We start from the raw sequence: 144179 nt of genomic DNA, 5'->3' as shown, positions 1-144179 counted from the left end.
CAGGCGGATGTTGAGAATGGTGGCTAGGCCAAGGTTGGATGCATGGAGATGCCAGAATGCAGTTTAGGATCACTGTGCCACATGGTTGTGTTGGGGTTGTGGGCTGCATCATGAGTGTGGGCGTGGATCTAGAAGGTCATCCTGCAGCTGGCTGTGAAACATTCCCCCCATCCCGTTAGGACGTTGATGTGGCCTGGTTGCCCGACGCAGTAGCAGAGCTGTGCAGATGCACTCCGGATATGGACAAGTACCATGGGAGTCGTGAGGCACATGTCCGTAGACTGCAGGGTAGGATTCGACACGGATGTTGTAGTTGCCCTGGGGGATGGTCTCTCTTGCCTTGAGGTGGATGGAACTGTGCATCTTGTGCATAATACAGTTCCCACTCCCTGACAAACCCCTAGCATCTTGTCACTCTACACATAGACACATATGCACCACCTATGAAAACTATGCCAGACCTGCGGCACGCACAGTGGCAACAGGGCACCATTGACAGGGAAGAGGCACCTTGGAGCCAGAGGGACAAATTTATTAGTCATGTGTGTTGGAATGACAATGATACTCTGTCAAAACATACACAGGTCATGTGGATGTACATGTGGGAGCAACACTGGCACCCCCCATTGCAACACAGATGCTGGCATCCCATTGACCTGGCACACAAGTGACGGATAACAGCTAAACACCCCCTGCTGCCACGGAGAGGCCGCTATACACCATTGAGGCCCTGATGGGGCAATCACACACCATGTCAACCCGGTGCAACCTGTATGTTTCCGAGGCCAGTGTTACACACAATGATGGTCTCATCACAATCCCCAATCCCCTGCCACATGACAGTCACCAAGTCTGAGCATGGCTCCAGGTGAAGCCTGCCCCATGTCATGTTCCCCATGTAGGATCACCATGTATGCAAATGGAACACACATGAACCGGAGAAGTGCACACAGACTACAAACAATTCACACACCCAAAACGACGTGAGGCATCCCTTACCCTGAGGAGATTTCAACACTTGCCCGTGCATGTGACGCTGAATCAGCACATGTCGCTGTGTTCATGAGGAGTAGCAGGAGCACAACAATGCCACCAGCAGACAGCATGCACATGGACCTGTGGAAGAGAGACACACAAGGATTCAGCACAAAGGAGCACACCCGCAAGCATGTACTTAACACGTATCATGTTGTTAACATGACAGGTGACAATGATGACCCTCAGACAACATCCTTCCATTGCGCCATCACTTGAGTGACACTTCAATACACACCACTGACTCACTTGGCAGACATGCAGATGGACACACACATTGCAACACATGCCACACACGGCCCAATGCGTGCACACTCAGACACTGGAACTCACCACTAAGCAAAGAAGTTGCGTATGAGCCGACTCCGCATGTCCTCCACAGCCTCCTCCTCCTCCACATCACTTGCCCCGTCACCAAGCCCTTCATCCTCCACGGGTGGATGGTCCTGGTCATCTTGATCCAGTATGAGTGGAACAGCTTCCTCCAATGCCATGTTGTGCAGCATGCAGCAGACGATGATGATCTTGCACACCTTCACCGGGGCATATGGGAGTGCTCCGCCGGTCTTGTGGAGGCACCGGAATCGGCTCTTCAGAAGTCCAAACGTCCTCTCAATGACTCTCCTGGTCCGCCCATGTGCGTTGTTGTAGCGGTGCTCGGCAGCCGTGCTGGGGTTGCGGACAGGCGTCATCAGCCATGGCATGTTGGGATAGCCAGCGTCCCCTACAAGGAAACATCATGGACAGAAGTGTGTCAGCACAGGCAGTGAGATTGGAAGATGACGCCAAACACTGAACTGCCAGAGTCTACCCACCAACAATACATGCTCGCTCGTTCCGCAGCTGCAGCATCATTTCTGGCACCCTGCTACGCCTCATGATGAAGGCATCGTGTGCTGATCCTGGAAAGCGAACACAGACATGTGAAATCACCATGTTGGACAGACACACCACAAGGGCATTAATGGAGTGATAATGTTTGCGATTCCTATACACCACCTCCTGTGCCTGTGGTGGTACCAACGCAACATGTGTCCCATCTATGGACCCAATGACATGGGGCATCCCTCCCAGGGCATAGAACTCACGCTTGACATCTGTCAACTGCTCACGATTTGGGAATTTAATGTACTCATCCAGGTGAACCAACATGGCCTCTAAGAAATCATGCAGAACACGGCTGAACATCGTCTGGGACATGCCCCCGACATCAGCAATGGTATGTTGGAACGTACCCGTGGCAAGGAAATGTAGGGCTGCCATCACCTTCAACTTGGGTGTCAGTGCACTTGGATACCTGTGGCGCGGGAGGAGTTGTGCTTCCAGCCGGCCAGTCAACTCATCAATCAACCGTTGGCTGAATCTGTAGCGGCGTATACAGTCCCGTTCATGCAGGGCAGCAATGTCTGGCATACGTCGAGGGAGAGGCGGAGCCCTGCAGTGAAATGGAAGGAACACCTAAGAGTGAGCACTGTACAACAACATCGTCAATGCACTGAGCACATGTTACACAGCCAATACACATATGCCACGTTGTGAGTCAGGTCTGTGCCACAGTTCCTGGACACGTACGCCAGTCAGGTTACACTCCTACCAAGGGACAGCCACTAACGGAGGGGGGCAAGATCACGATGACATGGCATGAGACTAGCTGTGGGCCAGTGTAAGTGAACATGCACACGCATCACAGGATTCACAGACATCCACACATGTGCAGAAGTAGTATGCGTATGGTACAGACAGGTAGTTGGATGCGATATGCACTGGTCACATGTCATAGGAATAGGACAGGCCACACACATTGCCTTTGAGGAGTACATGTCGAGACAGAACATACATAGGGAGCATGTGGATATGTACTTGTGTTGATACTCCGTGTAGTTGGATACATACACACCTCATGGCAAATCACATATGTGGGCTGGTGTGCGGAACAGTGTGCCATGCCCATCGACACACAGACACATGTTGGCAGCAGCAACTGCTGACGCATTGAACCACACACCTACAGCAAAATCATGGAAAGACATGCCACACACATGACATGGTTGCAGCATGCAACGCAGCCATACACGTGTCATATGTAATATTCCGTGTACCTGGCATCAGGGGACAGGTGCGGGTGTCCGTGACTGGGACATGCAAGTGACTCATGGCTCCACTAGTGTGTACGACATGCACACATGTCAAAGGAGTGCAGGGGATGTGTGGTACAATGCGCACCATCACACACGACATGTGTACACAGCTCATCGTACATGTGCTTTGCCCACACCTCAGGGGTAAAGTGCCACATCACATCCTGACACACCTGTGTCACACACAGGTGGTATTGCACAGACAATGCATTTGTGTCCACCCTTGGCAATACCTGTCCGCTCCATTCCTGTCTGTGTGCCGCCTGTCACCACTGACAGTTGTTATACGCACCGTACATACGCTCGGAGCGCGTGTATAGGGTCCCTGGGCCAATATTGCCGCTGGCGTATGCGTACGCCACAGTAGTACGGACTGTACACGCGCTTGTGCGGTCCGCATCACAATATGGGCGCTGGCGTATGCGTACGCCACAGTAGTACGGACTGTACAAGCGCTTGTACGGTCCGGATCACAATATGGGCGCTGGCGTATGCGTACGCCACAGTAGTACGGACTGTACAAGCGCTTGTACGGTCCGGATCACAATATGGGCGCTGGCGTATGCGTACGCCACAGTAGTACGGACCGTACAAGCGCGTGTACAGTCCGTACTACTGTGGCGTACGCATACGCCAGCGCCCTTATTGTGATCCGGACCGCACAAGCGCGTGTACAGTCCGTACTACTGTGGCGTACGCATACGCCAGCGCCCATATTGTGATCCGGACCGCACAAGCGCGTGTACAGTCCGTACTACTGTGGCGTACGCATACGCCAGCGCCCATATTGTGATCCGGACCGTACAAGCGCTTGTACAGTCCGTACTACTGTGGCGTACGCATACGCCAGCGCCCATATTGTGATCCGGACCGTACAAGCGCTTGTACAGTCCGTACTACTGTGGCGTACGCATACGCCAGCGCCCATATTGTGATCCGGACCGTACAAGCGCTTGTACAGTCCGTACTACTGTGGCGTACGCATACGCCAGCGCCCATATTGTGATCCGGACCGTACAAGCGCTTGTACGGTCGGTATCACTGCTTGTGGGGTGCCCTAGGGCGTGGAACGCACCGTACCTGTGTGTAAATGTATGAAAACACATAGGGGACACATGAGGGACAAGTATAAGGGCCTAAATGCATGATGGTTGCCATGGAGTTAAATTTTTGAATTTGAGCACCAGGTGCACAGCAGAAGTCAGTTTGAAAGAATCTACATTGTTGCAATGTGGATGTTGACTTGACATCATTATCAAAACTGAAACCATGCAAAGCCACACACTGGGGTAGGTTTGAAGGGATTGGATGAAACGTAGGATGCTAATGTGACTGACCAATCAATCTGTACTCCTATACATGAACAGGCCAGCCAGGCATATATAAGGCAGCCAGGTCCCATGAGAGAGCACTTGCCTGCACATCCATTCATCCATGACCACTGCTGCTGATTGTGATTCCTCTGGCACCATGTCCAGGACTGTGGAGAGGTCACAGCCATTCACCCAGGAGGAGAACCTTGCCCTGATAGATGTGATCCTCCCACAGTTCCAGAGCCTGTATGGTCGACCAGGGGTTCAGGTGAGTGCAGACTCCACTAGCTTAGACTGTGCCCCTTTTGTGTGACAGTGACTTCTGGCATTGTGTCCATGTGTGACAGACATGCACTGTTGTTTGGAGTGGGTCCCAGGGTGTGGAAGGCCTCATGTCACCCATGCAGAGCATGCTGTGTTTCCTGTGTGCACTCCTCACTTGCATAGTGCCTACTGTGACAATGAATGCAAGGTGCATGCCACATTCTGCCTGCATACTCCTCCTGGGGATGTTGTTTCCACAGTCCTGATGTGATCCTGTGTTCCCCCCAGTGTGACAGGTGTCAGTACCCATGGATGTGTGTTTGTTCAGTGTACCTGTGCTGTGAGTGTCCAAAGGCCGTGTTCGTCCCCTGCACATTGGTGTGTGTTAGTCCCCTGTCATGTGGGTGAGTGCATATGGGGAGTGTTGCACACAAGCAGCATGAGGGATGGATATGGCCTGGCCATCCGATGTGAGCAGGGAGCAGTGCTGTGTGCATGCCGTGCTGAGCCAGCCCCACACCTGTGACACCCCCGTCTACTGGCACATGGGCAGAGTGAGGTGTGTACCCGCAGTTGGCAATGCCATGTGATTGTCCTGTACCTGTGTGTGTCTGTGTACTCTGCTGAGGTAGCATCAGTGTGCTGGGGCAGGTGACTGCTGTGAGGTGCTGTACATAATCCTGGTGTAGCCTGTGAGGCACAGTGTGATCCCTGGTCATTGAGTGTGTGGTACCCCTCATGCCACCCGTGTGCTTTCACTGGCACGTAGTGCATTTGGCCTTCCACAGTGGATAATGTCCCTATGACAAAGGTGCAATTAGTTGCATGCATACCATGGCCTGTTCATAATGAGGATTGTTCTATATGTGTGTCTCTGTGTCTTTGCTCATGTGGATTAATGTATTCTCTCTTTTGCATCCTCACAGGTAGGCGCCATTGCCAAGGGGGAGATCTGGAGGGAAGCCGTCAGTGCCGTGAGGGGTACAGAGGGTCGGAGGCGGAGCCTGTCTCAGGTGAGGAAACGCTGGCAGGACATCCGGTGCTGGACGAGGAGGATTGCACGGCTCCTGCTGGGGGACTCACCTGAGAGCCGTAAGAACCGTGGGCGCCGTCGTCTGACCCACATCCAGAAGCGTGTGCTGGCGGTGGTCTTCCCCGATATGGACAGGCGCCTACAGGAGAGGCAGCAGCAGGAAGGGGGTAGGTACATGTGTGTCAGTTGTGTGTCCCCAGCCAATGTAAGTGTGCAGTTGCATGGATACACTGCCAGGGTTTGATTGTGCAGTGCGTCAACTTCTCCACAAAGTAGCACAGTGCTGTTCTCACTCCCTCCCTTCCCCTCCTTGCAATGTGTTCCCTGGTCTGTCTGTAGCCACTCTTGCACAAGGTTATTTAGGCAGGCAGTTCATGCAGGTGCCCTATGCTATCAGCATCATATGTGGGGGTGATGTGCCACAGGTATGGGGACCTTGCGTGTGCCATGGCCAATTTCAGTCATTGTGGTGTCCATGTCACTTGGCACTGATTGTGAATCACGACATAGGGGTGTGTCTCCAAAATGTACAGCCTTCCAGCATGCATGTCCAATTGTGTGCCCTCTGACATGATGTGCCTGAGTGGGAGGCCTGCTAAGTGCAGGGACGGTTGCTTAATTTGCAGTCATGTCCATCCTGGACCATGGAGGAGTGTGGGCACTACTGTGCCCTGGGGCACCTCTTCCTAGGTATCATGTGCGTCATCCAACAATATGGCCATTCACTGTGTCTTCACCATGGGTTGGGTAGGGTGGCATTGTACCCTGGGCTCAACTGTTAGGACCTACAGGTTGCTACATGTGTCCACTGTACAGGGGGACCCATTTTGCTTGTGCATACTCACAGTGGGCATTACCTGTGTGTGTTGTTGAGACAATCTGATGATGTTTGCCTGTCAATGATGTGTGGACATGGCCACCAGGGGCTGTGTGTGTACAGTCATGAATTAGTGGAGGCCATGTGTTTCCATCCCAGAGTAAGAGGTGTACATACTTTCTCCGTCTCAATGAGATTGTCTCAGGTGTGGGTGGTTTGTGCGTACAAGGCCTACATGTCAGAAGCTTCATCCTCCTTGCTGGGTTTAGCCTGTGTGTGATGTTTGACTGGACATACGCTCAAGGTGCAGTGACCCTGTCATGTGTGGCCTGGTTTCATGTATTGCCTTTGCAGCATGCGGCAAGAGTAAATGGATATGATTCATGCTCATCCCTTTTTGACGACGCAGTGTGGTGCAGGTGCTGTGCACATTTGTCCCCAGAGGCTGACTCCTCTCTAAAATTTCAGGTGCAGTGATTTGCTGTTGTGTCATGATCTCCATTGTGTCTCAGTGGCATGGTGGGTAGAAAAACTGTGTGTTCCATGGCCTACATGTGTACATTGTTTTGTAGGTGTTACTCCTGTTGCTTTTCAGGCTATGCAATGTGACCTATGTATATTTGACTCATGTGACATAAGTGTACAGGTGTCTGATTTTCTCCTGTCTCTTCACCTTGCCCACAGCATCGCCGGGGGACACGGAAGGAGACACTAGCACGGACCGGGAGGAGAGATTGAGCACCAGTACCAGCAGTGCTGTCCTGTCTGGCACATGGAGTGGCACGGAGGCCGAAGGGAGTGAGGCGGAGGACCTGTTGACTGCCAACACAGACTATGACGCAGACGGGTCCGAGGCTGAGCTCCCAGAGGTGGCGGAGTCTGCCCCCCCAGCTGATGGCAGCCCTCCACATCCCCCCGCCACCTCAGGTTCCATCACCGGCCTCCCACATGCTCGTGGCCCTTCCCTCCGTGCTCGGTCCCCACATGTCTCCTTCCTGCCAGGCACCGCACCCCCTGCCCCTGTCACCACTGCTGCGGTGAGTGCGGAGTCTGTGGACATCCTGAGGCAGTTGCAGGTTGGTCAGACTGCGATGCTAAATGTCCTCCATGCCCACACCCAGGTGCTGACCCAGATGGAGGCATACATGGAGGGCATGTCGGCTGCGCAGTCTGACCAACGGCAGTTGCTGAGGTCCATAGACTCCACACTGACTGCAGCACTGGATCTCCTGCAGCGCTGCGTAACACCCCCTACCCCTGCCCCATCCACAATTCCCACTCCCGTGCCTGTCCCACGCACATCCAGACGTCAGCGTGCACGCACCCCAACAGACACAGGCACCACACCACCAGGGAAGGCGAAGCGCACACCTCCTGTCACGCACACACAGGGTGAGGAAGGCACACCCACTGGGTCGGGGGAGAAACGTAGAACACGCAGCCACAGTGGGAGTCCGCATTCCACACAACCCACTCCCTCCAAATCCACTCCCCTTAGCTCTCCTGGCCAACAGTCAGTGACAGCATCATCCACTGCGAGTGTGCCCCCCAGCCCCAGGATGACACCACCCCGCAAGCGGTGGAGGCGGGACCCGGCCAGGGGAGTTGAGTCCCCCACCCTGTCCACACCCTCCCCCAGTGGCGCTGCGACCCATCCCTTTGCCCCCCCCCCCTCCTTGGGGCCTGTGGTTGGTTTGGGTACGGGGGAGTCGCTGGGGGAACTTGCCGACGTGTGCAGCGCCATTCTGTCCTCCACCTTTGGCGCTGGCACCCCCCCTGTGGCAGATTCATCCCTCCCTGCACCCACAACACCTACCCTTTCCCCTCCTGTCCCTGCGGTGCCTGTTTCCACCCTCCCCCCTGATGCCCCCTCTTCTGTGGATGAAATGGACTTGTGAACTGTGCAGGCAAGCTAGGGGACACACGTCCCGATGTGTACCCCCCCCCCCCCCGGACATTGCTGCTGGGCTGGCCCATGGCCCTTGTACATAGTGGACATTTTCTCTGATATATTTTCCTGCTGAATAAAGCCTTTTCTTTTTGTTTTGCACACTGATGCTTTCCTGGACTTGCTGTTGGTGCTGGTGCTCCCTGCGTTGGGGTGGTGATAATGTGTTAGGGGTCTGTGAAATGTTGGAGTGTGCTGCTCATGGGGTGTACCCTGCCATCTGCGTGCCATCACAAAGGTCTCTGCAAATGGTATTTGGTCATGTTTGCTCTCACTGTATGGTGACATTGTCCCAAGGTGTGTTCCATCCTCTGTGGCCCAGGCCATTTTTCCTGCAGGGTGTCTCCCAAATGCTGTGCTGTGCTGTGTCTACATTTCCTGGATGTGTGAGGGTTGCCTTTCAATATAGCCATGCTGGCTCAGCGATGGCTCCGCCTGCATCTGGGGTATCACCCTTGTAGGTCACTGAACTTGTTGATGGGGTATATTGTCCGATGTCTGGGCACTGCTGGGAGTGATAGGTACACACCCCTCCTGTGTCTGGGCACTGCTGGGAGTGATAGGCACACACCCCTCCTGTGTCTGGGCACTGCTGGGAGGACCCTGCACCCACCCCTCCTGTGTCTGGGCACTGCTGGGGGTGTTTTGCACACCCCATTCTTATAGCAGGTTCGGTGCGTACATGCACGGGTGGGGGTTGGGTGCGTACATACACGGCTGGGGGGGGTTCGGGGGCGTACATACACGGGTGGGGGGGGTTCGGGGGCGTACATACACGGGTGGTGGTTTGGTGCGTACATACACGGCTGGGGTGGGGGTTCGGTCCGTACATACACGGGTGGGGGTTCGGGGCGTACATACTCTGCTGTGATGGGGGTTCGGTCCGTACATACACGGGTGGTGGTTCGGTGCGTACATACACGGCTGGGGTGGGTGTTAGGTGCGTACATACACGGGTGGGAGTTCGGTCCGTACATACACGGGTGGTGGTTCGGTGCGTACATACACGGCTGGGGTGGGTGTTAGGTGCGTACATACACGGGTGGGAGTTAGGTGCGTACATACACGGCTGGTGGTTCGGTGCGTACATACTCTGCTGGGGTGGGTGTTAGGTGCGTACATACACGGGTGGGGGTTTGGTGCGTACATACACGGCTGGTGGTTCGGTGCGTACATACACGGCTGGGGGGGGTTCGGGGGCGTACATACACGGGTGGTGGTTTGGTGCGTACATACACGGCTGGGGTGGGGGTTCGGTCCGTACATACACGGGTGGGGGTTCGGGGCGTACATACTCTGCTGGGGTGGGGGTTCGGTCCGTACATACACGGGTGGTGGTTCGGTGCGTACATACACGGCTGGGGTGGGGGTTCGGTGCGTACATACACGGCTGGGGGTTCGGGGCGTACATACCAGGGTGGGGTGGGGGTTCGGGGCGTACATACAAGGGTGGCGCTTGGGTGCGTACATACACGGGTGGCGGTTCGGGGCGTACATACACGGGTGGGGGTTCGGGGCGTACATACACGAGTGGGGGTTCGGGGCGTACATGCACGGGTGGGGGTACGGGCCGTACTTCCACGGGTGGGGGTACGGTCCGTACATACCCCTGCCCACGCTCTGCGTGCCTGGGTACGGGCCGTACCCATGCCTTTGGTGGGTGGGTACGGTGCGTCCCACCATTGTTGCGGGCCGTGGGGTCCGCACCGTACACAGGCCTTGGGGGCGTGGCTACGGGTCGTACCACGCGTACCCCTACATGACCCCAGCAATGCTGGTACGAGCTGTACCAAGGCCTTTCTGACGTGGGTACGGGCCGTACCGCTATTGTTGGAGTGACGTAGGGGGACGCGTGGTACGTTCCGTACCCACGCTCTTGCGGCCTGGGTAGGGTACGTACCGGTTCGCGTGACCATCCACTTCCGTTGTGGCGGACGCTTGCGTTGCTGGCCTCGCCCCCACCCCCTGGAAGTGACCAGGCCCTGATGGTCAGGTATGTCCAGGCCATGTGTGATTTGGTACCATGTGTTGGTGTTGTGTGTCCTGCCCCTGCCCCCCCCTTTGCCCCTGGTTGTTGTGCTGACCTTCTGCGGCGTCTGCGTCGGTTCCTGTACGCCAGGTGGACTGCTAGGAGGGCAGGGATGGCACGTAGGTTCGGGTCCATGTCTGTTCGTCGCGTCCAGCTGCTCCTTGCGTGTGTCGTCCTGATTTCCCGGCAGTTTTTGGCAGCCGGTAAATATTTTCCGTGCGGGATGACGTCGGTTCGAATCGTACTTCCTGGTTCGTGAAACGTAGGCTGGATGCGTACCGACGTCACGTCGGCTCCTTTCAGGATCGGAATTGTGTTTAGTTTCTGTTCGGTCGGTGTTTTGTTCGAATCGTACGGAAATGGTGTTTCCGTATGAATCGTACTTGCATTTTCGGATGGATTTCGCACCGGGTACGAGTCGGACGGAGAAAAGGCTCCGTCCGACGGTTCGTACCCGGTTTTTACCGGATCGGAATTGGCACCAAAGTGTGTGGGATCCGAAGGATAGGAGACCTATATGAGGATGGGTCCTTTATGTCCTTTAAGACATTCTGTTCAGACTTGGTGCTTCAACATTTGCAACACTGGCAATATGGTCAACTACAACACTGTCTGTAAAGCAAGCTCGGACATGACCCCACTCTGTTACCTGAATTGCGGATCAGAAATACCTGACTACATGGGGAAAATCCGAATATATGTTGTTATCACGCATGCGATACTGCACATGCCATTACAACGAATGTTACATCGCATACGATTACATCGCAAGCCGTTACCACGACTTGCTGTAGGGGGCGCGCTGGACTTAGGAATAGTATAATTAACTATTCCTACGCCAGTTTGTGCAACAGCTGGGAAGGTGTTGGATTGTAAATCCAACACCTTCTTCCCCCTAGAGCAAGTCATTGTAACGACTTGTGATGTAGTTGTATGTGATGTAATAACACGGTCCTTGTAATGACCGCGTTGTTATGGCTTGCGATGTATCGCATGCGAGCTAAAGGATGTCTCCCGGAAAATCCAAGGGCACAGTTTCTAACCTTTCCGAGATCTTAATTTACACATTCTACTTATCAAATACAGGACTATAAATCAAGGTATATTGGCACACAAGACTAGCCGTACAATATATGGATGAGGACTGGTCGGCTCCCATGCAATAGCATAACCGCGCTTTAAGAGAAGCTAGACTGTAGTACTCCTACTTCAAGGTGCTTCACAATTGGTACTGGCACCCGTAAAACTGAAAAGAGCATGACTCACACCAGACTATAACTGCTCTCCAGCAGGAGATATAAGAGTATGGAATGTGAACTACTACACATATTGTGGTCCTGCACAAGACTGCACTATGTAGCATCAGCATCTGTCACGTTGTAGAGTCTGGCAAACTGGCTGTCCAGCAAGATAAGTCGCACACGGAAGACACCCCCTCCCCTTGGAGGAGATGGATGTCGACAGTACTCATGTTGGCAAAAATATGCATCCTCAGACATTGGTGCACACAGAGTACGCCCTCACGCCTAGAATGGAAAACCTAACTTTTCAGATTAGCCACATATGAGCGGGGCATCTACAAACTATTAGACCGGCTCCCCATGTTCAAAGGTGTCTAGGGCCTATCTTATCAAACAACAGTGCATAGACTCTCTGTTACCCCTCATCACTACCCTTGTCCCTTATCCACTGCCAAGGACAGCATCAACCAAAGGTAAACCCAGTAGGGTGAAGGGCAGTAGTTACGCATCCTAAAAGAAACCACAAATGTGCCTGCTGAAGTATAGATCTTGTAGGTGGGAAGATGGTGGGGAAAAGTAGCGCCCCTGTTACAATAGTCCATAGTAAGATGTTGGTTACCGATCAAAGATTTAACTGAAAAGCCTAGGAATTGTGAAATGTAATGCTTTAGTTCCGAAACGCTCACTCGTACTGTTTGGGAAGATGGTAGTCTGCTCTGAGTTCTTTGTTGTTGATTAAGATAAAAGTGAGCCAGAAGGACTACAAGGGAAGAAAGGTGTTGTGCAGTTCTGATACAATACTATTTGGTGTGACGGAGTTGGCCTTATGTATTCCAGGGCATGGTCCAATGTGTTAAACATGTAGAAAACCAGTAATGAAATGAATAAAAAAAGAAAATGCATTGTAATTTGTGATGTCTACAAAATCCTCCATCTCTGAGACAGTATGCCAGACTATTGAGACCATTACTGGCACTTTGCCGATTAAAATGATATTTGTCAGACAGCTTCAAATGAAAATATTTCACCTCGGGGACGACAACTCCTACATATCTCATGTGCAGCTACAAGACTCTTTTTGAAAAGGAAAACATAAAAGCTTACGCGGACCGGCGGAGAGGTGAAATTCGCAGCAAACCTGTAAAGGAAATCAATGCATATTATATTGTCCTTTGCTAAAATTTCATATAACCCTCATATGATACTATGTTTTTATTGCAAATTACCATAAAACAATAGAGAAAAGCAAATAAACCCATATATTTTCCTCAGGAAATTGCTGGCTTGAAAAATGCATCCGAATGCTGTCCTTCCGAGCCAGAGAGGTGTAATTGGCCACTTATAATTTGATCCACTGATAAGGTTTCAAATGACAAAGTCCTAATCTAAGGGCAAAAACTGTGCTCCACAGCATTACTCCACAGCATTACTCTCCATCATGTCTCACCAATACCTGCTCAGGACCATAAACTTTAATAAAAATATCTCAGAATGGATATCTCAGCGCAGTTACCAGCTAAAAGTACTATGTTCATATGAAATACCATAAAGAAACCTGCAGAACTGTTCACAACTGCTAGCTTAATGAAAACCTTAATCAGTGCAGCTTACTCTCACACTTCTTCGTTCGTCACAATGCTCGCAATGCTTCCCGTAAGACGATAACTACAGATTGGTGGTCATCACACACGACATAGAGACATTTCTCCACATAGGATCAAAACAAAGCCAACATACTCCTAACCCCACACCCTAAATGATGTAACATCCTACCCATTTTGGCAAGTGCTTAAGGGTCCCCCATAGGGGCAGAAAGCGCAATATAAATGTAGCAATACAGTACTCATTAAGATCCCCAAGAAAGGACACCTGAGTAACTGTGCAACATACTGAGGGATAACTTTTCAATCCATGTAATTTTAGGCCTATTTTTTTGCTACCAGCTCCGGCGGAAAAATTCTAGAGAAAGTGGTCCAGAAGCAATTAGCTGAATTCCTAGAAATTAACGGTCTCTTACATGACTCACAATTGGGTTTTAGAGCAGGGTACAGCACAGAGATCGCGCTTCTTGAAGTTGCCAAATCTGTGCAAGATTCTGTGGATCAGGGCGCTTCAGGTATGTTGGTGTTGCTTGACATGTCATGTCAGCAGCATTCGACATGGTCGCACACCTGATTCTGATCAGAAGACTGACTCAAGCAGAAGTGCGGGGAAAAGCTTTATCCTGGCTGGAGTCGTTCCTGGAGAATCGCTTGCAGCAGGTGTCCTTGAATGCATTTCTCTCCTCTCAGAAACCTCTAGTATGCCAAGTGCTGTAGGGCTCTGCGCTGAGCCCATTGCTATTCAACATCTACCTTGCACCACTTGCTACTCTTGTTGAGACTTCGGGTGTGAAGGTGGTTTCCTATGCTGATGACACGTAGCTGATGTTCCCTTTTAAAGAACAATCAGAGGCGGCTTTTCATAGCTTCAAGGAGTGCCTAAAAAACATCTCTGTATTGATGTATGAGATTAACCTTAAACTTAACGCAAAGAAGACAGATGTTTTGTTCTTGAGTCAGGCATCACCTCCACCGTCAATCCTCTGGTGGCCCACAGAGCTGAATCCACCACCAACTCCGGTGAATTCAACTAGAAACCTGGATTCAGATTTGAAAAAGACCTTTCGTTTAAGACACAGGTGCATCACATTTTGGATATGTGCTTTTGCAAATTAAGAGCCATTAGAAAATTCATACGCTTTCTGCAAGAGGAATACCGAAAGATTACAGTCCACGCGCTGGTGACCTCACAGCTGGGCAACGCTAATAGCTTGATCCTGTGGTTGACTGCTTACCTTGTCCGCAGGCTTCAGATAATTCAGAATGATGCAGCTAGACTGATTCGGCAGGTACCCCTTCCACATCATATCTCTCCCTGCACCCCACCTGAGCCAGCTCCACTGGCTTCTGGTTTCCAGAAGGATTGAGTTCAAGTCACTGTTCTTGGCCTTTAGAGCGACCAGAGACTTGGGCCCTGGCTATCTCAGACAAAGGTTGCAGATATATCATCAGGAACGGGCCTTGAGATCTAACCGCCGCAGATTTTTGCGGGTCCCACACTTTTCAAACGCCCGGCTAGATAGCAGATCTTTTGCAGTGAAAACAGCGAAATTGTGGAACGCTCTGCCGGCCCATATCCGCCTGATTGAATCTGAACCTGATTTTAGATAAGCGTTAAAAACCTGGCAATTCACCCAGTCATAAGGGTCGACTTAAACCCCTCGCTAGCCAGTTACTAGTGCCGGGACACCTCTTCTGAGGTAGTGGTGCACTCTAGAAATGTCAATATCATAATCAATCAACCCCAGGCAAAATTTTCAGCAGAGTCATCCTGACAGAATGAAGGACCAAGTCAACGTTCAGCTGCAAGATCAGCAAACTGGATTCCACAAAGATTGATCCTACACAGACCATATTGCAACACTGCGCATCATCATTGAGTAGTCGATGGAATGAAACTACCCCCTCTATATCAACTTCATCGACGATGAGAAGGCATAGGACAGTGTGGACAGTGAGACAAGATAAACTTATAAGAATAATCAGGAACTCTTACGAGGGAATGACCTGCAAGATAGTCCATGGAGGACAACTCAAGGAAGCCTTCCAAGTTAGGACCAGAATACGCCAGGGTTGTGTGCTCTTGCTTTTTCTCTTCCTGCTGGCCATAAACTGGATCATGAAGACACCCACAGCAGAGAAGAAATGGGATCCAGTGAACACCTTGGATGCAGCTCAGCGACCTGGACATTGCAGATGACCTGGTCCTACTCTCCTATACCGATCTGATGATGCAAGAAAAGACCAACAATGTGGCAGCCAGGTCAGCACAAGTTGGCCTCAATATCCACAGATGGAAAAAACAAGATCCTGAAGGCTAACACGGGCAACAAAGTTGCAATCATTCTTGCAGGTGAAGCATTGTAAGAGGTTGAGGCCTTCACTTACCTGGGCAGTGTCATAGACAAGCAGGGTGGAACAGACGCTAATGTCAAGGCAAGAATCGTCAAAGCAAGGGCTGGCATTATTGAACTAAAGAAGAGCTGGAGCTCCATGGACCTAACGCTACACACCAAGATCAAGCTAAGCTTTTTGACACCAACGTAAAATCAGTCCTTCTGTATGGAGAAGAAACATAGAGGACAACAGTAACCATCACCAACAAAGTCCAGGCCTTCATCTACACCTGCCTGAGAAAAATCCTCCAAATCCGCTGGCCAAAAACCATTAGTAAAACGACCTATGGTAGCAGACTTTCCAACTCCCTGCTCATGAAGAAATCATAAAAATGTGCTGATGCTTGATAGGACACACCCTCTGCAAGCTCACATCAAACACCACCAACCGAGCCCTGACCTGCCACCCTCAAAGGAAAATAAAATGAGGAAGAACTGGTGCCTTAGTCTTGAAGTTGACTGTCAGGAGATGGGTCACACCTGGAGTCAGAATGAAAGAAAAGCCCCGGACAGAGAAGACTGGTGAGTCGTGGTTGATGGCCAACACCTCAGAAGGGGTAGTAGGCATAAATAAGTAGGTAACACAGTACACATAATTCTTCATACTTCTGCATGCTGAATAGAGAACTCTGTAAATTGTCATTGACAAATGAACTCTCAAACACGGATTCTGAGCTGCTGATCATTGCAAGTTACCATAATTTGTTCAAGAAAGTTCTTTTTCTCCCAGTTCAAACCTGGAAATATGCTTTATCACTGACTCCAAATAAACTCATTATGTAAACAGACCAAGTGAAAGTTATATTTTAAGCCAGAACACTGAAAATAAATGTGGCCCAATAACATGTTAACACAACTGTACGAATAAACACACATTTATAACTACAGTGCAAAGATCACACTTGAGGTTATTACCATAGTACAACAAACTTGATATGAGAAAAACGTGTTTTAATCTCTCACAGACTACACGTAAGAATTATTTTACAGAGTGAAACAACTCTCCTAATAGTCTTGAAATCTCTTCAAAGGGATTTACATTGCTGCTAATCATTTTAAACCTGGTTTGTTTAAATACCTTTTGTCATAATATGAAAATATACCACGGCTTAAAACCTATATGCAGATGCACAAAGTATAATATGCAGTTTATTGCCATGGGAAAGAATGGGACATCAAGTCACTGGAGACTTCACCTCTCCTGAGTCATACCCATACATACCACCAGTTTAGAAGAGGAAAGTGAGATATTTAACAAAAATAATCTAGAGAATATATTTCCTCCATTTCCCTCTATTAGAGTAGAGGCAACTTCAGGCGGGAGACAGTTGCAATAAAGCTATATTTGGCTTCAAAAACTGTGGGTCTCCTGACTGCCCCCTCCACTCAACCATGGTAATAACCAGGGTCTCTGGAGTTATGCGATACTGCGACTGTGGCTTTTTTCCCATAATTATGAATCTGTTGCATAATCCCTCACCTGCTGCATTGTCTGCATATTTTAACACAATGTTATTTCTAGCTCAAACGTATCAAAAGTTACTAAAAATATTGCAACATTTGTTTGCAAGCAGTGCAAGGACCTTAGCAAAATAGCAAAAGTGAAGGACTTATCTTTCAGTTGCTTATTTCTGGATTTGGCTATTATATGGTACTAATGAGGTGACATATTTGCCCAGACAGTATATCCATGTGTAAAAATCACAAAATAATGAAGTAATACTATCAAAAATGTGCTGCATTATGTTGCATAATTTGCCTTTTCTTGCTGCAAATTTTAGTCAACCCTGCTGCATAGTTTGGTGTTCTCCTGCCGCTGTCTCTTTACATCAAAGGATGTGGATCAAGGCGTCCCTTAAGACTCGATCCTCATGCCCACCCCTTTCAATCTTTACATGGAACCGCTGGGAAACTTTCTAATAAAGTCTGGGATCCATTATCACCTCTATGCTGATGACACCCAACTCTACCTAAAGGTGTCCTCTGCAATCGACATTTCAGTCCTTGACACCACCCTCAACTCCATCCAAGATTGGATGACATCTCATCATCTAATTCTGAATCCCTCTAAAACTTAATTCCTTCTTCTCTAAACCTCAAACTCTCCACCTCCTGTTCAATCATGGATGGATAATTTGAACATTCTTAACAAACAAACCTACCATCATTGAAAGGGTAAAATCACTAGGTGTCATCCTGGACAAAAGGCTCAATGTACATTCTCAAATCACCACCATGGCCAAGAACGCACGGTACCAACTGCGCCTTTTCTGGGGGATTCGGCATTTCTTTCCTAAGCAAGACCTGAAAACTCTGGACCACTCTTTGGTAATCTTCAAACTGGACTACTGTAATGCTCTCCTTGCTGGCCTCCTCAAAATCCATCTATCCCCTCTAAAATCCATCCTCCATTCTGCTGCACATTTAGTCTGTAGGGCCAAAAGAGATTACCAAATTACACCCATACTTATTTCTCTTTGCTAGCTTCCCATTGAAGCTAGGTCAATTTACAAGACTGCCTGCATCACCCATAAAGCCAAACTCACATTTACACCCCATCCCTACCTGGTTAACAATCTCAAAATATCAGGCAGCTTCACACAATGCTGAAAATGTACTACTTGAACCTCCAACTTTCAAAAGGGAAAGACATATGGCGCAATCATTTACAAGTAATTCCAGTCTGTAGAATTTGGAACTCGCTATCTCCAAACCTGCAGACCACTGCCTCTTTCCGGAATTTCAAAAAAGATCTTAAAACTCTTCTCTTTTATATACACTTCTATGAATAATTCGCCTCATCATAGGTTTTGACCTTGATTGCCAGGACACTCAGGAGAGCTCAATTTTGTAAATATAAATTCTGCACTTGTATAACCCTAAATCGCTCCACCTTTTCGTATTGTCTAATATACATAGTATATGTAATTTGCTAATCTGTAAATCTCACCACAGGTACCTCTGTAAGTAGTGTTACCTGTTTCCATGCTACTCGTATTACTTATAGTGTGATCAAGCAAGGCTTGGGTCCGTAACTCCCCAGACTGGACCACCTCAATATTGAAATAAGCAAACAGGATGTCTGGGGGGGGGGTATTTTGATTAGATTTGTGATAAACCTTAGATCATTAATTCCAAAGTTTTCAAGCTTTATTTTGCTTATTTTTGATATTTCAACAAAGACATTCATAAATCAATAGAGCATGTCTTTTCCAAGAAACACCACATTAGTAAATCGCACAATTCAAAAACGTTTTAAATAAAACTATATACATTTACATAGTGCAAAAAAAATGTTTCTGAGAAAAAATATTAATATATGGAACGTTTTTGCAACCTAGATGAGAGGCAGCTATACGGTCAAATGGGCAATGGCAGACTCGGGACATAGCCTAGGTGTTGTATCTACATTTCTTGCTGCTTAGCCAGTATGCATGGGTATGTGAATGGAATGATGGAATGCATGATGATTGTATGGAATGTTGGTGTGTCTGGCTGACTGGGAGGTATGACAGTTGGAGAGAGTGGGCTGAGCAGCAGAGATGCAGTTCCTGGTGGGACCATATATCTACCTGATCTAACTCATCTACTATGTAACTATCATCCTGAAATCAACTAATAAACATCAACTTGGATCTACCACTTCGATAACATCATTTACATTGCAACATTGGCGACGATCTGGATAAAAAAAAACCTGCGTGTACTGTTTCCTGCATACCTGAAGTGAAGATTTTGAATTTACAAGCAAAAGACTAATTGTAAAGAAATTTGAAGGAAATTACACTTGAAAAAGAGGAGAAGAACACCCAATTTTGTCCCACCAGTGTCCTCCATCAACCAGACAGCCTATTTTGGGTGCTTCACACTCCTTAAGGAAAATCATCTCAACATTTGAAATAATTATTTGACATATGCTGGAAAGACACAGCATTAACAACAGTAAGCTACGAGCAACATACAAGAAAGACAGCCTACATAAGTAAGTTATATTTTGGGCATTAGATGTTATGTGACTTGATTAATTTGAACCTTCAAAAGTATGTCGAAGTCTGAAATCTGCGTAGCCTACTCGAAGAAATTAATTTGCCTGGTGCCAACCTTTTTGTGACTGATATTGAGATCACTTGTTTTGTTTGGAAAGCGCTGCCTGCTGTGAACTTTTTAGGATTCTACTGTTTGCAACCCACTTGAGAGGAACCGGGACCCTTGAACTTTGCCAAACTAAATGAATACTATCTGGATACTTTGGCAGTCATTGACAGTCATAAATCTAGCAGTTAAGTGCACTGCTACGATCGTCAGCACAGATCGTTGAGTGTACATTAATTTCATTCATGCCACGGGAATCGCTGAGTGCTTATTTCCCTTGTTAGGCATTTTGACAGCTCACACCTTTGATAGGGTGCCTGTGAGTGTTGGTGAATATGAAACTTACTAATTACCGTTCCTAAGAGTTTAAAAGGAAGTAAGAACAAACTGTCACTCACCAACATATTCTGCTCGTGCCTTCGATCTTTCTGCCAGCGCGAGTCCTCTCATCAACTCGTGAGTCCTCTCATCAACTCGCGCAGCCTCCTGTTTGCTTTGTGGAGAGCTGCTGAAGTGTGCCGTGAGCCACCCGTCTAGACGTCACGTACGTGCTGCCATTTTGGGGCATCTGGTCATTTACTGTCACTGCACCGACGTTGCCAAGCAAAATGTGCTCCCGTCATTGTCTCTTCATTGCACCGCAGCAAATTATGCAGGTGAGAGAAGTACTTCAACTTGCACGTGACTTGTCTCAACAAAGGCATGGAAGTACAAGACGGATGTTTCTGAGGATATCGTCTGGGACCTACAGTCATTCGATTTCATTGGTGAGAGGGGACAACATGACTCACCTGTACTTGCTAATCTATGATGACTGTGACTGTGGCATTTCAACGTTCGGACTACGGTGACTACTTTTGTTGTTTTAATTTCTTATTTTGAAAACGTTGTAATCTGCTTTGCTATTTGTATCGACTAATTTGCTTATTGCATTGTTGATGACATCATTTACATTTATGCTACCTTTACGTCTTTTCACATGTAACAGATTTATGGTATTGTCATTCATTGGCGGTTATTGCATCTTAGTCAGTTTTTGGAGTTCAGTGATGTGCTGGGTTAACTTACTTTTATTGGATTGAGCCACTTATGTGCTCAACTTATGTTGGGGTGCTCAATTTTATTTATTTATAGAGATTATTTGATGCGCAATGGGCAGTGTTCCCTATATTTGAAATTTTGATGCGCAATGGGCAGTGTTCCCTATATTTGAAGTTTGATGTGCAATGGGCAGTGTTCCCTATATTTGAAGGTTTGATGCGCAATGGGCAGTGTTCCCTATATTTGAAGGTTTGATGCGCAATGGGCAGTGTTCCCTATATTTGAAGGTTTGATCCGCAATGGGCAGTGTTCCCTATATTTGAAAGTTTTGATGCGCAATGGGCAGTGTTCCCTATATTTGAAGGTTTGATGCGCAATGGGCAGTGTTCCCGATACTTAAATTATAATTGAAATTGTTGAAATATTGAAGTGTTGAATGCATAATGGCAATTTATTATTGAATGGTCGAATTGTCAAAATTTTGAGTGCTTAATGGACATGTATTATTTTATTTAATTTAATATGGTGGTTTTGTCATATTCTCATTTTCAGGGTGAAATTTTTCTTTCCATGTGAATTTCTTTCTTTTCCTCAATTCTTCGTGTCATATTTTTCCATTCTTACCTTTTCTAATTTTCTGTATTCTTCTTGAGGTTATTTTTTCCAAGGAAAGGGGATGGGTGCTGTGTAAAATTGTTATATTCTCTTTTGCACTCAATTCTTTTCTATATATATCTTCACTCACTTCGCATTCTCACTATCTTTAATTCTTTTCTATATATATCTTCACTCACTTCGCATTCTCACTATCTTTTGTCATTATACATCATTTCTTCAATTATGATGTATATTTTGAATGTAATGTTTTAACGAGCTTTCTGCATATTGAGGCTACTCTCATTTAGGCTTGTTTATATTAGTTTTGTTTTTGATTTCGTAAAGGAAGAGGATGTGTTGTATCTACATTTCTTGCTGCTTAGCCAGTATGCATGGGTATGTGAATGGAATGATGGAATGCATGATGATTGTATGGAATGTTGGTGTGTCTGGCTGACTGGGAGGTATGACAGTTGGAGAGAGTGGGCTGAGCAGCAGAGATGCAGTTCCTGGTGGGACCATATATCTACCTGATCTAACTCATCTACTATGTAACTATCATCCTGAAATCAACTAATAAACATCAACTTGGATCTACCACTTCGATAACATCATTTACATTGCAACACTAGGCCTCGTCATTCAGAACTTCATGGCACTTCCCAGTTCGGTTCTCCTCCCCAGTTTTCTATACGGGCAATGATCTGCTACAGTACAGACCACTTCTACACGGAACACGACACATACGTACTTTATATATTGATGCTGGTCTATTTTGCTACTCATGCAACATACTCATTTCCACGGAACGTGATGTATGTATGCTTATATTCTTAAATGCCAATGAAAAGAATTTTCAAAGAAAAAAAAATATGGAACGTTTTTGCAAACAAATAATAACAAATCAATAATCACAAGAAAAACATCAATATCTCATGTGTGCCAGCCTGAAATTATTTGTTTGATTTATGAATGTCTTTGTTGAAATATCAAAAATAAGCGAAATAAAGCTTGAAAACTTTGGAATTAAGGGTCTAAGGTTTATCACAACTCTAAATCAAAATAACCCCGAGACATCCTGTATGCTTATTTCAACACTCGTATTACTTATGTCATTTACTTCACTTCATTGTAAAGCGCTCTGACACCTCTGGGTAAAGTACGCGCTATTTAAAAATTTCATAAATAATTAAATTAATAAAAAACCTAAAGAAATAATAATGAATTAACATATTCACCATTGTACTCTGCACACCCCCTGCCTTCATAAAAGCGAGTTTACTTCATCAATCACTATAATAAAACAATCCTAAAATATTTTTGGGGGCAAGTGCTAGCCTAGCTGAAAGCATTAAAACTGCACGATTTTAGCTTCCTGAGCCAACAATACAGTAGCTATGACCTCACTGTTCCATGGCCCATTTCTATGCTGCGCACCACAATCTTTCCTCTTCCAGAAAAAATGTATTTCTTTTATGTCCATGATCAGCTTCCTCTTGTTCTACCCATGGGAGTTTCCCTTTATCCTCTTACAATTTTGGCTGTCGTCCGTCTTTTGTGTCGGCAGCCCGCCCCGCAGTCCGCGCGAGAACCACCGCCAGGGAGCGCAGGTGCGCGCGCACAGAGCCCCTCCCGCACCCTCCCCGGCCTTGGAATGTAAACAAGCGCCTGCGAGTAACGGTTAGCGATGGTTTGCGGCTGCTGACGGCCCCTCACCCCCGCCCAACCATGGACTTCCAGCAGCTGGCCGACGCGGCGGACGCCTGGTGCTCCGACACCCCTTTCCAGCTTATCGCCGCCGAAGAGACGGAGCGGCGCATGGACTTCTACGCCGACCCAGGGGTCTCCTTCTACGTGCTGTGTCCGGACACCGGCGGCGGGGAGACCTTCGTAAGTGGCTGCATCGGTGACACGGGGAAGGGGGGGGCGGGGGGCAGGGTCACAAATGTTCAGCGAACGACACTGCTTTGCGATGAAAGGTAGTTTTGCCACATACTGTGGCCTAATACTCCGTCATCGCAGGGTGCATTTTATTATAGTTGGTCTTATGCATTCTTGGATCGCTCCATAAGTGCTCATTTATGGACTTGTGACATCAGGATGGGTGTCATAATCCATGGTGGGTTTTCGGACACCCTCACGGGTAGTAAGAGATGGTGTCATGGCTCCTTTGTTCATGAAGTGTTGTTCCTTGTTGTCAGGGAAGTCCCATTAGCTCTACTGCCCTAAGCGAGAAACTAGTGTATTTTCTGCTACCTGCGAGGAAAATTACTTTTTTTGCAAGCTAGTGCTGCCACTTAGGATGGTCGGGTATGCCATTTTTGCTAACCAGGCTACCCTAACATCCTATACCACACCAACGACGATTTTACATAATACCATTAAAATTAAGGAGGCCCTTGTACCAGTAATGCCATCACGAGAATTGTCTGGTCTTTCACTGCTAGCTGGTAGTATCTCGTATTCTATCATTGGAGAGCCTTGTGTCATCACTGTCATTTCTGGGGTTTACTGTTTAACACTATTATTTGGGGCGCCTGTTGTGATAAAATTGCCACCAGGACAGTTTTGCATGCCACTTGTAAAGGTCCTGAGTGTTATGCCAAGAGCGAAGTTTAAGTTGCACCATGTGATGCTTTAGAGCACCACTGGACTTGCAGGTACTAGTATGGTGAAAAAATCGGGGAAGCAGGTCAGGTACTTTGATGGGGAGCGTTACTTTGAATTAATTTTGAACCTGAGGTGGCTGTCCTGAAGCCAACCATGATTTCCCATTGCTTGACTTCTGAACTGAGCCTCCACATAGATTGTTCTTGCCTTAACCCTCAATAATTCAACATAAAGACTGTAGGGTCTGGTTAATGATTGCAAAAACAACAGTTGATGGACAGAATGCAGAACAATGTTATACATTCACCCCAGTACACAAATCTGGGCCTAAATCCATCGTTTTTTTGCTCACCATGCCATTCCAGCTTGGACCCAGCCATATGCAAATCAGTCTTGACCCTGTGCCTCATGGGAACAGTCCAGCCCGAACTGCTGGTTAATGGGCTTCATTTGGTGCTAGAGTACTTTATCCGTTTACCTTTGTGCAGTGGAAACAATTATCTCTCACATATGTGAGATCTTTCAGAGCTATTTTAAAGCCATCCCATTGCTGCAACCCATTATACTATTTGATTATGAACTTGCTGTTGTGTGTACTGTATTTTTGTGTGATATGCTAATTACCAGTAGTCCTTTAATCAAGCCTCAATAAGACTTGATCATGGAAAAAACTAAATGTTCTATAATTTCTAACTTGCTGTTTGGGTAATGTTCATCGAAGTTGGCCTCGTGAATGGGACTGAGTATTCTACAACTGAGGGTATTAGAAGATGTCTACTCTTGCGCCATTGAGGCAGCACTAGTTAGATCATACCCAATTTAAATTTATCAGAAGTATAGGCGTTAGCACAAAACCTTAGAGGTGAATACTTAAGGAGCCTTGGGATGTTTTTAAAGCTGTTTGAGTTTATTGTAGACTTTAAATCTTTATTCATTTGAGGGTGAAGGACCGATATTAGTTGAAGTTAATCCATACAAAAATCAATAGGGGGAATGGATCCATTCCCCCTCTTGATTTTTGTATCATAATTGTAAGCTGAATGGATCATCGCTTCTCTTCTCTCCCTCCCCCTCATATGATTCAAACGAAGTTAATCCATTGTCATAAACTTGTAAGGATGCAAATGGGCCCGTAGCATGAAACAGAATAGGGAATGGCTGTGGCAAGCGAGTGCCAGTTCATTAAAAGTCTGACTCTTGGAGGAAAGTATCCATCATCATCATCTACGTGGAACTAGTTGTCATGGGTCCTTCTGCGTTTCATTGATCTTGTGTGCATTGAAATCCATCTGTAATTGTAAATTCTCATTGAATGAGATTAGTTTGATGGGAGAGTGTTATGATAGTTTATAAAAATAACACGTTCTTTCAGGTCCATTTAAAGATAGTTTGCTCCAGGGTTTTGGTTTTAATGGAATAGATGTGCTTGCCATGCAACTGCTAGTGACTTACGTGAAATAATCGTGCTCACATTTGGTATTCCCTGTCCTATTTGAGAATTTTGCAGGATTACTTAGCAGCAAGTCTTCTAGATTAGTCAGGATGTTAGTAAACCAAGTTTCAGTGATGCATGTGAATGTTGAGTGTTAATTCTGGATGAGAGTGCCTATTTAACCCTATCATTGCACTGTGTGTGTGCTTTGCTGAGAACACTTCCTAGTAAGAAAAAATCATAAACTGGAGTGCACTTTGCCTCTATACTCCATATATGAATTTGTGTATGGTTGAAACTTGGAAAATGTTAATCAAAATATATTAAACTGAAGTGGACTTTATGCACAGTGCCTGACCAATTTGTTCCTCATAACCCAGCCATTCTTGACACTCAGCCTCATCTCTTGCCCTACCACATTGACCATCTCTGCCTTTTTGTTCACAAAACACACAGTCACTTTTCAAGACAAAAGCTGCAGTCCTTTATTATATAAAACATATTCCATGATTCTTCCACCCGTAGGCAATCAATCACAGCTTTGCATATTATTTGACTGAACAAATCATGTATTTGGAGTCTAGCACTTGTCTGGGGGAGACCCGAAGCAGGTTCGAGACTTAATCCTGCCACAATTGTACGTTCCTCGTCAGGATGTCCCGGCTGGACAGCAGGTGCTTCATCCGCCTTGTCATTCTTTGTTTTCTCCCAATGGACCATGCCGTTTGGCATTCCAAGGCCAGCAGGCAACCCTTGTACCCTTCTCTGGGTGCGTTGCTCCTGCTGCTCAGTGTACTCCAACTCCACAAGGCGAGTGAGACTGCACCCTGTATTCACGTCCCCTTGTACCTGAATTTGGTGCGGGTGGGTTGGCCTGTGCGTTCGTTGGTGCCGAATGTGCAGTTGTGGGCTAGGCCTGATTCATTTGTTCGTACAAATGACGCTCAGTTGTTCTTTGCCATAGCTCAAATAGCGCTACCTGGATTTTGCACCCATTTCCTGCCTGCCGGCCCCCCTGTCTGGATTCTGGTGCTGTTAGACCTATTCATGTCTCTCGGGGTGTCAGGTGGGGTTATGGTTCCGGGCTTCTTCAGTTGGCAGGGGCCCAAAGCACCTTCTTTTTTAAATGTACTCCCAGCTGTCCTTTATCACTAACCAACATTAAAATAACCTCTACACCCACCCAGTCCCCGGCCTTTACTAAGCCACTTGACTGTGTCTCTTACTTCATTGGTGCAGTTCTAGAAAGGTTCTATAGGCACAGGAGTATTCTTTGTCACCCCTGTAGTCGTGGAGTGTCATGCATTTCCACTGATCTATTGGGGGTGACTTCATACTATTGCTGGCCTTGAGAGGGAGTTTGATACATCTATGCAGTACTTGAGCTAGAGCTTCACACATCTTTATGCCATCAGATAACGAGTTTTTATGTCTTTACGGACCTCCCGAGAGGGTGTTTTAGCACCTGCCGTTTTTATGGTTTTTATTAGGTCGAGTCTGGGCAGCACATGGGCTGCTGTGCAAGGCATGCTGTATTTGAGTGTGGACTTGAAGCTCCGCCCATATTTTTAATTGGCTTGTCTCATTGTCCTTTGTAAATGCTGGCTTCTGATTCGTTAATTGGCTGATTAGTCTCTCCTTAGACTGCCTGTCTTCTTTTGTATATTACCAACCACAGGGGCGGCCCAAAAGCTCCTGAACCAGGGGCAATCACTATTTAATCCAAACAATAGTTCAAGAACCCATACAACAAATTACACTTAATAAACAAATAACATATTAATAATCATCACAAAGATTAGAGTAGGAAAAAGGAAACAGAAGGCAAATGTGACTCGTGTATGTATAATTATCAAAAATCCAAATTTATTACAATAAATACATATTTTTTTTTTAAAGGAGGGACAGTGGAGCTCTATATAGTGCGTTGGTAGAATTAATGAATGTTTACAGACCTAAAGCAGTGGCAGACAAAAATACGTCACAGCAACAAGGAACAACATAAAAACAAATAATGTATCCTCAATTAATTCACAGGCCACAAATACGTTGACGGCGTTTCAACCGCTTTGTCAGCTACAGTGCATGTGCGCGCGCGCCGCGCTTTACCGCGATTACTTTCTCTTTCACGGCCGCTTTGATGTGTGATCACGATAGCGATCACTTTCACTTTCGCGGCCGCTTTGCATAGCCAATAGGTCTCGCTTTTGGGACCTTGTAAGTATTTAGTTATGCAACTGTTGCATGGCTAAACACTTATAAGGTCCCAAAAGCGAGACCTATTGGCTATGCCAATGCTTGTTCTTCTGTTGTTATACAGTATGTCGTCTTTAGTCTATAAGCAGTATTTTCTTTAATGAGTTTCTCCTACTGCGGGCACAACATGCTTTCCTGCAATACGGATTGATTCACCCCCCTTCTTTGAAAATATTTGTCTCTACCATGACCAATCGGCCTTGTATGAACCATTGTTTTTGTAAAAAACAAATCTGAAACCCCAGGTTCAATGACAGGGTCCCCTTGTTATGTAATACATTTCCTGCAACTTTCAGCACGCCATGCACGATTTTACTTTCCAAGCATCCCGGGACAATGGCGGCCGCTTCTTTGAAATGAAATGGGTCTTGCGTGTACAAGAGTTTGAGCTATTGGCATTGTAAATGACAATGCCTTTTATTTATGTCTTAATTATCAAAACGGATACATAGAAGGCATTTTCGTTTACAATGCCAATAGCTTAAACTCAAATTCGAGACCTATTGCATTGCAAATGCTTGTGTTGTCTCTGTGTTCGGAAGGTATTGTTGTTTTGGACATTGCAGTTATGAGAGGACTCCGACCGTTGTCATTGATGTGACGAATGCTTCTGCCTTTAGTCTGAGGGTGCATTGAATGAAGGCCAGGGATCGTGTCACCAGGGAGAATACATCACATTTATCCACTCACAAAAGCATTACTCGCTCTGCCTAGCCGGTAATGAGACCCATTTGCGTAGTCCTCCTCCACGAAGTGCTTTCCAGGACCTTGAATTATTTATTGACTAGCTGTAGCCTGTTGTTCCTATGAAAGATCTAAACGCCAAGAAGCGTATGTATAGCTGCATTGATTTGCTTTCTTTTAACTACATTGCCGTTTAAACTGTATAAGTAGTGCAGTTTCAGGGAGGACGGGTGGAGAACGAGATAATGACGGGAGGAGGCATGAGAGTGAAGGGATAGTTTATAGAATAAGCAACGCTGCGAAGAAAGACGACAGTGACTATATCAATCATTCCATGCCTTAATGCCGCACAAGAAAATGCACCGTGATATACTTACTGACTGCGCACCAGCCTTACCTGCCTTTCAGGGTCACATGCCTGACAGCTTCCCCAGGTGCGTTTTCAAGCAATCTTCTCTCCCTCTACTTTTTTCAGAGGGTATCATTATGTGACTGACTGTACCTAGGGGCGTAACACAGGCCCCTGCGCTCCAGGCCCACCCTCAGCACAGCACTCTGGCCAGAGGGCTCCTGATTGAGCCCGGAGGGGGCCCCTCCACGTACCTTGCAGGGAGGCCCCCTCAAGTTTCGTTACGCCAGTGACTATTCCCCATATCCTCAGGTCTTTCAGAGTCGCGGTCCTTGCATGTGGTCTTTCCACTACACTTCTTCTCAGCCTTATATTGTCGAATCTGAAATGTGGCTGCCTCAGCCCAAGGGTCTATTGCGTTTCAGGGTAACTGCCTGGGTGTGGTCTGACCCTGCCCTCCGCCTTGAAGTGCAGCTTTTTGTACCTCTTCCAATTTCAAGTCCAGTAAACAGTATAAGACTAAGTACGCTTTTTGTTTTGGCAGGTATTTGCAAAGGAAACACATGGAACAGTGAACCACATTAACAACTTTGTGCTTGGTATTTCCTGGCTGCTTCCCTTAAGAATCATCATTTTAGGTGCGGACATTTGGTGCTTTATGTGTGGGAGTCCAAGATGAATGGCATTATATCAAGTCATCTGAAAGGTCTAATGGTACCTCAACACTTAAAAATCATCGCTTCTCAGTTCAAATCTCTGCTTCTGTTACTGTAAAAATATATATATATAACATATTGAAAAAATGGAGAGGGGACCTAAACAAACAAACAAGCATTGGCATAGCCAATAGGTCTCGCCTTTGGGACCTTATAAGTGTTTAGCCGGAGCTATTGGCTTTGCTAATGTGTTTAAGCTGTGAGATTTCTAATGGGAGTGGGGGGTCTTTATAAGAACGCATCGCTGGGGTCTGCAGGTGCCAGTTTTGCACTAGGGATGTAACCACTGACCGCACAAAGACAAGCACACGAATGTCAACATCTACAAAGTAGGTTAAAGGAGGGCAGGACATATGTTGGGGACATTCAAAGTCCTATTTAGCGTTTCAGTGATAGTGTGAGAAACTGGCTTCGCAGCGCTGTTAGAAGCCGGGAGCCTGAGGGGTAACATAATAATAGATGTTTATTGTTACCTAACTCAATGGTATTCATTGTATCTACCTCAGAAGGATGTAAGGCTGAGTGGACCCACCGGGATTTGAACCTGTGACCATGATGTCCCCTACAGTGTATTGGCCCACAAAGCCACCAGACCTCTTCCTGAAAGGACTAAAGACAAACTTTGGGGGGACTAGCACCACACCTCTGCAGAAGCCCACCTTACCTAACAACATTAACAAGGAGTGTGGGTCTTCCGAAAAATGCCATAGATCGTGCAAAAAGAAAACAAAAACAGGCTGTTTTGCTCTCATTTTTCACAGCTCAGAAACGCGCTAATTTTTCTTGAATTTGTTGCAGAAATAGTTGTAAACTGAACTTGCATCATGGTTACTTAATACCAAGTTGTGTAAATGTCGCTGTAGAAGAAAATATAGACAAAACATGCTGCAGGACCGACAAATATGGCCGTCACAGCCTCCTGTGTCTGAGACTCCCTGATAAATCCTGCTTGGACTTTCCATTCTGGTTTCTATAGTTAAGAAGTTCCGTCATCAATATAAGAAAGTCCGTGGGAGGCAATAAATCGATAACCTAATTAGTGTTGCAAAATAATTTCATTGCAAGCTTCCCAAATAAATCACTGTGTCATGCCGGGATCTAGGCTGTGGAAAAATAAAGATGGCTTTCTGTTGTGAAATGGCTTACCTAGGACGCTTTGTTCCATCTGTGATTCATGCAGCTACGTAAGTGTTATTTATATTAGGTTACCCACAATTCACGTGTACATACTTGACTTCAAGTACCACAATGGAATGTGGTCGGATAGGTCCCTCGCGCCTGCCATGGGTCAGTTTCCGCTGGACTGCAGCCAGCATAATGGAGCAGATTTCTGGCTGAGCGCTCTTCCCAGAAGCCCTTGCAGTTTTGTAGACTTGCATCAGTGTCCCGTGAGTTTGGGATCTTTAGAGTGCCAGTGTCCGGGCAGTAATTTGTGTTTATTTATTTATTTTGCTCCGGTCACCCTAAAATGAGTCTGCGCAGAGCCCTCGCCCTGCCCTGTGCAGATGGAGCACATGCATGCATAGATGAATTAATAGATTTATTTTTACGGGTTTAGCTCTGCGAAATGAATCGGGACACAATACAGCCGGATTCCCCCCCAAAATGTAAGAAAATTGTCCTCCAGTGTATATGCGGCAATAAACTGCCTGCAGCTTGTAGACAGAAACGTGCATGCTCTTGTTTTTCCCATCTGTGAATTGACAGCCAGCACATGTGATCTTGAGCAGGTCACATATTTCATAACCGTGCCTTTGCCTTATGTGAGCGTATTGTTCTACGGTGCCCGAAATAAACCGATTCAACCAGTCTTCAACCTCACAGGTCTCGTGAGTCCACCCTCATTTCTAAACTATCCTGAACCCGAGCGCTGGAATGGTGCTAAGTACTGCTGTGTGTTATTTTATGATCTTTCTAAAGCTGTAGGTGTGAGTCCGAGCTGTTGTGTTTTTGTGTCTCGTGCTACCAGTGCTCGCCACTAGGGTCAATACTATTCTATTACTATTCTATTCTATTCCTGCTAGCCTCAAACGTACACCGGAAGTTTGAGTAAAAGCCAAGCTTTGTTAGGTCTATGCTCCAATGGCCCTCAAAATGAGCAGGATTTGAATTTTGAGATCACCTTTTAAAAGTTTCCCCCCCAACATACAAGAATACATGACAGGTAGACTTGTACAATCAACAAGAGGACAGCAAGGTGGCTGCAGAAGCCCAGCTTTTCCCTCTAGTTCAAACATACCCTTCCTGAAATATTAGACTACAAATCGTTTTTTTATTGCCTTTGACTTCCACAAGCCTAGACTCATGGTTATTGACAATCTGAACTTCGTCACCTTTCATGACGTCATGTTCTAAGCCCACTCTTCCAACTCCAGAAGTGGAACAAATGAGTATCGTTTAAACTAAGTCTTTCGCTGAGGTATGAACAAATACTGACTAAAAGTACTTCAGCCCACATGCCCAACTCTTTTTTGTATCCATGATGCAACTAGCATTGCTTTAATCATTCCCATTATAGGGGGGATTATATCAACTGGTCAAGTGTTCAAAGAATCAAATGTAATATTCCATTGGGAGAAACACAAAAAGTTTCAGGCTCTTGGTAATATAACAACAAAACAAGCATTAAAAATGCAATAGGGGGGGCGTGGCTAGCGACCGGCAAGGATGGCCGCAGCTTAAGAGAGCTCCGGTGCTCGTCCGACATTCCTCACAAATCCTGACACTAATCCGATACCTACACCGTAATTAAACAGAGGGGGTGGCACCGCAACGACCCGCGCAGCTGCTGCAATTTCAGCGAGAAAAACACGACCGGGGCCGCTGGACACACAGGGGTGGAGTCACGGCCTGGGTCCAGAAGTCAAGCCGGGACCTAGCATGCCTTTAGAAGCCGCCTGCGACGGAGACGAGACCGGCCAGATGTACGGAGGGCCTGATAGAACATCGGGACGGGCGGTGAGTGAAGCGGCGTGATAACACCTGATAGATAGCCGCCACTGATGCGCTATTGCCCTGAACCCCGTTTAGCAGCACCATTAATGAGGTAACCGGAGGGCGGGAGAAGAGCATAGCGAGCGCCCCGACGGAGCCAGCTTAAGCCTGCACAGAGCAGCTGGCGCCACTGAGAAGGCACGGGTGCTCGCATACTGAGCCCCGTGCTGGAGTGCACTGACACTACGGCCATCTGCACACAGAGGGATAGATGATGATCCGCTGACGAGAGAATCGGCTGAAGGGACACCGGAGCAGCCCTCAGAAACCACGCGATAAGACCTGATAGGCTCTATACTCACTGAACACTCCAGAATACTACGCTGTGCCGCAGCCACAGTGCCAGCGGTAAGGGAATCGACCGCGCTTGGCGCAGCACGTGCACATAAAGGCACAACGCTCCACCTGAACGGATCTGGTGCAAATATAGGACATCCACCCCCACGAGAAGCGGCACTCAAACTACAAACGGCGTGAAGTAAAAACGCAGTCCCCTAGAAGAACCACGGGGGCAAACGCAGGCTCTACTGACACAGGTTGCCCTAGATAGCGGTGGAACAGGACAGGAAAACCGATAGGCCGCACAAGGGAGTCACTCGACGCTGGCAGGCAGTGGCAAATACTGTCTCCCCCACGCCAATTGGGAGGTCATACCCCCCAGAGTTCGAGGGGCCATGGGAGGCAGAGGACAGCGATCGGTGCAAAATAACCGACTAGATAAGTACGTCTTTAATAAAGAACAACCAGACACGCCGGTTCTGGCCCCAGGCACTGACAGTGGCCAACAGGCAGCGAAAACCAAAGAGGTCACGTTGCAAGATGTGATGACAACCCTACAGCAAATGCAAACCTCCATTGGCACAATATCTTGCGACATAGCGCTGCTGCAAGCAGATATCTCCAAAATGAACACGAGAATGTCGGAGGTAGAAACCACCACTGCAGCTTTCTCGACAGAAACTGCGACGCTGCAACGACAAGTACGTCACCTGGAGCTAGCTACCAAGCAGATGGCTGAAAAGCTGGATGATCAAGAAGGGCACTCACGACGCAACAACATTCGCCTGGTGGGAGTACCGGAAAGCATCAAAGGGCCAGCATTGGATCTCTTTGTGGAAGAACTGCAGCTCCGTTGACTCTCTAAATTCTTCTTGGTGGAAAGAGCCCACCGAGTACCGGGAGGGAAACCTAGACCGGGGGCCCCCCCACTACCTATTCTGGCATGAATATTCAACTTCAGAGACCGAGATGCAATTCTGCAGGCGGCCTGAATTGGGCCCCCCGTTGCGGGTGGACAACAGTAACGTGACATACCCTGACTACACAGCGGCCGTAACAAAGCAACAACAAACTTTTTTAGACATCAAGAGAGAGCTGCGCAAACAAGAACTCAAATACGCAATGCTCTTCCCAGCAAAACTGAGTCGAAGAAGAAGGGAAGAGCTGGTTCTTCACGACACCGGAGGAAGGCCAAGAATGGTTGAAAGGATGGCTCCCAGCCAAAGGGTATAACAGGCAAGGGACAAAACAAAGGCACCAACTCACTAAATTAGCCCTACCAACAGAGACGGAGACCAAAACGGGGGCGGGCACCGGCACGAGGACAAAAAGCGACTCAGAATGATACCTCATATAGTACACTCAGAACCATGGGATCACCCCAAGGCGGTGTTGCCGCACCTCGGACAGAACTCCACGTCACAACACGATTGTGACGACCTACAGACAAGTATTCAGGTTGATGGGGGGACTTTGGACCCCGCAGACTAAGGGATATACACCACAGATAATGCGTAAAGGCCTGTTTGGAAATTGGAACTTGGGTCCGATTGCTGGAAGGTGCAGAATGTTCGCAACAGACTGTGAAGACACAAAGGGAATGAATGGGGGTGCGGAGTGACTCTTCCCCCTCTTACACAAGTACAAAGTTATGGGACTAAAGCACTCTGCTGAGTTGGGGTGGCGGGTAGTTTTAAATCCGCTATGCAGGGAGGAGGGATGGGTACCGTTCATTGGTTTATTTTCAGTTTTAGTTATATTTTTGATGACGGGTGCTACAACAAGGTTCAGACCAGAAGACGCTACGGGGACTATCATACAAAGGGTCCAAGGGTGGCTAAACATTAATAACGATCATGCCAAACACAGACCACCCGACCGTCCGGTCATCCATTGAGGGTGATATCATGGAATGTAAATGGTCTGGGGGATAAAATTAAACGGGCCTAGTCTTGCAATACCTCGGGCGTAAAAATCCAGCGGTTGCACTCCTCCAGGAATCTCATCTGCAGGGGATGACCTGTAAAGCCCTAGACAGATGGGGCTTCAAAATGATGGTGCACTCTGATTTTACCTCTGGTTCCAGGGGGGTGGGGATCCTAGTAAATAGCTGTTTCCCATTGATTGTAACCGGGGCAAACAAGGATGACCAAGGGCGCTTTGCAGCAATCGCATGTCAATGAGATGGTAGAATATATAACATAGTGTCAGTTTACATCCCACCGACGTTACATCAGACTGCCTTCTCGGACCTGGGAAAATTCCTGCTAACACTCCCGCGTGGAGAACTAATTATGAGGGGTGACTTTAATGTCACCATGAATGCATCCATAGATCGACAGCCCCCTAGAGACCCCAGTGGTGCCAACCTCAAGTTAGTAGAATTCGTAGAAGCTCTCGGCTTGTTAGATGTCTGGAGGACCAGATACCCGACTGAACGGCAATATACATTCCACTTTATAGTACATAATAGCCTCTCCAGGCTAGACTAGATTTTTACATTAGCCACAGGGATGCTAGGAATGATGGAGATTACACACTTATCCAGGGGTATATCGGACCACTCACCAATACTCATTGCGTACACAACCTTTGCTCCACAACGGCAAAGATTGTTCCCTATACGCCCCGGTTATCTTAAAAATCATAACATCAGTAGGGACCACATTATGGCGACAAAAAGCTATTTTGAAGAAAACCAATACTCGGTCCCCTCTCCAACGATTCTATGGGAGGCGTACAAGACAGTGCTCCGCGGGCACGCAATCTCCCTAGGGATCAACAAAGCCACATTGATAATTTAGAACTGGAAGTATCCTTGGCAGAGGCAGCACATATGGCAGACACTAATGAGGAGACGACACATAAGCTGCACCTTGCACAACAGGCATATAAAGCATACATACGGGAGGAGGCTAACAATACGCTCACAAAAACACAACACACCGTCTACGAACTGGGCGATAAAGCGGGTAAGCTACTGGCCTGGTTGGAAAAGAAGGAAGGGCAAGTAAATGGGTGGCGCAGATCCGTTTAGATGATGGACAAATAACAGCTGCACCGCAACAAATCGCTGAAGCGTTAGCGGCACATTATAAGATTATATATACACCAACCGCCACAGCCTCGAGGGATGACAATCTTGCATTCCTCCAAGACATACACATGCCCACATTAACTCCAGATGCAGCAGCAGCTCTGGATGAAGATTTAACACCGGAGGAACTCTCACAGGCAATAGGAGCACTACTATTTGGAAGGCTGTAGGGCCCAATGGAATTCCGGCGGAATTCTATAAAAAAGCAGCACCCCAGCTTGTACCACACTTGCTAGCCATGTACCCAGATAGCTTAGAGAAGGGGATCCTTTCTAGGGATCAGCGCCTGGCTACCTTAGTTGTGATACACTCCTGTGGTGGTTTACCAGGTTTGTGTATGTCCTATAGACCGATCTCCCTGATAAACGCTGAAGCAAAAATATTGGCTAAGACGCTGGCAACAAGATTACAACCACATCTCTCCTCTGTGATCCATCCGGACCAGTCCAGATTTATGCCAAACCGCAACACTGCGCTCAATCTGAGGATGCTCCATAGTGTTATAGAGCGTAGGTCCACCATAGAAGAGGACGCAGTTATACTCTCCCTAGATGCACAGATGGCGTAAAATTTAGTCGAATCAATCAATCAATCATGTAACTTGTAAAGCGCACTACATACCCGGGCGGATTTCAAGGTGCGGGGGGGGGCTGTTAGGGGTCGAAGAGCCAGGTCTTGAGTTGTCTCCTGAAGGTCAGCAGGTCTTCGGTTTGACGTAGGTGGAGGGGGAGGGTGTTCCAGGTCTTGGCAGCGCGATGGGAGAAGGATCTGCCTCCAGAAGTAGTTCTCCAGATGCGTGGGACCGTGGCTAGGGTGTGGTCAGCGGAGCGGAGTTTTCTGTTGGGTACGTGGAAGGAGAGTCGGCAGTTGAGATAGGCTGGGCCGGTTTTGTGGAGTGCCTTGTGTGTGTGGATCTGGAGCTTGAAGGAGATTCTTTTGTCGACGGGGAGCAAGTGCAGGTTCTTCAGGTGGGGGGTGATGTGGTCGCGGCGCGGGACGTCGAGGATCAGCCGTGCAGAGGCATTCTGTATTCTCTGTAGTCTGCTGATGAGCTTGGACGAGGTTCCGGCGTAGAGGGCGTTTCCGTAGTCGAGCCTGCTGCTGACCAGGACCTGGGTGACTGTTTTCCTCGTGTTTGTCGAGATCCATCTGAAGATCTTGCGGAGCATGTGGAGGGTGTTGAAACAGGTGGAGGAGACTGCGTTGACTTGTTTGGTCATGGAGAGTTTTGAGTCGAGGATGACTCCCAGGTTGTGTGCGTGGTCGGTGGGGGCCGGGGGGGACCCCAGTGATGTGGGCCACCAAGAGTCGTCCCAAGCGGAGGGGTTGGACCCGAGAATGAGGATTTCCGTTTTGTCTGTGTTCAGTTTGAGGCAGCTGTCCTCCATCCAGTCGGCGACGGCCTTCATTCCCTGGTGGAGGTTGGATTTGGCGGTGAGGGGGTCCTTGGTGAGGGAGAGGATCAGCTGAGTGTCGTCGGCGTAGGAGATTATGTTGAGGTCGTGTTGTCGGGCGATGCGTGCTAGTGGTGCCATGTAGACGTTGAACAGCGTCGGGCTGAGGGAGGATCCCTGTGGGATGCCGCAGATGATTTTGAAGGACTCGGAGCGGAACGGGGGGAGGCGGACTCTCTGAGTTCTGCAGGAGAGGAAGGAGGTGGTCCAGTCCAGGGCCTTGTTTCGGATCCCTGCGTTGTGGAGGCGCGTGCGTAGTGTGCGGTGGCAGACGGTGTCGAAGGCAGCGGAGAGGTCTGGGAGGATGAGGGCCGCCGTCTCGCCGTTGTCTAGCAGGATCCTCATGTCGTCTGTGGCGGCGATTAGGGCGGTCTCGGTGCTGTGGTTGCTGTGGAATCCTGATTGTGATGGGTCTAGGATGTTGTTGTCTTCAAGGTGTCGCGTGAGCTGGGTGTTTACTATCTTCTAGATGACCTTAGCTGGGAACGGGAGCAAGGAGATGGGCCGGAAGTTCTTGAGGTCGCTCGGGACTGTTTTGGGTTTCTTCAGTAGGGCGTTGATCTCTGCGTGCTTCCAGTTCTCAGGGAAGGTGGCGGTTTTGAAGGAGAAGTTGATGATTTTGTGCAGGTGGGGTGCGATGGACTTGCTGGCTTTGTTGAAGATGTGGTGTGGGAGGGGGTCGGATGGGGAACCGGAGTGGATTGATCCCATGGTCTTGATTGTGTCCTCGATGCTCACGTTGGCCCAGGTTGTCAGGGTGTTGTGGGTGGTGGGGTGCGGTGGGTTCGGTGCGGTGTGGTCGGCAGGGGTCGTCTGGGGTCTGAAGCTGTCGTGGATGTCGGTGATTTTCCGGTGAAAGAAGGTGGCGAGTGAGTCGCACAGGGCTTGTGATGGTGGGATGTCGTTGGCGTTGGAGCTGGGGTTGGAGAGTTCCTCCACGATGGTGAAGAGCTCCTTGCTGTTGTGTGCGTTGTTGTCAAGGCGGTCTGTGATGGAGGTCCTTTTGGCGGTCCTGATGAGGTGGTGGTGGTTGCAGATGGCGTCTTTGTAGGCAGTGTGGCTGTCTGGCGTCTTGTTGCTGTTCCGTGTGTTTTCTAGTTTCTAGCAATCTTCGTGTGCATTCCTAGGAACATTCAAGCTGGAGCTCTGAAAATAATATCCTAATCTTAATCTGGTATGAGTGAAACAACGTTTCCTCTCATCTGGTAAGGGCAGCATAATGAAAATAATGTGGGTGAAGGAACGTACGTTTAATACCAAATAAAAACAGATCTGTCGGCATCTGCTGTTTTGGAACACAAACCACTATCTTTTACCTCACCGTGTAAGTATTGTGTTCTGCAGAAATAACTGTACTGAATTTTTTTATGTTGGGACGTGGATAACGAAAGATAGGATCAAATTCAACTAAGAGAGCTCAATTGAAGCAAGACATCACAGTAAAACAGCATTTTGAAAGAACATTGAATTGTTACCAAACAATCCGCCCCTAGAGGGTGTAACCACATGAACAATGCATTATACATTTTTCGGCCTTCCAGACCTACAATGTTACCACTCCCGTCAGTAGAGCAAAAGTTCCAGCCATAGGAGAGATTGAAAATGCATTGGAAGATGGGGCAGGTGATGATTTTGAGGTCCCCCTTCCCCCAACTTAGTGGGAGGACCGAGAAGAGACAAAAAACAAGGCAAAGACGCGCCGAACAGTTTGGTGGTGGTCCAGTCTCCCTGGTACCACCACATGCTGAGATGTAGACTAAAAGGCATTTTAAAGGCGAGGCCTTCAAAGTATTATGGGGCGAGGTTGCAGCAAGCAGTGAATTTTATAGTGCGGCTCTCCTGCTGTGCCAGGGAGAGCCACAGTGGTATTTCCTTTTTTTTTTTTTTTTTTTTTTTTTTTGGGTTGTTGAGAATGCTGCTTTGCCTGTACCAAAGCAGTCAGCACTAGCTTTTTAAGAAGTAACACTATGACATGCACTCTTGTCGCAATCTATGCTGACTTCATAAATATTCTGTGTGAGGGGATAAGACCAATAATTAGAGCCCTGTTTATTGAGGAAGCCTGGAGTGAGTGCTGCAGGGATAAAAGGGCGCGGTAGTGGCTGGATGCCTTTATGCTACCACGACCAAGACAAGTAGGAAGGAAATAAAACAATAAATACAGACACGAACAGATAAGCACTAAAGTGGAACGTTAGTAGTTAGACCGTGTTCTCTGTGGGAATAAACAAAACACCAAAAGGAGGCACATAGAGGAAGGATTAACCAATAGCATGCAAGTATTTTTGAAGGATATTCGAAAGGATGAAGAAAGACAATGGGCAGGCTGTGTCGGCCCACGGAGTGGATTTAACTTTTCTTGAAGAGACTGCGCATGCACTGCCTAGGCTTGACCTAAAAAGGGGGGTTTCTAGTTCTTTACTTCCCCAGCACATCACTGCTGTCAGTAATAGCAAACCGTGAATTTTATATTGCTTTTTGTCCGTTTAGGAGTTTAAACATCGCTTAATAAAAAAAAACTATACTTCAGTTTTAGTAGTCAGTAGGTCTTTTCATCTGGAAACAATATTTAACTTGTGAAACATTTGCTTAAATGTAGATCCAACTTCTCCTGTTGCTGTAAAGAACACATCTCTGCACTGCATGAAACGTCAGAGGGATTGGCCTCTTCATAAGCGTAACAGACAACAAGCATTGGCAAAGCCAATAAGTTTCGCTTTTGCAAAATCTATTGACTTTGCCGATGTTTTAATTTTTTTACGTGTTGCACAGCAGTTGACCTTCTGTGCAGCATGGCATAAAGTAAAAACAATAATTAAAAAAAAATTGCTATGGTGCAGTGAGCATTGACTGCGCTTATTTTTCTTTTTTACTTTTGACCATGTTGTGCAGAAGCTGTGCAACATGTAAACAAAAATAAACATCATTGGCAAAGGCAATAGAGTTTGAATTGGCGAAAGCTATTGGCTTTGCCAATGCATGTTGGTTGCGCTTATGAAGAGGCCAATCCCTTTCCCATAATTCAGACATAACTGCAAGCTCATGCGAGAAGTATGCTTCCATATTGCGCAGTTCCCGTTATTTATTCTTTCTCACTCTATAGGTCTATATATAACACACAACAATATCCCTGTATCCTCCAGCCCCAAGCTACGGTGGTTTGTGACTGGCTTGGGCAGCCTCTTAAATCCAAACCAAGTTCTCTGCTTCCACAGAACGGCCACAGACACTCATAAGTTGCAAGAATGATTTATCCCATATAATGTGTTTCGGCCAAAGCCTTGAACGATATAGATTTATCTAAATATATCCATAGATAGATTTATTTACTTATCGAGTTTTGTATAGTGCGAACTTGACCCGTAGGTATCAGAGCACTTTACAGGGTTAGCACAGTAGCAATTACATGACGCGAATGAGGCATACATAAAGATACACAATATGCAGTGAGGTAGAAATGGAAGCATAGCAGCAGTTACACGCGGTGCATATGGGGTATGCAGGGAATCAAAAATCTAAAATACATAGTTACGATATGTAAAAGATAATGACAGTAAGTGCAAGGATTTATGCAAAATACGTGGTGAGTTAGAATGGTACCACAATAGCAGTTGCCCGAGGTGCAAGTATGGTAAGTAGGAGAAACATACAAAATATATAGTGACAATATATAAAAGAAGACTACAATAGACACAAGGAAAATGTGGATGAAATAGTTCAGAGGTAGATTTGATACAGTGCCTCAAGAGTAGGGGAAGCGGAGTCACAGTTTTTCCCCTGAGGTCTTTGAAGGTCAGATTCATTGGAGGGTGGAAGGTAGGAGCGCCGGGCTAGGTAGTTAGTTTAAGGGAGAGATTTTACGTATTTGTTGGGAAGAAGTAATTTAAGTGAGGGAATGATTGATTGCCATGTATGACCTGCAGCAGTTAATTCCAAATTTTCGGCTCATTCCCGGAGAATTAGCAAGAACTTTGTTTTTCTTGCTTGAATTTGAGTGGAATCAGGAGTAGAGTGTTGGAGCTTTGAATAGGTCTATTTGGGCCAGCTTCTGGTAGTTTGTTAGCAAGGTAGGATAACATTTTAGTGTAGAGAGCTTTGTGGATTATGCTGGCTTCTTTGAATATACACCTTGCCTCCATTGGTAGCCCATTGAGTCTCTTGAGAGTGATGTGGTCAAATCGACTCTTCCCCAGAGAGTTGTCTGGCTGCTGCATTGAGTGTAGCTTTCAAAGGGAGGAGGTATGATTTTGGGGGGCCCGTTATTGTTACGTTGCCGTAGTCCAGCTTGGAGAGGAGTAGGGATTGCACCACAGTTTTATTTCGTCAAGGAGAATAAAAGGTTTGACTTTTTTAAGGTGCTTCAGCATGTAGAAGGCACTTTTTAGGTCTCGCCTGGCGTAGGCTGCGCACATGCGCAGTCTCGCTGGCGAGATTTAATGATTTGAGGTATTTTGTGTAAAGGGCATTAAGCCCCGCCCCTCTTTTTCATTGGCTGGTGTCCCCGTTTATGCTAAACGGTGGCCATCCATTTGAAAATAGTTGGTTGTGACGTTTTCGTTTGGCTTTTTCTGCTGTCCCACTTGGACGGCCTCACCTGCTTTCCTTCTGAAGTAAAAGGTTTCTTATCTTTATGGGGCCAAACACATGGCCCCATAAAGATAAGAAACCTTTTACTTCAGAAGGAAAGCAGGCGAGGCCGTCCAAGTGGGACAGCAGAAAAAGCCAAAAGTATACGTCATGGCGAGCGCTTGTTGTACTACATATTCTTTTAGCCTTAGAACACGCCCTAAGTTTGTTCGCTAGTGAAATAGTTCTAGTTATTCAAGCATCTATGTAAGGAAAAGTCCGGAATCTCCACGAGTATCTGCTTAAATATGCAACGGAATAACTTTACCGAATTTGAAAGATATTTCTTACACGAAAAGAATAATGCAAGCATTAGATGAGTTATTTATTTTTACTTTTGTGCGTACCGTAAATTAAAATATCTACCGTCGTGCCATGTACGGTACATCTTTACTAAATAAAATGTCATTCGAATGTTCCAAAACGGCAGCTAATTAGGCTATGAATACAGTTGCTTCTGTTTTGTCTTCTTTCTATTTCACATAGTGTAATCACGCAACTAAAATAGCTAGTAGGATTAATGCCACGGTAAGTGTATCGATCCCAAAAACAACATTTCCCAGATTTCTTTAGTTTGGTTGTCCATTCAAGCTTCCAAGGCTCACAGGGAGGGCGGGGAGGCGGAATGTATGCGAGTCGTGATTGGTGCACTGCTGTTTACACCTCGCTTCCATTGGCGGCAGTTGCCTGACGCCCCCCTGGGTAGGCTGCACCGTAAGATCCGGCCATGGGAGTGGAAGAGACTCGTGTGTGTCAGGCTGGGCAGTTGGCACTTGTACCCATGGAGGACTCCGAGGGGCCTGTGGTAGGGGCGCGGGTCGGAGACTTTCATGGTGACGAGGAGATCATCGAGGTGTTGGAGCTGAATGGCGACGACCCGGACTCGGGTACTGAGGGGGTGCAGTGGGGTTAGGGGTACAAGAGGTGCTTTCTGGACTTAGGGGGATCCATCTACCCCTGAGAGCATTCACGAGTTTTAATGATTTCTTCTAATGTTGATATTCTGGTCCATGTTGTACTTTCGATTGTATGCTGTGGGTCTGTCACAATTTAAAAGGTTGGCTTTTTCGAAAGTAGGCATGAAGTACAATAATGGGAGGCCCACAGCCAATATTCCGAGAAATGCTGTGGTGTAGGGTTGTTGCTACGTGTTGTAGGGGGAATATTTCTATCGGTGGTTCCAACACTAGTAGTAGGCCAGGGCTCGCAGGTCCTTTTTCATTAGTAAGTTAATTGTATAGTCCTCTGATTCATAAGCAGTCAGGGATCGAGAGGGATGCTCTCAGAGTCCCGGCTGGACCTCGTCGGTGGTACAACCTGCCTCAGTGCGAGCGATGAAAGCGTGTGCTAGTCTTCCTTGCTGAATCTGTTGTGCAGGGAAAGTAAATTATTCTTGATGCTTCTTTGAAAAAGTGTAGCTTGCTTTCCTGCTGCCAAGATGTACATGTTCGGCAAGGAAGCAAAGCTTGCACTGTTGCTGCTCAATTTGTTATAAATGACTCCATGTCATGTATAATATCTTTGCAAAATTCAGACTTTTTAGCCAACTGCACTTTGCATGTCTTTTTACCTCATAATGGCAGCGTTAACAGCAAAGCCATAAATCCCACAACACAACATGCTATTGGCTGAATTGCCAGTATTGGCTGAAGGTATTGTGTAATAGTGCCACTGGCAGACTTGCAAAAATGCATATTAAAATGAAGCACTTGACGTTTGGCTATTTTTCTAGTAGGCAGTCAAAAATTAAACAGATCAGTGTGAGAGAGGATAGCGGGAGCCTTTCAGATGCAGATGAGAGCATATTCTTGCTAATTGGATAACATTAACACTCCTTCAAACAAGCATTGGCATAGCCAATTGGTCTCGCCTTTGGGGCCTTATAAGTGTTTACTTATCCAGCACAATATCCTTGGTGCAACATCAACTGTTGCATAGCTAAACACTTATAAGGTCCCAAAGGCGAGACCTATTGGCTATGCCAATGCTTGTTGCTGAGGCGTTAATTATTTTTCATGTTCAGGTCACTGTCTAGCGTAATCCCTAGAGATTTAACAGTTAGAGATGGATAGTTTACAGTTTAATACAGTGAGGTTGTCATGCCAGATGTGAATAGGGTAGGACTTCTCTTTCTTATGGATGAAGAGGAGTTCGGTTTTGTTGGGGTCGAGCTTAAGGCAGTTGCTGGTCAGCCAGGATTGAACTGTAGAGAGAATACTATTCAAGTGTTGTACATCATTAGCTGGCAAAATGTTATTGTACAGTTGGGTGTCAAATGCATAACGATGATAGGCAGTTCTATCTTGTTTCAGGATTATTGTGAGGGGTTCCGTATAGCGTTTAAATAGGGCAGGAGATCTGATTGATCCTTAAGAACACCTTGTGCGACTGGCTTTGCTGTTGAAGTGTAGTTATTTAGTTTAATTTGCTGAGAGCTTTGGATTAGGAAGGAAGCAAACCACTGAAGGACTGTACCATTGATACCTGCCGTCTGTGAAGGGTTGTTTAATAGAATATCATGGTTGATGGTATCAAAGGATGCAAGAGGTCTAGGAGGCAAGCTTGGCCATCATCCAGAGACCTGTGCAGGACGTCTGAGATGTTCAGTATTACAGTTTCTGTGCTGCAGCCTTTCCTGAACCCAGATTGGAAGGTATCGTGAAGGTTGTATTTTTCAGTGCGATTGGTGAGTTGTGCAGGCACACATTTTTCAATGGTTTTGGCAAGGAGGCAAAGAATGGTTATAGGTCTATAAATGTTTAGGTCGTGCTGGCCGGCTTATTGATGAGGGGGGTGACTTTGCCGATTTTAAGGGTGCCGGCAGTGAGCTGGTGGATAATGAGGAGTTAATGGCTTTCGTCCATTGAGGAGAGAGGATTTTTTTTCTTCTAGATTTCTGACAAGCATGGAAGGAAGGTGTCAGAGAGGTTGGCTTTAGACAGGCAAGTATTTTAAGAACTTCTTCAGGGATGGTGTTGAATTCCATCCACGGTGCCTCGTTTTTCTCTGCAAGCGAATGAGGTTGATGTTCTGTATTGCTGAGGGACGGAGTTCGGGGGGGGTGGGGGCATCATCAGTTGGTGGCGTGGCATTGGATGGGCCCCCCTTTTTAGAGAGGGTGTCTTTGATATAGGGTGGGGGGCGGGGTCCAGTGAGTTCGATGTTTATTATTTTTTCAGAGAAGAATGCGGTAAACTCTTGACGGTGCTTAGTAGATTTAGAGAATGAGCGAGGAGGTTTGCTGTTTGATGATGTTGAAGAGGTTTTAAGGTCTGCTCCTAGATTGGTCAAGCTGGGCTCGGAAAAAGGAGGATTTTTCTCTGAAGATATGTTTTTTGTATTTTAGGCGTTCAGCTCGGAGGAGCAAGAGGTGGGTTAGAGAAGGTTGGGGTCTCCAGGTTCCTTCAGCCAATCTAAGTTGACGCCTCTCCTTGCTAAGGTCTTTTTAAACCAGAATCTGGAGGGGATACCCCTTAAGGTTCTATGGGGCGATGGTGTCCAGAAGGTCTGCTATTTTTATGTTATAGCGGTAGGTGAGATCATCAGATGAGTTGAGGTCAAGTGGAGGAAATATTTGGGAACTGACTAATGCTTCTAACTCTGACTGGGGTATTCGGCGTGTGTTCATCGCCCAGTTCTTAGGTCGGATGGCTTGGGAGTGGAACTTATGTTGGGTAACATTGAGGTCAAACACAATTATGTGGTGGTCATCCAGTCTGAAGGAAGAATTGCATGGAGGGATATGGTGTCATGCTTAGAAATGATTGCAGTGAGGGTAGACCCTTTATTGTGAGTTTGCTTGTTGAAGTGTTGGGTGAGATCATTCGTCCCCCCCCCCTCCCTCCCCCCCGAGGGAGGCTAGGGCTTGTACTGTTGGATCTTAGGCATTGTTTAGGTGCAGGTTTAGGTATCCTAGTATGATGTCTACTCTGCCTTGAGGAAGTTTTTCATAATTAGGTTTTCAACGTATTGAGATTTTCCACCTGGCAGGTGGTAGATAACATGAACTTTGATGGGGTTAGGGCCTTTGGAGGAGAGTTGGACTCCTAAATATTCGTAAGTGGGGTATTTCATTGTGTTGAGGTGATTAGACAAAGATTATTTTTGTGGATGATCGCTAACCCCCCAACAGTGTGGTCCTTGTGATCACTAGGCCTGGGCGTTAAACTTCGCTCTGTTTGCGGAGTTTTCTGCACTTCGCGGAGCTCGCGCAGTGCAGAAAACTCCGCTTCGCGATGTGCAGCGGAGATTTTTCCCTGTCCACGATCGCGAACATTAAGTTCGCGATCGCAAACAGTAAGTTTGCGATCGCGAACAGTTAGTTCATGAGTGCGAGCTGCCACACGGGTAGAATTTCTACCCGAGCGGCAGGAATACCAGCACAAACTGCAGTTCACACCACACTCCGCCACTCTCTGAGTTTTTTTTGTAACTTCACGGAGTTCTACGTAGCAAAACTCCGCGAACTACGCCCAGGCCTAGTGATTGCACCAAATGACTGAGAAGCCCGATGGGGCGAGAAGTTCGATATAAGGGTATGAGTGGACATTCAGCCAGGTTTCTGTTAAAAAGCAGGTGTCGATTTTGTCGTAGGATGGTTTCAGCTATTTCTGTAGCATAGACAGGCAGGCAGATAGGCAGGCAGGCACTTCTATCGCTCACAGCTCCTCCTAAGAGAGTAGATGTATTTATTTATTTAATTCCCTGCAGGTCGTTTGCTGTTGTGTCATACAATAGATGGCACTCTTTCTCTCTTGTACATCTACATTGTCTGTAGCAGCAATTAAATACTGAAATGCACTGGGTCACATAGGTTGTATGCAACAAGTTGTGGAGGGTAGTTTGCAGAGTGCTTTTTGACCTTTTAAGATAGAACCCAAATAATATAAATGTTCTGTAGTACCTCTGTACTTTGTGGCACTAAGAGCTGAAAATATTTAATTTTTTCATAGATTTTCTTTCTTATCAATATGTATCGCTCCCCAGTATTATTTTTAGGTCTCGCCTTGCTATCGCGTAAGCGATCGCAAAGCGAGACTATTGTAAGCGAGTTTTAAAAGTGCTCCCAAAAAGCGGATTGCATGGCTAGCACGCGCACAATCACGCGCATCGTGCCGCCATGCAATCCGCTTTTTGGGAGCACTTCAAAGGGTCCGCTCCCCCGCCTGGAATGCACTCCCCCGCCCCCAAGCGCGCGCCACGCTCCGCCGGCCTTGTCTTGTTTCACTTCGCCGCCCGTAATGCATTTTTTTTCTCTTTAACTTATCTTTTGATCGGTCACGAGGTCTAAGTGCACCGTGACATGCTAACCCACTTTACTGACTGCAACATAGTTGTTGTTGCAGGCACAAAAGCTACGCATTTCTCCGACGGCACTTCCCCAAACATAAAACATTTGTTAGAAGCTCTTCACTCCATACGTTCCTCAACCGTAATGCATTTTTCGGACTTGCGTTAACTTTTAATCACGAACACGGTCTAAGTGCACGTGACACGTTCTCCAGCTTTTCCCACTATGACCGTACTTCCACTTTTTCAAAGTTGTTCTTGAAGGCACAACAGCTATGCATTTTTCCAACCACACTTCGACCAGCTGCTATAGGAGGCACACGGCATGTTTCTCTTCATGAACCGGGCGCCCGCTGTGTTTTATCTTTTAAAATGGCAGCCGCGCATTTTCTAACACCACAGCTCTCGCCAGTGCAGGAGTGGGTTTGTGCCCTTCACCCTCCTAGCTGCGTCTCTCCCCTGAATCCCAGCTGTCTTGCGGCGCACCGCAGCTCACTTGCCCACTTGCTTTTTAAAGTTTCTCGCGTATTCTTCTCTACAGCCTGTCAGGCACACACAGCCGGAACAAGCTTCATGCCCTAGGCGATTTAAAAAAAAAAAATCAGCCGCACAGCAATACGGAAACATTGTGGGCCATTTGTGTAGCCAGAAGCATACTGTATAGCCTCCTTAATGTGTGCTTTTCTGTGTTGCCAGCTTGTGAGACTTATCCAATGTTAATTTAATTTACAAGTGTGTGACATACATACATTATCAGCATGGCACCCTTTCACGAGGGCTACGCTGTTAATGGTTTCATTGTTGTCTCTTTCCATGCTCCTCCACCCCCCGCTCTCCGCTCTCACTTCTCCCTCCCTCCTTCTTTAAAGAGCTTGCTGGAGCTCCGTTGTCATCAAACCTATCACTGAGCAGGGGCGCTTTACACTCATCATTGCAGTCAATCTGGTAAACAAAGACGCCCTGCACAGAATCCACTTCATCGATCTAGCTGCCTCCTTCCTATGCATTTCATAAAGCAAACCTAATCCACATCCATAAAACCACTGAGAAACTAACGCTTGTCTACTTGGCACATGCAATGTGGAAATACTGACGGAAATATTCAATAAATATCAGAACCTGCAGAAAACGCTGAGCATGATATTTACTTGTCAATTAAGTGTGAGTAGAGTCTGTCAATTACGTATCAGCAGAATGTATGTATTTTTTCAGTTTTTCTCTTGGTATGGCATATATTGGCAAACTATATTTGCCCACTTTCCGATGATGCAACATCTTGTGCGTGTTCAACATAATTTGTGGCAAGAAATGTCCATGGTGGTAATATTGAGGTCTTGGTTTCTGTTCCCCACAACCTGCATTTTGTATTCCTTTATACTCGCACTCTCTATCCGAGTCGCGCTGTATCCTCACCTCGTGACATTATGCTGCCAAACATAGGCACCCCACAGTTTTTTTGCCCGCACCACATCACATCCGCCCACTGCATACGTCCATGTCTGACCCATGCAGCACCTTGAGCATTATTACAATTATTTGCAATGGTGATTTATTTTATTTGTAATTAAACATTTATACTGGAATTATATAGCTACCATTTTTAGGTCTCAGAATGACATCTGTTCTTTTTTTTCCACCATGTGGCATGTGTATGCAAAATAAAACAAGCATTTGCAATGCAATAAGTCTTGCATTTATGAGACTTTGAGCTATTGGAATTGTAAATGACAATGCCTTTTATTTATGTGTTGGTTTGTAAAATATAAATGAAATGCATTGCTATTTACCGTGCCAATAGCTTAAACTCCCGCAAATGCGAGACCTATTGCATTGCAAATGCTTGTTTAGTTTGTGTGTGTTTCCAGTTTGTAATAAATTGTTGTAATTTTAACAGAAATATCTTCCTGTATCATGAGTGTACTCTGCTACATCATAATGCGATTAACCCACATGACATTGTCTTGCTATTTACATTCTAGCACGTGTGGAGTGAAAGTGAGGACTGTTTGCCATTTCTGCAGCTCGCGCAAGACTACATCTCTTCCTGTGGCAAAAAGACACTACATGAAATACTGGAAAAGGTCTTCAAGTCATTCAGACCAGTAAGTACACTTTATGTCCTCTGTGCTTCACTGTGTGTTCAGCTTGGTAATTGCGTTTCTTTTGTCTCTGTGCTATCACTTCTTAATTCATACACCACAGTAATGCCTCATCAGCCATAAGTCAGGGCATCAGGGAAACTAGCACTTGCAATGCAATAGGTCTTGCATTTAGGTGCGTTCGAGCTATTGGCATTGTAAATGACAATACCTTTTATTTATGTTTTGCTTTTTAAAACATAAATTAAAGGCATTGCCATTTACAATGCCAATAGCTTAAACTCTCGTAAATGTGAGACCTATTGCACTGGAAAAGAAAAAAAGAAAAAAAAATTCTGTTTTTGTTGCACGCTTCATCTTGGCATGGGAGCGAGGGAGGGACTGGGCTGTAAATCCACACTCGCTGGCCGGCGCAGTGCAGAAACAAAAGCGCATGTTGAAGCACGGTGCTCACCTTAGCTTCTTTAATCTAAATTGAAAACGGCGCCGATAATAAATAAATAAAGGCCCGCACTTGAAGTCAAAGCAGTGCTGTTTGGCAATCCATTAAACGGCATTCGACATGCTGCATTTGACCGAGCAATACAAATAATGTGCCGTGCAGCGTCCATGAAGCAGCCGCTGTGCTGGTACATGAGCAGAAGCAAAGCAAAAAGTAGTGCTTACAAGACTAAATGACTTGTACCGTGTAACAACCGAAGTATAAGGGCCAGTCGCTCTAGGAGGTTACAATTGAAGACAAGGCGGTACTAAGGAGGGACTAACAAGCCTATTTACGAATCGAAAAGCCAGCATTTGCGAAGGACAATGACACAAGCCAATGACAAATATGGGCGGAGAGTGGGCGGGGATCCTATTCCATATTCTAATACATCAAGTTTCGCAGAGCAGCGCATGCGCGTTGACTCTAGGCTCGACGTCAAACCAAGTTACAGCTATTATTGCCCAATAGCATGTGGGTGGTTATAACTAGCAGCCCCCTTTTCTCATGAAAAGCAAGCAGACATATGCTCATTCTGACTGGTTGGTTGAACTCCTAGTACTCATTATTAATAGTCTGCCTGAAGATGTTCTTTCCCCAAGATTGTTTTCCTCCTTTGATTTACATTACCCAAATAGTTAGCTCTGTTTTGTTCTGACCTACTAATCTTCCAGGTAGAATCACTGGCAATACCTGGACATATGTATAAAAAAAGCAGACTTTGAATAAACACCACCGAGCGAAAATGCCTTAAGGTACATTTCCATAGTAACAACAAACCCTTCCCCACACATACCTGCATGCTTTGCCGGGCCATGATGAAACTCCCTATCCCACCCTTTATATCTGGTTGAACTTGCTTGGCCATTCACTATCCATGTCCACTGGGAAGTAGACCTCTTGAGCTCAGTAGTCAACAGGGTTAACTTCTCTCCCATGAAGCATGGCCTATCACTGAAGTCTTGCCTGCAAAAGTATTGCGTTGTACAGAATTTGGGGTAGTCCCCCTTCCTGACTGACTGGCATGGTCCCTTGAGGGAAATCATTTCTTAGTGTCACCTTTAAAGACGCACTTTATATTTAGAGGTAAAAGTTGTATTCCAAATAAAGCTTCAAATTAAATTGCCCTTGCTTAAGATGTTCTCAAAATATATGTATAGGATGCAAGAAATTCTTTTCAAACTACCAATATATGTCTGTGAATAATGTTTACATTCACTAGTATTGGATCTTTCAAGAATTATTTGTCGTTAAGTTGAAAATCTCACTGTAAATCCAGAAAGCAGTATTATACCAAACTTAACCTGCATAGGTGGAAATAATGTTCACTTTGTTATCCTATTCACATCTTTTAAAAAGAACCAACTCTCACTCGATCAGGTTGCTGCCCCCTGATTACCACTTCCCACAGAAGATACCATACTTAAGATTTTCTGCTGCAAGTCATGTGAAGGGAGTCTCCCTGGGCTCTGCTATGTCCACGTTAGGAAAACCTTGATATCTTCAACTCTTTCATGTCTAACCGACATGGACTACTTCTGAAACATACTATGCCTTAATTTGTCCTACATTCTTGGTGACAGAACATCATGTCAACTATATCACAAACGGTAAATGCCAAGAATTCCCTAGCTTCAGTGGGTTAGTTCGAACCTAGCTCCTAAATGGCTAAAATGCTCATAAAAGTGAGTGGTTTACAATGCCATTCATCGAGCTTTCAGTATGAAACAACATCAGCCAAGGTGACTCCTAAGAAGGTATTAAAGAAATCTGAATGGAGGCGTTCAAGAGACCAAAGTCCATGATAACAAGTCTCACAATAACTGGTGTTTCTTAAGATCACAGGCAAAAATAAAAAAGAAACCTACTTCATTTAAAAAGGTACCTTTCAATACTCAAACAAGCATCGTTTTCAACTCCATCGATGGTTCCATAAAATGTCAGGTTATGTCTTACAAATTGCTGTTTATTGTGTCATGGAAATTGTTTACAGTAAAGTGAACTGTCTGACAATTGTGCTGGGTGCAGGGAGTGTGTTAGCAAAGACTGGTGGTTGTGAGTTTTCTTCTAAAACAATACCTTGTAAATGAACTGTATAAATAATTCAAAATGCATCAGCAGTTAAGAAAGCACAGTGTAATGGAAATGGAGTTTAATTGGATCAAAACAAATCGGACCACTTTACTTCGTGATATGCAAATGATAAATATTTGCCGACACAAGAGTTCCACTGATTATTGGTTGTAAGTAATATAGTTTTTATCAGTAAAACTGCAATTCATTGTGAAATGTTGTGGCCGTTTCAGTGGAATATGTGCTGTCTGTAAATGGCAGTGTGCAACCACCTTATGCTTTAGTAATATATTTGTAACAGTGTGCTCCAAACTTCCCCACCTGGTACATGCTAAACTTTTGCCACTCTCCTGCTACATTGCTGTTGCTGATTTGCTTTTTTGTGTGATTCTTGGATTTTTTAAAATAATTCCTGGGACTTCAGTGATGTAACATTGATGGCAGTATCCCTGACCCCAAAATTCTTTCAGCACCACTGTTTCTGATTGGCTGATTGCAGCATGAACCCAGACTGCAAATCTAGAGTTGACATCAATCACATGGCATCTCACATTTGTTGTTGGTCAGTGATATAATGTGCTTCTCATTGCTTGAATTCAGGTCAGTATATACATCCCAAGACGCATGCACTCAGTGCCCTGTCCAGGATTGAGTAGCAGTGTTGCTCTGCACTTGGAACATAGTCCGTCATGTGCTTCTCCTGTGCCTTTTTAAGATGTGGAAGCTGGCTGAGTCACGATCCCTTTATTCTAGTCTGTTGGAATGGAATAAACAGGCCTCTCTATGTGAGGCTTCTTGTTGAATAACCTGTATTCATTTTAAATGTGAAAGTGTTGTGTAGTTCCTACAAATCTTTATAGGATCTGCGCTTTTAGACAACATAAACTGTGGAACTGGTGTTCAGACTGATTCAAGACACCCTCACCGGATATCTTTGCCTGTATACTAGCTAGCTCACAGTGCCACTAGTTGCCCCTCTTACCAGGGAGCAAATAAATTATGACAATTATTGAACTTGACAAGCCTGTCACATCAGGGATCGTGGAAACAGTACAGTACTTTTCGCTCAGTCACTCATGCTCACTTTGTCTCACAGACATACACCGAATAAACGATGGGGACATTTTTATATGCATTTATTAAACCAGCGTCATTCTAGTGTAAAATACGTGTGCTGCAACAACCATAAGACAGAAACAGATGTATATGGTTATAAGAACCAACAGAGTAAATAGATAGTAGAATTCTACCATAGTGCTAAAGCAATGGATATATGCAGGCATATAAATACATGACAGTGATAATACGTACTCCTACGATGCTAACCCTAACTAAATGTACCTAGCATGTTTGTAGGTGTACAGCCAAGAATCCCCCTAGGATAAATCTAACCCCATTAACTGACGTGAGAGAACGAAGCACCGCGTCTTGGTCTCGAGATGGACACCCCGCTAAGGATGTCAGACCCCTGCGTGCTGGAGTATCTGTGTGCAGGGACCTCAGCTTCTCGTGTCGGCATGGAAGTCTTTTTTTTCCTCTCTCCGCCCTAGCAAAGGCGTGATGTTTATATTCCCAAAAGGCACCCTCGGGGGTTCTACCTTGCTGTGTCATTTCGGCCGAGGATGACGAAAGTGATGAACCTTATAAACAGTTATTAGGCAGAAGATGGTATTCCTGCTGTGATTCTGAGAATCCTCATGCATAATAAATGAGGCTAGTTTTCGGGGAAAACTACAGCAGCATTTATGCAGCACCTAACTGGGTAAAAGGTTGGCACCAAAACCGGTTTGTAGTACAATCACAGGGTAAGTGTAGGTGACAGGTTAGGTGACTACCCAGACCTATGTTGGGGTACATTGTGAATCATAACACACTCTCCTCATCTGACTGGACTATATATCCCAATATATATATGTATAAGAAAAAAAATTTCCTTGTAATCAATCAGAAAAACAATGTTAACCCCTTCAGTGCCCATGACGAGATAGTCTCGTCATGGAGCGCGGTTGCGCTGTGCCCATGACGAGACTATCTCGTCATGAACCCCGCCCGCTAATGCAACGCCCGGCACAGGGCGTGGAAAGGGCGGGGCACTGAAGAGGTTAATAAACTGTCCTAAAATGTTATAAAAAATATATAAGTCCGTTGTATATGATTAAAATAAGTTTGAGCGACTGAATACGCCTGAAAGCCATGGTGCTCAGTAAAAGTAAGGAAAAAAAATGTAATTGCGATTTTGGTTGTTTTGGAAAAAGGCCGAATTGTTCCCAGCACACGGAGAACCAAATGTTTGTCTTCTGTGTGGGAGACGCAACATCACTGCTGCTTGCCTTCGCATACAATGGTCCCTGCAACACCTCACAGATCAGGCGACTCGAGCATCAGTTCCCACAGCCGATGCTAAGGAAGCATTTGAAACATCCAAAGACTGTGTGCCTGTAGTAGAGCCGGTGTCCAATCCAACAGGAGCTGAAGCATCCCGTGGGCGCGCTAAGAATGCCGACATCAGCATGGGAATAAGCTGAGGAGACTGCTCTACGTTGGCCTTTAACAGGCCCAGCCATACATCCAAGTCTGGAGGCGCAACCAATGAAAGTGTTAGACAGAGTTCCAAAACGCATTCTTGTCCGCAGATTAAGCAGCGGAGAACCGGCAGAACACAGTCAATCCAGACTGGTCAGAATGATAGGAACCAAGACTAGCTTAGCTCCTGAAGTCGAGGTGTGCCGAGATGGAGTACCATGCGGTCATGACAACGTCGCTCCAAGAGCGTTTTTTCCATCTCTTTGGCGATTGGGACGGCCATTGCAGAGCAGAAAAATTAAAATCTGGATACCCAATACCAGTAGCAGGATTAGCGGAAGCCCTCCACAGGGCTCGACAAATCCACTCGACCGCTCGCATTTGCGAGGTAAATTTTATGAGGTCGAGCTATTTTTAGGTCCTACTCGCCCTTTCTGGCGAGTAGGAAAACATACTAACTTTTGTCCTCCGTCTTTGAAAACGGAGCAAATGTGACAAGATAACAAGATTTAAAGGCCTTGTCACTTTTGCTCCGCTTTCAGAGACGGAGGTCAAGTAGGTCACTGTTAGGGCGAGGAGATTTTTCAAGGTACTAGTCCTGCAGGACTAGTACCATTTTTCAGATTTTTCGAGCCGTGCTCCAGAAACGGTTGCCAATATGGAGTGTATAAAAGCTAGAATCACTCCGAAGCCTGTCTGAAAGGTGCTTATTAGCCCAGAAACTATGGTCTTTAATATGTGTACAATACCTTTTATATCGGACATGTTAAAGATACGCTGTACCATTTCTCCAAAATGGAAAGGGCAGTTAGTTCATACTAGTGCCTGTATCTCAGCTGAGAAATTTGCAACCTGAAGATCAAAAGTTTCTCGGGCTGAGGTTAAGGGCACGTCCTTCTATAAAAGCATGGCTTTCAGTCGGCTCAGAGACTCAAACCGTATAAAGGAAATATTTAACGAAGGCCGTAACGGCGCCTCCCTGACTGTGTGGGTTGGTGGAAACAATACTTGCATACAAGTAGCCCTGGAACTTACTGTTACTAGATGTGCGATCCCCGTAAGCATCCCACAACAATCTTGAGCATTAAGTAACTCCTATTCCAGAGCAGCCTGAACACTAGATTAACCATGGCAACTGGGGATCCCTTAACATGACAGGATAAGTTTGCAACTAAACCATTACAGGCCCCGTGAAGGATAATATCCTGGCAAATTCAAGACCAACTTAATGAAGTCTCACAGTCTGTACCGCTGAGAAACACTTCAGTGTCCCCATTCACGGATGAAGTTCTTTCCCCTCGCTTCATACCTGCCTACCTGATGGTATTCTAGGCAATATTGAAATTGGAAAATTGTTACTGGCAATGTTATATGGCCATGAATTAACCATTCTGTGGATGGTGGCTCTGCCACTGTGAAAGGTAATTGGTCTAATCTTTCAATGTACAGCATTGTATATTTTGCATCTCTTTGTACCATTCGCGTCTGCCTTTCTGATAGATTATATGCGGAGAATAGATATGTACTGTTAATTTATCACGGGCCATGTAACCAGAGCGCAATGATTGTAGCGTCCAGCTTAATAATAGAATGGATCTCACTGTGATTGCCCATGTTGTAGGATGAACAGATCCTGTTCCATTATATCTATAGCAGAAGACACAATGTTGCCCAGTGACTAAATACTGGATGTCAGTGTGGTCATTCCATTATCAACCACTGTCAAAGCCTTTTCTAAGTTAATATTCAATCTTTCTGCAGCCTCTTGTTGCAAGATTTTCCATACTTCACTGTAAATGGCATATGAGAAACGTTTACGACGTGGTTTCCGGGGACCTAGCAAAAAATCCCTTCAATCCATGTCATCTGAGCGTAAGGACAAGTATTGTTTCACCTGGGACCGTGTTGAGGTTCTTAGCCAATCTAGGCATATTTTTCCGACACTGTATGATGTCACCACCCCGGATGTTTTCGTTGTACATAGTGTAGGTCAGGTCTATGGATGCTAAACCCTTCGGTGGTACACTTGAATCTTGACTGACACCTATTTGTGTCGATAGGCCAAACTAACCATCCCTTCCAATTGGGGTCTGATGAATTGTATGAAACGTCATGCATGATGTCATCTAGCATGCCCTCACTGTATTCTGTATAATTCTGCTATCCCACACTTTGTGAAAGCGAGGGAATACGAGGTCTATTCAAGTCTTTGATCTTGTCTAACCCAAGACCAGAAATATGTTGCACAGTGTCGTACAGGAAAGTGATCTGCTGTGGAATGAGGCATGCTCTAAATAGTGCCTCAGTTCCCTGAACCTGCCATTCCTTTGTCCCCCAGACTGATTTTATGTTTATAGTGTCTTTCCATAAGTCGAAACCCTGTTCAGACAGTTGGGAGATAAAAGAAGCCGAGCAAATCTGTTTCGTTTTGATGAGCATTGTTTTCCTTGCAGTTGTAGGTGCACGCATATAATAATATAAGCGTGGATCTGATGGGTTAAACCCAGAAAAATAAGCAAACTCTTGTGCAAATGTTTGTAAACTACTGTGACAATTCGAGATGCCCCTTTACACTTCAAGGGTGTGATAGAAGAATACAGGAGAACTGCGAAGGTTCAAGGTTTTTTATTCATTGAAGATCCCATCCATCCATAAATAGCTCTCCCTCCAACTGTCACATCTCTAGAGTCACATTCCATCACCGTGGCAACCCACAGCATATGACATCATAGTGACACTTACAGTTGTGCTTGGCAGGGCACAGCTGTGATTACCAATACAGCTGGTCACAGAAGAGAATACCACACCTACCTTTTGGTGGTGTTGGGCAATGTCCTCATTGATGGTATGTGCAATTTATGGTGTCAAAATCAGACGGATCATCATACATTTCATTTTTTTAGAATGCAGCAGATTGTTCTAAATCAGACAGCATACTATTTACAGTTTCAAAGTCCCAATCGTCTAAGTATATACTGGAGGTGATGATATCATTCACAGAAATTTTAAATACATGCAGTGTTTTCAAAAGTTCAGTGGGACCAAATACATCATATGAAACCCTATCCCAAACTATTCCTTCAGGAACGGGAACTGCTGTTCTGTTCACTAAAGACAGTTCTCTTTGTTGACGATGAGATGACGTATGTGGTTTCAGTACCAAGTTCACGTGACACTGCGGAGCGTTCTAGGAGATGATGTCCATTCAGAAGCAAGAAAAAGACAGTCACTAAACCTATCCAGAGGACTAGGAACAGTAGTCCAAGTGCTATCAAAATCTGTAGACACAGTGAAACAAGGTAAGTCTTTTTAAGCCAAAGGTAGAAATCATGAAGTTGTTTTTTGCGGGAAACTGGAACTGGCGGTGACTCAGGTTGACTCGGATCCAGAAAGAAGGTATCAAAATCTATGAAATAGCCAGATGCAGTTCGATCTATCTTTGGTTGCTCAGCAGGTTTTGTTGAACTGGCAGATGTCTTGTTTTAAAGCATATTCACATAGATGTCGGTATTAGGCCGAATTGAGATCTGTGTTAGTAGGCTGAATTGAGATCTGTGTTTCATTTGTGCTTTGTTGTTCCATTTCAATAGGCACGAGTTCCATTCCATTATTGGCAACTCCGTTACTTCGTAGAGCAGAATCTTCAAACGTTATCAGTCTTTCTGTCTGAACCTCATGTATGGTAGCGAGAGGAGATTGGCGGCTACCCAGGAGTGCACGCGGCCTGCTATTCAATATCTGCCACATGATTAGGTCAATGGAGATGAATCTCTTTCCTTTTTTACCGGCAAGAGACGGAAGCAGTACTGTTCATGTTACTTTGACAGCCAGGACCGGTACAGGTCTGTAAGATGGCCCAAACAATTTCTTGTCCATAATCTTTTCTCTGACCAGATTCCCAACTTTTGGGATCCAGGCAGGTCTTTCCGTTACTGATTTTACTTCCTCAGTGGTGGTGCGTTTTACTTGGACATTGCTTTGTGGTGCCCGGAGTTCATCAAGTTCCTGTAAAATATCCAAACAGCTATCTATGTCAAATGGTTTCATCTGCCACTGTGCTGCCACAATCTAGGCGGGTACCCACATTCTCGTCCCAAATAGGACCTCATATGGAGTACGACCTCCTAGAGAACTTCTTGGCCCACTGGACCCTATATGGTAATTGATCCAACTACCACCCGAGCCCAATACCCTTGCTGTTAATGATTGCTTTAAGTCCCGGTTTTTCCTCTCCACTATCGCATTTCCCTCGGGGTTATATGGCGATGAGTACCGCAATTCAGCACCCAAACTTCCAATGGCTGTCTTGTCAGCCCGAGAGCTAAACGCGAGGCCACGGTCAGAATGTAATGTTCAATTGCATATGTCCCTATAAAGATGTGCAAATCCTTTATAACAGTTCAGGCATCAGCTGAGTGCTGAAGCCAAACCCATAGGAATCTAGAGCATGAATTCACTGCCACCAAGATATACTTGTAAGCCCCATCAGGTTGTAAGGGGCCACAGTGGTCCAAACAGACACAAGCAAGAAGTCTGTCTGATATCAGTAGTGGTGTTTGCGGTGGACGTGCTACAGAGAAAACCTTCATCTGCTGACAGATGTTGCACTCAAGGACAAATGCTTTTGTCTGTTTAGTTAAATCTGGCCACCAATAACATTGTTTCATTTGTGACATTGTCGCAGTAATCCTCCGGGTGCTGAACCCAGACCCTATTGTGCAGCTAGAATGAAACCTAATCTGCGATCCATGTTTGGTATCATTCTATCCCCCACTCCTGGAATTTGACCATACGGAATATTTTGCGCATCTAACTTGAGGAGTATTTGAGTGGAAAGCCTTTTGGCATGGCTAAGCTGTGTTTTGCTTGAAGCAGTGACAGCAACCATTATTTGTTAGTCTATCCTCGTTTTTGAATGAGTGATTGCAGCTACGGCAGCAGTTCACACTGTTGCCTAGCTGCTTTATCAGCCAATTAATTATCTTCAACTTGCACGCCAACATGTTGATGACTCAACGTATGAATTACATGAGTCCGCGGCAAGCCTTTTTTCAACTCTGCCACTTGTTCCCACAGCAACCTTTGCTTTATTGTGCAACCTTTTGAGTCTTTAAAACCATTCTGACCCCCCAGTAGTGAAGATATTCATTGTATGACTGGACACAATAAAATGAATTGCACCCAATAGGTGTGGGGAATTCTCGATCCGTGTTTTTTAGTGCCAGTACTAGGGCTTTTAGTTCTGCCAGCTGAGCCGTGCAATCTCCTAGAGACTGTGTTTGCATAATGCTAGGACGGAACTTGCCGTCCCGCATACGACTTTTTACAATCGTACATGCTGCACTGTATTGCTGTTTACGTCCTACAGCAGCCTGAGCAGATCCGTCAGTGTAAATAATCTATTCATTCTGATCTAGAGGCATAATTTCATTCGTGAGAGGATATTCTTGTTCGTACTGCAGAAAGGCCTGAGTTTTTAATGTAGAATCAAATTTGTAGTCCACATCAATTGCAGTGGGAGAATTTGCTTATTCTGTCCATCTTGGATGCAGTGCTTTTGCGTATGGAACGCTAGTCTTTGTAACAGCCTTTAAGGCTGGTACTGGAGTCACGACAATTATTTGTTTCCCCTTTGCCAGTGCTTTCTCTCACTACAGCAGTCTGTACTGCTGTGAGAATCTTTTCAGTGGATGCAAAGCACATCTAAGCGTTTGTGTACAGATGAGATTTGTATGCAATGGGTACAGTTTCGCCTTCATTGAAGGTTAGGTAAGTGTACCCGGATTGACCCGCTACTACACGGATCACCACGTGTGTGTGTGTGTGTGTGTGTGTGGAAGTTATCATGTAAGCTTTTAGGGAATGAACTGTCTCTGTGTGATCCTGTGTTCAATGGTGAACTGAAAAATCAGGTCGGATTAACTCGTAGAATGGCTTTACTTTTTCTGCGTAATCCAAAATGTGTGTTCTGCCAAAATTTTGGAATCCTAAAATGAAGTCTTTGGAGGTTGGAGCAGCGCACACTTTTCTAAGACGTTAGCTGCCAGGCTTTTCCCTTCACTTGAAAGCTCATATCCCAAAAATAGGACATTGAGGTGGGCGGTGTTTAATTTTTTTTAAAGTTACATTTATAGCCCTCAGAGGCGAATCCCAAAATAATGTTGTTCACCCTGGTCAAGTGGTCTAATCATCTGGCTGCTTCTCGTTTGGCTGTCACTGCAATGTCTAACCGGCCCGCATGGGGGCTCTTTGCCTAAGGCAAGTATATAGTGAGTAGAGTGGGTGTCAAAAGTGAGTTAAAAATAGCTATGAGTGTCCGAAGAACCTTTATTCGCTGGGCACAGATGCTATGGTTAAAAGCTGACTAGGAGAGACGTGGCAGGCAAGGGAAATTAAACCTGCTGCAGCCCAGTGTGTAAGGTGAGAAGTGAAAATTGGTCAATAAGCATTTATTGATCCAGCGTCATTCTAGTGTTCAATACGTGTGCTGCAACAACCATAAGACAGAAACAGATGTATACAGTTATCAGCACCAACAGAGTAAATAGATGGTAGAATTCAGCCATAGTGCTAAAACAATGGATATACGCAGGCATATAAATGCATGAAAGTAATAATGCGTACTCCTACGATGCTAACCTTAACTAGATGTACCCAAATCTACCTAGCATGTATGTAGGTGTATAGTCAACAATCCATCTAGGATAAAGCCAAAACCATTACCTTATGTGAGAGAACGAAGGACCCCGCCTTGGTCTCGAGATGGACACTCCGCGAGGAATGTCGAACCACTGCGTGCTGGAGTATCTGCGTGCAGGGACCTCAGCGTCTCGTGTCAGCATGGAAGTCTTTTCTCCTCTCGCCGCCCTAGCAAAGATATGGTATTTAAACCCAAAAGGTACCCTCGGGGGTTCTACCTTGCTGTGTGATGTTTGCCGAGGATGACAAGAGTGATGAACCTTATACACATTTATTATGCAGAAGATGGTAATCCTGCTGTGATTCTGAGAATCCTCATGCATAATAAATGAGGCTAGTTTTTGGAGAAAACCACACAACATTTATGCAGCACCTAAATAGGTAAAAGGTCCTCACCAAATTGTTATGTAGTACAGTGGCAGGGTAAATGTAGGTAAAAGGTTAGGAGACTGCCCAGGCCTATATTGGTTTACATTGCGAATCATGACAAAAGCATTTCACCTACATAAGATTATATTACTTCACTGAGATTCATTAAAAGTGAGTTTTTAATCATTCACTTAGAAACATTCCCCCACCCCCAATGACAATATAAATATGGGCCTGCTACAGACAAGGTCCATGGAATCCGACTGAAAGGACCAATGTTCTACCTGACCTTTCATAATAGAATAGAGTTTAAAGAAAGTACCTTTTTACTGGTTAGACCGTCACATGTTTTAAGATCATGTTAAAGTTTTGCATATGTGTTCCCTTAATTGTAATATATGGCTAATGAGTCTTGTTCTTCAGAACATAGAGGTAAATAGTGCAGGACCTGTATATGACTGTCTGTTCCCTCCAGAGGCACCGCACAAATACTGGCATGTTTGAAAACCACGTCTGGGTCAGGACTGGGGCGTTTGTGACTCGGTCATTGCGTCTAAAGTCAGAGAGGCAGTGAGTAATCACCTGAGTGTAGTCTGCGTGTGCCTGATCAAACATTGAGGGTGACCACATTCTTGTGTATAAGGAGAATCCTGTTTAGCAACGTAGGCCACCCAGAGGGTGCTGACTTGCCTCTAAGTTTGCTATTGTTGTCAGTGTGGAGTGGGAAAGCATGAATGTTTCTAAATTCATGTTTGAAAACTATCATTAAACAAGCATTGGCATAGCCAATAGGTCTCGCCTTTGGGATCTTATAAGTGTTTATCCATGCAACAGTTGATGTTGTTGCACCAAGGATATTGTGCTGGATAACTAAACACTTATAAAGACCCAAAGGTGAGACCTATTGGCAATGCCAATGCTTGTTAGAGTTTAGGGAAGGGTCGCATTAAGGGGATTGAAGGATTAGAGAATGGTAGCATTAAGGGACAGTAAGGATTTTTTAGGGTTAGAAGTGAAGCAATGTTGTTACACAGCAGCTAGACTTGATAAAGAGCTCCGAGAACTTGATTACCGATAATTCCAGCTCTTGGATGGTAAGCACTTTTTGTGTGGAAGCACACAACTTGTGCCGAATACAAACATGTGCTTCTGTCCACCAACATATGTGCAGAGCCAAAGTCCCTTTGTATAATATTTCTGAAAGCTCTTTTCAGGTTGATAATTGAAGATCTAGTGTGACCTGCGCGGTCAAAACAGACCTAATAAACCAACATTACCAAGCATTACCCAAATGCCCTGGCACCTCGACCAAACAAAAGAATGGGGGGAAAAGGAGCTAGTATGGAGAAGGAAAGGCAGATTGGTATAAAAAGAGGGGGAGAAAGGTCCAAAAAGAAGACGAGAAAGAAGGGTGGTTACAGAGGGGGCAGTGAAAAGGGAGAGAGAAAGAATGAAAATGGAGGGGATTTGAGAAAAAGAGGTAGGAGAACAGAGTTATGGGTGAAGGGATTGTAAGAAAATCAAATGGTCAACAGAGGAGTGTGAACAGGGTGGGCTAAACGGACTGGAAGAGAAAAAGAGTTGCTGAGGGGAAAAGGTGGATGGGGAGAGAAACATATATGTGGGAGGAGAGTGGCTGGGTTGCAGGCACTGTGAGAGAAACTAACAGACACTAGATTCCGGTCTGCAACATGCTGTGACTGAGGGTCCGACCAGTTAATAACATCATCTCTGAGAAACAAGGCCGAGTACTCCGGACTGCGTGAGCTCCAGAAAAACATGAAAGTGCAGAGAGTGACTAAATGGTACATCGGTTGTGTCCGTGTAAAAATGAGGAGTTGTTGGTGCCAAAAATATTACACGGGCATGCCAACGTGAAAACCACCAAATGAATGTGGCAGCCGAGGAGAGCCAAGGATTACAGCACATGTAATATTGGTGTGGTGCGAGTAAACGCGAGCTTCATCTGGCACGGGCTGGTAGTGGACCAGGCACTGAGGGGCGCAGCCCTTGACCTGCTTGTCACATTGGCACTTTTGGGGGTCCAGGGAGCAGGTGATGTGGGGTGGATGCTGTGTGGCCTGGAGACTGCACAAAGGGCAAACGCGTTGGTCATTAATAGTGAGCGCGGCTCTGCCGACCGTGTGGTGTCTTTACACAGGCACAAGGTAGGTAAAAGCATAATGCGGGGAGCCCTTCCCGCGCAGGTATGGAATGTGGGGGGACAGAGACAGGCCAGCTTTCTGTGACGCGGCCTGTGCAGGCAGTGTGTGGTAACAGACCTGGGCCAGCAAATTCCATCCGGCCAACTCATACAGGTAGGGTAGGGAGTGTGGGTTGCTGTGCTACCTCCCACCGGCCCGTGCAGGCAGTGTGTGGAGGCAGAGCTGTGCCGGCTCCCACACCCCCCATCTCTCCGTGCCTCCGAACCTGCAGGTAGTGTGAGGTGGCGGAGCTGGACCGGCTCCCACAGTGCCGCTGGCCGTGCAGGGCTTCGGAACTCCGTCCAGCTCTCAAATGAGAACTATTCGATGTCTTCAAAGGGGGCTCCTTCTCTCCCAGCCCACTGTGCAGCATGCAGCCCCACCCGCGCCAAACTAACCATATCACCTGCAGCTGTAACAGGCGATGCATGTTGCGAACTTGTTGCGAGTTGGTCGTTTTGGGTTGCATAGTAAGGGATCAGATGAAAAAATAAAGTGGAGTGGGAAATAAATAAAGTGAGCGCGGGGTCTCTAAAGCGGGTGCCGCGCTCATTAAAGTAAACAAGCAGCAGATCGCCAGAGACGCCGTGCGCGTGCACATCTGCTGTCCGGGCAGGCACGGCGAACAGGACACAGGGGGGGAACCAACATGCCACTCTTCCAATGTAAAGCGCGCATTTTTGCTGCGCGCCAATGAAAAGAATGGGTGGAGCTTCCACCCCGCTTCCAAAGCCAAACCGACGACAATAGTCTCGCAAGCGGGTAGCGCATGCACTGCGTCGCTAGGCGAGACCTAAAAACAAAAAAAGTGCGAGTGCAATGAGTGCAGGGTGAGGATGCTCCAGCTGTGGCGAGTATTATATTATCTAGAAGTACAACGCCTTAAACTGTTGCTGTTGGATGTATGACGTTACAACGCATACATTTACATCGCGGTACACTACATCGCGGTTTTGACAATGCAAGTCGTTACAACGACTTGCACTAGATGGCACTCTAGGACAAGGAATAGGACTTAGGAGTAGTATAATTTACTATTCCAACTCCAGTCTGCGTACAGTAGGGAAGGTGTTGGATAGTAAATTATACTATTCCTTGTCCTAGAGCGCCATCTAGCGCAAGTCGTTGTAACGACTTGCGTTGTAAAAACCACGATGTAATGGCATCGCGATGTAATCCCCGCGTTGTAAACGATGTTTCCCATTGCTGTTCTGTGATCTGGTTGGTAAGAGAAACCTGTAAAGGGCAGAATAGAATTAATATCAAGCCCAGGCCAGGTACAGAATTGAGATCATGTACATCACTGAAATCACAGGACTCGTATGTCCTGGCTAAGTGCGAGGATGAGTGGAGGCACAGCAGTGCAGTCATGCAAACCCAGTCCAAAACAAATATATTTCATTGCCGAGAGATTAGTTACAACTATAAAATTAGATACAGCACATGTACAAGAGAGGTACAACACATGCAGAGGACAAAAATAACTCCAGGACATCAGCCCAAGCTAAAGAACTTCGTTTTAGACTTTAGACAAGTGTGTAATTGTCCGGTCCCGAATCTGAATAGTAGTTGGCCTGCTCAGCCAATAAGAATTCTAAAGTGGATAGAGTGAATGCTTCTGTGTTGGATAAGATGAAGATTTGCAATGACACGATGTTACACAATTGTGGTCCTGCCTTAAGCACTTGATGTAGTTGTTATTGGACCCCTATGAGTTCATATAACCACAGTTTTCTTCCCATTCTCCCCAAACCCACATCCATAGTGCTGGCGTTCTACTGCATCTCTCCCACTTTCTCTGGATAAGTGTAGACTCAACAAATTAACGGGGAGGGCCAAGTGTCGGCTCTGTCACTGCGAGCATGTGCCCAAGACGAGCTTTAAAAATATTTGGCATGTTAATCATGCACCAAAGATCTCACAATAACAGAGTCTTCAAAATTCAAAAAGTGCATTTCTTTAACATGCAGAAGCGCTTCATCTTACCCTTTCAAATTATATCACTGTATTGAGCTTTTATTAAAAGTGAAAGTTTTTAAATATGATATGGAAAGCCCCCCATTCTGGTAACAATGGAATTAGTTAACTACGAGGCAAGTCAGCGGTCATGTGTACCTTGTATGTGGACCAAATTCTCATTATACATGGAGTATAAGTTTAGTCAATTAAACCAAACAAGTTTTTTTTGTGTAACACACATGCTGAATTCTACTATTTGAAGATGCACTCATATGAGATAGTAAATGAAAAGGGGACTGTGTGAAATTAAATAGCTATCTAGGTTCACATAATGTGAGACCAGTTTATGGGTCAAGAACATTACCGTTGGGTCCAGTAGATTATTCTGCAGATCTGGTAACATTGTAATGATTTTTCGAGGCCTGCATTGACAAAGCTACTGTCGGTATAGTCTGTGTTACCTACATTCACAAGAATATCATAGACTGCTATAGGAACGACCACAACCACAGCATCAACAATACCATCTGCTTTACCATCGATGAAGATTCACAAGATTCCCATAATCACTGAGAAAGGCATTCCAGTACTGTTGTTACTTGAGCATGTCACCAAGTAAGGTGTTGCATCTGCCACCAAGTCAGCTGCTAGATGCTGAGGACTCTTGAGAATTGCTTGGGGCCCCTAAGTTCTGATTATATCTCAGCATAGCTTAATGCAAAATACCAGTATGATGGCAAAGAAGAATATATGGAAGGTGAGTAATCATTTCCATCTCCGCTAGGCACAAGGCTGACAAGTCCGAAAATAAGACCAATGGAATACTTGGCCTGATTTCATCCATGTTGACGTGAGATGCTCTGTCAGGAGGAAATGTTGCCAGTCTTCACAGCTTCAGTTGAGGATTTGCATCTCATGTTGGTTGATTATTACAAGAAGTTACTAGAGCCTTTAAAAACCATGTCGCCAAAGCAACCATCTTTGCAACCTCAGTCGCCTGTATTGCAGACCTATACCCCTCGTATTCCGCATACTTTGGCATCACTTGCAAGTGCAAAGACAAGAAACTGACCATAAACTATGGGGGTGGGGGGGAGGGGGTTGGGCTTCATCGTACAACTCCGCGATGATGCAGACTCGGATGTGACGTCAGTGGAGTCATATAGGTCCCCTCCGGCACGCAGATATCAGTTTCTTGTTTTTCGCTCTGTAACGCGGATCCAGAGAAGTGGTTCCTCAGGCTGTTTTTGGGCCTATTTCGACAGTCTTTGTCGATTTAAAACAATGTGCTTTTCTTGTCTGTTTACCCTTTAGGCCTTGTGGGTCTTGTACTTGACAAATGTTTGTTACAGACCCACACTCTGTTTGTACCATGACTCCGAAAACTGAGGCTCCTGCCAGAAGCCAAAGGTGCTCAAGGAACGCCGTATGAAACTTCTAGTGGCGCATATGTTGCGGTTTACAGAGACTGCACATCCGCTTTGGTCTCCTTCTTCTTGTTCAGGGGGTAGTTCACAGTACCAGGAGTCGGAGCCGTTCATGGGGACGTCTCTCTCCATGTATGTCCTGAGGTAAGTGCAGTGGTTTGAAGTCGAGCACCCCCGGACTCCGCCGTGTGAAGACTCTCACTTCTCCTCCCGCCTGCCGGTTGAGGAGGCTGTACACGACTGTCGCACGCCTCCCCACTTTTCTGGGAGCCGGGGCATCGGTGGCCCAAATGAGATAGTACTAATACCTCTGCATCTTATCTTTGATCCCCCCCATCATTCTCAGGAGTGCCATGGTGCCATATGGAGGTGAGAGGAGCCACACCCCGGTGGGTTCGCCCTCGATGCAAGTTGGGCACTCTTCGGCATCCATCCTTTATAAGCCGACCCAGGCATTAATGTCAGTGGCAACGATCAAAGTCAATTCTCCTCTTCCTTTTGATGTCAAAGCGTCGCCTTCAAGGCGCTCCGGCGTCTGGTGTGGAGCCAACTGAGGAGAATATTGTTTATCCAGTATTGGGGTATCTTTCATAGATTCACATGCCTGAATCATTCCCCGTCGCCGAGGCGGGAGTCTCGGTAGATAAAAAAGTAGTGCCAAAAATAATTAGTAGTAGTAGGCCCAAATAAAAAAGGCCCTAAGGCCTATATCTTAGAAGCCTATCTACCTCGTTGTGTAAAATAACCCAAGAATTGGTAACAACCAATCAGACATCAGCACCCTTCTAGAACCCTCTCAGCAGAGCCAGCTCGCCTCAGATATTCACCGCACGTCGTGTGGAAGGGAGTCTCCCTGAGTGCCTACTCAGTTTCTTCTTTTTCTTCAGAAATGTCTGACAAGAAAGCTTTGTTTAAACCCTGCAGGACCTGTGATAAGAAGAGGGTCCATGTGGACGACCAGCATGAGGAGTGTATTTACTGTCTGCATCCTAAGCATGTTGCTAAGGATTGTAGAATTTGCCGGACTTTCCCTCCCAAGACCTTAAGGGACAGAGAGGCAAGAGTATTATTATGGTTAAAATCTTCCTCGGCTGAGGAGGATGACAGGGCCTCGAAAAGGGCTAGATCTATTGATAGTTCTTCCAGTGAAGGGAGAAAACATCATAAGGCCTCTCATGTAACTTCTGACCATTCGCAGAAGTCACAAGACTGAGAGATCCAAGAAGTCTTCAGCTTCTAAAACCGTGAGTAAATCTCAGGTTAAGACTTTGTCAGTGGGATCGTCATATACTATCTCTGTGACTTCTGCTGCTCCTCTGTCGACGGCTACAGTCTCCACTACTTCGATATCTTCACCTATCATGTCTCCTAAAACATCTAAGACTCCGTCGACAACTGCGTCGACGTCGAGCATGAAGGAAGTTCTGTCAATAACGACATCGTCGATGAGGACATCGTCGACGAAGACCCCATCGACGATCCCGTCGACGACGACGAAGACCCCGTCGACGACGACGAAGACCCCGTCGACGACGACGAAGACCCCGTCGACGACGGCGAAGACCCCGTCGACGACGGCGAAGACCCCGTCGACGGTGACGATTCCGTCGACGGCTCAGAAGGCAGCAATTCCGTCGACGAGGGGAAGCCCGTCGACGAGAGGTTTCCTTAAAGCGATTCCACCAACTACTCATGTTACGCCTATTGCGTACACGCATATTCAGTTAAACACTTTTCACAAACAGGATTACAGTAATATTTCTCCTTTGCTGCCTTCGCATATCTTAGACTCTTATGCAGAAGAGGATGATTTTGAAGAGGAGGATGATGAGGGTCCTTTCGGAATAGCTCGGCACCCCTCGGATTTACATATAAAGTGTCAAGAGGTGGATGAGGAAGAAGACTATCATGAGCATGCTTACCAGGAAGGCCTGGCTACACCAGTTTACAGGCATCCCTCAAGGGATTGGGATCGTAGAGAAACGAGTCCTCTCCCGCCTACACTGATTCAAGATCTTCAGGCCATGCTGGCGGATTACCGCCAACGCTTTCCTCCACAACAACCTCTTCCTAATTTACAACCGACTGAAGAGTCGCATACGGACATTCCAAATTCGCCGCTTCACCCTGCTGGTTCGGGGACGCAATCACACCATGATACCATTTCCTCTGATGAGGAAGATATCGAAGAAGGTGAGGTGCCGGATAAGGACACCACTCTGGATCCTTGGGATGACTACATTATTTCCATGCCTTCTCCACCCATTCCTCAGCCATCGGATTCTCCTCCAGAGGATATAGGTGGCTTTCATAATTTAATGCAACGTGCCGCAGTCAGGTTTCAACTACCAGTCACTGTGGAGCATACGGATTGTTTCCTCCATGATTTTAAAGAGGAGCAAAGGAAAATTACCAGAGCAATTCCCATCATCGATTTTATATGGAATGAGGGGTTAAAGATTATGAAGACACCTGCTTCAGTACCTGCGGTCCTCCCTCGTATTGACAAGAAATATCGTGCTCCTCCAGAAACGCCTTCTTGTCTAATCGGTCATCCCCGACCAGATTCCGTTATATCGCAGGCTGCTCAACAAAAGTCCAAAAATCCAGCTATGCCGATATCAACGCCGCCGGATAGGGAAGGACGAAGATTGGATCTTATCGGTAAGAAGTTCTCTACTATGGCGGCAACTTCTATCAAAGCTGCAAACTCCTTGGCCATACTTGGTCGCTATGACCGCCAGATGTGGTCAGAATTTTCGGAATTTATAGACCTCATTCCTGAAGATCGTCAACAAGAGGCAAGGAAGATACTTCTAGAGGGAGAACGAGCCGCATCCGAGATCATAGACTGTGTTCTGGATATTGCTAATACCAACTTTAGGCAACTTGCAGGGGCTGCAGTTATTAGGCGTCAAGGATGGCTTAAGGCAACATCTTTTAGGCCAGAGGTTCAAGCCAAAATCATTGATATGGCCTATGATGGAGAATCCTTATTTGGGAAACATATAGACGACGCCCTCCTAGCGATCAAGACCGATACGGATACAGCTAAGTCACTAGCTGCTCTCCAATACAAACGGGGATCTTTCCGTGGTGCAAGAGGACTAGGTTTTGTATCAAGGGGAAATTATCAAAGTCAGCAAAACAGACAATATCAATCTCAATATAGACAGCCGTATGGACTATCATCATACAGGCAATCTTCCTCGAATAGTTTCTCTCGTCAGGGAGGAGAAGGCGATCGAACAATCAAGGTCGCGACACCAACAAGAAGCAATGATTTACGCTGGACGCCAGTCATCCCTCCTTCCCTTCCAGTGGGAGCAAAGATAACAACTTTTGCACACAATTGGGAAGAGATCACCTCGGATCGTTGGGTCATCGACCTAGTCAGAAACGGTCACAGCCTGGAGTTCTTAAAACAACCTCCTACTGCCCTGCCCAGGGGTCCCCCTCCCCCTCGTCTTCACTTATTGTTCAAAGAAGCTTTAATAATGCTCCGCAAGAACGCAATAGAGAAGGTTCCTTCGTCCCAGAAGGGAACCGGGTTCTATTCTCGATTTGTCCTCATAAAGAGAAAGTCAGGGGAGTGGCGCCCGATTCTGGATCTCTACAAGCTCAACAAATTTCTAAAAAAGCAGAGTTTTCGGATGGTTACGCTGGCCGAAGTTTTGAGCTGCCTGAACAAAGGGGATTTTATGGCTTCTCTGGACCTGGAGGACGCGTACTTCCACATTCCTATCCTTCCCAAGCATCGCAAGTACCTGCGATTTGTAGTGGCTGGCGTCCACTATCAGTTCAAAGTCCTTCCGTTTGGGCTGAAATCTGCTCCAAGAATTTTTACAAAGTGTCTTGCACCAGTAGCAGCGACTCTAAGATCTCAGGGAATACAAGTATTCCCATACTTGGACAATTGGCTGCTCAAAGGCCCTTCGAAGCAGACTACCGTAGAGGCAATTTCAGCATGCCTAGGTCTATTCTCAAACTTAGGCCTCACTCTCAACAAAAGCAAGTCTCAACTGCTTCCTCTTCAAAGGATTCAGTTTCTGGGAGCGATGCTGGACACCAGACAATGCAAGGCATTCTTGTCAGAGGAACGTCAGCTTCGTTTACAAAAGCTAGCACTATCAATCGCAAGAAGAAAGTCAGTTTCTGTCCGGATGTTTGCGTCTCTTCTAGGGATGTGTTCATCAACAATAAATCTTGTACCTTTAGCACGGCTCCAAATGAGACCTCTGCAGGAGCAGTTACATCTACAATGGAAACAGGCCGTAGGGTCGTTCAACGACTCCATCATGATAACACCTCACATGATGGTCTCTCTGCATTGGTGGTCTCAGATGAAAAACCTGGCTCCGGGCCTTTCTTTTCTAACATCTCCTCCAGAATTCGTGGTAACAGACGCCTCCATGGAGGGGTGGGGAGGACATCTCCAAGATTTACAGATTCAGGGACGATGGTCCCAGGAATACCGCCAACAGCATATCAACAGATTGGAGCTTCGTGCCATTTTTCTCACTCTGCAAGAGTTCCTCCCAAGAATTGCAGGGGCCTCAGTGCTGGTCCGGACGGACAACACGACCAGCATGTATTACATCAACAAGCAGGGAGGAACGAGGTCACTGTCCCTTTCGCAGGAAGCTCAGGAACTATGGGAGTGGCTTACAACACACAAGATAACCTTACGAGCGGAGCACGTCAGGGGCCTTCACAACACGTTGGCCGACAACCTAAGCAGATCTCTGGCAGGCTGTCACGAATGGGAGATAGAGCAGAAGCAACTAGACGAAATTTTTCAATTATGGGGCAAGCCAGCCCTGGATTTGTTTGCTACAAAAGAAAACAAGAAATGCCGCTATTACGCAAGCAGATTCCCTCAACAGGGATCAAGAGGAAATACCCTGTCCATGAGATGGTCAGGGCTTTGTGCGTACGCTTTTCCCCCGATACCACTAATTGCGAAAGTGATCCGCAAAGTGAAGATGGAAGGTTGCCATCTCATCCTGATTGCACCCCGTTGGCCAAGGCAATATTGGTTCCAGGAGCTGCTTCTTCTAGCTCACAGCTCCATCCGTCTAGTACCAACAATCACGATGTTGACAAGGGAAAGGGGTCAAATACTCCATCCAGATCCACAGTCGCTGCACTTGCACGCATGGCTCCTGATTTCTTAGAATACAAAGATCTAACCATTTCACAGGAATGCCGTGAGATTCTATCTAAATCACGCGCGCAAAGTACATTAAAAACCTATTGTTTAAAGTGGAAACGATTTTGTCATTTGTGCGAGGGGAAGGATGTCCATCCTTCTTTCCAAGCTCCAGTAGAACAAATCCTTCCTTATTTGTTATCCCTGGCCAAATCTGGGCTTGCATTTTCATCAATAAAAGTTCATCTTGCGGCTCTATCAAGATTCAGGAAGAGTACTTCTAAACCTTCGCTCTGTTCCTCTTCATTAATAAAACAATTTATGAAGGGGCTATTCCATGTTTTTCCACCAATTCGTGCACCTCCTCCAGAGTGGGAGTTGAACACAGTACTAGCTCAATTAATGAAAAGACCGTTTGAACCTATCCACAAGGCTGATCTAAAATTTTTAACATGGAAGGTGGCTATTCTTTTGGCTCTTACATCAGCTCGAAGAGTCAGTGAGATTCAAGCGTTCACCATCTCAGAGCCCTTTTTGCAGTTCTCTAAAGATTATGTTACTCTCAGGACAAATACACGATTCATCCCTAAAGTTCCGACTCAGTTCCACTTAAATGAGCCAGTGAAACTGAAAGTTTTCTTTCCAAATCCAGCCACTACATCTGAGCAAGCGTTACATTCGCTGGATGTAAAACGTTGTCTGAAATTTTACTTGCAAAGGACTAAGGACATCAGGCGGTCCAATCAATTGCTAATAGCTTATGGTCAAGCTACACTTGGGTCTGCTGTGACTAAAGCGACTATAGCCAGATGGTTGGCTTCTACAATTCATTTTTGTCATGATAAAGCCAATAAACCTTTACAAAGGAAGGTCAGGGCGCATTCTACTAGAACTATGGCAGCATCTACTGCATTGTTCGCAGGAGTATCCTTGGAAAATATTTGTCGTGCTGCAATGAGGAGAAATGTTCACACATTCACGAAGCACTACTGTCTGCAATCTACTCTGCAGGAAGATACAGCTGTAGGACAAGCCGTACTTCAACATCTTTTAAACTAAGGTCAGATATATGTTTTACTTATTATGAGCGATTTCTTGAGTTGTGTATATTTATGCATTTTCAAGTTGCTGTTGATAATTGCTATTTCTTAAGCTACATTCTTTTTTCTTTGTGTAAGATACATGTTTGGATTCTAAGAGAGGACATCTTATACCTTCTAGTTATCATATTGCGGGCGTAATTGGGAGTGTATCAGCAATAGTCTCCCACCATCCGCAAACGACTGCATGCTTGGCATACTGCTTGCTACTCTGATTCAGGCATGTGAATCTATGAAAGATACCCCAATACTGGATAAGAAAACAAGTTACTTACCTGTAACTACAGTTATCCAGTATTGGTATCTTTCATAGATTCACATGCACCCACCCTCCTCCCCGCAGAGTCAGTTCTCTATGTTTGGGATATGTGCTTCCCACTCGTGCTAGGAAAATCTGAGGAGAGCTGGCTCTGCTGAGAGGGTGCTAGAAGGGTGCTGATGTCTGATTGGTTGTTACCAATTCTTGGGTTATTTTACATAACGAGGTAGATGGGCTTCTAAGATATAGGCCTTAGGGCCTTTTTTCTTTAGGCCTACTACTACTAATTATTTTTGGCACTACTTTTTTATCTACCGAGACTCCCGCCTCGGCGACGGAGAATGATTCAGGCATGTGAATCTATGAAAGATACCAATACTGGATAACTGTAGTTACAGGTAAGTAACTTGTTTTCTTTTCCACTTTCCTCTCATGTTGAGGCTTCTGGAAGTCTCCTTGTAGTGGGGGGAACAGAAGAGTCTGGGCTGTTACAGCCTATTTTGAGACTATTCCACCTTTTATTGAGGAGAATTGGCGATCGCTGAGGCTAGTGGGCTGGAGTCTTCCCCAACCTTGCGGTTACTTTTCCTCCTATTCTTGCTACTAAGGCGAGATCCTCTTTTGAAGATACTTTGATGAGAGTGGCTACAGTATTGAAATTCTCTGCCTACCGTGGAGAAGTCCACTGATCCCCTGATTGATGTCCTGTATCATAGTCAGACAAGTGTGGAGCCTTTTCTCCCATATAGAGAGGCCCCGTACGACAAACTGTTGGGCAATTGAGCCAAGCCTGATAAGTGCGCCTTGGTGGATCGGGCTATATCCCGCAGGCACGTGCATACTTTTTTTTTTTAATTCTTTTTATTTGCATTTTTCAATAACAAACTTAAAACAATACAACTCACTGCTGTGTACATATTTTCAGCGATGACGATGCGTCTCCCCACAAACATAGCACCAAATACGAGATTGCAAGGACACCCATTAGTGTTATACGACAGTCTGCTCTTCACCCAGCTGTCAATCTTCCTCCCCCTTCCGTACGCACCCACCCAACCCAGCGCCTGACAATACTCCCCACGGGCCAATGCAACGACCACCATCTCCCTACTGCCCTAGGGGATAGCAGCGAGCTACAGCGCCTGTAGCAGAGCGCGCTCCAACCAGTGCGTGAAGGGCCCCCATATATCCTTAGGCCTCCATCGCATCGGCATAAGCTCCCAGTATAAGGCGAGCTGCGTCTGGCAATAGACAGCGCTTCTGACCCATTCCCTAACGCTAGGCGACGTACCAACTCCCCAATGCATAGCAACTTGTCGTTTGGCCAGTAACAATAGCATCGCTGGCAGCTTACGGTGTTTGGGCTCAACCATATGTAGAATTCCCAGCAGCGTAACCTGTGGTGTGCATGGTATCTGTAGGCCCGTGATTTCGCATACTATCGTCACCACCCTTGTCCAGAATGTCGCCAATGTGGGACAGTCCCACGCCATATGCAGAAAGGTGGCTCCACGAGTGTAACAGCGCCAGCACTCATCTGTGTCTCTTAAGCCCATGCGGTGCAATCGGCTAGGGGTGCGATACGTCATGTGTATGTATTTGAAGTGGATCAGGCGCAGCCTGTGGTTGGGGGACAGTATCTCAAGAAGCTTACAACACAAGTCCCAGTGCACATCAGAAATATCTGCACCCAATTCCGCCGCCCATAGGCCTCGCGCCGCCGGAATAACCACGGGGTGATTAGCTTGCATTCGCACATACAATCTGGATACAAGCTTGCGCCCCGACTCCACGGACAGCACATTTTCCAGGGCAAGCAGGTCCGGCGGCGGCGCCGGGAACGTGGGGAACAGCTTCCGGCACGAGTGGCGGAGCTGATAATAAAGAAGCGCGTCCAGTAGTGTCGGAGCGTCCGCACCACACATCTGCTCAAGCGTGAGGAAGGTGTCCCCCGGAAACAAATCGCCCCCAGTGTGAAGGCCCAGTACCGCGGCACGCTCCCCGGTCTGCATATTTCGCAGCGGTGGCCACATCGGGTTCCCGTGCAGAGGCACAGATCGGGTGTAAAGAAGGTCCAGCCCGGCCCTTCGTCTCAGCCCATCCCAAGCCCACCTGAGTGCGTGCACCGGGTCGATTTCCGTGCATCTCCGGTTGTGTCGCGCGTAGAGTGCCACAGTTAGAGCGGCCCCGCTGCCGCTATCAGTTTCTATTGCCACGTGCGGTTGAAACGGTGTGGGGTGCGCCCAGTAGTGCAGGAACTGTGCCTGTGCACAGTAGGCATATAAGGAGAAGTCTGGTGCGGCCAGGCCTCCCTGGCGCTGTGGAAGAGTGAGGGTCTCCCATGCCACCCTCGGCTGTTTGCCTCCCCAGGCCAGCTCCACCATCCGTGAGCGCACCTGTCTCAAGAAATGTGCCGTTAGGGGCAGTGGGATATTCACGAATAAATATAGGAGTTTAGGCAGGATCACCATTTTAGCCACAGCGATTCTGCCAGCCAGCGAAAGGGGCAAATGCTTCCAGCGGCCGACCCTCACGTCCACCCAACCCATCACCCGCCCGTAATTTTCCGTCCATAGCTGCTGCATATCCGTGCTTATCCAAATCCCCAGGTACCGCACCGGCCCAGTTGCCCATTTCAGCGGGCAGTCCGGGGTAAAGCAGGGAGTCCCGGACGTCAGGGGCAAAATGACCGATTTCTCCCAATTTATATTCACTCCCGACAGCCGACCATACTCCATCAGTTCTCTCGTCAGAGGGGAGAGGTTTACCTGAGGATCAGACACATATAGCGTAATATCATCCACGTACAGCGAGATGGACAGCGCCCTTGACGAGAAGCCAATGCCCCTGGCCGCATGATGCTGTCTGATGCGGGCAGCCAAAGGCTCTGTGGCGATGGCAAAGAGCAGGGGCGACAGGGGGCAGCCCTGTCTCGTACCCCTCCGCACGGCAAATGGTGCAGAGACGAGCCCGTTCACTCTCACCCTAGCAGTGATGCCGGTATAAAGCAGTCTAATGTATCTGATAAAGGCCTCACTCACACCCATGCGCTGCAGCAGAGGAAACGGGAACCCCCACTCCAGGGAGTCGAACGCTTTGGTGGCGTCTAAGAGTACCGCCGCAGCCTTAACATGTGGGGCCAAATAGTGCAGCACCCCGAAAAGGGTGCGGAGGTTGTGGGATGTCGAGCGGCCCGGCACAAAGCCCGACTGATCCGGGCGGATAATGAGGGGCAACACCGGCTGCAGCCGAGTCGCGAGCATTTTTGCAAAGATCTTTGCGTCGGTATTAATTAAAGATAATGGCCTGTAGGAGTCGCATTGCTGGACATCCTTGTCCGGTTTTAGGAGGGTAATGATGACAGCCTCTCTCATGGATTCTGGGAGTATACCCGTCTCGACCGCCTCAGCATACACTGCCAACAGTCGGGGGGCCAGGAGATCTGCATATTCCTTGTAAAACTGTGCCGGGAGGCCGTCTGGTCCCGGTGCTTTGCCGGCTGCCAATGATCCTATTGCCTCCCGCACATCTTCTGCCGCAAAGGGCCCATCGAAGTAACCTTTTTGGTGCGCATTGAACCATATAAGTTGTATCGTGTCAAAATATTCAGACAGCTCCGCCTGTGGGTGGGCTGCCCGAGCCTTGTACAAGTCCATGTAAAAGGTCCGAAAGGTATCAAGTATTTCCGGTTTCACCTCCCTCTGTCATCACTGAGGAAACAAAGGGAGAGGGTCGTTGTGAACGCAGCAGGAGGGCGAGCGTTCTGCCTGGGCGATCCCCCCTCCCCATATCTGCGGGCCACAGCATGCTTAGTCAGGAACTTAAGCTCCCTATCAGCTTCTGTCTGATATTCTGTTAGCGTGGTGCGAGTTTCAGCCAAGGTGGCAGTCGAGGGGTCAGAGCAGTACTTCACCTCCAGAGAATGCAGGCGATCCTCCAATTTACCTAGCGCACCCCTGATAGTCTTTAGGACTTTGGCCTGTCCCGCAATGCAGTGGCCCCTGATCACCACCTTAAACGCGTCCCACAAGGTGCCCAACGATGACACGGAACCCGCATTGTGCTCAAAGTAGTCGAGTATGTGCTGATGGATATCCTCACGAAACACCTGATCTGACAGGGCCTGCGCAGGCAATCGCCACATGAAGGGTGTAATGTATGGCTTGGGGACAGTCAGAGTCAGTTCAACAGGTGAGTGGTCTGAGAGGGTGCGCGCCTTGTGGGTGACTGCAGACACCCAGGCATGGACCTGTGGGGTCAAGAGCCAGAAGTCCAAGCGGGACCAGGCTCCTCTGTGCGGGGTGAAGCAGGTGCCTTCTCTAACCGCGGGATGTAATACGCGCCACGAGTCCTGTAGATTATAATCAGCCATTAGGCCGCGTATAAGATCTGCAGCTTGCGGGTGATGCGCGCGAGCAGCCCCTTCCCTATCTAGCTCCGGTGACAGCACGGCATTGAAATCTCCTCCCCACATGTATGCCCCTCCGCCCAGTGATTGTGCCAGGTGCCAGACGTGACGAAAAAACCCAGGGTCATCCGAGTTTGGGCCATATGTATTAACTAATGTGATCTGCATGTGAAATAGCTTCCCTAGCAGTATTATGTAGCGCCCCTCAGAGTCGGCGTGTACCTTAAATGTTTGCCAGGGAAGGCCTTTACAGAGAAGAATAGCCACTCCCCGAGAGTAATTGGAGCAGCCGGAGGAGTGTATCTCGCCCCATCGAGCACATCTAAGTTTGTCCCCAGCGTTGCGAGTCAAATGCGTTTCCTGTAGGAAACATATGTCGATTTGGTGTCTTGTCAAATGAGCATGGGTCAGGCGTATCTTGCGGTGATCGTTAAGACCACGGATATTCCATGTAAGGCAGCGCAGCGCGGTCAGGGAGGCTTATATGCGTGTGTCCTATGTAATGGCGAAGTCATCAATGGCCCCCGTTCCAGGGCCCACAGGGGGATCCCCCGCTGCACATTTCCCCGGTTCCACAACCATACAAATTCGGCCCGTGGCAAGGCCGCATCATCATTTAGTGGTGTTGTAAAAAAAAGCAGTGTAATAAAACCAACCAACAATAACCACAAGCCCCCTCCACCCACTCCAACCCCCCAATCAGGTTGAGATACCTTCCCCTCCCCCCCCCCCCCCCCGCCACCCCTCCCAACAGTAACTGTCCTGCAATAGTATCTCGGGAATCATCCCACAGGGGCGTGGGGTCACCGGCTAACTCCCCCGTCTAAAATCGACAGGGTGGCCGAACTGTTCTGCCTTCTACTCACGCAGTATATCAACTTACAGCTAGGAAGGCCCTGCATTTCTCCCCTTACAGTGTTCTGCAGGGTATCAGCAAAGTTAACCGTGTTAAAGCTGACCATTCCCACAGCTCCGGGACAGGGCTATCGTTCCCACAGGCCCCAGGGACCCCCATAGGTGGTTACAGGCCGTGTAGCCGACAGTCACGGTGTCCGGCGTCACAGCACGTCTCAAGGTGTTACTTTGCTGCGTTATTCAGTGTCACTTAACTGGCCCATCGGTGGAGAATCTTGCTTATCTTGCCGCTCTCGCTGCGACCGTTCCGCCTGTCTCGCAAATTTGAGCGCATCCGCCGCCGCTGTGAAGACCATTTGCTTCCCTTTATGGTGTATCCGTAACTTGGCCGGGTATAGCATGGCATACTTAGTCCCCACCTTCTGGAAGATTTTTTTTTGCCGGCACGAATTCTCGCCTCGCAGCCTGCACAGCCTGCGTAAAATCTGGAAATAAGGAGATGGCCATATTTTGGAAAGTGAGCTCACCTTTTTCACGTGCCAACCGCAGGATAGTATCCCTGTCTCGGTAATTTAGAACACGGGCCAGGATCGGACGTGGCGGAGCTCCCGGCACAGGTCGCGGCCCCAACGTGCGGTGTGCACGCTCGATCAAGAACATGGCCGACAGATCCTCCCCAAACCGGTCGCGGAACATCCCCTCAACGAATTGTTCCATATTGCCAATGTTTGTGGATTCCGCAATACCAATAATTCGTACGTTGTTTCTGCGGGAGCGGGCTTCCAAATCTTCATTGCGCCCTCGTATCACCTCCAGGACCCTGTCCATGCGAAGTAATTTCTCCTGGGTGTCTCTGTGGCCCTCTTCGCAGTCGGCTATCCGCGTTTCCACCGCCGCGAGACGCTCCTCGTGCCGGTCGACCTTATGTGATATGCCATCAAGCCGCTGGGCCATTGAGTCGAGTTTGCCGTCGATTTCCTTGAGGCAGCACTTAAGGTCGCGGAACATGCTCTTGACATCATCCTCCGGCGTTGAGTCCAACTGCGTTTCGGGGACCGCAGTCTGCGACGTCGGCACCGCCTCGGCGCCGCGTGAAGCCTGCCTCTCAAAGTGGAGCTTCCACTGCTTGGTGTCAGACTTCCCATGGCGTCTCTGAAGGGCCACCACACACCGGCACCGGCTGAGGGAGGCAGCAGGCACACCGCTGGTCACAGGACTCGCCAAGCGCAAGGATCGCGCAGGCCAGATGGTCGCAGCACCAGGCGGCCTCACACTCCGCCCATGCCCCGCGGAGAACCCCGCAGACCTACGGAGTTTAGGGCATGGAGTCCAAAGGCCAGATAGCCGGATGTCATTCGTTGCAGGTAGGGTTCGGGCCGCGCTCACCAGGCGCCGCAGCCCCTGTCCCTCGCCGTCTCACGTCAGCAGGAGCACCGGTACCTGGCAGCAGCGCAGAGCTCGGCCACGCCGGCAGGGCCCAGGCAGCCCGCACATCAGCTCCGCAGCCGTCTCGCACCAGCCCTACAGCGGAGGTTGTCAGCCGCACAGCAGGGTCCCGCCGCCGTCATCTGGGTGTCAATCGCGGGGCGTCACACGCTCCACCAGTGTCATCGACAGCCTCCACGCGTCCGACGGGCCACGGCCCGCGACCAGGGCCTCGCGTAGCAGAGGACGCCGCTCAGTGCGGCTCCTCCCAGCCGCCGGATCAGCTAGGGTATGTAGCACCTGATCCCCGCTGCCGATTTCGGCCGCAGCAGCACCGCCAGATTCCTCTTCGTCTGGGCACCTCCCGCCGTATCTTCCCTGCACAAATATCAAGGCAGAGACCGGATGGGCTGACGGATTAGTTGTCCGGCCGGCAGAGCCCCGTTACACGGCGGCCATCTTGCAGCCCGGCTCGGCCACGCCCCATGGCACTTGCATACTTTGGGTGATCCAGTCTGTATCCTAAAACATTTAGTAGTTCGGGCTGTTTCAGCCTCACAAAATATGGGTTCTCTACCTAAAGTTCCATTGAGTAGAGATTCTACGAGGCAAGATTTATGTGGCAAACATATTTTTCCTTTACTAGTTCTGCTGTGAGGTCCGCTAACACGTCTTGTGTTCTTGGGCCTTTCTGTCACGCTTTGTGGGGATTCCATGCAGACTTGCCAACGCTACCGGATAACCTCAAATCTAATCTTGAACTGCTGATTCTGGATGGACAGCAGGCAGCCAAGCTATTATTAGATGTGGCATGGATACTACTGATTCAGTAGGACGGGCCATGGCCTCCTGTGTAGCAATACAGCGTTGCTTGGTTGTAAACGTCAAGATTTTCAGAAACTGCCCAGGCTGTTTTGGTCATTATGCCCTTTGATTGCACCCATCTTATGGGTGCCCAGGCAGACTCAAATATATGGCGTTTCCATGACAAACAAGGTGAAACCGTCTTAGTTTCTCTTTTTCTTATTATATACCTATTTGTTTTTTTCCGTATATGAGGGTTGTATGGGGAATATTAATCTTTTGGTTTTTGCACAGCGGGCCAGGTTATGGCAGTAGCAGGGTGGTATACGTTTCGTCCGTTAGTGACACCTGATGTGATGTTTCTGTGGTTAGCAGATATTATTGTTTCAATACTGTCTTTGACGGGTTATGTGGTAGAAGGATACCTATCGCATAGGTTTTCCTTTCCCTTTTTTCCTCTGATGATAGACTTCAGACTCGAGGGTATTTGCTTCCAATGTTTCTTCCGGTTAGGAAGATTACCTATGCCTTATGCTTCTTTGGAAGCAGTTCGGTATGCTGGTATGCATTATTTTTTATTTTTAGTATCTCTTATATTAACATCTTGTTTATGCCTATGGGAGACCTTTTTTTTACAGAGAGTTTGCTTATTATTTACACCTACTCTGAATTACGACGTTAGTGCAATTTTGGGTCTGTTTTGACTAAGATATCCACTAGGACAGTCTTGTTTGATCAGTCCTTCATTTGATTGCAGTCCTTTCTGCTAGTTTTGGCGGGGTGCACTTTGCTTTGAATTCAGGGGGTGCACGGATTGCTTTTGCAATAGGTGAGTTTTGTGAAGGTTATGCTACCGTATGTGTGGCTTATGCCAACTTTACCACAGTGTGTGTTCCATGCCTGCACATGGTGTTTTGTCCCTTGAGATGTATTTGTCTTTTTTGTAGACTTTTCATATGGTGGGTTCAAGGGCTCTATTTTGTCTTCTTCTAAATGATTGTGTTACTAGTGCTTACCTCTATTATGGAGGTTCTATGGCCTTCTTTCATTCTTAGAACATGGTTGTTCTGTGATCACTGCTTGTTATGTTATCTGGAATTCAGTGTCAGAATATTTTGACCCTAGGGGGATTCGCTTTTACGGCCATGTCCTCATTTTCTGGGAGGGATTCTTCTTATCTTAAAGAGAATCTTCACTTTTATGGTTCTTCTCTTTCTTAAGAACATTCTGAGTTTTCCTTTTCATAGACTATGATATGCTAGTGTAGTTGCACTTTTCATATCGGATGGTTGGATTTCCTCCGTCTCCTTGGGGACATTTTCTTTCTCTAATCAACAATTGGTAAGATTTTGGTTCCATTCAATATTTCTTGTGGTTCTATATTCCAACTGGATATCTTCTTTGGACATTTCCATGGGTTGGGTTGTCTTCATTTTGACCTATTAGACCAAGTGTGGTTGTAAATGTTTGCTATTGACAAGGTTTAATTTTCCTGTTCTTTTCATTTAGGCTGATGATAGTAACAGCCTCTCAGGATGTTTTTGAGCAGTTGGCGTTATCTTAAAGTCAAGTCTCACAGGGCATATGGCGTACACACGAGTATTGTATCTTCGATGTGCATATTTAGTTATAGCTTTGCTATATACAATAGGACAGGATATGTAATATATTTTAGCAAATTTTACCATGAGTTGCAGTTTACTTTTCTCTTCACTGTATTGTTATCTTTCACTGTATTTCATATCCTGTAGATAGATATGTATATATTTGTGTGGGTGTATATATATTTGTGTGTGTATATGTGTGTATATGTATATATAATATATTCACTGAAAAAACCATAGGTTTCACACACGTTATAGTTAGGAATTAGCATTTAAAAAACCTTGCAAATTCACTTAAAGAACCATAGGTTTCACACAAGTTATAGTTAGCTGTACATTTCACTCGTAAAAAACCAATGAAATTCCACGTTATAGTTAGATCAGGCAACTATAACTTGCGCGCCCACAATAAACTGCTGATGACGTCACATATTACATCACTCATGACATGGTCAGTGACATCACTGATGACATCAATGATGACATCTGAAATGACACATTGTGGATTGCGGTCGCGCAAGTTATAGTTACCTGATCTAACTATAACGTGGAATTTCATTGGTTTTTTACGAGTGAAATGTACAGCTAACTATAACTTGTGTGAAACCTATGGTTTTTTAAGTGAATTTGCAAGGTTTTTTAAATGCTAATTCCTAACTATAACGTGTGTGAAACCTATGGTTTTTTCAGTGAATTTGTACGGTTTTTTAAATGCTAAGTTATGTATTTATTTTTAAAAAAAATTTCTGGTTTTTCACCGTGCACACACCCTGCGCGCACGGTGCGCTTCGCGCACGGAGCGCGCTTACAGATAAATATATTGATTTAAATGCGATTTTCTCAGGACCTACTGAACAGATTTACACCAGACCTGCAAAAGGCACATCCCTGACCTGAGGACTACCTCTCTGCCCAATTTCAATTAATTCTGTTCAGCCGTTCGGGCTGTAGCTCGGACTAAAGGTCCTATGGGAAAATGCATGGGGAAAACGCGTTTTGGGACCCCCCTTCTTTCTCAGCCCCCGCTTGACGAATCCCCCGAGACTTTCAGGGTAGGAGCGTAGCGTAGCGCCCCACCTATTTTAAAAAAAATTCGCGAGGATTCGTCAACTGGCGCCAAAGTTATTCCAAATAGAATGTTGCGGATTTCCTATGGAAACACGGTCCTAACTATAACTATCTACTGGTGACCGCCAGTAGATTATATATATATATATATATATTTTGTATAATTTGTGTATATGTATTAGGAGTATGGGTGTGTGTATATATATATATATATATATATATATATATATATATATAATTACCTACTGGCGGTCGCCAGTAGGTAGTTATAGTTAGGACCCTGTTTCCATAGGAAAACCGCAACATTCTATTTTGAATAACTTTGGCGCCGGTCGACGAATCCTCGCGAAATTTTCAAAATAGGTGGGGCGCTACGCTCCGCTCCTACCCTGAAAGTCTCGGGGGGATTCGTCAAGCGGGGGCTGAGATAAAAGGGGGGTCCCAAAACACGTTTTTCCCATGCATTTTTCCATAGGACCTTTAGACACAGCTACAGCCCGAACGGCTGAACAGAGTTCCTTGAAATTTGGCAGAGAGGTAGTCTACAGGTCAAGGAAGTGCCTTTTGTAGGTTTGGTGTAAATCTGTTCAGTAGATTCTGAGAAAATAGCCTTTAAATCAATATATATGTATCTGAGCCAGCTTACGGTGCGCTTACGGTGCGCTTACCATACGCGTACGGTGACGTGCGCGAGCGCGATTCTGATTGGCTGTTCGATCTAAGTAAACATTCGAATCGGTCGAAACCAGGAAGCGGCGGCCGCCATTTTCTCTCTCGCACTCTGAGTGGGGCAGCAAAAACAAAGACAAAAAACATCTAAAGGGGCAGTATATTGAGTTCCTAACCACCCAGCAGTGATGTAGGGGTCCCCAAACAACCCCCAAATCCCCCCCCAAAATTTTTTTTTTTTCGAAAAATCACCGATTACGCTTACCGTACGCGTACGGTAAAAATTATTTAAAAAAAAAATATTAACCACACTTGCCCCACCCCGTGTGCAAAAGGTGCAATTACTAAGAAATACATTTCACAACGATGCGCATAATATGTCCCCCATGTGCGCACGGTGCGCGAAGCGTATCGTGCGTACATGGCCCATCCCGCGTAACGTGGGCACGCGGTGCGCACAGCGCACCGCGTGACCACCGTGCGTGCACGGCACTAACTGCGTAAAATGGGCACGCGGTGCGCGAAGCGCACCACGTGCTCACTGTGCGCGCACGGTGCGCGAAGCGCACCGTGCGCGCACGGAACGAACTGCGTTAACTGGGCGCGCACGCCACGAACGGCGTAAAGTAACTTAGCATTTAAAAAACCGTACAAATTCACTGAAAAAACCATAGGTTTCACACACGTTATAGTTAGGAATTAGCATTTAAAAAACCTTGCAAATTCACTGAAAAAACCATAGGTTTCACACATGTTATAGTTAGCTGTACATTTCACTCATAAAAAACCAATGAAATTCCCCCGTTATAGTTAGTGCAGGCAACTATAACTCACGCGACCGCAATCCTCTGCTGATGACATATGTGTCTTTATGAAAAAAAAATATTTGTAATATATGGATAGCTAAAATTTAATGGAAGAAGACATGGGCAAATAAGTGTCTAAATACAGTATTAGCATCAGCAGAGGATTGCGGTCGCGTGAGTTATAGTTGCCTGCACTAACTATAACGGGGGAATTTCATTGGTTTTTTATGAGTGAAACGTACAGCTAACTATAACATGTGTGAAACCTATGGTTTTTTCAGTGAATATATATATATATATATATATATATAAATAATAATAATTGTGTGGAAGAGGACAAAAGAGGAGACAAAAATGATAAATTTGAAATGGGAGAGAGAAAAAATGGAAAAAAGACAAAAGGAAACAGACAACTGGTGTGGACATATATATGCACTCGCATAGATAGTATTTTTTCTATGTTTATTGATTGTGTTTTATCACGTGGTGTAAGCATTACATAAAAAATGGCGTTTCTTACTTGCTGGCTATGTGAACAAGGGCAAGTGGTGCCCGAAACGCGTCATCAGGAAACAGCAATAAACATCAATTTTTGCCCGAAACTTTGGTGGTTCGTGTATCCTTTGTGGAGGAGGAAGCGTTGACTACGCGGTCAGCTGACGAAGGATTATCGGTGATTTCTATACCGATTTGCGGAAGGTGGTTGCTTCCGTGACAAACCCACTCCCTTTCCAGTGGCTGCCGCCCTCAACCAGTGGAGGTGTGTTTTCGAAAAGGAAATATTTGGCGACAACCCCCTTGGCAGCTGGAAAGGCTCGTGTTTGACGGTCGGAACTCGGACAAGGTGTTCGGAGCAGTCATCGGTTTCGAAACGGCAACAAGCGTATCAGTGAATGCACAGGTGGGGAGGAGCAAAAGGCAGTGAACGGCGGGCGGAACAAGCTTACGCCGCAAAGACATTACAATATTTTGTCTGTTCCTTTAAACATGTCAGCGGAGGTGGTCCGAAACAGAGAGGCTGCTGCTGAAGAGGTGTTCAATGATTCGCCTAATATAACAACGGAACGAGAAGGTACGAAAAGTACAGGCTCTAATAAAGAAATGGATGCAAAAAATCTATTAAAGAGACTGGAAAAATGCATGAAATCAGAAACCACCAAATGGTGGGAGCATAAATCCCTTACAAAATACATTGAAGTAGGGCGTATTCCAAGGGGTTTACGTATCCTTTTAGCCCCTAGCTTTGACAGTGCCAACACCAATATGTTGAGAGAATGGGGGGAGAGCAATTTGGCTGCATCAATGAATTTAGTACATATCTTGGTCAAATATGCGGAGATAGATCGGCAAAAATTATTAGAAGAAATTGCACAAATCAATGAGTCTCTGGCAAAATTAGAACCAAGTGATTTCATCACCAAGACCAAACAAGATATTCAAGACAGACTAATAAAGCAAGAGGAGAAAATTAAAAATCGAAAAGCGCATACATTTTTGCTGGACATAAGCGACTATGAAGAAGGTCGCATTTTCACATTTGCGCGCAAGTATGAAAATGCAAAAAAAGTAATATTCACCAAGGGACCTCAAAGTGTGAAATCTCCTCAAGCTACAGGAAATATGATGACCGCAAATGCGACACTGGAAAGCGATTCTTTGACCAGTGAGATCTCATCAGATAATGATAGCACAAGTGTAGACATGAATGGACAAAAAAAGAAGATCCTAAATTTAGGAGAGGAGATGGATTTTTTAGCATTCGACCAGCGCCAAACCCTGAGGCCGCGGAATCAAAACAGCATATCAGAACAAGGAACAACATGCGGAGAAGGGAGAGGCGCAAGAAACGAAAGAGCGCCTGTGAGAAAACCATATTGGCGCAAAAGATAAATACAAATAAAAACAACAATACCATCGTCAACCTCTCCACTTTTACACTTTCACAAGCAGAAGAACAACTGCTTAGCTTGGGACTATCTTTTTGCCCGGTAAGTGATTTTAATTACTCCCAAACCAGGGTGGATGTTTTCTGTTTCATAAGAAAATTAAAACTCAGAAAGTTTTTTGCTATCAAAGAAGGACTAAAAGAGATGCAGATTACAAATGTGGCCAATAGTAACAGCAAAAGTGGGCCCGATATGGAGTTGGAGGCCTCAGATGAAACTATTGTGCGGGATTTGCAACATTTGGGCAATGAAGGTATAGAGTCAGAAGGAGAATTATGCTCCACGCAGGAAGGGCTGCACATGGAAAATATTACTCAATTGGGAGCTGGAATTAGTCCCTTCAAATCAAAATTCATACCTATTATGCCTAAAGACGCAATAGACATCTATCATGAGGTAATTGTTGAAGACATTAAAAAGTTGTACCACCACACAAAACATAAAAAACGATATAAAAGTAAAAAAGAAATGGACTATGCCAAGTTGATCAAAAGGTTAAGTAGCAAACAGGAAATTATTGTGACCAAATCAGGCAAAGGAGGCAACATGGTGATTTGGCCCCAAAAAGATTATATTCTAGAAGCAAACAGACATTTGCAAGATACGGAATGTTACGAAAAGTCATCTTTTACGAAATATAATACAGCTAAACAAAATCTGAAACAAGAACTTATGGCTTGGAAAAGAGAAGGGGTTATATCAATGGTAGAGTTTAAATTTATGAACATAGAACATCCAGTCATACCTAAACTCTATTTTATCCCCAAAATCCACAAAAAAACCCTACCGGTTCCGGGTAGGCCGATTATATTGGCTATTAATAGTGTGGGCGAAACAGTCACACAATATGTGGACTTTTTTCTACAAGATTTTGTGAAGAAATTACCTACCTACATAAAGGACACTGGTGACTTTTTAAGGAAAGTACAAGGTATCACATGGACAGATAATTTATTATTTATTACATTGGACATTGAATCCTTGTACACCAGCATAGAGCACACTATTGGTCTAAAAGCCATTGAGTATTTCTTAGACTCGAGGCCAATAGAATTTTACCAACATAACAAAATGCTCCTTAATTTAATATCATGGTGTTTGCATAACACTTATTTTTTATTTTGCAATGACATTTTTTTTTTTACAGAAAAGAGGCGTGGCGATGGGGGCTTGCTTCTCCCCCAGCTATGCATGTCTTCATGTAGGCTGGTGGGAGGAGCAGGTCCTCAAAATTACACATGCTACAGCTTTTAAGAAACATTTTTTGCATTGGTTAAGATATATCGATGACGTTTTTATTGTGTGGCAAGGCAGCGAATCAAGTGCATCTGAGTTTATTAAACAGATCAATAACAATGCTGCAAATCTTAAATTTACTTCTAATATCAGTAAGAACAGCATAGATTTTTTTAGATGTCAAGGTCTACCATAATGAGGAGAAATTATGTACCACTCTATACAGAAAGGAAACTGCTGGAAATTTAACGTTGCATTCCAAAAGTGCCCATCCGAAACACATGATTGATAATATCCCATATGGTGAATTCCTGCGTCTTAAAAGAATATGTAATAACAATACAGATCTTGGGTCTGTCTCGTCGGCCATCTCCCTGTGGGAGGCTTTCAAGACAGTGCTTAGAGGGGAGGCCCTCTCCTTTATTTCCCATGCCCGGAGGCGCGCACAGGAGGAGGTGACCCGGGTGGAGGCCGAAATTACTGAACTGGAGGGTGATCTGGGGAGTGGGGTGACTGACGCTGCGCTGCACGTTCTACACCTTAAGCAGGCGGCCTATAGGTCCCTCGTCACGGAGGCGGCCAGGGGCCTCAGCAGAGAGCAACAGGGGCGATTGTATGATGTGGGTGATAAGGCTGGCAAGTTGATTGCGTGGTTGGATAAGAAGGAGAGAGCTAGTCGTGTGGTCCCGCTGATTGAGAGAATGGATGGTGTACGTGTTGCGGAGCCGGAAGGCATTGTCTCTTGCTTCGCAGATTATTTCCGCGAGGTATATTCCCCGGTTTCTCCCTGCCCGGAGGAGGATTCCCATGCCCTGCTGCGTGACATCGTGCTGCCCTCCCTCTCAATGGAGGACAGGGAGTTGATGGATGCCGCCCCCACCTCGGACGAAATTGCCCTCGCCATCCGCTCGGTCGCTTCTGGCAAGGCCATGGGCCCGAACGGCATTCCTATCGAGTTGTATAAACTGCGACCGGATGTACTGGCACCCCATCTCCGCGCAATGTTCCTTGCGGCCCACTCGCGGGGCTCCCTCCCGCCGGACCAGCGTCTGGCTACCATCGTGGTTATCCACAAGGAGGGGAGACCGCGAGACCGGGTCACATCCTACCGGCCTATCTCGCTCTTGAACGCGGAGCCTAAAATCCTCGCCAAGGTGCTCGCCAACCGGCTGGTCGGCGTGGTGGGCGATTTGGTCCACCAAGACCAGTCCGGCTTTATTCCCCATCGCAATACGGCCCTTAATCTGCGGCGCTTGCACGGGGTGCTCGCGCGTGTTCCGTTCGTGCGGGAGCCGGCCATCTTGGCGTCCTTGGACGCCACCATGGCGTTCGACACGCTCGAATGGCCCTACATCTGGGCGATGCTGGCGAAATTTGGATTTGGCCCGGGATTCATCAGTTGGGTCAAATTGTTGTACTCGGACCCATTGGCACAGGTGGTGGTGAATGGTCGAGTCTCGGCCCCATTCGTGCTGGGACGGGGCACGCGACAGGGTTGTCCCCTGTCGCCGCTCCTTTTTGCACTGGCCTTGGAACCCCTGGCGGAGTGGCTGCGGTGGCACCCTTCTATCCGTGGTCTCCGTTGGACCCCCGAGTATGAGGACCGCGTGTCCCTCTACGCTGACGATATCCTTTTGTACTTAGCCTCCCCGCGCAAGTCACTGATTGTCCTGGTCGATGTTTTGCGCTCCTTTGGCCGTAATTCAGGCCTTGTCATCAACTGGGCTAAATCCTGTGTCTATGTGCTTTCCGGGGAGGCTCCTGTCCTCCCTCGGGGTTGTCCGATCCAGATTGCCTCGCAGGGATTTCGATACCTGGGGGTCTATATTACGCTGGACCCGGTGGCCCGCTACGAGCGAAATTTGCTTCCCCCCCCTCCAGCGCTTGAAGGAGGACGTCGCGCGCTGGCGGCGCTTGCCGCTCTCGCCGCTCGGCCGGGCGGCATTGTTCAAGATGATGTCATTGCCGCGCTTTCTGTACGCTCTCCAGAACACTATGGACTTGGTTCCGGCGCGCTACTTCCGTGAGGTGGAAAGCTTGCAGCGCCGTCTGTTTTGGGACGGGAGGCCGCGTATAGCTCTGGCAAAATTGACGCTCCCGTGGTACGACGGAGGGATTGCCCTCCCGGATATTAAGCGGTATTACTGGGCCTCCCAGTTAGCTGCAATTAATCACGGTTTCTATGGGCCCGCCCTAAACCCGGCATTTGAAATGGACAAAATGCTCCTGCCCGGTGGCGACTACAATCGAGCGCTCTACACTAGCGTGCCCGATTCCCGCTTGACGGGACCCACGCGTGTCATGGTGCGAGTATGGCACGCGGCTAATGCAGCTATGGGATGGAAGGACCGTTTGACCCGAGCGTCACCGTTGTATGCGTCGGAGAGGCTGGGCTCTTTGTGGACCTCGAAGGGCTTCGAGAGGTGGGACATGATAGGCATCAGTACAGTGGGAGATCTCTGGACGAGGGGAGGATTCAAAACATTCGAGACGCTGCAGGCGGAGTTTCAGCTGCAGGGCAGTGAATACTTTCGCTACCTGCAGATCCGTCACGCACTGGGTTCTGTCTTCCCAGACGTGGCCTCCATCCCGGAGTCCCCCCCCCCCTGGAGGATAGAGTGCTAGATGGCCACGTTCCGGACAGCACGATCTCCCTCATTTACAAGAAATTGATAAATGACCGCTCGGGCTTACTGACTGGCCTCCGCGAGGCTTGGGTTGCCGATGGGCTGGAGTTGGACGACGAGGACTGGATTTCCGCGGTGGCCTCTCCGAAGGAGGTGGCCATCCCGGCTCGCCTTCGCTTCGTCCAGCTTAAGATACTCCACCAGGTGTATATGACGGGGCCAAGGCTTCTGCGTATGGGCTATGCCGAGGATGGATTGTGTAAGCGTGGGTGTGGTGCTTTGGCGACTTTTTTGCACATTCTGTGGGAATGTCCGAGGGTGGAGCGATTCTGGCGTGGTGTGCATGAGGTCCTGCGAGCGGTTACGCATGTCGCGCTGTTGCCTGAAGCGAGGAGATGCTTGCTGAATGTGTGGGAACCGACCGATTACTCGGTTCCGCAGACGCGATGGGTGACTCTGGGATATATGATAGCTAAACGTGACATTGCTCAACTGTGGGGATCCCAGAGGCCCCCGGCGGTGTCAGCCTGGAAAGAACACATGGATTGGTGCATGTTCCGAGAAAAGGTGGTGTATGTGGCGCGGTGTAAGCCTGGGGCATGGGTGAAGATATGGGGCCCCTGGAACGCCTACCGCGGGGGTATTTGCGAGCCGCCGTTGTTGCCTCCCACTTCACCAGCTCCATCCCCCTAGTTGACCCCCTCCCTCAGCCCCGGGCACATTGTTCTCCCAGTCCCGGATCTGTTTCCCTTCCCCTCTCTGGATTTCTTTGGATGGTTGGGGTCCCCCACTGGAGGAGCACGTGTCGTCATTTTCGATCGCGGGTTGCCTTGCGGGTGTGGTTTTATGTTGTTGTGTTGTATAAAACGAAACCGTATTGTGGGCTCAGTCATGTGGCCCACGTTGTTGATACCTCCTGCTTTATTGTCTCTGCAAAGTCAGGTGCCTTATTGTATGTATGTCATTTGCTTCTGTCACTTTAGCGGCCGGCCGGAAGGTTGTAGGCCCATACTTGTATATATTTGAGATTGCAATAAACGGTTTCAAAAAAAAAAAAAAAAAAAAAAAAAACAATACAGATCTTAACAGATGCACTGAAGAAGCATATCAAAGATTTAGAGAAAGGGCCTACAGTGAGAAGACCCTTAAAACAGCAATGAACAAAGCCAAGGAGCGATCCAGGGAGTCCCTACTCACTAACACAGAAGACAAGCCAATTAATGACAACTCAGCCCCAAGATTGATTACTGCGTTCAGTAAACAAGAAAGAAAGGTACGCGCCATTGTCAAACGTCACTGGCCAATTGTTTTAACAGATGGTGTACTATCCACAAGATTACCATTGGAACCCACTGTCACCTATAGAAAGGGCATTTCAATGCGTGCACATATGGGGAAGGTTTGCCCGGAATTGGCGGCTGCTAAAACTTGGCTACAACCAAAAAATGGATTTACAAAATGTAGTACATGTAGGGCCTGTAAATTTGGGAAGAATACTACACACTACTTTTCTCCTTTCAGCCCTAAAGAGGTAGCCACCAGGGGGAACTTTTCATGCAGAACAGAATTTGCGGTGTATGTCCTGACATGCACCTGCGGGCTTCGATATGTGGGTAGTACCAAGCTGCAGGTGCATGTCAGGATATTACAGCATCTACGTGCAATAGTCAATAACGACCCCACATATCCGGTAGCACGGCATTTCAAACACACTCACAATAACGATCTCAGTTGTCTAAGCTACTTTGTGGCTGCTGCTATTTCAAAACCACGACGGGGGGGAGATCGTGAAAAGGCCCCAAGACAGTTGCAATCAAGAATGATTTTAGAACTTGATACCAAATTTCCCCATGGGTTGAATAACACAGAGGATCTGCACAACTTTTTATAAATTGAGGATTCTTTTATGATAAGGAGATTTTTTCTGAGACCTTTTTGAATATATAAACCTTCTTGATATTATTTTACACGTTTATTATTGGGCTTCCCTCTAGGCAGCGTTTTGCAAGGTGGGGAGGCAGCAGAGATTGGAAATTTATTTTTTCAGTCTCGGATGCACTCCATCAAGCATGGCCTTGTCTTAAAGAACGCTTTTAACACATTTTAGTGACTGGTTATGGTTCAAATTTTTTTTATAGTATTTGCACTGCCAGTATCTTGCACTTTAGTACGCACTTGACACTTTTGTTTGTATTTTTAGTCATCTCCCATTGTTCCTTATTTTTTTAGTATTATTTTTTATTGTAGTGTTTCCCTTTTATATAGGAGAGTTGGAGTAGGTTCTTGAATAGATATGTATTTAACTTGAATATTGGTAAAATATGTAAATGTAGGAAGACTTTTCTGCACATAGTTAATATGATTCAATTGTGATATTTTAATATATTTATATATATATTTATTTATTGATATCATATTTATATTCTTCAGTATTTTAGATACATATGAAAATTTCGAATGCAACACTGTATTTATACGGTTATCAATTAATCTGGGACCTATCACCTCTCTATGGACTATGATCTCTCTTTGGAGGATCACCAAGTATTTGGGAAACAAGACACAACCAGCACGGAATACAAAATAAATAATTGTGTGGAAGAGGACAAAAGAGGAGACAATAATGATAAATTTGAAATGGGAGAGAGAAAAAATGGAAAAAAGACAAAAAGAAACAAACAGACAAACTGGTGTGGACATATATATGCACTCGCATAGATAGTATTTTTTCTATGTTTATTGATTGTGTTTTATCACGTGGTGTAAGCATTACATAAAAAATGGCATTTCTTACTTGCTGGCTATGTGAACAAGGGCAAGTGGTGCCCGTAACGCGTCATCAGGAAACGGCAATAAACATCGATTTTTGCCTGAAACTTTGGTGGTTCGTGTATCCTTTGTGGCAGAGGAAGCGCTGACTACGCGGTCAGCTGACAAAGGATTATCGGTGATTTCTATATGTATATGTGTATATATATATGTGTATGTATGTATGTGTATATATATATATATATATATATATATATATATATATATATATATATATATATATCACTTAAAAAACCATAGGTTTCACACATGTTATAGTTATCTGGACATTTCACTCGTAAAAAACCAATGAAATTCCCCCGTTATAGTTAGTGCAGGCAAATATAACTCACACGACTGCAATCCTCTGCTGATGACGTCAGATATTACATCACTGTATTTAGATACTTATTTACCCATGTCTTCTTCCATTAATCTTTAGCTATACATATATTACAAATATTTATTTTTCATAAAGACACATATGTCATCAGTGATGTAATATCTGACGTCATCAGCAGAGGATTGCGGTCGCGTGAGTTATAGTTGCCTGCACTAACTATAACGGGGGAATTTCATTGTTTTTTTATGAGTGAAATGTCCAGCTAACTATAACATGTGTGAAACCTATGGTTTTTTAAGTGAATTTGCAAGGTTTTTTAAATGCTAATTCGTTACTATAACGTGTGTGAAACCCATGGTTTTTTCAGTGAATTTGTACGGTTTTTTAAATGCTAAGTTATGTATTTATTATTTTATTTTATTTTTTTCAGGTTTTTCACCGTGTGTGCACCGAGCACCCACGGTACGCCGTGCGCGCACCGTGTGCGCACCTCGCGATTTAAAAAAAAAAAAAAAAAAAAAAAAAAAGTTTTTTTCGCCCTTGGGGGTCCTTTTGTGACCCCCTGACCAAGGCAAGGGGGTCAGGAACTGTCCACTCTGCACCCTTTTCACGTTCTCCACCTTTTTTTTTCACCCCCTCAGACTGCGAGAGACAAAATGGCGGCCGACACTTCCTGGTTTCGACCGATTCGAATGTTTACCGACATCTAACAACCAATCAGAATTGCGCTCGCGCACGGCAGGGTGCGCGCACGGTGCGCGCGTATAGATATTGATATGCTTTTAAATGCTATTTTCTCAGGAAATACTGAACAGATTTACACCAGACCTGCAAAAGGCACTTCCTTGACCTTCTGGCTACCTCTCTGCCAAATTTCACGTAATTCTGTTCAGCCATTCAGGCTATAGCTGCGACTAAAGATCCTATGGAAAAATGCATGGGGAAAACGCGTTTTGGGACCCCCCCTTTTTCTCGGCCCCCGCTTGACGAATCACCCCGAGACTTTCAGGGTAGGAGCTGAACAGAGCGCCCCATTAGTTTTGAAAATTTCGCGAGGATTCGTCAACCGGCGCCAAAGTTATTCAAAATAGAATTTTGAGATTTCCTATGGAAACTAGGTTGTAACTATAACTATCTACTGGCGACCGCCAGTAGAATATCTATCTCTCTCTCTCTCTCTCTCTCTATCTCTCTCTATCTCTCTCTATCTCTCTATCTCCCCAGCCGGTGATTTTCACAATCCTTTATTTCAAAGAGAAACGGGCATTTCATTCCGATCTTTTACCATCCTTTTGCCTAATGCATTTCGAAGCTTCATGCTCCTTTCTCAAAGGCACCAGAACACACAAACGATTCGCGCTGCCACAGTTCCAACTTCATGCTTTCAAATTAATTAGGCCTCCGGTGTGCCTTCCTTATACGTCTCCCTGCAAAGCATTCCGGAACTTGTGGTACCATTTTAACGTTCAATTATTTCCCTCCAGTGGGTTTTGTGTGAATTCTGCATTTTAAAGGACACACAGTGCTTAGCTCTCCAGTGAGCCTCAGTATGAAAGTCCGGTTTCACAAAATTATTAAACCAGCTGTGCCGCCTTCAGATTCAGCAAAATTCCAAATGTTACGGTCCCATATTCAATATCAGGGTGGTGCGAATCCTCCACGGCTGGACCTGCCGTGTATTAATGTTTCCAAAGAATACCCTGCATTGAGGACGCACTATATATAGTTTGAGCTAAATAGATTTGGCCATTGATTGTTCATTATTTATGGCATATTCATATCTTGATAATTGCCATTTTTCCATCTCTCCAGGTTCTATGCCTTGTGGGTCCCTTGTAGTGGTAATTTTATCTAATGATGCTTTCTCCAAGGATAGACTTTGATTTGCATCAGTTTCTGTTATAGGATTGATCTTTCCAACTTTACGATGAATGTGTTTATTCATCCAAGTTCTAATGTACATGAGTTCTGGAACTTATATTTTTCTGGATTTTTGGGGCAGGTTCTTTTGAATACTTTCTTACTGGTGTAGGAAACTAGTTTACAGAGTCGTACGACACGGTCCCCAGGTGCGCAGAGGTACTGCTAAACAATTTCCCAGGTCCAGTGTTACGCCTAGGGAGAATTTAAAAGTTAAGGAATCTGCAGCTCGACTATGTCTCTACCATATTATGCGTTACCAAAGGCTTACTGGTGTAGGAAACTGTAGTTTACAGAGTCGTACGACACGGTCCCCAGGTGCGCAGAGGTACTGCTAAACAATTTCCCAGGTCCAGTGTGACGCCTAGGGAGAATTTAAAAGTTAAGGGATCTGCGGCTAGACTATTTCTCTACCATATTATGGTGCCGATTCCGATCCTGGAAAAACCGAGTACGAACCGTCGGTCGGAGCGTTTTCTCCGTCCGACTCGTACCCGGGGAAAAAAACCCTACAAACTTGCAAGTACGATTCGTACGGAAACACCATTTCCGTACGAGTCGGACAAAACACCGACCGACAGTAAAATACATACGAATGTGATCCGGGACACCGCGGACGTGACGTCCGGATGGAGTTAGGCATGTTTTTAGTACCAGCTAGTACGATTCGTACCGACGGCAGTCCGGACGGCAATATTTTTACGGCACCCAAAAAGGGCCAGAAAAGGGAAGTACGCCGCGATGCGAGCGGTATAGGGGGCCCGGTACACGCCCCCCCCAGCCCCTGTATGTATGCGCCGTCCCCCCCCCAGCCTCCCGTGTATGTACGAGACGTACCCCCCACCCATGAATGTACACCCGTGTATGTACTCCCGTGTATGTACGAGACGTACCCCCACCCGTGTATGTACACCCGTGTATGTACGAGACGTACCCCCACCCGTGAATGTACACCCGTGTATGTACACCCGTGTATGTACGAGACGTACCCCCACCCGTGAATGTACACCCGTGTATGTACGAGACGTACCCCCACCCGTGAATGTACACCTGTGTATGTACACCTGTGTATGTACACCCGTGTATGTACGAGACGTACCCCCACCCGTGTATGTACGGTGCGGACCCCCGTACATACACGGGTGGGGGTAGTCTCGTACATACACGTGTGTACATACACAGGTGTACATACACGGGTGTACATTCACGGGTGGGGGTACGTCTCGTACATACACTGGTGTACATACACGGGTGTACATTCATGGGTGGAGGTACGTCTCGTACATACACGGGTGTACATTCACGGGTGGGGGTACGTCTCGTACATACACGGGTGTACATACACGGGTGGGGGTACGTCTCGTACATACACTGGTGTACATACACGGGTGTACATTCACGGGTGGGGGTACGTCTCGTACATACACGGGTGTACATACACAGGTGTACATACATGGGTGTACGTCTCGTACATACACGGGTGTACATACACGGGTGTACATTCACGTGTGGGGGTACGTCTCGTACATACACGGGTGTACATTCACGGGTGGGGGTACGTCTGTACATACACGGGTGTACATTCACGGGTGGGGGTACGTCTCGTACATACACGGGTGTACATTCACGGGTGGGGGTACGTCTCGTACATACACGGGTGTACATACACAGGTGTACATTCACGGGTGGGGGTACGTCTCGTACATACACGGGTGTACATTCACGGGTGGGGGTACGTCTCGTACATACACGGGTGTACATACACGGGTGGGGGTACGTCTCGTACATACACGGGTGTACATACACGGGTGTACATTCACGGGTGGGGGTACGTCTCGTACATACACGGGTGTACATACACGGGTGTACATTCACGGGTGGGGGTACGTCTCGTACATACACGGGTGTACATACACGGGTGGGGGGACGGCGTGTACATACGGGGGCTGGGGGGGGAACGGCGCGTATGCGGGCACATGTCTCCATGGTTGCTATAGAAGTTCGCTCCGTACGGTGTTTTTTCCATACGGTTGTACAATCGGACGCACGGGACGGATCGTACTTGCGCGCTCGGACTTCAGTTTTACGATTCGTGCGGAAAATCGTCCGGGGACGTGTCGGACACTTTTCCCGACCCGAGGACGTGTCGGGGAATTTTCCCAATGCGATTCATATGTATTTTTTCCCATACGAATCGTACTTGCCAGTTTGTACGGTACTTGTACGATTTGTACGGAAAAAAATCCGGATACGATTCGTACGGGGAAAATTTCTCCAGGATCGGAATCGGCACCTATGCGTTACCAAAGGTACGAGACTTGTTCCTCATGTGGAATGACAACTTGAACGTCATGAAGAACCCTGGGGTGGTAGAAACAGTTATCCCTAGTCTAGATTTTTTTTTCAACGAAAGGATCACCCAAAGGGTGATGGTAGGAATGCTTGCAAATAGTCTAACCACTGGCAAACGCTCAGGGTGGCATTCCATCCCTCGTTCTGGAAGCTTTGTCAGTGCTAATTTACATAAGACATTCCTTGTCTAGAGTGCATTGTTGGCAACAAAAGATGAGTTGTAATGCTACCGCAAGCGATTGTCAGTGGTTAATATATTTGCAAGCATTCCTCCCATCACCTTTGGTGTGATTGATGTAACACCATAAATTACCAAGGGTATACCGAGACGTGGGTACAATGCTCACTGTGACACAACAATCCAAGTTATACCTCCGTGATCAGGCCTAACCAGTCCGAAACAGTCTGTGGTTTTGTGTGTGCTCCTATCTGGAGGGGGCCTCGTCTAGGCTATTTGTACGAGGAGTTAGGTCAGTACTGATGTGCATAAGGCAAGCCTTTGTTTAGAGTGGCACAGTGAGCAAAAACCAGTGGGTTGGAGTGCTACCCTGAACAATTGCTAGTGGTTAGACTTTTTTGCAAGCGGTCTTCCCCCTACCTTTTGTGTGATTCAAAAAGTACAAGGTATTGGATAACTCACATGCTTGTTTTAATCTGGCACCTCCGAGTTGACTTTGTAGTGATGCATACCTTCCAAAGAAGATCTCAGAGCCCCACTCTTCCCTTTTCTAGCCCCCCAGAGTGGGAAGGGAGGTGGTTGGACAATATAGAAAAGAGGTTCACTGCCATGACAGCAACTGCTTATTAGCTGCCAGTTCATTAGCAGTTCTTGTTAGTTAGGACAGGCAAATGTGGCCAGGCAGTGCCTATTTAGACTTCTGGCTGGTGGACAGAAAAGAGAAGTAAAACACATCCTTTTGAGAACATCCTTCTTATGAGAAAAATAACTTGTTCTCAAATATATATACTGCACAATGGACATTCCATCTACTGGATCCAGGGAAGCTTTCAGGCTCTATAGATCTTTGGAAGCAGGGCTGGCTAAAGTCAGCATTTTTCAAGCCAGTGGTCCAAGATCTTGGACATGCCCTATGATGGAGAAACTCTTTGGTTAACATGTAGATGATGCTTTTCAGTCAATTCAGACTGATACGTCAAGATCACTTAATGTCCTCTAGCAAAGACTAACCCTTTCGTGAAGCCCACGTTCGAAGTCAATTTTCATGTATACGAGAATTTCAGCCGTACTGATGTCAGCCCTATCAGCATCCTCAAAAGTCCTACCAACAGCACTTTTCTCAACAACTGTATAGAGCTTCACCGTCAGCTACTTATGACATCGCCTCTTCAAAGAAAGGTAGGAACCAAGTCGAAGGACTTTGCCTGATGACATTGATGAACTAAGGGCACTGATTAGAAATGTTTTGTCCTCCATCTCCATTGACGTGCGAATCTCAAATTACAACAGACATCAGAAAAGTGTGCCCACAGATTGTTGAATTATGGACCTTGTAACCTATTAGCAAACTTCATAATTTGTTCAGAATCCTCCATGTATTCATAAATCGGTGTAGCTCTAGAGCAAGTATCCTACGCCCAATTAAATACTGGTTTCTACTACTGCTTCTTCCTGATCAAGAAAAACCGAGTGGAGACTGATTTTTAGACCTTTTTCTTAATAAATACCTAAAGAAACCGTACTTTTGTATTGTCACACTTACAACATCCTCCGCTTCTGAGTCACGGAGACTGCATGACATCATTGGATCTCTGCATTTTCATTACCCCATGCATCCAAATAGTTGCAATTATTTTAGATTGTAAGTGTCCGACAGCCTTTATCATTTTAAAGTCCTCCGCTTTTGGCCTTAAATCTGCTCGTATTTTTACAAAATGAGTGACACATATTTGAGAAGGAAAGGGCGTCAGGTTTTTGCCTATGCCGCCGACTTGCTGGTGAAAGCCCCTTCTTGTCAAGCGGCCTGAAAATCAACTAAAGCTTGTTTGCAGCTTTTTAAAAGTTCAGGTCCTACCTTCAACAGGGAACAGACTTCCCTCCATCCATGCAGAATGATCACATTTTTGAGTGCCATCCTAGATAATATGGAAAACCAAAGCTTATCCTGAACTGGCAAGACAAATGAAGATGATCAACCTCACCTACCGGGTGTTAAATCACTATTGGTCACTATCATCCTGCATCCCTCCGATCCAATTTTGCTGCCTTCGAATAAGCCCTTTGCAAGAACAGGTGGACAAGCTTTGGAGTCAAACCTATGTCTCATTTCTGATAGAAGTACACCTTGGATGAAAACAGTTTAGCCCAGTTTTTTGGTCATCAGGGACATTTTCCTGCAAGGGTAGAGAGCCTGTTTGCAAGAACTGGAAATAGGCAAAAAACTAGTCACTACAAGAGGTATGTTTACATATCTATGTCCTCGACCTTAAAGTGTGACAGTATTTTTACAGTCTTTTCTCACAAGGATAAGAGAGGTTCTGCTGTACTTATGAACACGAACAAAATGACAACAGAATAGTACATTCACAAGCAAAAAGCCACAACATCCAGACCATTGAATTGCACACAGAGAATTAGTAATGGACAGTCTGACATCTAATCTCACTGACTGACTGTGGGGCATGTTCCTGGTGCCAACAACCAGTGGGCAGACACTCTGAGCAGGACAACAAAGGAATGCCACTAGTGGGAGCTGAATAAACAACAGTTGAACATTGTCTTCGGTCGTTAGGGCAAATCAGTATTTGATCTGTTTGGAACTAGTCCGAACCGGAAATGCCAATTTTACACATGCTGGCATCGACAACCGGGGTCATGGAGAAATCTATTTCAGTAGTATGGTCGGAATCTTTGCTTATGCTTTTACTCACACACCCATGGTCCCCAAGGTGCTAAACAAGAGTAATATCATATTTCACTGAGACCACCACCCATTTTCTCCTCTCTCTACAAAGGCCATGCACTTCATCCTGATCTGAAGTCTTTAAACATGTCGACTTGGCCCTTGAGCACAATCAATATTTACATTTAGACATTCTATAGGATTGTAGGGAGATGCTAGCTAAAGTTAGAGCTGAAACAACAACTGTAACTTACAAATCCAATTGGAAAAGGATTTGTTTATTGTGTTCTTACAGTAGTGTTCACCCTACATCTTCTCATCCAGAAAAGGTGTTCATTAATTTGTGGCACCTATCACGAATAGGCCTTTCTCATGCTTCAGGAAAAGTCCATGCAGAAGCTTTTTAGGATTGTATCGATTTTTATTCATTTCCAAACAGTAAAATAGAAATTATACAAAACATCTGCCTACAACCAAGTCAATGGCCGGCAGAGAAAGGCAAACAAAAGGAAAGGGAATAAAAGGAAAAAGAAACAGTAATCAACTTTGTACATTAATAACTAAACAAATCACACAACCAGGCTAAAGTTGCGTGCCTGTTAAGCGCAAAATGTGTAAATATCTCGGGCATGTGAGTTCTCAAAATGTGTCGGACAAGTACTTAAGGCAAGGGCCCCAAATCTTCTCAAATTTAGGGAGTGTGCAATCTACAACAGAGGATAGCTTCTCCATACTCAGTAGGTCCCAGAATTTATGTAACCAGTCTAAATGAGTGGGTGTAACATCAGTCCACCAGCGCGAGAGTAAGACTTGCTTCGCCGCACACAATGCTAGGGTTATGGCCCTCCCCTTAAGCGAACGGAGGGGATATGTCAAAGCATTGGGGAGACCTGCAGTATGTCTGACCGTTCTTTATCTGTAAATGTGTGCTCACATTCCAAATCCCATCTAGATCTTGCTGGAGATACTAGGGGTGCGGCTAAGGTGTACAGAAAAGAGTAAATGTCAGACTGCAAACGCTGGTCCTCAGCTCGTGTGAGGAGCCAGCACTCGAATTGCGTTTTGGGGGCTGCTGGCATGGGGTTGCATGTCTGGTTGAGTTACCCAGTGGCAAACGGCTGCGTATTGCCACTTCTCCGATTCCGGAAGGCCGTAATCAATCAATCAGGGAATTATAAACCCACTACTCACCCGTGAGGGTCTCAAGGCGCTGGGGGAGGGGGGGTGTGCAACTCCGTTCAGCCGAAGGGCCAGGTCTTGGGAGTTTTCCTGAAGGTCTGATGTTTGCTGGTAATCTTTTTTTAAGCCTTGAAAAGTCCTGTAGTCCCCGTTCGTGGAAGAGGTCACCTATTAGTTTACAATTAGCATCTTGCCACCGAGAGAAAGGTGTACCACTCCTAGCGGGAGGAAAATCTGTGTTTCCTATGGTTGGTGTGAGTGGGGATATCGGGGAGGAGAGACTTTTAGAGACGCTCAATTTATCCCATGCTCCCATTGTAGCCCGAACCACCAGAGAAATATCCCACTGGGCGATTCTTGCGCGGTAACCAAGGGACTTTCTAAATGTGAATACCGGCCACTGCCTGGTCTAACAAGCACCAGTGCTTTTCTGTAAATTGGCGTAGCCATTCCACTAAAAACCTCAACTGAGCTGCTTGATAGTATCATGCCAAGTGAGGGATCCCCAAGCCTCCCCTAGCTACAGGAAGAGGAGCCCTCTCTCTGGCCATCCTAGCTTTAGCTTTTTTACCGTCCCATATAAAGCACTTCAATACAAAATTTTCAGCAATAGTCTTTATGGTTGCCGCAATTCGTCATGTCCACGAAATAGAAACTCCATGCCATGATTGTATAAGAGAACGTACCATAACCAGCAGGGTCGCGTAATTCTGCGACACCACCCTATCGGTAGTGGGGAATAGTTGGATTCCCCGGTTTGAGATACCCTGTATGGCCCAAGAGAAAGGGGAACGTGTCTGTCAAATCTGTTCCTCCTGCGGGATGCATTCATCTTAAATCCGGAAGCCTTCCCGAACTCTGCCAGTTCCTGAAGAAGCGGAGACAATGACTCACGGGCCTTAGTATTGTAAGCAGAATATCATTGGCATATAATGCTATTTTATGCACCTGGCCACCCATCCGCAACCCTTCAACTAGAGAGTGCCCTCGTATTCGTTCCGCCAGAGGCTCCATATAGAGCGGGAATAAGAGAGAGAAGAGGGCACCCCTGCTGCGACCCTCTCGAAATCTGAAACAGGGGAAATAACATTTTTAAGTGCCTTGGGGTTTGCATAGTTGGCCCATATCCACTTGCAGAATCGGGGGCCCAAGCCCACCGCCACCAGCACCTCATTTAAAAAGGGCCAATGCACCCGGTCAAAGGCTTTCGCAACGTCTATGGATAGAAGTAAAGTGGGCTTGTGCGACCTATTGGTTTGGTCAATTAGATGGAGTATTAGCTTAGTGTTGACCCCACATGTACGTCCCGGAATAACGCCCGATTGATCCGGGTCGATCAGGCCGGGCATATACTTTCCCAGTCTGTGAACAGCTTGGTGTCTACATTTAATAGGGATATGGGACAGTAAGAAGCGCATTGTATCACCAATATTCTAGCTGTTTCCATGCTCTCCGCCAGAGTACCCATGGAGCTAAAGGAGTTGTACAGACCCACTAGCACTGGGGACAACTGTGCTACGTATATTTTATAGAAAGCAGCGGTGTATCCATCCTGACCCGGAGCCTTATCAACCTGAAGCCTTCCGATCGCGTCAAGGACCTCCTGTAATGTGATGTCAAGTTCTAGGGGTGCGGCTACCTGTTCCATCATTTTGGTCAGGCGGGCCCGTTTTATATATGCGGTGTCGTGCCAGTGTTGCTGTGCTTCCGACTCATAAAGATGTCTATAGAACTGACCAAACTCTGCCGCGATCTCAACGTCTTTCGGCAAAGTATTCAAGTAGTGGTCAATCAAAGCCTGTACACTGTGATCCTGTGTCTGCATGCGCAGCCTATGCGCCAGCAATCTACCAGCCTTGTTCCCTCCCGCATAATATTTCTGGCTAGTACGGAGTATCGCATACTCGGCTGCGTCCATATCTAGGGCTAGGAGTTATTTCTTAGCAATAGTCAATTGTCGCCTTATCTTATGTGTCCCATTATGCCTATGCACCTCCTCCAATGCTGCCACAGCCCCCTCCAACTTCGCGCATTTGGCCCTGCGTTCTTTGTGACTCCTTGCTGCTTTTGCCACTAAGGTTTCCCGCGCTTTCACCATAAGCGTGTCCCAGAGCGTTGAGATCGATACCTGGGATGTATCATTGATGGAGAGGTAATCTTGTATTACTCCCCATACCTCCTCAACATCTGAGCTGCTGGAGAGCAGCTTAGGATTGAGCCTCCAGGTTTTACTATGTTGTTCGTTGTGTGGTAAGCGCAATGCCTGGGTAATGGGGAAATGATCGGAGAGAGAGGCCACCTCAATATCTGATTTCATTGCTGACCGCAACAGCGAGGTGGAAACCAAGAAGAAGTCAATTCTGGCATACGACTGGTGGACTGCAGAGAAGTGGGTATATGAGTGTGAAGTGGAGTGTTGAGCTCTCCAAACATCAACCAGCCCTGCGTCTGCGAGCCAGTTTAGGCCTTGTGTTGTGAGTGCTCCTGTTTTGTTCACCCTGTATGGGTGTCTATCCAGTGTGCAGTCTAGAACCACCACCTCGATTTCATGTGACTCCAGTCCTTTTTAACCAGGTGAGTCTCTTGTAAAAGACCTACATCACATTGCATTGGCCTCAACTACCTCAGCAGCGCCATTCTTTCCGTTGGAGAATTAAGGCCTCGTACATTGAGGCTAACCACCTTTAACATGAGTTAATAGTGAAATGGAAAAGTGAGGGTAACTTTATAGGGTAACGCTTTGCTTTTCCTCTATTTGGCAGAAAGGAACGATCTAGTGCATGCGGGCATGGCGGGGTAAAAACATGCAATAAAATATAAACAACAACAATACCAATTAAAGAACAACCAGTGTAGACGTGGTAGGGGTCCATGTGGTAAGCAAACCTCGTGAATCGTTCAAGATGGTAACAAACAAAGGACTCCTCCGCCAGCGCATGCGAATATCACAAGATTATCATGCAGCAGAGACCGTAGCCAGGCAGGCTAACCAAACTGTGTAAAATTATTAGCGCCAAAGCCAGTTCCGCCGCTGGTCTGTGAAAATGCAGGCCCTGCTAGCTATGGCTTCCAGGACCTTTATTCTTCATCTTGTTCCAAAGCAGAGTCCTGCTGGGCAATGTGGTGGGTTAGAGCCAACCGCTCCATATTGCTTTCAGTGATCAATGGCTTGCTCACGAGTTTTTGAAGCTTGCCTCTAGGGGGCCGCCCTCGCCTGTCGTACCTCTGAGAGCGCGAGAAAGGCGATCTCCGATCATCCATCCGCTATCCATGCTCCAGGCCCAAGGTCGCCGCTGCCTTCGAGGGGTGCGAGTCGAGCGTGTCTCGCCGTTCCATACAAACTGTAGACAGAAGGAGTGGCCCCATCTGTAACACACATCTCTTCCCCTCAAAAAATCAGTAATGGGTTTCATAGAGCGACAACGCTGCAATGTAATAGGGGAGAGATCTTGAAAAAGGGGAACCTTGACCCCTTCAAACATTACGTGGGCCTGGTCTCGTTCCGCATTCATGATGTCTTTCTGTCAGTTGGAATGTAGACACGTCAGGATGTCTTGAGGGGTCCCTGACGAAGAGGATGGGCGACCTGCCCTGTGTGTTCGATCCAAGGGGATAGCAACGTCCTCCAGCTCTGGAGCAATTTGGCGGAACAGCCGTGTGACCAAGTCTTCAAGGCGGTTGCCATCTGCCTGCGGTGGAACCCCCTTAATCCGTATAGTGGATCTCCTAGACCTATTTTCCAAATCTTCTAGGTAGTACTTGAGGTCGGCATTGCGCTCTTTAAGTTCAATTGTCTCACCACGGTGTCCTTCCAGTTCCTCCTCTCTAGCATCACCCATATCTTCTACGAAGTCCACTCGCTGCTCAAGTTCATCCACCTCGCGGCGCAGTTGCCATCTCAGTCCTTAATGTCGCTATATCTACCCTCAGCGTACCAAGGAGGGACTCCATAAAGCCCCTCGTCCCCGCTCTGGGCTCCCACTCCGCAAGGGGTGTTTAGCTGCTCTGGACCCACAGAAATAGGCTTCTGGGCCACCACTGCCTTCAGACCATGGTCTTCAGCAACCATCTACTTCGGATCCCACTCCCAGCATTGGCACGGCTCAGAAGAAAATGATGGAACTGGCCCACTCGTCAGTTCCCGGAGCCCAGAGGCAGATTGTCATCTACCCCGTGACGGGCCGAATGCTCACACAGTCTCTGAAGACAGACACTCGACCTTCAAAAAGGCAGCTCATCTTAGAGGAAGCCTTGGCGCTCCCACAACCACCAAGGCAATGGAAGAAGCATGGCTTCCCGAGCCTCCACTGCTTGTCTACTCCACTACATTGCCCAGAGCTCCAGCATCCCCATCCCAGCCTCATCCTCTGCCTGACCCCCTCACATGAAAGGCTTCCCCTTCAAATTCCAGCTACATTAGGGGCCCACTCCCTCCCAATTCCCTGTTGGTGCATACCATCCAAAAATGTGCAATTGCGCAAGGTACCTGCGACGCCCTCCTGCCGGACAAAGAAAGGAAAACACATAGGCGCAACTGGCAAGCACATCACAGCGCAGTCTGCTAATCATTGCCACTTCACCATATTGGCCTGCTTACGAGCTGGCCCACTGGGACAAAATTGGATGCGCAGTTTTTAGGTCTCGCCTGGCGAACGCAGCGCGAAGCGCTGTCGCCAGTGAGATCTATTGTTGCTGACTTGCCTCGGAAGTGGGACAGGAGATGTGCACGCGCAGGCTCTTGGCGGATTTGAGTTGGTGTACGCGCACATGCACACACGCAATGTGCACATCTCCTGTCCCGCTTCCGATAACATGCCAGCCCCGTTGGAGGCTCCGTATGGGCTATTGTTGGCGCAAAGTGTACTTTTGCAATTCTGAGCAACAATAGCCCACACGGAGCCCCCCCCAGCCCTTCTTCACTCACCGGGCTGCTCTTCTGGGGGGGGGGGGCTCCTCCTCGCGGCTGCAGCACTTTTGTTGCGGGGCTTCCCTGCACTCCTGGGAGCCCCGCGCTGCTGTGGTCATCCTCGGCCGCCGCATTCTTCACCCGGGCCCCCTCCTGGGACCCGGGGCTTCTCTTTACTCCGGCCGCCACCGCTGGGCTCTCCCTTCAACATGGGAGCCCTGCGTTAGCACGCAATGCCGGTTTCTGTTCTTGCCGGAGCAGGCCCCGCGCACGTCCCGGGCAAGGGCGCCTGACTTCCGGCTTCAAGACTAGTTTAAGCGTGGGGTGCTGCCAGGCTGACAGCTAGCATGGGTGAGCAGGGTAGGATTTATCTTTGAACCTTTACCCCCAAAGCTTGTCCGTGCGTGCGAGTGGACTCTCCCTTATTCCGTTTTGCATAATTGCCGAAAACCTCAGCCGCCCGCTTTCGAATTGCTGGTAACTATCCCTTCTTCGCAGGAGCGACTGTATGAGATGACACCCCTGTCGCCCCGATATAGGGGCGTTTGAAGCCCTAAGGGATAACAGTAGGTCAAACCCAACACTCAGTTGTCTCATGCTAACCCCCATTAGTTACTTTTTTGTTTCTCGTGCTCCTTAACATTGTTTAGCGCGTGACACACTGTAATTGTGTCTTGCGAAAACGTATTCACTCATTAATAAACGTCTACATTTATACATCAAAGATTACAACAAAATGAAAGCTAAAAATCAAACCCAGGTCTGCGTTCCCAGGAGAGCGAGGCTATTGGAGTAATAGGTAATGCATCGCTTTCCACGCTGAAGCTCGTACATTTGTTCAAGTGCCCCGAGGCAGAAAAATTATAGCAGCGGCCAGTCACTGGAAAGCACCCCTTTTAAGCAACTCAATTAATCAGCTAAATAGTCAATGCATTTTAATATCTCAATGACTATCAGCGTATCCACGTTGGCCCACTGCATGCTGGAAACTGGATGCAATGAGCAAACCATCTGTCCAGTAGAACAAGTGCCAGGCTTGCTTTCAGCCATTGGTTTCTCCAGCTTGCACATACATGTTGGATATTACACAAGCTTTCCACAATTGTGCATAAACCACCATTGTCCAGTGTATTTTTCTGCTTAACATGTAATCATGTTGAGTACTCTCTGAACATGAAGGCAAAGGTTATGCTGTATATTCAGATGGTTTGAGGTCGAGCCTGGGCAGTGCATGCACTGCTTTGCGAGGCGTGCTATATTTAAGTATGGACTTGAAGCTCCGCCCACTCTGCGCCCATAGTTTTCAAAGGCTTTTGTCACTGTCCTTTGTAAATGCTGGTTTCTGATTAGTTAATAGGCTTGTTAGTCCCTCCTAAGTACCACCTTGTCTTCATTTGTAACCTCCCATGAGGACTGGCCCTTTTACTTCTGTTGTTACACGGTATGTATTTTTCAGTCTGTATGCACTATTTTCTTTAATGAGTTTCTCCTACTGCATACGCGACATGCTTTGCTGCAACATTCAGCACTCCATGCGTGCTTTCATTTTCCAAGCAGCCCGGGACAAGGGCGGTCGCTTCTTTGCAATGCAATAGGTCTCGCATTTACAAAAGTTTGATCTATTGGCATTGTAAATGACAATGCTTTTATGTATGTGATAATTATCAACACCGATAAACAAAAGGCATTTCATTTACAATGCCAATAGTTTAAACACTCGCAAATGCGAGACCTATTGCATTGCAAATGCTTGTTTGTGTTGTCACCAGGGTAGGAGCGTGTAGTTCTTCCACGTCTTCCTATCTCCTAACGAAAAATCTTGATTTGTCTCTGTAACCGCTGACCGGTGATTCCGTTCGACAAACTTTTTTCTATTGGATCAATTGTATGGTCTTTGTATGTGATTTTATTAAAGAAACACTATGTACTATTAAAGTAGACGTGTAAGATAGTTTAAAAATTTGCTTGTGATATTTTGTTTCATAAATGCTATATTCGCTTTGTATGGGGCTATAGTGTGTATATATATTCTCCAGGTGCATTCTAAAGGGAATCTGCTTATAACTTGTTAAGAGTACCTCATCCCTTTGGTTGATAAAGGGGTCTCTCTCTGTATAATACATATTCTGCTACTACAGCAAGGCGATTTCATGACTGCACTCGACCTCAGACGCCTACTTCCACATCCCAATTCATCCATTGCATTAGCGCCACCTCCAGTTTGTGACAAGAGGCAAACACTACCACTTCAAAGTGCTGCCCTTCGGGGTCATCACTGCACTTCAAGGTTTTACAAAGTGCCTTGCAGTAGTAGCTTTGCACCTGCAAAGACAGGGCATACATGCATTCCCATACCTCGACGATGGGCTTATAAAGAGCGCAACGCTACAGCACTCAAGCCACTATAGACCTGCTCCACAAACATCGTATGGTAAGGTCCCATCTCTAATCCCTTAAAGTCGAACTCTATTTAGGAACCATCCTCAAAGCAGAGGTCAGCAGAACCTATCCTAGTTTGGCAAGGGTCCAGTCCTGCCATGTGTTTCTGCCTCTTTTTCAGCCAGATCAGCTGGTCACTGTCCTAACAGTCATGCACCTCCTCGGCATGATGGCCTTCTGCATCACCGTACTTCCCATGCAAGACTACACATGCACCCGCTGCAGTAATGCATCCCATCAATGGTCTTAGGCAGAGGGTCTTTGGGAGAATCTAGTGTTGATCAGCCGCCGTGCTCATTGCTCTCCGCAGTGGTGAAACACCGACAATTTGCTGCAAGGGCAACCTTTTCTTTACCCAATTCCGTAGCTTACCATCGCAACGGATGCATCTCTCACTGGGTGGAGGGGTGCATCTAAGAAATCTGACTGTCCAGGATCGGTGGGATCTCAGTCACAGATACCTCCTCATTAATTATCTGGCGCTTCTAGCTGTCCATCTAGCCTTCCTTCACCACATAGGGGGCAGGATGGTTCTAGACCAAACTGGCAACATTACGGCCATTTATTACATACAGAAGCAGTGAGGCATTCGCTCTCCCCAGCTTTTCTCAGATAGCTCAGTCCACCTGATGTTGGGCTCTCCACCACTGGATCCACCTGTTGGTGTAATACCTCCCAGGAGTGGACAACATCTTTGCTGTTCATGAGTGGAAACTCCACCCGACAGTCCTCCTTCAGTATTTCCAGCACTGGGTTTTTCCAGACATGGACTTACTCGCCACTACAGAAATAGCAAAATGCCCAAACTTGGCTTCCAGATTCCAACACCCACAGTCCATGGGCAATGCACTATGAATGGGTTGGTTATGGATATTTACCACAGTTTTTTCCAGTTCTCCCCCTCCTGTTCTTGGCTGGTGGCTTCGGCAAACCTCTCTCACCCTCATCCTAGGGGCTCCCACTTGGGCCAGATAGCCCTGGTTCACCACACTCATTGAACTTTCAGTGGTTCCACACAAGAAGCTCCCTGCAGAACCATTAAGAAATCAGCTGCCCAACCCAGGAGTCTCAACCTTGCGATCTGGCCCTCAAAGTCTTAAGAGTTTGGTTACATTCAATCTACCTCCTGAATGCGTGAATATATTTGAAGAAGCACATAGGCCCACTACTCATGCATGTTATACTGCCAAATGGAAAATATTTGTTCAAGCCAAATTGACCCCTTGGCATCTAGCGTTCAGAACATCATTTTGTACCTAGAACATCTCCAAACATGTGGACTAGCCTACACCTTCATTTGGCTACAATTGAGCCTGTGGCTTCTTATTTCCAAAATAGGCAGTATGTCTTGCACTTTAGGATTCCAGTTATTAAAGCATTTATGGAGGGACTTCAGAGAGTCATTCCTTCTCTGGTGCCTATAGCCTTGGTGTGGAATCTTAACATTCTGCTCACAACATTCATGAGTCCCTCTTTTGAGCCCCTCCTATCATGTCTCCTTTAATTTCTCTCTTGGAAAGTATCTTTCCTGGTGGCTGTCACCTCCCTAAGAAGCCTCAGTGAGCTCCAGGTTTTAACTTTGGAAGAACCTGTCTTTCAGGTTCATTAGGATATGGTGGTCCTTCGCACTAACCCTACATTTCTTCCTATGGTGGTCTCTCCTTTCCAACTTAACCAATCTATACAACTACCATTTTTTTCTCTCAACCTGACTCAGTTGCAGAAAGGGCTCTTCATATTTTATGGTTTCAATCTTTTTATTCATTTTAGGAGTGCAAGAGTTTACATTGGCCGCCACCTACATCCACTGGACGATGGGGAGCAATAACGAACTGAACTTCATAGACTTCATAGAAAGATAAAGAGATGTAGAATAAGTAGTGAAGAGAGAGTAAGAATTAAGTTGTCTGGGTGTGTTCTTTGTCTCGGAGCAGCGGGGGTCCTCTGTCTGAGGTGATTGTTCTACTTAAGGGTGGTCTTCGGGCAGTGGATGTGCGTCAGGGAGCCGAAGCACACGGAGGCATCGTGGGCACGTAATCTCCAAGAACTCTGTGGACAGGAAGGCAATGGTGGAGCCCCATATTTAATCTAATCTGGGAAAAGTACGGGATAGGCCGGCTGTGATCTTCTCCATGCCCACCATCTCCCAGATCTTGTGTAGCCAGACCAGTTTAGTTGGGACCTCCTCTGTTACCCAGTGCGACAGCAGTGTTTGCTTTGCAGCGCCCAGCACTAGAGTGATTGCCCTTCCCTGACCAAACCTCTTCATACTTTAGATGTTCATCAAGCCTTAATTTTTGATAGGAGGACGTCCTTTTGAGAAACTCACCAGCTTTTTGATGTTTTTTCAGACCCATATAAGTTGAAGGCTTTATCAAAATTAGGCATAGCCAGATGGCTTGTTAAATGTATCCAAACATGCCTGCTCCTCCAATAGCTCACTCTACTAGAATGAAAGGGACCTCTATGGTCTTCTCTGGATCATCCCGATTTGTAACATTTGTTAAGCAGCTACTTGGTCTACACCACGTACTTTCACTTCACATAGTACTGTTAATGTATTAGCTTGCCAACAAGCCAAAGTTGGTCAGTTTCCAATCGTCTGCCATTTCCACAGGCTCGCCACTGCTTAGGGGTGAACTGCTTTACAGTCTATGTGTATCTACAGCCACATATTCCTTGAACGGAAAATGCTACTTATCCTGTAAGCATCTGTTTGTGGCATGTAGTGCTGTAGATTCACATGTGCCCACCCTCTTCCCCGGACGTCTCTGGCTGTTGCAGATACCTTTTCTTTTTGCTTTTCATACATGGTCATCTTTCTCTGTCTCTACTGTATCGCTTTGTTCCAGCTCAATCGTCACCTGATGTGCAGTGGTTTTATAACAACAAATGTTCTTTCAGAAGTGGAACAAATGGCACATCTGCTGACATAATCATCGACTTCCTTATCCATTGAAGGCCACCAAAAGGTCTGTCTAATCCTGCGCTTGGTAAATGTGCACCCTAAATTACCCTCATGCGCCGACTTAATGAGCCTCGCTCTCAATCCAGCAGGAGGTACCAATTTGTCTAATCTGAGTAAAAACCCATCTTCAACCAACAACTCATCAGACACTGATAATCTGCAATTCTCTCCTTGTGCCACTCTTTAACAACATACTCAATGGCCTGCTTACAAACTTCATCCATTCCAACTTCCGCTCTCTACTCCGTTTCAGAAAGAGCACACCTTTCTTCCAAATCCACAGGCGCAGTAAAACCACTCTCTTTGTATCCATCATCCTCAATCTCTTCTTCACAGCCAGGAGCACTTCTAGACAGAAAATCTGCTCTAGCATTCTTCACACCCTGAATGTGTTCAATATCAAAATGAAATTGAAGTAGTTTTGTGGACAACCTAGCTATGCAGGGTGTCCGGTCTTTAATGTTAACACCACTCAAGATTGAGACCAACGGCTTATGGTCAGTTTTAACCAAAAACATGGTTCCCCAAAGATCAGGCTTACGTTTTTGGAAAGCCCACCAACAAGCCAGCGACTCTTTCTCAATGGCGGAGTAATGTGTTTCCGGTTCTTTAAGAGTCCTTAATGCATACCCAAAGGTGTTTTCAAGACTTGCTTCATTTTGTCTCAGAACGGCTCCCGAACCGTGATTAATGGCATCCAGTTACACAACATGACAATTATGAATCCAACGGTTTAAAAATTCTTGAACTTGCCAGCTGACTTTTGATCCAGACAAATGCAGCTTGCCATTTATCATTTCAACAAAACCCAGCATTTTTCTTTAACAGAGATGTCCGTACTCTAACCTGATTAGCATAACCAGGATTGAATCTGGAGTAAAATTCACTTAAACCCATAAATGATTTCAACATAGCTTTGTCAACAGGAGCTCATGCTTTAAGGATGGCATCAACTAAACCAGGTATTGGTTCAATGCCCTCCCCCGTTACTGTGTGGCCCAAGTACTCAACCTTTTCCTTCAGAAATTCACACTTCCCCAATTTAAGCACCACACCTTAATCTTGAAAAATAGACAACACTTGGTTCAAAACTTTGTTGTACTCTTCTGTGCTGGATGCAAAAATAAGGACGGCATCTTGGAACGCTGCCACACCTTTCACCTCTTATAAGAGCTGGTACATGATTTTCCGGAAAAAACACAGCAGCTGAAGTCAACCCAAATGGCATACTACAGTACAGAAACGTACCTATAGGCAAAACAAATGCAGAGTAACGTCTTGACTCTGTATCTAGGATTACCCGTTGGTAAGCAGAGGCAAGGTCTAGTTTACTGAACCACTTCGCTCCTGTGATAAGTGCTAGTAAATCACATATTTCTGGTAGAGGGTGTGAGTCTACCCATAAAGCTTTGTTCAAGCTGTGCAAATCTATGCAGACCCTTAGATACCCTTTGCTTTTGCGTGTCACCACCAATGGAGACCACCACAAAGAGGACTCCATGAGTTTTATTATTCCTTTGTCACACAAGCCTTTTAACTCATTTTCCAAATCCTCTATGACTGAAAACGGTACACTGCGTAGTTTGTGCCCAGCAGAAAGAGAACGCTCCTTGACTCTAATCTTGTGGCAAAACCCCGTAATGGAGCCTATCTCTTCAGAGAATACCGTTGGAAATTTAATTTTTACTTCTGTGTGCCACAGATAACTAGTACCTGGTCTCAGAACCATTTTGAACAGTCCCTAGTGGAACCTTCCCAAAATACACAGATCTTTGATAGCCACATAGATTTTCCCAAAGATGCTCCTATCTCTGAACACCACTGTTTCTTCAAATAATCCCACCAGTTCAAGCCGCCTTCCCTCATATGAGACCAGAGCACGATCTGGGGGTTCCAGAGACTTGCCCGGCCAACGATACATTTTTTCTGTGATCATAGTGATCCTGGCTCCCGTGTCTACCAACAATTTGAGTGACTTATTTCATACTATGACATCAATGTAGGGATGAACACACACTTCGGATCGCCAGTCATTCTGAATCTGCTCAAAAGAACATTCAGGTTCCTCTTCACTCCTTTCGACAATAGCATAAACAGCCCTACCAAAGCTCCTCTTTGAACCCTGACCTACCTTTGCAAAGCGTCCAAGTTTATTACAGTGCGCAAGTCACAAACCTAGCTGGACATGTCCTACCACTCCTTCCATGTGTCATATCTCCGCAACGAAAACAAAAATTCGGCTGGGTGAAAAAACTGGTCTAGCGATGGATGTGTCATGTTTTTAGGTCTCACCTGGCGATTGTGCCCGTGTTTTGCATTGGTGCACGTCATTTTGCGTCACCAATTATGCAAAACCGGGTGTTGCGATTGTCGGAGGCTTTTTAGTCCCTCCTGGTTACCACCCTGTCCACTTTTGGCCCCGCCCACCGGGATTGGATCTTTTACATGCATTGGGAGACAGTGTCTCTTAGCCGCTAATCACTTTTTTCTTTTCTTTGTGAGCTACTTTCACTGCAGGCACGATGTGTTTTTTTAATTAATGGAGCATTGCGCTTTAATGCGCTTTAAATTTTAAATGCAGTACTGGGCTGTACAAAGCCCTCATTGCTGTGCGTGCGCTACATAAAACGGATATTTGTTTGTTGTGTAGTGTGCAGTACTGGGCTGTACAGAGCCCTCATTTCTGTGCGTGCGCTACATGAACGGATATAATAGGCTCTTGCTCTATAAGGTCTGCTGGCTGTTTGTTTAGCAAATTCATACAGCGCAAACTGCCCTCAAGAGTAGTAGAGACCTTTACAAGACACCCAGTTACATTACACAAGAGCACATTCACACAAGAACACATTGCCTTTTAGAAGGCATGGAAGATGAACTCATTTGCCCAGAATCACACATTGGTAAGCCAACGCCGGGAGTCGAAAAACACCAGCTTCCGCAGGTGATCAACATGCGTGATAATCAATTAATCTCCCCATGGTCCCCCTGTTTTCTAAAAACGGGGTGCTAAGGAACATTCACATGCGCTATAAGAAGGGACCACCCCGTTAAATCTGTTTCGTGTTCTATCTACTCGCTATGTTTTGTATCTAATATTCAGCATCTTTCTGCTCTCCCATGTGCCCCCTTCGAGATCCTCCTCTCCATCCACATTCTGCCAGCACCCTCCTACCCAATAGTCGTCCGCCAACACCGCCACGACGTCCACCGCCACCACGTCCACCGCCACCACGTCCACCGCCACCACGTCCACCGCCACCACGTCCACCGCCACCACGTCCACCGCCACCACGTCCACCGCCACCACGTCCACCGCCACCACGTCCACCGCCACCACGTCCACCATCACCACGTCCACCATCACCACGTCCACCATCACCACGTCCACCATCACCACGTCCACCATCACCACGTCCACCATCACCACGTCCACCATCACCACGTCCACCATCACCACGTCCACCATCACCACGTCCACCATCACCACGTCCACCATCACCACATCCACCATCACCACGTCCACCATCACCACGTCCACCATCACCATGTCCACCATCACCATGTCCACCACTTCCACCACCACGTCCACCACCACCACTTCCACGTCCACTGCCACGCCACGTCCACCACAACGCCCACCGCCACCACCACGTCCACCACCACCACCCGTGACAGGGCAGGGGTAATAGGATTGTCAACGCCGGCTGTACATGGGACATTTAAGGATGCATTGGGTGCGAGTAGACGGGAATAGGGGCTAGAATTATTACACCAGACCCAAGATACATTTTGAAGAGGTGCGATGTCACAGGGGCTCCTGTAAAAGCACTCGCAGCATCTCTACCTCACAGTGGCATACCTGCACGAACCACTCACACAAAACAAGCATTGGCATAGCCAATAGGTCTCGCCTTTGGGACCTTGTAAGTGTTTAGCCATGCAACACTTGATGTTGTTGCACCAAGGATATTGTGCTGGATAACTAAACACTTATTAGGTCCCAAAGGCGAGACCTATTGGCTATGCCAATGCTTGTTTTTCTTTGGAATGGTAATGACAAATCCTCTTCATTGGTTAAGTTGGATTTCGCACTTCTATTTTAGAAAGTGGACATTTCACTGCTCTTACTTCTGTGTGTGCCTGCAGCCTGTCTCCAATACAGGTCTGTGGTGGCTGACAGCTACACTTTGTACATTCACTCTAAACAACCACAAACACAGGAAGGTTAGGTGGGTCTCAATGCTCATCTGCATTCTGATGACTCTTCCTGGGCACGAAGAGAGAGGGGGGTGGCTGACACTTGCACCTGAATAGGTTGTGCCCTGTCCCCACACAAAGGGCTTCTAGTCTAGACCAAAAATGGGAACAAAGGGCCTCTGTTCACTTCAAAGATTCATCTTTGAAGTTACTCTCAATTCAAAGGCACAACTGGGTAGAAGTACTGGGTCTCTGACTTCCTGAACTATTGACTAACCCCCCCCCCCCCCCAGATTCATATCTGGACTTCTTCATATTGGATTTTTGTCATTTTGGTCTTGATTTATTTATAAAATTGCCTATTTTTCTAAACCAGTGTGGAGTCTTTTTGTGGTGTTTTCATTGTTACAATGTGTGTGTGTGTGTTGCACAAATACTTTACACCTTGCCTCTTTAGATAAGCCTGGCTTCTCTGTGCCAAGCCACCAGAGGTGAGTATAGATTAGCTATCTGAAAGAAACACCATAGTTAGATTCCTCACCTTAGAATATCCCCAGGCGTCAGACTTCCTTTTTCCGCGCCAGTAAGCACCGATCCGGGAGAGCTACCCCTTTTAGTCTTTTTTGACTAAATATTTTGATCCCTTTTGATCTTTGTCAATCGACATCTGGTGCCGGTAGGATGCTTGGGTTCAAGGCTTGCGACGATTGCCACCGACTGATGTCGGTGACCGATCACCACCGCCGGTGCCTCTACTGTTTGGGCCTCGACCACGACGCGGACTCGTGCTCTGACTGCCAGGCCCTGACCTCGAAAGCTAGGCGGGAGCGGTCCCGTAAGCTTCTCGAGCTCCGACACTCGGCTCCGCGCCCTTCTCGATCCCGGTCCAGGGTGAGGTCCAAGGATCGGTCGCGGAGCCGCGACAGACGTCATCGCTCGTCTGGCTCGAAGTCTTCGGGTAAGTCCAAGCGATCTAAGAAGTCCAATAGGCGACACCGCTCTTCGGACTCCCCTCGCCGGTCGCGTGACTCGGCCGAGGGTCAGGGTGGTTCCACCCCCGCGGAGCCGCAGGCGCCGCGCACGTCCCCATACCCGCCGGTCCCTGGGACTGACGCGACGCCGGCGGAGATCGGTTCCTTCCTCTCGGCCATGAGGAAACTGCCTCCGCCGTCGACGCCTTCGGGCCCCGCGGACTCGACTGGGCGACCTTGCGCGCCGGCGGCTCCGGCGCCGTTGGAGGCTCCGGCCCCGACGCCGCAGGTCCCCGAGGGGCCCATGCCTGGGCCCCCGTCGACATCGTCACGCCTCCTCCGCCGGCGCCGACTCCGGTTCTACCCCCGACGCCGACTCCGGTCGACGTCGTTCCACGGTTCAGCCCCTGTCCAGACCCGACGCCGATGCGGCGCCCACCGACGCCGCACTCGACGCCGCTCGAGACTCACTATGTCTATTGTCCGGCTCCGATCATTCCACCTGTTTACCAGGAATCGGATGACGGGGGCGACTGGGAGGGGTCCGATGACCCTATGGCCGTTCAGGCTCAACTGTCACAGGACTGGGCAGATGAACTGGGGGAGGCCAGTGGTCTGGATACCTCACCGGACACTGGATTCACCTCTCCTCCGACTTTGGCTTCGGAGGAGGGTGCAGCTTTTTCTGTGGTGCTGCGCAAGGCGGCCGAAGCCCTCGGGCTTGAGCTGCCTGCCGTGGCTGTGAGGACTAACATCCTCACTGAGGTGCTTCAGTCTGCAGCAAGCTCCACTGAGCCTCTGCTGCCCTATAATGAGTCCCTCACTGACGTTCTACAGGGCACCTGGTCCAAGCCCTCCACAGTTCCTCCTGTGGATAGGAACGTCGCCAGGCGCCACCGCCCTGCTCCGGGCGACCCCAGTTTTCTGTCGCAACACCCCACCCCCGAGAGCCTGGTTATCCAGGCCTCTACCTCCCAAACCTCCTTCCCGTCCGCTCCTCCAGACCGGGATTCCAAGAGACTGGAACAGTTTGGCAAGAAGCGGTTCTCCTCCCTCAGTTTAGGCCTGCGGTCTTTAAACACCGCCTGTCTCTTGGACCGTTTCTCCCACTCTCTGTGGGATACGGTGGAGGACATGCTGCTCCTGTGCCCGGAGGAGGCCCGGACACGACTTTCCCAGGCTCTGGCCGATGGGAGGGATGCAGCGCGCCATGCAATCCGGTGTGGACTTGACACCACGGACTCGCTGGGTAGGGCGATTTCCACCACGGTGGCGCTTCGGTGTCACGCCTGGCTGCGGTCCACGTCCTTTTCGGGGGATGTCCAGAGCACTCTCATGGACATGCCCTTTGATGGCGCTCGCCTTTTTGGTGAGAAAGCGGACAGTGCGCTGGCTCGCTTTAAGGACTCCCGGGCTACGGCCACGTCCTTGGGCCTTTCGGCCCCGCGGCCGCAAGCTTCCGCTTTTCGCCCCTTTCGTGGCCAAGGAAGGGGCGCCTCCTCACGTCCGCAGAGCCACCGGCCGCAGACCCAACCTGCACGCGGTCGCGGACGTGGTTTCCGCCGAGGCGGTTCTGGAGGACGACGCGGTCAGTCCACATCCACCCCGGCAGCATCCGCCTCAAAGCCTTCCTAGTCCGAGCTTTCAGGCCCATTCATCACCAGTGGGAGGCAGAGTTCGCCATCACCTGCTCCACTGGCGTACCATCACTTCGGACAGGTGGGTGCTGCAAATCGTCCGACGGGGCTACTCCCTCCCCTTCGAGACGACCCCTCCAGCCATGCCACCGCAGCACCACCGTATCTCGGAGGATCATTTGAATCTTCTGCGAGAGGAAGTTTCGGCCCTCTTGGCCAAAGAGGCCGTCGAGCGCGTTCCGAGCCCAGAAGTAGGTCGTGGTTGTTATTCCCACTACTTTCTGGTTCCCAAGAAGGGCAAAGGGGGCCTACGCCCTATCTTGGACCTCAGGAACGTCAATGCCTTCCTCCGGAAGGAACGGTTCAAAATGTTGACTTTGGCTCAGGTTCTAGCTGCCCTCGACCCTGGAGACTGGATTGTAGCGTTGGACTTGCAGGACGCATATTTCCACATCCCCGGCCCACCGGCGTTACCTGCGGTTCACGGTGGGCCAGGAGCACTTTCAGTTCACCGTGCTCCCCTGCGACCTCACCAGTGTCCCTCGGGTGTTCACGAAAGTGATGGCGGTGGTCGCAGCTCATCTTCGCAGATTAGGGGTTCCAGTCTTCCCCTATCTCGACGACTGGTTGTTGAAGGCGTGCTCGCCCCAGGCAGTCGTCTCCCACCTCCAGACTACGGCGGATCTCCTGCATTTGCTGGGGTTTTCCATCAACGTGCCGAAGTCACACCTGAGTCCCTCTCAGAAACTCCTCTTCATCGGAGCGGTTCTCGATTCAGCGCAGTTCCGGGTCTATCCGCCGGAACAGCGAGTCCGGGATGTTCAGGCCCTGATTCCCATCTTTCGGCCTCTATCCTGGGTTTCGGTCAGGCTAGTGTTGCGGCTTCTGGGGCTGATGGCCTCCTGCATCCTACTAGTGCATCACGCCAGGCGGCGCATGCGGGCTCTGCAGTGGGACCTGAAGTTTCAGTGGGCCCAGCATCACGCCAACCTGTCCGACCATGTCTTGATCTCGGAGGGCACTGCACAGCAGTTGCAGTGGTGGCTCACGGACCGCAATTGGGTCACGGGCAAGAGCCTCTCCCTTCCCCAACCGGAGCATGTCGTAGTGACGGATGCGTCCCTCCTGGGATGGGGTGGCCATATGGGAGAGGCGGAGATCAGAGGCCTCTGGTCTCCGGCGGAGTCTCGCCTCCACATCAACTTGTTGGAGCTGAGAGCGATCCGACTGGCACTGAAAGCCTTCCTTCCCTCTGTCAGGGGAAGTGTCGTGCAGGTGTTCACGGACAACACCACCGCCATGTGGTATTGCAACAAACAGGGCGGGGTGGGGTCGTGGACCCTTTGTCAGGAGGCTCTGCGCCTCTGGACGTGGCTGGAACACCAGGGCGTCACCCTAGTGGTTCAACATCTGGCGGGCTCTCTGAACGCCAGAGCAGACGAACTCAGCCGCCGGTGCATGATGGATCACGAATGGCGTCTGAACTCCGAAGTGGCGCAAGGTCTCTTTCAGCAGTGGGGAGAGCCTTGGTTAGATCTATTCGCCACCGAAGAGAACGCGCAATGTCAGCAGTTCTGCACGTTGGAATTTCCAAGGCTCGGCGACGCTTTTCGTCACGAGTGGAGTTGCCGTCTCTTGTACGCCTTTCCGCCTATACCACTTCTGCCCAGAGTGCTGAAGAAGATCAGGCACGACCGGGCCCAAGTCATCTTGGTGGCTCCGGATTGGGCACGAAGGTACTGGTATCCCGAGCTACTCAGTATGTTGACCGATCCTCCGATACGTCTGCCCCTTCGGGAGGATCTTCTGTCGCAGCAGCAGGGGACGGTCCTCCACCCAAACCTGTCCAGCCTCCATCTCCATGCGTGGAGATTGAGCGGCGGCAGTTGATGCCATTCGACTTGCCTCCTGAAGTCTGTGATATCATTCTGGCAGCCAGGCGTCCCTCCACAAAGACGGTATACGCCTGCCGGTGGAACAAATTAGTGGCATGGTGCACAGCAAAGGCTTTGGATCCCCTTTCCGCCCCTCTTTCTGAGGTTCTCCTCATTCTTCTTTCTTTGGCCCGGCAAGGCTCTGCCCTGGGCACCTTGAAAGGTTATCTTGCTGCCCTCTCTGCCTTCTTACGGCTTCCTGATCAGCCTTCTCTTTTCAAGTCCCCTGTGGTTCAACGCTTTCTTAAAGGCATTACTCATATGTTCCCTCTTGTTCCTTTCGTAATGCCTCAGTGGGACTTGAATCTTGTTGTCACATTTCTGATGTGCGCTCCCTTTGAGCCTCTTCACAATTGTCCTCTTCGTCTTCTGACGCTTAAGACTGCTTTCCTGGTAGCCATCACCTCGGCTAGACGGGTGAGTGAGCTCCAGGCTCTATCGTCCAAGCCTCCTTTTCTATCTGTTCATCCGGACAAGGTTGTCCTTCGGCCTCGTCCTTCCTTTCTACCGAAAGTGGTGACTCCCTTTCATCTTGGGCAATCTGTCACCTTGCCCACCTTCTTTCCGCCTCCGCATCCTTCCAAAGAGGAAGAGAGGCTCCACCGTCTGGACCCAAAACGTGCGCTCCTTTTATTTGGACCGCACCAAACTGTTCCGGGTGGACGACCAACTTTTCGTTGGATACGTGGGTGCTAAGAAGGGAAAAGCTGTGCACAAATGGACCATCTCCCGGTGGGTCGTTTTGTGCATCAAAATCTGTTACTCCTTGGCGAAAAAGGACCCTCCTGTTGGGCTGCGCGCCCATTCTACTCGGGCTACAGCGGCTGCTACTGCTTTGGGACGGGGGGAGTCCCTTTGCAGGACATCTGTCAGGCGGCTACGTGGGCTTCGCTACATACGTTTGCCAGGCATTATTGCCTAGACAGCCAAGTCCGGAGGGATGGCTTCTTTGGCCGTTCTGTCCTCCAGGACTTTCTGGTGTGATCTTGGTTCGCAGACCCACCACCGGGGTTGGTATTGCTTGGGTATCTATTCTAAGGTGAGGAATCTAACTAACGTGTTTCTTTCAGATGAACAAGTTACTTACCTTCGGTAACGATGTATCTGTAAGAAACATTAGTTAGTTAGATTCCTCACCGACCCACCCATCCTCCCCGTTCTGCGAACTGACATCTAGGGTTAAGGTTGTCCTTTTCAGGCCCCTAGACTTTTTTGGCACCAGTGTCGGTCTCTTGCATGGCTCTGCGTTCCTGGCGCGGAAAGCTATGTACAAGAACTGACGTCAGCGCGCGAGGGCGGCGTCTAAGTACTTCGACGTCATTACGGCGCACGACGCCAACGACGGACGCGGAGCCGCAGACGACGCCTAGCGACGCGCAAGGGGTATTGCTGACTAAAAATCTTCCGGATCCAGTCTGACGCCTGGGGATATTCTAAGGTGAGGAATCTAACTAACTAATGTTTGTTACAGATACATTGTTACCGAAGGTAAGTAACTTGTTCTCTAGTGTGTATCTACTATCTAGCTTACTGTGACTAGGATTGTGGTCCCTATTTGGATAGGGTGCATACCTCTGCCAACTGGAGACCCCATTTTTAGGTCTCGCTGAGTCAGCGCGCATGCGCTGCTCGGAGAGACTTCAGTAGGTGAGTTTTCAAACTGCTGCCGGCTGGAGACAAGCTAGCGTTCACGCAAGCCGCCAGCCTTCAGCGCCATCCGTCTTTCCTCTTGCGTGCTCCCTGCCTCCGCCCCTCCCCCCGCCTTCACGCTTACAGACTATTCTGAGCAATAATTTAGCAAACCAGCAGTCGTATCTCAACAGCAGTCACTCTTCAATGAACCTGCATTGGCACAATTTAATGTCCTTCTTCTCCATGGTACAGCGCTGTAACTTATTACCAATAACGTCAGTCTTTAATACACCAATTTGACAAACTTTTAACAATCGTTCTTTAAAGAACAGGTACATAGGCATGACGATTATGCTTTAATGGACCAGTACGGCCATTTCTCAAAAATAACACACTATAATTGTACAGTAATGGCACTTAAAAGATCCATATATCCTTGACTAGTGAGTACACGCATTTCCGTCGCTGTAGATCATGATAATGGGTATTCGTGGCTTAAACCAACACGCGTTACATAAAAATATGTTTGTTATAGCAATCCAGGAAAATGTAGTTCAGACCCAAGGTCTCTGGCGCTGTAGCCACAGGGAAAAATGCTGCTGCATGTATGGAATATTAGGAATGTGTGAGAAGCAGCTAGTGAGAGACCGCTACATAACATGGTAATTCCGTTTCAAGCACAGTCAGTAAATTAGAGAAATGCTCACAAAAAGGTTGGTACCACTGAATCAAAATACGTACGTTTTACATGCTTCAAATGAAAATGAAAAAATCACATAGCATTGGTCTGTAACAGTCCATTTCGCAACATACCTCTATCTCTACGAACAATGATCCAAATAAAAGATCAAGGTTGTGTACAAACTCCTAATACTGTATGTGCACTGCCTCCCTGTGAGGAATCAAATCCTGACCGCCAGCCCCTCCCCCATCATGATCCAGGGTCAGGCTCTTACCGGCATCATTATGGGACCACCCCACAACCACACACAACCGCGACTACACATACAACCACACACACAACTACACCCAACCACACACACAACCACACAACCACAGCCAACCACCCAACCACACACACACACAACCACAAGCAACCACAACCACACACACAACCACAGACACACACAACTACACACACAACTACACACACAACTACACACACAACTACACACACAACTACACACACAACTACACACACAACTACACACACACAGCCACACATACAGCCACACACACAGCTACACACACAGCCACACACACACAACCACACACACACAACCACACACACAACCACACACACAACACAACCAACAACCACACCCACAACCCCACAACCACACAACCCTACACACACAACCACACAACCCTACACACACAACCACACAACCCTACACACACAACCAACCACACACACAACCAACCACACACACAACCAACCACACACACAACCAACCACACACAACACCAACCACACACAACCAACCACACACAACCAACCACACACACACAGGGAGGAGACAACTGCAGCAGGACCTTCGGCTCAGTCAGGACAGCAGAACCACCGAAAAAGGAACCCCTCGGCACGATCTGGGCAGCAAGAAGTTGTCACTGGAGACATCGTGATCCTATGAACAATAGTGTCATCAATGATCTAATCCAAACTGTAAACTGTGACAAATAACATCCCTATATATTGCAGTACCACAAAAACAGCAACAAGCATTGGCATAGCCAATAGGTCTCGCCTTTGGGACCTTATAAGTGTTTTGCCATGCAACAGTTGTTGTTGCACCAAGGATAATGTGCTGCATAACTAAATACTTATAAGGTCCCAAAAGCGAGACCTATTGGCTATGAAAAAAGCTTGTTAAAACTCTGAGTCCTAAAATGGTGGTCGCAACATTTCTCTTCTTGTAGTGGTCAGCCATCACACCACCCTCTCTCGGGTGACTGGCCTGATTCCCAGGCACCAGCCAACCAGAATATTTATTTTGTAATTTTTTTCCCTCTGAAGTACCGCATCTCTAGATAGCTATACATTGTGAAGCTCTGTTTCTCTCAATCAGCTAAGAGGAGAATTTTCACCAAATTACAAAAAGCACAATTTCTGGGTAAAAATCTAGCTTTTTGCCAAATTTGGTTCAGCCATTTTGTCTGTGGTGCTGTTCAATTTTTCTATGGGAATTTGCAGAATGAAAACATATTTTGTGACCCCCCCCCCCCCCCCCCCCCCCCAATTTTTCTGTAATCCTGCATGAAGGACCACCCTGAATTTTTGCATGAAAGAAGTAGTTGGCTTAACCTTTTTTTGTGGAAGATTTTGTGAAGATTTGTCAAACAGCACCAAATTTATTACCAAACCAAAAAATAAGATTCCTAAGGAACCTGGCCCTCACTATCACAACACAGTGGCAACACCCTTGTGTAATTAAATATATAAAAGTGGCAAAGCCTCAAGTTAGTCCTGGTGCCCGTTGCGCTGCATGGCCCACCTGTATGGTTTATGCCATGCTGTGTTACTACGTCCGGTAGGTTTATAACAATATTCAGAGCACTTTGGGGTAAATTCATGCAGTGAGAGAGAATCACAATAACTATTCTCTGTGTAAGTAATGCTCCAGTTTTTATCTGTTACATAAGACCTTTTTATTTTACAAAAATGTTTTAATATACGTACAACGGCTTTCAGCCAGCCCTCTTCATCTGTTTTCAGTTACATTTTTCTTCCGCCCACAACAGCATGGGACACCAGCTCAGCCTACTTCAGCCTGAGGCTACTTTAAAAATGGGTGCTTTTTCAGGCCAAAAATTAATTTTGTTTTTATGCATTTTTTATATTACCTAGGGCCCAGTGGCTCCCCCTGTGATAGCAGTGACCAAGTGTAGTCAAATGGCTAGCAGCCAGTGCCAGACCTATTGACTTTGATAATGCTTTTTTTTCTACTGTCGGCTGATTCTAGGATGGAATCTTTGCAACAAGCATAGTTTTCATGAATTTGTTGCACTGTTATGGTTTGTAGATAGTAAATGTTCCACTTGACAGAACATGTTTAGAATGCATCGAGTGAAGCAAGGAATAGTCCTACCCACTTATGTGATCCCAATCACTTTTGGATACACATACATATGTATATATAAACATACATTTAAAAACATTGTACAAAGGTACAATTAATCCTATATCTGCAGCCTATATACAAAGGCTAAAATTACAGAATTTCATTTAAAAAAAAAAAAAAAAATTCAAGTAGCCAATTACCTGAAGGTAGTCTCCAAATAAAAATGTGGCTATAGAAAATCTTTCGCAAGCATTTAAAAAAAAAAAAAAGGAAAAATGAAATGAAGAGTGTTAGAAAACCCCGGGCAACCGGGTTAGCAGTCACCCGGTTTTTCCCAACACAAGGGGTAGCTTGGCTCGAGCGGTCAGGGATCAGGCACCGTGTTAAGCGTACGTCACACCCTCACAATAACCATGCGTTCATCCGTTCCAAAAACGACTCTACACCGTAAAAATTTATGAAAGAATCTCTTTGTGTTTATCTTAATTTTTCTCTTAGTTGCAGGGTTATGACACAAATACAATACAAAAGGATTTTCATCAGAAATAGCAGGTCAATTAAATAATAACACTTTGCACGTGCAATAAATAGGATTAGGTCATAAATACACAAGGAATAAATAGAGGTGCGATAAATACATAGGGCAAATAAATACTGTCAGACAATAAATACAAGGCAGGAATAAATACGGTCAGACAATAAATAAAACGCCTTCAATAAATAATATAAGCAATCAAACAATTGCAAATCAGATCACATTTATGAGGTAGATTGATTTTACCATGCCCAAGTACAGCTTATGGTCACTGGGGTGGCCTGGGGATGTCCCACCTAGAGTGGTCAAGGCTGGGGCCTAAGCTGAGGTAGAATGAGGGAAACTTAAGGTTCTGATTCTTCCAACTACACAGTCCCTCACACAGGTCCCTGCACCAGTCTCGGTTCACCCCCTAGCACTCTCAGGTTGGTCCTAACACCCCTCTAGCCCCAAGAATGGTCTTTTAGGGCTCCACAGGGCCTCAGATGCCCTTTCTACCACTTACTGCCCTTTTCACGAAGATCGGCTCCGCTCGGCGCCGGGTCGACGTCGCTGGGCGGCTCCGGTTCGGTGTCGCGTCGATCTGTTCCACTTGATGCCGTGTCGATGCCGTCGGGCGGTTCCGATTCGATGTCGCTGGCCGGCCTCGGTTCGATGTTGCGTCGATCTGCTTTACCTGAAGCCGGGTCGATGCCGTGAGGCGGCTCCGGATGGATGTCGCTGGGCGGCCTCGGCTCGATGTCGTGTTCCGGCGTCACAGGGTCACGGTTCCCCCGCTTCCGGGCGACTCCGGAGTGCGATCTCCACTCCCGACCTCCTGCGCGCTTCGCCTCGACCTCGGGCGACTCCGGAGAGCGACCTCCACTCCCGACCTCCTGCGCGCTTTGCTTCAGCTTCCGGCGACTCCGGAGGGCGGACTTCACTCCCCCGTCGACGCCTCACCTCGACCTCAGGTGACTTCTACTCGACCTCCGGTGTCTCTCCACGACCTCCGTCGGCGCCCTCACTCGACCTCTAGCGGCTCCGGGTACGACGTCTGCCTTCTGTCAGCGCCGCTTCTCCACCTCGGGCTCCAGGTCTCCAGGCTTCTCGACGTCGGGTCTCCAGGAGGATTCCACCAAACAGGTCAGGAACTTGCTGTTCTTCTCCTTTAAGGCCTGTTCCGGCTGTTCAGGTCCTTAAGATGATTTTCTGGTCTTTATCCCACACAGGGCTTTAGGCTGGGCTTGGTCAGTAGGGACTAGTATCAAGGGTGGGTTTCTGGACCCCACTCCAGGCACAAGTTTCCACCCCTGCTGCCTTACTCCTTCCTCCTTCTGTTTCTCTGTCCTCTCTCCTCTCCAGTCAGGTGCCAACTGCCTACTCCAACTGCCAACTCTGAGCTGGCTTCCCAACATTCTAAACCTGCCTCACACTGTCACAGGGTTCTAGAATGTTCTGGAAGGTACTAGTAGGTTCCAGCTATGTCTCAGGTGACAATGGGTGGCCACCATTTTGTGTTTCAGGCCCTCAGACAGAAGTTCCAGGGGTAGGGAAAATGGCTCCCTGACCCTGCATCAACACTAAAAAGTCTGGTGGTTCCCAAAAAGGAAAAATACTAACAGGGTTTGAGGCAAAAGTGGGACAAAATAAATAATGGTGAGGAGGGACCACCCAAAGGGCTGACAGGTCTAACACGCGTCCCCCCCAGCTGAAAGTGGAGAGAGCTACCCAACCCCTTGGGAGTTCTCATCACTAAGGCGGAAATACCTTGAGAGACCGTCTGCATTGGCGTGGTCCACTCCAGGCCGATGTTCCACCTGAAAGTCCATTCCCTGTAGGGAGATAGACCACCTTAGCAACTTGGGATTCTCCCCCTTCATCTGCATCAGCCAACGAAGGGGTCTGTGGTCGGTCTGAACTAGGAAGTGCGTGCCAAACAGGTATGGCCGCAGCTTCTTCAGAGCCCATACCACTGCAAAGGCTTCACGCTCTATTGCACTCCACTTCTGTTCCCTGGGAAGTAGTCTCCGGGATAGGAAGACCACGGGTTGAGCCAGACCCTCTTCATTGAGTTGCGATAACACTGCCCCAATGTCATGTTCCGATGCATCCGTCTGAACAATGAACTCCTTGGAAAAGTCTGGGGCCCGTAGGACCGGGGCCTCGCACATGGCTTGCTTCAGTTTTACAAAGGCCTGCTGACAAGCCTCCGTCCAGACTACCCGTCGAGGTTGTTTCTTGGACGTAAGCTCCGTGAGGGGGGCCACAATGGTACCGTATCCCTTCACGAAGCGGCGGTAATATCCGGTGAGGCCCAGAAAAGCTCGGACCTCAGTCTGAGTCTTGGGGGGTTCCCAGGCCATGATGGCCTCGATCTTCGCCTGGAGGGGTTGCACCGCTCCCCTACCCACCAAGTGTCCAAGGTACACTACCGACCCCTGCCCGATCTGGCACTTGCTGGCCTTGATCGTTAAACCAGCTTGTCTCAGGGCCTGGAGAACAGCTTGCAGGTGACGCAAGTGATCCTCCCAGCTGTTATTGAAGATGGCTATGTCATCCAGATAAGCAGCAGAGAAACTCTCCATTCCAGTGAGGATCTGGTTCACCAGACGCTGAAACGTGGCAGGTGCGTTCTTGAGCCCAAAGGGCATCACACAGAACTGGTAGTGGCCTTTGGGCGTGGAGAAGGCTGACCTTTCCCTAGCTCCGTCAGTCAGAGACATCTGCCAGTACCCAGAAGTAAGGTCAAAGGTACTTAGATATTGGGCAGCTCCCAGCCGGTCAATCAATTAATCCGCCCTTGGGATCGGATGAGCATCAGTCTTGGTTACGGAGTTCAGTCCCCGGTAGTCCACACAGAACCTCAGTTCCGGTTGGGCACCCGGTGGTGCGGCTTTTGGTACTAGCACCACCGGACTGGACCAGGGGCTGCTGGAAGGTTCGATCACTCCTAGCTCCAGCATCTTAATGACTTCACTGTGAATGCTGGCCTTCACCTTGTCTGACATCCGGTAGATCTTGGACTTCACAGGTGGGCTGTCTCCTGTGTCCACATCATGGACGCACAGGTGAGTCCTACCCGGAACAAGGGAGAACAACGAAGAGTACTGTCCCAGGACCTGGCGGCAGTCCTCCTGCTGTTCAGGAGTTAGAGATGGGGAGAGAATCACTCCCTCCACCGACCCATCCTTCTCTTGAGACGCAAACAAATCGGGGAGAGGCTCGCTTTCCACGTCCTCTGCTCCGTCAGTCACCATCATCAAAATGACTTCGGGCCTCTCGTGGTGGGGTTTGAGGCGGTTGGCATGCAGCACCCGTAGGGGCTGACGAGGGGTCTTAAGATCCACCAAGTAGGTAGCCTTACCCTTCTTCTCCAATACCTCAAAGGGTCCTGACCAGCGATCCTGGAGGGCGCTAAGCTCTCCTGGTTCGATCACCCACACCTTCTGGCCAGGCTCCAATTCCACCGGGTGAGCGTTGTGGTCATACCACGCCTTCATTACTGCTTGGCTGGCCTCCAAGTTGTCAGAAGCTTGCTTCCACAACTTAGCCATTTGGCTTCGGAAAGCCAGCATGTAGCTCACCACGTCCTGGGGAATCTTTCTGGGAGTTCTTTCCCATCCGTCTCTCACCAGGCTGAGAGGTCCACGCACAGGGTGCCCATACAAAAGCTCGAAGGGGCTGAAGCCCACTCCCTTCTGTGGCACTTCCCTGTAGGAAAACAATAGACAGGGTAGGAGGACGTCCCATTTCCTCCGCAGGCTTTCAGGCAGACTTCTGATGATGCCTTTCAAGGTTTTGTTAAACCTCTCCACCAGACCATTGGTCTGGGGGTGGTAAGGAGTTGTGAACCGGTAGGTCACTCCACACTCCTTCCACATGGCCCGCATGTATGCTGACATGAAGTTGGTCCCCCTGTCGGACACAACTTCCTTGGGAAAACCCACTCGGGTAAAGATTCCCATCAGGGCCCTAGCCACAACAGGTGCTGTAATGGTCCTTAGAGGTATAGCCTCTGGGTACCGTGTGGCATGATCCACCAGAACCAGGATAAACCTGTGACCAGCTGTAGTAGGCGGATCTAATGGACCCACAATGTCGATGCCCACCCTTTCAAAGGGGGTGCTAACGACAGGAAGTGGTTCCAGGGGAGCTTTCAGCTTCACCCCTGTTTTCCCACTGGCTTGGCAAGACACACATGTCTGGCAGTAGGTGTCGGACGACACTTTCATTTAAGGCCAATAAAAGTGTGGGACAAGACGGGCGAAGGTCTTGTCTTGCCCCAGGTGTCCTGCCAAGGGGATCTCGTGAGCCAATTCCAGTAGGAAGGCTCGGTAACGTTGAGGGACTACTAAGGCTCGTGACAATCCATGTAGGGGTGCCTTGGGTTCACTGTAGAGGAGGCCATCCTCCCAGTAAAGGTTGTAGTTCCCCTCAACGTTTCCTGCTGCCTGGGCTTCGGCCTGTCTCCTCAGTCCCTCAAGGGTAGGGCACTCCCTCTGGCCCTTGCAGAATTCCTCCCTGGTCGGCCCTCCCTCCACGTGCCACTTGGCCGGGATGGGTAGGTCCTCCAGTTTGGTAACATCCCCCACCGCGGACTCCTGGTCCACCACCTCCGGTGGCCTATCCGTCACACGGCTGGGCGACACATTATTGTCTAACCTCCTTTACGCCGACGATTTGGTCCTCATCAGCCGATCCCCTGTTGGCCTTCAACATCTTTTAGACAAAACAAACGAATTCTCTAAAGTAAATTCATTAACAATCAACCTAAACAAAACCAAAACAATGACAATAAATTATCATAAAAAAAGGAAATGTCAATGGCGTTTGGATAGCCAGAAACTAGAGCAGGTACCATCCTACAAATATTTAGGCATCATATTAGACTGCAACGGCTCCTTTAAACAACAATTAGAAGCCATTCGTCGGAAGGGCACAACCTTTTCCATGTCGATAAAGCCACTCCAGAAAGCCCTTCCAGACCGGACCCTTGGCCCTCTCTTGCAGGTAATAAAAGCTCGCTTACAACCAATGCTTACCTATGGCTTTGAATCTATGCAAGGCAAAGACGCAACAACATTGGATAACACCATCAGTCATGCATTCAGGGCAATATTCCACCTTACAACTTACTCGTCACCAGCTCAAATTCGCCTAGAGTTCGGCTTACAAAAACAAACAGTGGAGAGAAGAGGCGCCTACATAAAAAGCTGGTGGAAAATAAGAAAAGCTGAACAAGGAACACTAAACGCACATCTCTGGATTGAACTGATAAAACGAGACAAATCCCCAGCAAGGACCTATTTAATGGAATCATTGGACATCCTGGGCTTAACAGAACTGTGGGAATCTCCAATAGATGCAGGTACCTTCAAAAGAGTGGTAACAAAAGTTACCAAGGCGATCTCATTGAAAGAGGACAAGGCAACTTTAGCCAAGAGAGAGCATGGATGGGGAGTTTTGAAAGACTACACAACTCTCAAACCACAACAGTACCTAACAACGGGTCTCACACATAAAACAAAAAACAAGTTCCTTAACCTCCGCCTAGGAAACATACCCATAATGCCACATTTAGCACCCTGGAAGAGGGATCAAACAAAAAATCTTTGCAGACTATGCCTCTCCGGCAAGGAGGATCTAATACACATCATCTGTATTTGTAAAAACCTTTTGGATATAAGGCGTTCCCTGCTCCGGACTCTTTGGAATCAGAGGAGGATAACCAGCTGCAGACAGGCCGTGTTGCTCTGTTTTAACCCCACGGAAACTCAATTAAATTGTAGAACAACAAAATATTTTGAAATAGTTGCGGCCAGACTCAAAGAAAAAACGGGACACTAACAGATTCCAACTAAGACTTTTAAAAATCTTTTAAAGACCTTTAATAAGCTGACATTTTCCTTTTAATTGGTTGTTTTAAATCTAAATTTTTAGCAATGAAATCATGTTATTAAATGTTGTGAGTTTTTATTAACTGTGCAATAAACTAAATCTAAATCTATCCGTCACACGGGGCGCGGATGCCGAGGCAGGCTCCTCCTGTCCTCGGTTCTTCCCTTGGTCGGCAGCCGGCTGTGCCTTTGTTCCAGGCTCCAGTCAAAACAAACTCCCTCTCCGGGTAGTCGCGGACCCTGTGCTAACACAGGCCCAGTCAGGTGTACCCAGCATCTCAGCATGAGTCCGGTATTCCACCTCCTTCCAAGCATTGTGCTCCATGTCATTCCCCAGTAGACAATCGACCGGCACGGCAGGGCTTACGGCAACTCGAAGTGAACCTGCAACCCCCTCCCATTCAAAGGGAACCTCTGCCACCGGATAGTGGCCGGTTCTGCCGTCAGCCATCGCGGCTGGGTGGAGTACATCGGGAATTACCTGCTCTGGAGACACCAGTTGCCTACGTACCATAGTCATACTGGCTCCTGTGTCTCTCAGAGCCTCCCCTCTTTGGCCGTTGATGGTGACCCACTGCCCATACTTTATGGTATTTGCGGGCACCTGGATCTTAGGAGCCATCTCCCGTTCTCCCAGGGACACTAAAGTGACACCCGCCCACTCCCTTCCCTTAGTTAAGGGCATCTCCTCCCCGAGCACTACACTAGCTACTCCGGGGGCCTTTCCTCCAATGGGAGGGGGTGGTCTTTTCGGGCACTTCGCATCTCCCTTATAGTGTCCGACGCCACCGCACTCGAAGCAATGGACAACCCTTGGCTGCTGACTCTGGCCAGGATTAGGGTTTCTGGGTGGGTTAGCCCAAGGGGTGAATCCTGTTCCCTTTCCTTGGAAGTTATTTTGGGGGCCTTTAGAGAACTCCTTTTTCTTTTCCCCTCCCTCTTTCTTCTGGGGGGCGCCCTGTCCGGCCTTTTGAGTATCCCCTCCAGTCCCCCTTGTGGACACCTGGGTACTAGCCCAAATGTCCGCCTCCTCAGCAAGCTTCCGGGGATTGGTCAGCTTGCTATCTACCAGGTGTTGACGCAGTTCAGGGAAACATTTTTCGAGCAGGTGTTCCTTCAACATTAAATCAAACAACCCCTCGTAGTCCCTCACCTCACTGCCCTGAATCCAACCCTCTAATGCCTTCTTTGCATAGTCCAGGAAATCCACCCAATTCTGTGTGCCCAGTTTGTGGCTACCCCGGAACTTCTGTCTGTACTTCTCGGGTGTTAGTCCAAACTTTCTTACGAGCGCCACTTTCATGATGGGGTAGTGGGTCTGCTCATCCTGCTCTAGGGCCAATAATGCATCCCTACCAGCTGGAGGCATGTATTTGTACAATCCCCCTCCCCAGTACTTCTCTGGCACCCCATGGGCCCTTAAAGAGACCTCATAGGCCGCTAGCCACTTGGCAATATCATCCCCTGCACTATAGCTAGCTACTATGTCTTTTGGCAGATAGGGTTTGGGTTCCCTGGTGATTTCTTTGTCTTTGCTGCCACCATTAGGAACAGTGTGTGCCCCGACTTGTAGGATCTGGAGATCTATTTCCCTCAGCCTCAACTCGTGAGCCATCCTCTGTCCCTCCTTCTCTTTCTCCAGCTCCGCCAACTTCCATGTGAGCTGTCTTTTCTCCCTCCGGTCAGTTAATTCTACTTCTGATAAGCCACCGCTAGAGACAGTGCTGCCCTTCCTGGAAAGTGTTCTGGGCCCCGCTAACAGGTTCCCCACCTCAGGTTGGTACAACCCAGCCCCCTCGCTAACAGGCTCTCCATCCCTGTCCTCCTGCTCAGCCTTACTTTCCCGTCGTGCCTCCCCCCAAGCCCTCAAGCTGGTCTGGAGTTCAGCCTTCTTGGCACCCGGGGGACAATACACCCCCTCTCGCTGACAAAACTCTCTGAGTTGGGCCACAGTGTAAGTTTCCAAATCTTCCAACACAAACTCCATTTTGCCCACTCAGAATAGAAGACAGGTGTTTACAGAAGCTATGCAGGGGGGTACCTTTTGTAATACCTCCTCCCACCACCAGAGTAAATTTGGAAAAAACAAAACTCAGAATTAGGAAGTCCGCTTTGAGAGAACTCCCGGTGTAGGCCTATGGACTACCCACAGTTATTGTCGAGTGGACGCAAGCACAGCTCTATCCCACCGCTGAACACCAATTATGTTAGAAAACCCCGGGCAACCGGGTTAGCAGTCATCCGGTTTTTCCCAACACAAGGGGTAGCTTGGCTCGAGCGGTCAGGGATCAGGCACCGTGTTAAGCGTACGTCACACCCTCACAATAACCATGCGTTCATCCGTTCCAAAAACGACTCTACACCGTAAAAATTTATGAAAGCTTCTTTGTGTTTATCTTAATTTTTCTCTTAGTTGCAGGGTTATGACACAAATACAATACAAATGGATTTTCTTCAGAAATAGCAGGTCAATTAAATAATAACACTTTGCAGGTGCAATAAATAGGATTAGGTCATAAATACACAAGGAATAAATAGAGGTGCGATAAATACATAGGGCAAATAAATACTGTCAGACAATAAATACAAGGCAGGAATAAATACGGTCAGACAATAAATAAAACACCTTCAATAAATAATATAAGCAATCAAACAATTGCAAATCAGATCACATTTATGAGGTAGATTGATTTTACCATGCCCAAGTACAGCTTATGGTCACTGGGGTGGCCTGGGGATGTCCCACCTAGAGTGGTCAAGGCTGGGGCCTAAGCTGAGGTAGAATGAGGGAAACCTAAGGTTCTGATTCTTCCAACTACACAGTCCCTCACACAGGTCCCTGCACCAGTCTCAGTTCACCCCCTAGCACTCTCAGGTTGGTCCTAACACCCCTCTAGCCCCAAGAATGGTCTTTTAGGGCTCCACGGGGCCTCAGATGCCCTTTCTACCACTTACTGCCCTTTTCACGAAGATCGGCTCCGCTCGGCGCCGGGTCGACGTCGCTGGGCGGCTCCGGTTCGGTGTCGCGTCGATCTGTTCCACTTGATGCCGTGTCGATGCCGTCGGGCGGTTCCGATTCGATGTCGCTGGCTGGCCTCGGTTCGATGTTGCGTCGATCTGCTTTACCTGACGCCGGGTCGATGCCGTGAGGCGGCTCCGGATGGATGTCGCTGGGCGGCCTCGGCTCGATGTCGTGTTCCGGCGTCACAGGGTCACGGTTCCCCCGCTTCCGGGCGACTCCGGAGTGCGACCTCCACTCCCGACCTCCGTCGGCTCCACTTCGGGTTCCGGCGACTCCGGAGTGCGATCTCCACTCCCGACCTCCTGCCCGCTTCGCCTCGACCTCAGGCGACTCCGGAGTGCGACCTCCACTCCCGACCTCCTGCGTGCTTTGCTTCAGCTTCCGGCGACTCCGGAGGGCGGACTTCACTCCCCCGTCGACGCCTCACCTCGACCTCAGGTGACTTCTACTCGACCTCCGGTGTCTCTCCACGACCTCCGTCGGCGCCCTCACTCGACCTCTAGCGGCTCCGGGTACGACGTCTGCCTTCTGTCAGCGCCGCTTCTCCACCTCGGGCTCCAGGTCTCCAGGCTTCTCGACGTCGGGTCTCCAGGAGGATTCCACCAAACAGGTCAGGAACTTGCTGTTCTTCTCCTTTAAGGCCTGTTCCGGCTGTTCAGGTCCTTAAGATGATTTTCTGGTCTTTATCCCACACAGGGCTTTAGGCTGGGCTTGGTCAGTAGGGACTAGTATCAAGGGTGGGTTTCTGGACCCCACTCCAGGCACAAGTTTCCACCCCTGCTGCCTTACTCCTTCCTCCTTCTGTTTCTCTGTCCTCTCTCCTCTCCAGTCAGGTGCCAACTGCCTACTCCAACTGCCAACTCTGAGCTGGCTTCCCAACATTCTAAACCTGCCTCACACTGTCACAGGGTTCTAGAATGTTCTGGAAGGTACTAGTAGGTTCCAGCTATGTCTCGGGTGACAATGGGTGGCCACCATTTTGTGTTTCAGGCCCTCAGACAGAAGTTCCAGGAGTAGGGAAAATGGCTCCCTGACCCTGCATCAACACTAAAAAGTCTGGTGGTTCCCAAAAAAAATACTAACAGGGTTTGAGGCAAAAGTGGGACAAAATAAATAATGGTGAGGAGGGACCACCCAAAGGGCTGACAGGTCTAACAAAGAGCAATATTGGGCAACAGACTGTAATGCAGAGCATAGAAGAAACTGCCAAAGTGCCCTTAGGGTCTTCACATTACACTCTATATCGCATCATGCTTCACAGGGGACTGTTAGCCAGCCCCTAGAAACAGGATCCTGGGACACTTATCTCTGCCTTTTGGCTAAAAATCATTAGAAAAGGCATAAAGTATATTTAAAACTTTCTCTGGCAGGAAAGGTTTTATATTTTCCTATCAAAATGCCTTCACTCTTTGTGAAGAGCCCTTCTTGTGGAAAGGAAGAAGGCGCAGTCAGATCCTCGGTGTGTATTCTTTGTCTTCCAGAACACCATTTCCGGGAAACCTGCAGTCACTTTCAGAAGTTCTCCAAAAAAACACAATGGATGTGAGAAGATCAGGCTGCATGGGTTCCAGGAAAAAGGACTAACAGCTGCTGTGTTATATAAAGTCCTTGGGAAAGGTAATTCTTCTACTGTAGTGCCCCCCTCCTGCTCTAAGGACTTCCCTTGAGGTAGATCCAGGGTGTAGCACTATCAAATGAAGACGCAATGCTCCCAATCGACCTAGAGAAGCATTACGTCGAAGTTTGAGAACATACCCACTTGCTCATTGCCGACAAACAAGACGTCGAGAAGCCCCTCTGTGTCAATTGAAGCACAACAGGTGTCGTCGCAACACTCTTTGACATTGAAGACACATTCCTTGAGATAGTAGATATTGCACAGCAGGAAGAGTATTTCTTGAAAAGTACAAAATTAAGGTGTATATGAGTTAACATAGAGGAAGAGATACTCTAGGTAGATTTCTTAGTATTTCCTGATCCATTCTGACATCCGCCTGAGCTTTGGAATCCAAACAATAATGCTTTGCAAATGTATTTAGTCATTTTCATGTAGCTGCTTTACATATGTCCGCTATTGGTACAAGTCTGATCCAAGCTGCAGTAGCTACTTTTCATCTGCTAAAATGCGCTCTAGGTTTGGCGGGGGTGGTTTTATGTTTGGCAGGGAGAGGTTTGTGTGCCCATAACATGAAACCAGAACCTATCCATTTAGCTATAGATTATTTGGAGGTGGCCACGCCTTGTCTAATCTGACCATAGTTAATGAAAAGTCGATCGTTGAATGGTGATTTGTTGGTGTCAGTCTTGCCATCAGGGACAACACGAAATAAAAAGGTTTTAACATCTGAGGGGACCTTCAGTACTTCTGTGAGACAGACCTTCTCTACTGCTAATTGAGATAAGAGTGCTGGGAGACATCTTGTATTAAGCCTGAAGAAGGTGGTTGGACTCATTACCACCGAAACACGTCGCTTCTTGGTCCTTTTTACCTACTATTGTACAGGGTTTCCCATGAACAAAATCTACTATATGGTGAACCTGCTATAATCATTGGTTGGGTTGTGTATATTTACCTGCACCTGAATATTATTTGTATTTTCTCCATACTTTGTATGGCATGTAATGAATTTATGTGGATTGTTGTTTGTATTTGTTACATTATACATTGTGTATTTTAAATAATTTTTAACTTATTGAATAGATCTATCTAATAAACATTTTTATATTGGTATCTTTTGGCTATAACTATATTTTCTGGTGACTGATTCATAGTTCGGATGTGGTAGTGACTAGTATGGTATGCTGTTGGGGAATCCCAAAGGGAATCTGTTTTTGTCAAGTGTCATTTGGTGTCCTGTCCCTTTGGTGAGTAGGGCCCCTCTCTCTTTTTTTGAGGTCCTTTAAAAATTAAACATTAAAGAATCAAAGTTGCATGCAATATGTACTTCAACTAAATGAATCTACATAAATCAAAAGGAAACAGAGTTATTTGCGCTGCAGTCAAAAAAGCTATTTACTTCTCAAATAATTGAAAGAAATTCTACGTTGTTGCTAATTTATTTATTTGCTCCCCCTCTCCTTCAGTTGCTTGGTCTTCCAGATGTAGACGATGATGCACTCGAAGACTATAATGCTGATGTTGAAGAAGATGAACCAGAAGCAGACCACCAACGAATGGGCGTCAGCCAGCAGTAAAAATCAGAGGATCAGCAAATGTTATTAAAAAGTACATATTCTCTTCTTGATGAGCTTTGCTATGAAGTGACTTGAATTTCACTACAAACCTCTGAAGTTTTAATGGACCTCTACTGGTAGCATTCCATCGTATATTAGAGTGAGAGAGACCGCACTTCTTTAATTACATTAAAAAAATCACACTCAAGTTTCCTTCCTTAATTTGTGGAAGTATATTTTCCCTGGAAGTTGTAAAGAAAATTGCACCAACAACTACAAACACTGCCTTCCCAAGTTCCAAAAGAACAGAATACTGTTGCATATTGTTATCTTCAGTGCATTTCTCAACAGCTTTTTAGTAATGGTGAAGATAATATGGTATCGGCAGAGGAATGTCTTGTGTTGTGATGTGTAGTATTCAAACTGTCATTGAATTTAAACAAAATGAGTTATACAGTATTTAATGGAAAACGTGTGAGCATGAGTTAAACATTTTCTTTGCTGATCATTTGCACCGGGGCACCAATGTTGACCAACATGAAGGAGATGGCACCACAACACATATTTTGGTGTACCAAGTACCTGTGTGCGTGGCAATAATGAAAGACTGCTAGGAAATTAATACTGCCAAGCACTCGCATGTGGCTACATTGAGAGAAGAAAAATATGGAGATAAAATGTCAATTGTAGTGTCCTTGTTTTTAATAAATTTTATTTGAGTCTCTTTCTGAACTTTTGGACGAAGCGTAAATACAGTGATCCAAGACAGTCATGGAAGTGTAACAGCATCTCTGCAGCAATTAAGTAGTGTGTATTATCGAAAAATGTATCCCTTCACTCACAAAACATCCCACCTTACGGTCTTCTCTGTGCTGCTGGGTCTGCTAGCTGATTTCAAAGGTCGCCCTTCTCAAGACTTTATGCATGAACCTTCCAGCTAGAGTTTTAGACAAACCTAGGAATATTTTACTGCATATCTTAAAAACTATTCTGAAACATTGCCCATCTCAGTAATGGGAGCAGATTGAGACTATGGGGTCATTGATTCCTTTAATCTATATTTTCATGTCTGATTTTTGCACATAGTTATGTCCTGAAGGTGTAGCTCTAAAGGAATGCAGCTCTGTTAAATACTAGATACCATTACCCTTTATTTCACCTTTTTAAGACATCCACCCTGCCATGGAATGTATAATGTGTTCTTTTCCATAGTTGTGTGGAAGTGGTATATAGCTTCAGCCTTGTTACAAAACATAAAAAGGTCTTTGGAAAAGTAGACACCACAGCACCTTTGATATAGTGAAGCTTTTTTTATAAATCCTTTCAGAAAGTAACTACTCCCACACAGTAGCATCTAATTTTTGAGCGCAGAGTTTGTCATATACTGATCAGGTCATTTATATGGAGTAAAGTAAACCTAAACATAATTTGTTTTCATTTAAATCGAAATTGAACCTTATGGTATCCTGTCAGCCTTTCTATTGCCCTTCTTTACTTTTTGCTTAGCTCGTTGTACTACTGGTCCGCATTCAATAATTCACACCAAAGATTTCACCAACTAATTAATAAATTAAAAAGTAAACCGAGCACAGTGACGCAATTATGTTTTTCTAAAGTGCACGCTTATTGGTATAACTTAAACAAGCCAGCTTAAGTAGCTCATGAAGTGGTCGTGAAAAGCAAGCCACTTTAAATAAAAAAATTAATCTACTCCATTGATACTTATTTCGCTTGCTTCTGCCTTGCTAAAAAAAAAAACCTTGGTGAGGAGATACTGACTTTCAGATGAAATACATGAGCGAATAGGAGGCAAATTGCACAGCACATTACTTTATTTTAAACATTTTGTTTAGGTGCCCTCAATCAAAAGGTTTTTCATGTTTTGTTTTTTAGGCACCACACCATATAATATCAGCTAACTTACTGTGAGGTTTAAACTGATTTCGTTCGAGTTTTTGATGTATCTAGTTTTATTGGCAGTCAATATTTTATGTCAGAACAAGTCGTTGAGCTTTATTTACGTGCTGCAATTTTTTTTAAATTTCACATTTTAATTTGATTATTGTCAATCACTTGTTTTGTCGTCTTGTAAGGTTGATTTTTCCATGGTTCTTCGTGGAAAAAGGTGGTTACTTGTGGACAAGATGAATACACACTTTACCAATCATTTGGATCTGTCATTTACTTCAGAAGTGGCGTATGATATGACGTGCTATCTAAAGAACAAGTGTCCATTCTGAAAGTTGTGAAACTTAAAAATGTGGAGAAGAAAATGTCTGACTGCTAAGGTTTCATACGCCTGAACTACTGGAGTATTTATAGTTCCTTCCTTGTAAGATTTTTCTCACATTCTACCTTCCACTTTTGTTATCCCCAGATATCAAATGTGCCCTTTTTAAAATGGTTCCAAAATGAAGGGAGGGCAGATTCCTGGGGGAGTGGAGCTGGACAGAGGAAGCTCCAAAGTAGGTAACGCTAGTTCTTCCTTAGACTTTAATGGAAAAACCTTCCTGCCGGACAACTCCTAGTCTTCCTTCTCACATAGCCTGATGGGCTGATACCATCAGGTGCAAATGTTTATTCACTAGGTCAATTAATCCTGGGTCAATCACAGCTGTTAGATCTTTGACCGGTGTGACCCTGAAAGGACTTTAAAAGCAGGCCTCTCCTCTGAAAACTTGGCACCACCATGTTTCACTCTCTTCTCTGCCTTCGAATAGCTTAATTAAAGACTGGACATGTTAGGGAAGTAGAAGTGTATAGCTCTGCTAGATACCTCGCACTTACTTTCATATGGGTAAAAATACACATCAGAACTTCACTGGAGAAATCATATTTTGGAAGTGTAGGTTTGATAACCTGATGCAGATCAATCCTTTGCTTTTACTACCTCGGAACAATTGCTTGGGGTGATCAACACGTTCAGACTAACCACAGTATTGTCTATCCTCTTAGATGATGCAGCTTTGGTATTTAGAACCGCTTCACCCCTCTCCTATCACCCACATCGTTTGACCAAGAGACCCACTTTGCTATTCTAGATAAGATCATCTTTAACAGACCAGTGCTACTGAAAATGGCAGGTTGGCTTTCAATGACTTTGAGTACACATCCTAATCTTCCACGGAAATAAATTCACAGATCTGAAGCCATGGGTTCCCCTACCAGGTCATTTATCTCTTGATCGGGAAATTGTTCTGCATACAATGCATTTCTTAACTTCCAAATGCTGTGGGCTGTTCTGGTAGAGTTATTTTACTGTAAAGTATCAAATTCAGGGTAATCATGCTCTTTGTTATTTTGCATACCATCCATGATAACATGGCTATTTTAGCACAACGTAAGAGAAACAGGATGCCTGTTGTACACATGTCAGATTCCATATTGAGACAAGTTTCTCCACATCCTTATGAGACAAGCAGCTGATTTCTCTAGTACACTAATTGCCTCTGCTACATGAGTAAAAGCGCTAACTGCACTTTTGCAGGGCCGTTTCTCAAAGCTTTTCTGTGACCAGTTGTCTTATTCCTTACTTAAAATTGATGTGCTCCTGAGTTGGACACAGCTTCTAAAGGAACAAGGAATGGCAATGGGTTTCGCCTACACAAAATCTATGCAGCACCTTTGGGGTTACTGTGGCTGGATTGGGTCCTGCCGTAGTAAATAAATATATAAAGGCCGATGCCACCTAGTGGCGATCCTTAAAATAAGTTCATATAGAAATTGTCGCAGGCTTCATAAATTTCTGAGCAAACCACATTGCGGGAAGTAGTGAGGAAAACTGCGTATGCTAGTAAATCATTTCTAACCTGCGATGCAGGCAAGTGTTTATGTGTAATTTAGGCAAGATGCATCTTTTTCGGTCTGTCCAGAAATACACATGCTAATTCCTGTCATAACACCAAAACTCGCTTGAGTGTTTCTACAGCGTCTACATGCAGCTGAATTGCAGCTTCAATGCGCATTGTTCGTGATCGCACCTGGAAGTTTACATGTGAGTGACGAATGATATACAGAGGAATACATTCTGTGCCAAGCACCATGTAGCAGAATATACATAGTAAGAAGCATTGTCCACCTGAACTGACACAGATGACGTCAGTGGATAAAACTATGGCCGAACCAAGGACAGCAACCCAATTGCATTCAAACACTAAGAGCTGAGCTGTGCTGCCGGCTATCTAGACACAGAGCAAGCGAATGGGAGAGGATGTGGCGTTAAGGGAAACACTGGCAACTCTGGATCTGGGCAACCAAGTTCGAGTCTTGGCACCGGCTCATCACCATTTGATTCCTGGCAAATCATTTAATTTCCCGGTGCCTAAAACAACAATTCTAAAAACTCCAAGCTCTCCGATACCTTCGGGTCAAACTGGTGCTACATATCAAAACTAAAAAAAAAACTAAAACAATGCACAGAAAATAATAAGCAAGCAATGTAAGCTTTCAAGTTAAAAAAGAGAATTTTGCTGCTCACGTGAGGCAAGCTTATTGGTTACAAAACAATATTAACTTAACATTTTGCATGTAAACAAGGACAGCTTCTACACCGCAGAACCTCATGCTAGAAGACCTCAATAGTTGAAAGGGACATGTTGATGTGTAGTGTTAGGTTGTCTGTGTACGGTGGCGAGTATGATGTTAGGGGGGGTTAATCAAACAGGAAATGCCTCAGAACAACTTTATACGATGTATTTAGGGTAAGAGATCGTAACATCACGGCACCTCATCTATGGACAACAGAGCCTATTTTTACATAACCACACGTGGCTCCCACTGCTCAACTTCAGTCCTTCTCCTCAGCGACGGCAGCATACAACACAATAGAAAGTGGAGATTCCCAATCTGCACAGAGGCTATGGGGGAAGAAGAATGTGGTGTTACGGGCAAAGATGCTGAATTTGAAAATGCAGAATCAGGTTTGAGTGTCGTAAGTCACCTCATCATCCTATGATTTTTTTGCAAATCACTTAATGTCCTCTGCCTTTAAAAACAAAAAAACATGGTTTAAAGTTGAAAATAAACAAGCATTGACATAGCCAATAGGTCTCGCCTTTGGGACCTTATAAGTGTTTAGCCATGCGACACTTGAGGTTGTTGCACAAAGGATATTGTGCTGGATAACTAAACACTTATAAGGTCCCAAAGGCGAGACCTATTGGCTATGCCAATGCTTGTTACACGTTAGCATTGTCTTAGCAAAGGTTTCCCCTTATTAGTATGTTTGATACCTAAA

The 144179-nt window shown here is 46.9% G+C and overlaps 1 protein-coding gene across 1 annotated transcript; it reads left to right on the top strand.

Moving 5' to 3' along the window:
- The first annotated feature begins 23100 nt into the window (after positions 1–23100).
- Positions 23101–139675, top strand: MTURN (maturin, neural progenitor differentiation regulator homolog). Its single transcript, XM_085630633.1, has 3 exons — positions 23101–23435; positions 49311–49433; positions 138854–139675. Exons 1-3 carry the CDS (start codon positions 23274–23276, stop codon positions 138962–138964), a joined length of 396 nt encoding a protein of 131 aa, XP_085486759.1. The 5' UTR covers positions 23101–23273; the 3' UTR covers positions 138965–139675.
- The last annotated feature ends 4504 nt before the right edge of the window (positions 139676–144179 follow it).

Source organism: Triturus cristatus, chromosome 10 (genome assembly GCF_964204655.1).
Source record: "Triturus cristatus chromosome 10, aTriCri1.1, whole genome shotgun sequence".
In the NCBI taxonomy this organism is placed as follows: Eukaryota; Metazoa; Chordata; class Amphibia; order Caudata; family Salamandridae; genus Triturus; species Triturus cristatus.
This window is presented reverse-complemented; position numbering and strand designations above follow the sequence as displayed.

What these genes read in the sequence shown, in the direction of transcription:
- MTURN (XM_085630633.1), top strand. Translation starts at nt 23,274, where the DNA reads ATGGACTTCCAGCAGCTGGCCGACGCGGCGGACGCCTGGTGCTCCGAC. An exon ending in CCGGCGGCGGGGAGACCTTC is followed by an intron (nt 23,436 to 49,310) that starts GTAAGTGGCTGC and finishes TTTACATTCTAG; the next exon opens with CACGTGTGGAGTGAAAGTGA. An exon ending in TCTTCAAGTCATTCAGACCA is followed by an intron (nt 49,434 to 138,853) that starts GTAAGTACACTT and finishes CCTCTCCTTCAG; the next exon opens with TTGCTTGGTCTTCCAGATGT.